This window comes from Quercus robur, chromosome 10, assembly GCF_932294415.1.
Source record: "Quercus robur chromosome 10, dhQueRobu3.1, whole genome shotgun sequence".
NCBI classification, from domain to species: domain Eukaryota; kingdom Viridiplantae; phylum Streptophyta; class Magnoliopsida; order Fagales; family Fagaceae; genus Quercus; species Quercus robur.
The window spans coordinates 41646095-41790273 of record NC_065543.1 but is presented as its reverse complement, the minus strand read 5'-3'; the positions used below and the strand labels follow the sequence as shown (position 1 = coordinate 41790273).

At 36.4% G+C, this 144179-nt stretch overlaps 5 protein-coding genes and 1 pseudogene across 6 annotated transcripts; 3 read left to right on the top strand and 3 right to left on the bottom strand.

Annotated features, from left to right (window-relative positions):
- Positions 1-24022: 24022 nt before the first annotated feature.
- Positions 24023-31255, bottom strand: LOC126701394 (ABC transporter A family member 2-like). The gene is made up of 16 exons (XM_050399473.1): positions 30728-31255; positions 29093-29324; positions 28809-28978; positions 28524-28709; positions 28315-28410; positions 28035-28235; positions 27720-27879; positions 27401-27630; positions 26713-26830; positions 26561-26637; positions 26322-26411; positions 26008-26151; positions 25612-25935; positions 25449-25529; positions 24589-24765; positions 24023-24461 (listed from the first exon to the last, which is right to left on the bottom strand). Exons 1-16 carry the CDS (start codon positions 31094-31096, stop codon positions 24219-24221), a joined length of 2898 nt encoding a protein of 965 aa, XP_050255430.1. The 5' UTR covers positions 31097-31255; the 3' UTR covers positions 24023-24218.
- A 13447-nt stretch (positions 31256-44702) lies between these two features.
- Positions 44703-48526, top strand: LOC126703168 (pentatricopeptide repeat-containing protein At1g08070, chloroplastic-like). 2 transcript variants are annotated; one of them, XM_050402101.1, is made up of 2 exons: positions 44703-47013; positions 48152-48526. In XM_050402101.1, exon 1 carries the CDS (start codon positions 44991-44993, stop codon positions 46860-46862), a length of 1872 nt encoding a protein of 623 aa, XP_050258058.1. In that variant the 5' UTR covers positions 44703-44990; the 3' UTR covers positions 46863-47013; positions 48152-48526. The 2 variants fall into 2 exon arrangements, with proteins under 2 accessions (XP_050258058.1, XP_050258057.1); XM_050402100.1 differs by having other exon boundaries at positions 48148-48526.
- A 5416-nt stretch (positions 48527-53942) lies between these two features.
- Positions 53943-67344, top strand: LOC126701371 (ABC transporter A family member 7-like). The gene is made up of 18 exons (XM_050399423.1): positions 53943-54218; positions 54898-55279; positions 55390-55469; positions 55609-55753; positions 58942-59061; positions 59149-59273; positions 61011-61169; positions 62070-62232; positions 62322-62447; positions 62553-62636; positions 63874-64232; positions 64674-64874; positions 65249-65358; positions 65492-65576; positions 65987-66115; positions 66221-66326; positions 66508-66596; positions 66820-67344. The coding sequence occupies exons 1-18, from the start codon at positions 54141-54143 to the stop codon at positions 67117-67119; spliced, it is 2841 nt and encodes a 946-aa protein (XP_050255380.1). The 5' UTR covers positions 53943-54140; the 3' UTR covers positions 67120-67344.
- An 8972-nt stretch (positions 67345-76316) lies between these two features.
- On the bottom strand, positions 76317-83734 carry LOC126704171 (ABC transporter A family member 2-like). Its single transcript, XM_050403196.1, has 16 exons — positions 83381-83734; positions 81893-82115; positions 81621-81790; positions 81290-81475; positions 80736-80831; positions 80461-80661; positions 80181-80340; positions 79867-80093; positions 79194-79311; positions 79025-79101; positions 78788-78877; positions 78450-78593; positions 78071-78373; positions 77907-77987; positions 76736-76912; positions 76317-76629 (listed from the first exon to the last, which is right to left on the bottom strand). The coding sequence occupies exons 1-16, from the start codon at positions 83732-83734 to the stop codon at positions 76375-76377; spliced, it is 2862 nt and encodes a 953-aa protein (XP_050259153.1). The 3' UTR covers positions 76317-76374.
- Positions 83735-85180: 1446 nt separating this feature from the next.
- LOC126704170 (ABC transporter A family member 10-like) lies at positions 85181-102600 on the top strand. Its single transcript, XM_050403195.1, has 18 exons — positions 85181-85425; positions 86120-86432; positions 86572-86663; positions 86820-86940; positions 87755-87877; positions 87997-88112; positions 95970-96128; positions 97000-97162; positions 97244-97369; positions 97466-97549; positions 98580-98914; positions 99393-99593; positions 99923-100032; positions 100158-100242; positions 100720-100848; positions 100947-101052; positions 101281-101369; positions 102175-102600. Exons 1-18 carry the CDS (start codon positions 85348-85350, stop codon positions 102472-102474), a joined length of 2730 nt encoding a protein of 909 aa, XP_050259152.1. The 5' UTR covers positions 85181-85347; the 3' UTR covers positions 102475-102600.
- Positions 102601-109367: 6767 nt separating this feature from the next.
- On the bottom strand, positions 109368-129717 carry LOC126702643 (ABC transporter A family member 2-like; annotated as a pseudogene).
- Positions 129718-144179: the final 14462 nt, after the last annotated feature.

Here is a 144179-nt window from a genome sequence, read left to right as displayed (position 1 = left end):
TCTAAAGTTTTTGGCAAGATAGGCAATCTCTGTAGCAGAGAGCTCATCATCAAATCCACCACTATCAACATCATCAACTGACTTAAGAGCCATTGATTTGGATTTGGTAGTTTTGGGTAGATCCAACTCATAGGATTGAAGAAATCCTACAAGCTCATCAATAGGGACGGAATCCACATCCTTGCTTTCAGTAATGGCAGTCACCTTGGGTCTAAAGTCTTCAGTCAAAGATCCAAGAATCTTCCTAACAATTTTAGGTTGATCATAGATTTCATCCAAGTTAAAAGCAGAATTAACAATATCATTCAGTTTAGCATAGAATTCATCAAAAGATTCATCATCAGACATCCTAATGCTTTCAAATTTAGAAGTCAATTGCTGCAATTTATTTATTTTGACAGCCTTTGTGCCTTCATGTACAGTCTGGAGGATATTCCAAGCAGTATGAGCGATCTCAACATTCGAGATTCTCTTAAATTCTTCCATAGAAACAGCATTAAAAATCGCATTCATAGCCTTGCTATTAAACGAAGCTGCTTCTTTCTGAGAAGTTTGCGACTCACTAATAGGAGTAGTGGGCTTCTCCCATCCGTATTCAACGGAATTCCACACCCTCTCATCAATGGATTTCAGGAAGGCTTTCATCCTTACTTTCCAGTAAGTATAATTATTCCCATCAAAGTGAGGAGGAATAACTAGAGAGTGTCCGTATTCCATGACAACAGGGGTCAAGGATCAGCTCAGAGATCAAAGGATCAAAAACAAAGGAGCTACCCGCTCTGATACCACTTGACAGTTTTTAGACCCCTTAAACAATTGATTAAACCTAGGTAATTAGCCAAGTTGTTACTTAGTCCAATTAAACAAGTCTAGGTTATCACAATAATAAAGATCAAATCATGCAAAGCAGCGGAAAATAAATAACACACGATATGATCACCCAGGAAACCAAACCGGTAAAAACCTTGGGAGGATTTGACCTAGCTATCCTCAAGGTAAACTTGAATCCACTATCAGAAAGAATCGAAGTTCATACAAAAGGACTTACAAGCACCCCCGCTTGACTTCCTAATGCTACCAACCAGTAGAACTTACTGACACGACCACGTGCAAGCTCCGAATCTACGGACTCCTTCTTTCTTGGATTCCCACCAGCTACAAGCACCCCCGCTTGTGTATTCTTTAAGCTTTAATGGCAGCAACTGTTTTGATCATCAAGGTGTAGAGATTATCTCCTCCTTGAAAACCTTAAATTTGTGTAAAGGAAAGCTCCTCTAGATCTCACAAGAGATTTACACAAACCGCAATATGAGCAACACTAAAACGTGGCTAGGGTTTGCCTTTTATACTTAGGACAAATAAGAAACCCTAAAAACGTTTTAAAACAATTAGGGCTGAGTTGGAAAATTCTGCAGAAAAGCAATCTGCCCGATGTTCGATTGGTCGAGCCTAAGCTTCGATCGATCGAGCCAGGCCGAAAGCCACACTGCTTTCTGCTTTACACTCGATTCCAACTTTACATTGACATACAACTTTGAGCTAGCTTTAAACACTTCTAAACACATTGTTTTGATCATGGTTTGCCAACAATACAAATTAGAGTTCTAAATACATAAAGTCCTAAACTTTAGAACCTAACAAAAACTCTCTTTTGATTCACTATTTTCTAGTGAATCTTAGGTTTTTCCTATGGGATTTTTGTGTTTTGAAAATGACCATGTAAGGCTTTTTATAGTGGAAAAAATGGGGTTCAGAATGTATCCTAGACAATGTGGGATTTGTTTCAAGCCTTAGCCATTATTGCAGAAAACTTGTATTTCTTATATTTCTGAAACCCTAGCTGCGTGCATATGCATACAGTGGCTTGTGTATGTAGGCCGTGACCCATGTACATAGGCTGAGGATTACTTTGGTCAAATTATTTCAAAAAGTAGATTTTTGCTCATTAAAAAGGTTATATTTTCCATTTTAACACTCCTCAAGTCAATTTAATATCTGATTGAGCTTTAAACAAGCCTTAGGCCTTAGAGTTTCAACATCATTGGGGAACGGGGGCTCGAGTCGTAAAGAGTACAAATTGCAGTGTCTACACAGCTATTTGCGAATTTGATGCACAAGCTATCTAAGGATGAGTTTGAACCATTCTTGGTCCAATGCTGGCTGATTTGGAATCAGTGTAACTCGCATCTACATGGGAGAAAATTATAGGAACCTTCTCGGCTTAATGCAAGAGCCAGGTGTGGGCGTAGCGGTTTTCTCCTTAGGATAGCAGTTTTCTCCTTAGGAAAGGGGAGTACACCTCTGCCGAGTGAACCATGGCAAAGAAAAGATGGAGTCGCCACCTAGATTTGGTCTAAGAACCATAAATATAGCGCTCTTACATGGAAGGACTACTACTAGAATATGGGTTCAGAATTTAGGTATGGGGATGGGAAGGTGTTAGACATCCAACCCCACCCGACCCATGAGTTGGCTTCTAGTCATTGTGTCTTACGTCTTAATCTCATTTAAGGCTCATTCAATATTGTTAGGGGTGTGCATGGGTCAGGTGGGGCCGGGTTAAAGGGATTTTTTGACCCAACCCACCATAGTGGGTTAAAAAAAATTCAACCCAACCCAACCCACTTGGGTCGGGTTGAACCTATGGGTTTGACAATTTTTTTTTATTACTATTATTATTAAATTGAGTAGAAACAAATAACACACATGCCACCTAAGTTGATAAACAAAATACACATTAATCTATGAACTAATATTCCAACTCAGTTATACATTAATATATGAACTAATATATATTAATATTGGCTTTTATATAGGATAGGAGGTAGAGCTGGTTATTTAAAAAAAATTATTAATTATGTAATATATTTTAAATATATATTAAATTATAGGTGGGTTGGGTCGGGTTTGACGGGTTTGAAATTTTATGACTCGAACCCAACCCGGCCTGCAATCAAAAATTTTTTGTAACCCAACCCAACCCACCAAGTCCTAAAAACTGACCCAACCTGGCGGGTTGGATTGGGTCGGGTTGGTTTTGGCAAGTTGCTGTGTTGGCTACACGCCCCTAAATATTGTTACCTATACCCACATACACACTAGCATACATCTAGCAATTAACATGACATCAATCATTCCAAAATACAAACATACATCTATCATGGCAACTCATATCAAACCTAGCATACATCTATTATGCACATCATATCATCTCATCCAAGGCAGCTGTGGACACAAGGGGTCATTTTTGGAATTGTCACCTATTTTTTGCAATGGTCTAGCAACCATATATATAGCATCCTCTCGAGGAAGGACCTTTGATCTTACTATCAGAGTATGGGTTCGAAGTTTGGATACGCTCTTGGGAAGGTGTTAGACACCCAAGATTGCCCAACCCCAAGGTTGGCCCCCCATCATTGTGTCTTATGTCTTAACCCTATCAAAAACGACTTCAACACTTGCATTCTAAAGTCACACACACACACACACACACACACTAATATGCATCTAGCATACAACATGGTATCTTTTATCCCAAAATAACATATCTATCCACAAAGCAAAAGAGAGCCAAACACACATAAGAAACCCTAACATTTATCTAACATATGAAAACCCTATCATACATCTAAACAAGGCAGTAGCCCCAAACATGGCAGCAAGCATATCATCAATAGCAAGCAAATCATATTATAAATAAGGCATTAACTTCATACACATATATCAAAAGGGGGATTAAACAAACAACATGCATGTTCATGTGAATCCATGACTTACCTTGCAGCTTAGCACCCATGACATCATGAGTGGGCATGTGAATGCATGCTCATGACATTGAAACAAGAAACAAACATAAATCCCTAATCTAAGCATATTTAAAGGAAAATAAGCATATAAGACAAAGGCATAATTACGTATATATGAAAAGGCTTTAAAAAGAGACAAAGCATGTGAAACAAACCAACCAAACAACATAAGGAATTTGGATTAGGGTTTCAAGGCAAGCACCTACATACGCAGCCAGAGGCCTACATATGCAGGTTAAGCTGGGTGCGCATGCTTATGGCATGCATGTGTGGGAGTTGTTTGAGAACCCTAACCCTAAAGCACTTAGCAGAAAAAATAGCATGATCAAAAAACTTGATTCTAACAACCAAACATGCTCAGAACATAAAAAGAACTATAAAACTAACCTAAGAAAACATGCATAAACCTAAACTACACAAAGAAATAGTATTAAAACTAAAAAAAGACAGAAAAGAAAAAAGGAAGCAAGAATGAATACCTTAAAGCAAAAATCTCCTAGACTTGACTTTTGACCGAGGTTCCCATTAGTCAAATCTATCACAATCAATAAACACGTGATTAGAAACTTTAAACTCAAAGGATTGGAGCCAGAAAAGGTCTCAATCAGATAAAAATGACTTAAGAGTATTTTGTGAAAAACTCCCTTTTGATTCATTATTTTTTAGTGAATCTTAAGTTTTCCCATGGGATTTCTATGTCATGAAAATGTACCATGTAAGGCTTTTTATAGTAGAAAAAATAGGGCTTGGAACGGCTTCCAGGCGATGTAGGATTTATTCCAAACCTCAGCTATTATTGCAGGAAACTTGCCTTTTTCATGCTTCATGCTTTTGGCCCACGTATGCAAGCTTCTACCCACCTATGTGGACCAAGGGCCACTTTGGTCATTTAATTTCTAAAAATAGGTTTTTGCTCATTTAAAAGGTTATATTTTCCATTTTAACATTTCTAAAGTCAATTTAATATTTGATTGAGCTCTAAATTGGCCTTGGGCCTTAGAGTTTGAGCATCATTGGAGAACGAGGGCCGGAGTCATAAGGGGTACAAAATGCGGTGTCTACAGTAGTAAAAAAATAAAGATATCACATGGTCATGGCAACATTAAAGAATTATTGGAAAGCATCAAGAACACAAACATATTCCAACTTGACATATCATATCCTAATCAATTGCATGTACATATGAGCGCATGTCTTACCTCACTTACCTTACTGCATCATAACACTTATGCATCAATGCATGATCATATCATATGCATGTTCATGGTAAAATAAAGAAAACATTAAAGGGAAACCCAAATCTAACTTATGAAGAACAAGCAAAAAGTAAACAGAGGGATAGAGACTCAAAAACATAAGAAAGGGTAAAAAAAAAAGAGGCATATTACATGAAAGAAATAAAGAAACAGTAGTAGAAAACTCAGATTAGGGTTCCTAGGTAGGAGTATGCGTGCAAATACATAAGCCTGCATGTGCAGGCTAGTTTTATGCGTATGCATACTTCGAGCATGCACACGCATACACACCTCAAACCCTAACCCAGAAACTAAAATGTAGAAAAACAGAGCAGCAACTTAAAACAGAGAAACTAACAACCTAAACATGATTCTAACATAAAAATAAACAACCTAAACTAACAACAAAGATATCCAAAACAAAACCTATTCCTAAACATGCATTGGTTCTAAAAATAGACAAGAACAACACTTAACACACAAAACAGGTTCATCAATATATTCAATCATTCAACTCTCCAATCAAAACATGATGAGATATAACAAAACAAAATTAAACAAAGAAAAACATATTTCTAACAATATGTAACATATCAATAAATTAAGAATAACAAGAATGCAAATTATAAAAACCTTAATCAAGGAAAAGCCATGAAGAGAGACTCACCTTACTTATGGAACATAACTTGGTTGATATTTAACTAGCCTCTCAGTGCCTACGCAACAAGATTCAATGAGAAATCAAAGCAAATAGAAGATTTCAATTGTTTATAGGTAATCACAACTCAAAAACAAGATTAATTTTAAAGGGTTTTGAGAAATCCAAATGAGAACAAGTTTCTGCCTTAGAACCCACTAAAGAGAGGTTTTTTGATGATTAAAAAATGTACTTGGTGGCTGTGTACAGAGGATTAGAGAAAAGAAAGAGTTTTTGGAAGAGATTAGGTCAAAAATCCACTCCCTCTAGCAAGAGTTTTTGATTTAGAGGCATAAGATTGCATTTATATGTTTAAACTAGGTTTTTTGAGGGTTTTTTAGATGTCTTTGGATGTTCCCAAGGGTCTAGGGGCCAGCCCGGATCAAAGAATAATATTTTAGGCCCCTAAAACTAAAGTTCTGAAGTTTTGGAAGGTGGCCTGTGTACGTAGGTGCATGCATGCGTCCATAAAAACCCTAATCTGATAGCTCTGATAGCCTAACTTCAAATGGTCATAACTCAATCAATATAAATCTAAATTAGGCAAAATTTGTGTTCAAATTGAATTCCAAGGTGTCTACTTTCCAATGAAATAAAAATTTACTCATAAATGCTTTGTAGATCAAAAGTTATAATCAAAAGAGTGAGCAAAGGTCATTTTTTGGCATCATTTTCAAAGCGATTTAAGCATTTTTGAGTTATGATTACTTCCAAACTATCAAAATAGCTTAAATTACCTTTTGTAGATACGTCAAGCTCATCATTGAGACCAGGCACTAAAATTTATTAACAGGTACAAAATGCGGTGTCTACAGAAGGAACTATATTATGGAGTTTAATGCAGCACAAATCTAGCTAGTGGTTTCAGGGTCTGTAGACACCTCATTTTATACCCGATTAATAACTTTAGTCCTCGATCCTAATGATGAGCTCAACATATCTACAAAAGGTAATTGAAGTTATTTTTAGGAATGGCAACAGGCCGGGTTTGGGTCGGTTTTTTGCATATTCGGACCCGACTTGCGGGCCAAGACCTGCGTCCTGGACCCCGCCTGATTATTAATCGGGTTTTTTTTTTTTTGAGGCCCAGACCAACCCCACCGGGCCCCGTTTAGCCGCTTGGGCCCAAATCTAGCCCAACCATTTTTTTTAAGCCCATTAAGATTTTTTGCCAGATTCAAGCCCATTCAAGGCATTATTGGGCAGCCAATTCCAGCCCATTCAAGCCCATTAAGATTTTTGGCATTTTTTGTATTAAAATTTTTGGCATTTGGGCCACGTTATATGGCAGCCAAATCAATCCAAATCATATGCAGCCAAATCAATCCAAATAATAGGTTAATCATAAATCAATAAATCACCTGTTAATTATACATCTATAAATCAATAAATCATAACTAAAATCACCAGTTAAACATAAAAATAAAATAAATCCAACAAGTCCAAGAACTAAGTATCACAAGTCCAACAAGTTCAAGAAATTAAAAAGTTACAAAACAAATCCCACAAGTCTAAGAAATTAAAAAGGCTAAGAAATTACAAAATGTCATATCCTCCACAAACCAACAAATTAAAAAGGCTAAGAAATTACAAAAGGCTAAAAAGGCTTAGAATAATTACAAACCAACAAATTAATCCAACAAGTCTAAGAAATTAAAAAGGCTACTAAATTAATACAAAATGTCTAATCATCCACAATTGTGACACAACTCCCATCCTCTTCATTAGGCTCCCCATCATCAAGAATTGATTGAAGTGTATAATCTCCAAACATAGTTGAAGAACCTACAACAACAATGAATTAAAAAATGGAATAAACTTCATCAAATTGTAACTAGCAAATATAAAAATACAATTTTGATTTTATAAATAGAAATTAGACAATTGCTAACTGTTGATTTCACTCCATAACCAATTCTGAGCACACATCATTGCTTCTATAATCTTGGGATGTAGCATACTCTGGTGTGGACTTAAAAGTCTCCCACTAGTGCTAAAGGCAGATTCTAAAGCAACAGTTGTGACAAGAATGACTAAAATATCTCTTGCAATTCTTTGTAAAGTAGGATACTTGAGACCATTACTTTTCCACCATCCCAAAATATCAAAATCTTCACTCCTCTTCTACACTCCCTCATCAATGAAATGATCAAATTTCATTCTAACACTCCCATGTTTCTTTGAACTACTTGAACTATTGTTCACAAAAAAATCAAAAGATAACATTGCCCCACTCAACCTAAACTTCATTTGTGCCACAGGGCCTGAAGTACTTGCAGGAATATGAGAACTTCCTTCATTATCCACAGGGGACTCATCTATATCTCCATACTCATCAAGCAAATCATAACAAAGATTCTTAATTTTTTCAATCTCCAAATTAGAATTATCACCATAAATGTTAGGATAATAAAACTCTAATAACTTTATTTTATATCTTGGATCTAAGATAGCAGCAATAGCCATAACAACACTAACATTAGCCCAATAAGAATTAAATTTAGCAAGCATGCTTTCTGCCATCGTACTTATCATCTCATTTGAAGACAAACTCCATTCATTCAATGCAATTTTCAACTCACACACCAAAGTAAAATACATATTAGTTGTGGGGTACTTACGACCAGAGAAAAACTCAGTCGCACTATGAAACAACTCCAACCTTCCACAAATATCTTTGGCTAACTCCCAATCATAATCATATGGTAAACAAATATAAGATATTTCATGTTTAGCCAAACGTGAGAAAACATCTTTATAAATCAATGCAGTAGAAATCATTAAGTAAGTTGAATTCCAACGAGTTTTACAATCTAAGACTAACTCTTTGGTGCATTGAACACGCAATTGGCGTGCATTTTCTTCAAATTTCTGCCTCCTTTTTGGTGATCCAGTCTAATAAATCACACTATCACGAATCCTTTCAATACCATCACTAATAAGAGACAACCCATCTTGAACAATCAAATTCAAAATATGTGCAACACACCTCATATGCAACATAGACCCACCTAACATAAGAGAACTAGTATCAAGCTTATTCAAGAAAAGTCTTATCATGGCATCATTAGTACTACAATTATCAACAATTATTGTGGACAACTTCCTATCAATGTTCCACTCTAAAAAACAATCAACAAGGACTTCAGCAAGGATATCTTTCGTGTGTGGAGAAGGAACATAAACAAACCTAGAAAAATAATATAAATAATTATAACATAACTCAGTAAACATTCTAAATGTAAAGTCTTTATCATTCAATTTATAGATTAAAAAATTACCTTAAAACCTGGCTTTGCAACATCCAAGTATGATCAATAAAATGAGCGATAATGACCCTAAACCCTCTCTTTTTGTTACTTGAAGTCCACATATCAGTTGTAGTTGCCATCTTACTTCCGTTCTTGTCCGTCATCTTCAAAACTTTCTCCCTCTCATTATCATAGATTTTAAGAATGTCACTCTTCAAAGTATTTCTTGTGACAAGTTTAAACATAGGTTGAAGATCAGCCACAAATTCTTTAAATCCAATATGGTCAACCATTGAAAGGGGATATTCATGTAGGATGACCATACGAGCAAGCTTATTCCTCACTCTAACTTGATCAAATTGGTAAGTATTCAAACTCATAGTTCCATCCACCTTATTTTGTTGTTTAATTAAGACTTGTTGTCGCATATCCCTTATATCTTTAAACTTCATCCGTGTACATCTTGCTAAATGATTACGCAAATGAGTTGTACCTTGGTTAGACTCACCCAAGTAAAGTTTGTTAAAATGATGGCATTGGGCTTTAACTTTTCCATCAACTTTCTTCCTTATAAAATGAGACCAAACATCTGAGGTAGTCTTTCTTTTTTTACTTGTATCGAAGTCCTCATTTGTAGGCTCTTGCTCTCCCTCGGTCTCTTCTTGTTCCTTTACCTCTAAGTCTTCTCCCACTAAGTCCACCGTTGGGGATTTCGGATTCCTAACTGGTTCAAAAGTTTGGGAGTTAGAATCAAAACAAATTATCACAAATTTATTATTACACATACTCATTGATTAATAGGCACAAATTCATAATTACACAGATTCACAAATTCTATCAATGCAATCATAATTAAACATGATTAACTATAAATTCAAACACTTACTCGTTGTTTAATAGTGATCCTGAGGGTGAGCTGCCAGGCGACAATGGCGATGGTGATCGTGAAAATGGCGAAGGAGACTGCATAGTTGGCAAGGGACAACGTTTGGTTCTCAAGGGAGAGCCACTTGGCGAGGAAGAACTAGATTTGTTTGTGTCTTCCATCTCCGTTTTAGGATCTGCATTCCTAACAAACACAAAAAACAAACAATTTCTTCCATTAAACAAACTATGTAGAAATGAGGGAAAGAACAGGGGAATAGAATGCTTTGAGACTTGAATCAAGTGAAAGATATGTGTACAAAAATTCACTACCATATGCATTAAGAAACAGGTATATACTCTGTTGTTTCCTTGAAGATTATATGCATTAAGAAACAGGTATATACTCTGTTCCATGTTTATTCGCATGCACCTCACACTCTCAAATTTTCCTAAAGGAATCATTTTTCCTAAAAGAAATAAATTTTAAATACCATAAAACATGCAAAAGCATTAATATTGAACTAATAAACAAATAAAAAATAACATATTAAGCCTACAAAATTATAAACCAAACTGAAACATCAAAGAAGACCTAAAACGAAACTTCAACATAGTCCTTAATTGAACCCCAGGATAACAAGAATCAATCTTAAATTTACTCAACACAGAAAAAGCAAGCAAACTCAAACCAGAAAGGGAAATTTTTTTTTTTACGAAAACACTGTTAATTACAAAGTTACCCAAACACATGGTATATAACAAAAATGCTAACACATTAACCCCAAACAGACATGCAAGCAAGAACATTAATAATATCGTACATTCACAACAACATATTACCTTAAAAAGCTAAAACAAATGGCTTTTCAAAGCCCAAGTCTTGGAGATTCCACAGTAAACTTTGCAAGCAAAACCCAAAACAGAGCAAATAAGCACAAAATAAACCTTTTTTTTTAAAAAAAAACCCATTATTTTTCAAAGGACACAAACATAATACCACAACAATATTACTGCAACCAAGATCAGAAAATAGAAAAAATAAAATTTCTTTCAGAAAACAAAAAAAGTCTGAGCTAAACGAAACTTTCTGTCACTGAAACTTTCTTACCAAGCCTAAAAAAAATTACTTTTTCTTCTAATTTGAAGAAGAAAATGAAAAAATCACAACAAGGAAGATTCTTTCCAGAAGCAAAAACCGAGAAAATAGTCACAAATCGAGCTCATACAAAGGAAATACCCAAAAAGCTCAAACCAAACAAAGCTTTAAACCCCACACACACACACACACACACACACACATACACACACAAAAGGGAAAATGAAAGAAGAAGATGGTGAGAGCGCAAACCAGATGGAGCAAAATGAGGGAGGGGAGTGAGGGAGTGTCGGTCGGAATGAGGGAGTGAGGGGACTGAGATGAGGGAGGGTCAGACTGAGTTAAGGGAAGGCCGAACTGAGCTGAGGGAGGTGAGTGTCGGACGGACTGAGCTGAAGGAGGTGAGTGTCGGACGGACTGAGCTGAAGAAATAAGGGTATTTACCAGATTAGGGTTAGATTATAGGTATTATATATATATATATATATATATATATATATATATATATAGGGTATTTTTGTAATTTAGGGTACCGGGATTTTAAATGGGCCAGGTCTCGAGTCAAGTCTCGGGTTTTTTTGATAAAACCCGGACCTGCTTCTGTTTTTTTTTTTTTAACCCATACCCGACCCTATTCCTAATCGGATCGGGTAAAACCCGGCCCATTAGGGTCGGGCCGGGCCGGGTACCCGCGGGTCTAGCAAAAATTGTCATCCCTAGTTATTTTGATAGTTTGGAAGTAATTACAACTCAAAAGTGCTAAAATTGCTTTGAAAATGATGCTTAAAAATGATATTTTCTCATTATTTTGGCCATAATCTTTGATCCACAAAGGAATTTTGAGTGAATTTTGTTTCATTGGAAAGTAGACATTCTAGGCTTCAATTTGAATGAAAATATTTCCTAATTTGGACTTATAGCGAGTGAGTTATGACCGTTTAAAGTCAAGCCAATTGAGCAGTCCAATTTTTTGGGTCTTGAAACTTCATTTTAAGGACCCAAAACATCATGATTTGATGTGGGCCCGCCATAGACCCTTGGGCACGTCCAAAGACCATCAAAAAGCCTCGAAAACCCTAATTTTAACTTATAAATTCTCATCTTATGTCTCCAATCAAAACCCTAGATAGAGAGTTATTTTTTGGCCTCCATCTTCTCTAAAACCCTATTTTCTCTTTTCAAAACCCTAGGGCAGCACCTTTGCATGATTTTTACAAATTAAAAACCTCACTTTAGTTAGTTCTAAGACAGAAAACATTTTCCCAAATTGTTTTCTAAAACCTTTTCAATTATAAATTTGTTCTTAAGTTGTGATTATCCTAAAAACTATTGTGTTCTTCAATTATTCTTGTTCTTTCAATTGAATCTTGTTGTGTAGGCACTGAGGGGCCGGTTAAAATATCAACCAAGTTGTGTTCCATAAGCAAGGTGAGTCTCTCTTCATGGCTTTTCCTTGATTTGAATTTTTTATAACTTGTGTTATTGTTGTTCTTAATTTTATTTACGTGTTATATATTCTTAGAAATATGATTTGATTTATTTGGGTTCGATTTGTTGTGTCTCATCATGTTTTGATTAATGAGTTGAATGATTGGATATATTGATAAACATGTTTTGATGCGTTAAATGTTGCTCTTGTTTGTTGTTAGATCCAATGCATATTTCAGAATAGTTTTTGTTTTTGTTTTATATCTTTGATATCTTTGTTGTTAGTTTAGGTTTTTAAGTTTTGTATTAGAAGTATGCTAGGGTTTGTTAAATTACTATTTTGTTTGTAGTTCTAAAACTATGTTTCTGGGCATGTATTTGGGATGTGCACGCATGCCCTATGTATGCACATGTATACTCGTGCCCAGAAACGCAAATTTAGGGTTCTTACTATTTTGTTTGTTTTGATTAGTTTTAATCACATGTTTAGGTCTTGTTGAGTCTAGTTTTCACATGTTTAGATCTAGGGTTAGTAGAATAATATGTTTCACATGCTCTAATTGTTGAATTGATAATTAGGGTTTATAGCTTTGATGAATCACATGAATATGCATATGAACTTGAACATGCGTTGATGCATAGGTGCTGAGGTGTTATGGTGCAGTGAGGTAAGTGAAGGTAAGTCATGCACATGCATACTCGTGCCCAGAAACGCAAATTTAGGGTTCTTATTATTTTGTTTGTTTTGATTAATTTTAATCACATGTTTAGGTCTTATTGAGTCTAGTTTTCACATGTTTAGAGCTAGGGTTAGTAGAATAACATGTTTCACATGCTCTAATTGTTGAATTGATAATTAGGGCTTATGTCTTTGATGAATCACATGAATATGCATATGAACTTGAACATGCATTGATGCATAGATGTTGAGGTGTTATGGTACAGTGAGGTAAGTGAAGGTAAGTCATGTATATGAATATGAACGTGCATCTTTAAATATGATGATTGGTTTCCTTGATTGATGAATACCACGATGCTAGGTTTGAATGAATGATTATACTTGATAAATAATGCCTTGTTGATGTTTTTGCCTTTTGATGTAGTTGTTGTCCTTGGATATCTATGTGTTAGATGAATGGTAGGGTTTTTATTTTATGGGTGAGTGTTGGACATATGCCATGTTTTGGATATTAGATGCATGTTAGTGTGTGTGAGTTTAGAATAATATATTAGTGGACCATTTGATGGGATGAGAATTTGGAACACAATAAGTGGAGGCCGACCTATGAGTTGGGTGGGGTTGAGTGCCAAACACCTTCCCATTTTCATACCTAAACTTCAGACACGTGCTCTGGTAAAGATCAATATTTCCACAAAGGCTCTATATTTATGGTTCCTAGACCTAAACTAGGTGGTGACTACATTTTTCTCCACCACAGTTCACTCAGTCGAGGCCTACTCCCTTGCGCCCACAAGGTCCATGTCAAGTGGGTTGATACAGTCGTGGCAGCCACCTGTTGGATGGAGCTACAAGCTCAACTTTGATGCAATGGTATTTGCAGACATGGAAGCATCTAGATTTGGAGCGATGATCTAGAACGACAAAGGCCAGGTCATGGCAGTGTTATAGTCTAAAGGTCCTATAGTGACAAATAGTGAGGAGGCGGAGGTGTTGGCATGCAGGAAAACATTGGAGTTTGTGGTGGAAGCTGGATTCTCAAACTTGGTGATTGAGGGTTGTAGAAATTGCATTTTGTACCCCTTACGACTCGGGCTCCCATTCTCCAATGATATAGGAATTTCAAAGTCCAAGGTTCGTTTAGGGCCCAATTAGATTGAAATTGACTTGAGGAAAGAATCTTTGGAAAATAAAACTCTTTTATGAATCAAATAAAGCTATTTTTGAAAACAAAAGACCAGAAGACCCTAGTGAATGCGTACGCATACATGCGTATGCGCATGCATGCTCTAGACCTGTGTGCGCATGCATGCACATGCTTCATGCATGCGTACACATATACGAGCATCTGTATGCATGTTAAGGTTCCAAAAATTATAAAAGACAAGTTTTTCTGCATTAAAACTTGGTTTGGAACAAATCCCACATTGTCTGGGAGTTGTTCCAAACCTCCATTTTCAAACTATATAAAGCTATACATGGTACCTTCTCAAAACACACAGAAAATCCTAAGGGAAAACATAAGATTCACTAGAAATAGTGAATTAAAGAGAGAGTTTTTCACAAAACATCCTTTAGGCAATATTTTTCTAATTGAGGCATTTTCTGGCCTTGATCTTCGAGTTTCAAGCTTACTAATCACTTTTGTTTTTTATCGTGCATAGATTGACTAAAGGGAACGATCAAAATCAAGCCAAAGAACTTTGCTTTTGAGGTATAATGTTCTAGCCTTTTCTTATCTTTTCTTTCTTGTTTTAATTTGTTTTCCTTGCCTTCTTTTATGTTATATATGTTTAACATGTCTGTTTAGTTTAGGTTTACTTTGTTTTTTTGTTTTAAAGAGGTTAGGTTGTTAGATTTAGTTTATGTTCTGCTGTGTTCTTTGTTTCTAGGTTAGGTTTAGGGCGTGTATGCATACGTCAGCCCTATGTATGCACACGTATACTTGTGCCCAAAAACCCTAATCCAACCCTTTTTGTTTTCGTTTCTTCATCTTCTTTATACCATATGTCTTTGTCTTATCTTATTTTATACTTTTGAGTCTTTGTTTCCATGTTGTTTGCTTTGTTTGTTCTCCTTATGCTAGATTAGGGTTTTATATTCCAATTTTGTTGTTTTTCCATCAGTAGCAGTGCCATGTTCATGTCAGGGTGTTCCCAAGAACACCCTAACCTAAAAAAAAAAAATTATATATAATAATTAAATTTTTTTTATTTGTTTACCCTTTAAAAAAAATAGGAACACCCTCAATCAAAATTAAGAACACCCTCAAATTAAAATATATATATATATATATATATATATATTTGTTCTACTTTCAAGCCAAAAAAAAAAAGCCCAAAACAAATTTTGAATTAAAATTTGAAAAAAATAAATAAATAAATTGTAACAGACAAGCCCACCAGGAAAAAAAAGCCCAATATACTGAAAACAGAAGCCCGTGGATTCTAAAAAAAAAAAAAAAAAACTGATAGATATAAGACTAATCGGTGCAAGCCCAGCAAACCTATTCATTCCTCAATCCACCCTCCAAATACTAACAAAAAAACCCCATTCTTCTCCATCAAATTCAAAATCACCAATGAAAAAAAATAATACTAATAAATAAACAAAAGAGCAAAACAAATCTCCTCTTACATTTACTGGGAGTATAATGCCCCCATCACGCCACCTTTCCATGACAGTCCTCCACACCGCCCGTCGCCCTTCTATGAATCATTGGTATCTTTCTCATTTTTTATCTCGCTCTCTTGTTGTGTGTTTGTTACCTTCTTTTTCTTTCTTTATTTTTTTCTATAACTATGTGTTTTGTATAACTTTGAGTGTTGTGTTACTACTGTACAACACTTCAAAATACTGTGTTTGAGTGTGAGAATAACATTTTTGTGGTTGTAAATTTGACAAATGTGGATTTCTGTCTTTCACTTTAATTATATAATATATTATATTATTTTTGAGTTTCTATTATATAATAATATATAAGATTATAAAATATCGTTATATATAATTACTTATTACAATGTACTATTGTTTGCATTTATATTTTGGCTTGAGTGGTTAAAGAGACAATTCATTAAGGGATATCAGCAGAGTACACAGATTCAAACTCCAAGGGAATTTCCTCCATCCAAACCTGGAATGGGGAGAACTTACAAGCTGATCTCGCTAAACAATGCGCTACTTTGTTACCTTGCCTATGAGTATGACAAAAGGATAAACATTGAAAGGCCGAGGAAAGAAATTTGATGTCCTTGATGATATGCCCGTAGCTTGAAGAGTCCATCCCACCCTTAGAGAGAGCATTGATTATTACTTCTGAATCAACTTTAAGTTGCACCTGATTCAGACTTAGTTCTTGCACCAAACCCAAAGCACTGCGTGCTGCCAACACTTCCACCATCTCTATTGATGTAGGCAGTGGAATAGTTTGTGTAAAGGCAGCCATGACAAGACCTCTGTCGTTACGAATAACACCATCCAAACCTGCTAAGTTCTTATCTTTGAAAGTTGCCCTGTCGAAGTTGACTTTCACCTAACCCACTGGAGGAGGAGACCACCTGGACGTTGTTACCGTCTTCGATGCTGATTGGGGAGAAGACTGGGCACATTGAAACTCCAGTAAGTTGTCCGCAGCCAAGGCATTTATTTTTGCCAATGGTGCCACGCATTCACCTACACGGAGCTTAGTTCTATGAGTCAAAAGTTGAGAGATAGTCATGGCAAACAGATCAAAGCAGTCACTATGTTCCTGGCAACATTGAATGACATCTAACATCGACATGCAGGTTTTGGTTTTCTTCAAAAGCCAAGCAAACTTGGTAGCCCAAACCGGGGCAAGAGTGGTTAAATTATAAATGAGTTTTATACAATAAAAAAATTTCGGACATAACATTATTAAGCTAAAATATTAATTCATAAAATAAAAATTTTTATTGGGTCTTGAATTTTTTTTAATTCAATAATTTTGTTATATTTAATTTACCCCCCCAGAAAAACTTCTTGGCTCCGCCACTGACCTCGAAACACCCGAAATAGACCGGAATTACCCAAAATTTTTTCCAAAGTAGAATAGGGTGGGTTACTGTTTTGATTTGTTTATCGACATGGTATTTTTCGGCCGTTACGACCATAACGAAATGGAATTAATAACATTGAATCAAACCTAATTACCTAAAGGCTAAAAAGAAATAAGATTGTGTAATTTATGCTTTCTTAGGAACACCCTGAACATGCATATGATATAATCATGCATTGATGCATAGGTGCTGTGATGTAGTAAGTCATGCATTCATATGAACATGCATTTATTTGAGATATATGGTATTGATCTTACTTTGATGAATATGAACTATATTTGAAAATGCTTTGCCTTGGATATGATAACATGTTTGTTTGATCCTAACATGCCTAGCTTTCTGCCTTGGATCTGATATATGTTTGTTTGTTTGTTGCCTTTGGTTTATGTACGTTGCGATGCCATGATAGATGTATGTTAGGGTTTTGGAGTTTGCTTAGATGTATGCTAGTGTGTGTCTGAGTCTATAATGCAGTATTGAATATGCCTTTAATGAGATTAAGACGTATACACAATGAGAGGAAGCCAACCCACAGGTCGGGTGGGGTTGAGTGCCTAACACCTTTCCATCCCCATACCTAAACTCCAGACAAGTGCTCTGGTAGTAGATCAGTCCTTCCACGAAGGGTGCTATTTTTATGGTTCCTAGACCTAATCAAAGTGGCAACTCCATTTCTTTTCTTCGCCCCGGTCCATTTTGCCGAGGCATACTCCCCCCGACTTGCTGTGCCCACAAGGGTAACATCACAAATGTGATGAAGTCTATCAGCTCATCACGGAGCAATCTGTCTCTGTTGGGTAATGTATATGATGATATTCGATGTTTGATAGGGGGGCTTAGGCGTGTGGAGATAAGTTGTGTTCGTCAGAATGCGAATTCAATTGCACACTCCTTAGCTCGTTATGCTAGGCAAGTAGATGATGATTTTGTATGGATAGAAGAGTCACCTCCTTCAGCATTAGAGGCATTGTATTTGGATTCTCTTTTTATTAATGAATGAATGAAGTTTGATTTTGGTTTAAAAAAAAATGAAAGACATGTGTTAGTGGGTAGTTATTTTTACATATATATCTCTCATTTATTGGATTTTGATACGGATGATGTGGTATCAATTTTGCTGAGTCAATTTATGATAGAAAACAAAATTTAAACAGAAAATGACTTCCATTCAACAAAATAGAAAAAGAAGATTTTTATATTAAAATAGACAAAAAATTTTGTAGCAGGGTATTTTGAAAAATAGGTATGTAAAATAGAAAAAAGTAAGTTTTTATACTAAAATAAACAAAAAAATTTATTAGAGATGATGTGAATGCTTTTGTGCTATAATACCTAAACAAGCAAAAATAAAATACTGAAATTAAGTGTCCGTTTGAAAACAACTTATTTAGTTGAAATTGAAATTTTTTTGCTGAAAGTACTATAGATAAATGAAAGTTCAAAAACGTGTACAAAACACCTTTGAACGTTTAGACCCCCAAAAACCAACTTAACCAATACAAGCAATATGTCAAACAACTAGTGTGCGGAAACTTAAAACATGCTATAATACGAAATTGGTTAAATACTATCTAAGCCATAACAGAACAAAACCACAGCAGATAATATAAAGGCAAAGATAGAGAGAAAGGAAGATGCAAACACAAAGACAACACGTGATGTGTTATCGAAGAGGAAACCGAAGTCCTCGGCGAAAAACCTCTCCGCCGCCCTCCAAGCGGTAATCAATCCACTAGAAAATACAGTTGGGATACAAGGACAGCAATAGACCCTCCAAGCCTAATCTACCCAGTGCACCTAAGCCCTCCAAGCTTCTTGCTCCAACGAGGTTGCGCCGAACCTTTTTCTTTTCTAGCTTCCCGGATTCCGCTACTAGACCATAGCATCAACCAATGAAGATTGGTTCCTTCTTAACTGCTTCCCAGAAATCCAAACGACTGTCTCACAGTGATGATGATGGTGAGAACCAGGTTTGGTATAATGCCTCTCAAGGATTTGACAATGGAGAGGAAGAGAGTAGGGGAATTTGAAGAGACTCTAAGGTAGAGATTGTGGGTGAAACAATCTGGTTTTTCTTTAGGGTTTCTCTCTCAAAATTCTCTCTGGAAGCTCTCTTTCAATCGTGGGTAAAAGGGGTATTTATACTGGAGTGGGAGAGGAATGTGAAACGTCAGGTTTTACAAAACAGGGGTGGCTCGCGGCTTGACCAAGTCGCGAGATCCAGTCGCGAGTTAACCGTATGGCCAGTTGTCCTGTTTTGTCCTGTAGTGCTCCAGCTAGCATGACTGTTCATCTTCCAGCATGCTTGGCACGTGTGCAGCTTCTGGCGGCTTGCAGCCGCGAGTCACCCGCGAGTCCCAGCCGCGAGTCTCTGTTTTCTTGCACACTCTTGAGCAAACTTCACTCTATCTCACTCACTACCCTTACAACAAACCCATCTAAATACAGGGTTACTAAATGCTGAATTACAAGCAAATTTGGCACGGAATAAAGCCAATTAGATGGTTGAATAAATTCAACCTTACAATAAAGGTAAAAGTTAATTGAAATAGTATAATGAGACCAATGAATAGTACTGAAAAATGCAGTTGGACTCATGAATAATAGCAAAAATAAACTAAATAGTAAAATAAGCTGACTTTAATATCTAATCTCAAATACAACCTAGTACTATATTGTATATACGGAGGCATCTACGAAGTAAAGGAGGTTGAATTGGGGTATGGATAGTAATACTATATTGAATATTATATAGAGTGTCCTATAAAGGAGGAAAGGTTGAATCTAGTCAATACGATTCTTTGGAAGGCGGGTTTTATAGACCTCAACCAATGTGTCATTGGTGGGCTTAGATCTCTTGATATTCAGACCAGGGTATAGTAAAAATGCTCCTCAGGGATATTCGGTTTTGGAAAAACATGAGTCTACATTATGATTGACATATTACCATACTACTAGTCGCGGCCCTGTTCATTGCGAGAGATAATTTCTTTTAGGGTGGTCTTATTAATATTTGTAATGTTATTATGACTCAAGCTGTGTTGAATATGTATGACTAATATAGAGTAGGATTCATGCTGATAGGAGCCTTTGCTCATGGAATTATTATTTTTTATTAGAGATTACTGTTTGGAACAAAATAAGGATAATTTATAGTAGAATTGATTTATTTATTTTTTTGAAATATTAATTCTACCATACTTGATTGACTAATTTATATATTTTCAAGTCAATTTAACACATTTTGCATGTTACATGTAATTCCTTGTTTCCGTAAGGGTAAGGACATTCACAATCCCAATAATCCACTCCAATATTTTTGCATGCTTGGTTTTTTGGAATGCGAAATGTGTTTGTTCCGAAAGTTATATGTTGAAGGATTTGTCGATAGTTTTGGAGCAGTTGTTTTCCATTTGATTGATTTAGAATCGATAATAGTAGTTGTATTCCCTCATCATTTGATTCACATAACAGTGCATTTGCTAGTCCATATCTTGTATTTTTGTCCCCTTCTATGTTGGCCTGAAGAAGGATTTCTTTTCCTCTTGTAGTTTGATCTTGTACAAAATATTTGTGAGCATGTTGTATGCTCATTTTGTGATTGTGTAGTTGTATGATGTTTTTAGTTTGTAATTTTCAAGTTGTTTAGGATTGTAATTTATAGTGTTGTGTGTGTTTTATGGATTAGTGATTGCTCTAGTTATTAGCAATAAATTTTCATTGTAGATTAAGTGAAAAAAAAGCTTTTCATATACCCTCTACTATAAACCCCAAGCCTTATAGTATTTAATATATTTTTCAATTATAATTAACATTTGATGTTTTCCTCGATAAAGCCCAAGCCAAATAGTCTTTCACGCTACAATACTTGTTCAATTGCCACTTTCCTTAAAAAATCAAAAGACAATATATATATGCACTATCAAAAGTCTCTTATAATTAAATTATTACTAATATTGAAACAACTGAAACAATCATTAATATCCAGTTCTTCAGCTCTTCCTCTCTCTATTTAACTGAATTACTCTTTCATACCTATTCAAACATCAATTATTTTACCTTTACGTAATTAAAGGTGAAATAAAATGTTGGAAAATGGAATTTTTGAATTGAGAAACTTTATTTTTTTATGCAATTTATATTATTACCGGAGGATATATCCTTGGTAGCTATTTAATAGATTTGGAGGATATAGTTGAATTTAAACGTTGAATAAAATGAGCTAAGACTATATTTTGAGTGTTAAATAATGAAGTTTTCATTCATGCTTAAATGAGTAAATTTCATGGAATAGTGGTAGCCACAGTTGCCAGCTAGTATTGATGTGATTCATTATTTTTCTATATTTTACTGTTTATTTTTAGTGCTACTGTTTAATTGGATACCTTTGATTCATGTACTTCATGGGGTCAAAAAAATTTCTGCTTTATTTATTTATTTGTTATTTTAATGATAATCAAAGTGGGTTGAAGTTAAGAATGTAGGTAGTATAACTTGCATAAGTTTTGATTTTCCAAAAAAGTTTTATTATTAATGGAACAAAGACTTTTATTTGATTGTTTTAACACGATATTAATTCCTATATTTGAATTCCTTCCTTCCTTCCAGTTATAGTTGTTATAGCCGTTAAGCTTTTTTTTTTGGATAGCCATTAAGCTTTAGCTGAATCAAAAATGTTTTTCCAATGAGCTTTTCTATTTTCATTCAATAGGTTGAAATTTGCATTCATCTAATAAAATATTGAATATAATTTAGCATATTTTTGTCAAAGTAAATGAAAGATCATATATGCTAATTGTATGGTCTTAAAGTTTCACATTTGTTTGATAGTTCTCTTGTTGTTTGAAGTAATTTTTTAGCTTCCTTGTCAAACAAAATAAATACAACACACTCTATTGCATCATCAACATTGAGTTGAATTCTATACCTACATGTATAAATATCTAATTTGATTAATTTTTTTATATTAAAAATTTCACTTTTATGTTTACATATATTGTATGATTGTTAAATTGATAATTTATATTTTACCTTAGAATTGGAAAATCAAAGTTACTTTTGCAATGGTTGCACCAAAAAATCATTTTCAAATTTAACTTTTTTGTTGCACTTTGCGCATCCAATATAGTACCATCCAAAGTTTGTTTCAATATTTTGTGTTGTTGCAAGGCATGTGAATACAGCTCCCTACAATATAAAAGAAAGAAAAAAAATTTTTGTTTAGTTTATTGAAAACTAAATATATTATTGGTGTAATGTTATTGAAAAAAAAAATGTAGAGTACCTGATTATCTCACTCCCATTTCAAGGATATTATTTGCTTGATTTTCCTTCTATTTTTGTTATCTTTTTTCAAGGAGTATTTCCTCCTTGAATTGTAGAGGAATTCCTTCAATTTGAGTATTTTCCACATTTCTTTCATGATAGAATATTAAAATTAAAATATAGTTAACAATTATTGAATATGAAGGTTTTTATTGAACTAAATTAATGTATTAGGATTATTTTTTTTTAAATAATTGATTAGAGTAAATCAACAATCAAAGAGAACAAAAAATAAACATCTTAAAATATAAAATTTAATCGCATCAACCAAAATTAGAGTTCTAAAGAATACAAAAATTTGTCAACTTAAAGTAGAGAGGCAAGAAAAAAAAAAAAAAAACAACCAAAAAATTGAGAGAGAGAGAAATAACATTTTTTGTGAGGGAAAACTATGCAAAGAATGGAAGAAAGAATGAAAAATTTATAGTAAAATGTGTGAATAAGAAGATACAAAATAAGGGAAGATGAAGAGTGATATTAAAGTAGAGGGTAGTGGGGAGGGAGGGAGAAATGTTGGGAAAAATGTAAATATTAAAAAAAAAAAAAGAGTAAATGTTAAAAACAATTATAGAAGAATTGGAAACAAATTAGATAATGATGTGAACGTTGACATAACTCAACTAGAGCGTAACAACAATAAATGCTACGCTTTACCTTTTAGATGTATATAGATTTGTCCATTTAAATGGCTAGGAAATGGTTAATTTAATCTTCATTCTCCCATATGTTGGTCCAATCTCTCCACCGTTGGTAGGGTTTTAAGTAAGAGGGAAAGTGGAGATTGGATTTAAATTCAAAACAATCTTATTTAAATCTATAATAAATTATCACTTGTCTATGCACTGTTATACTTGGAGCTATAACGAGTGGAGAATGTTAAGCAACTGGATTTCATGGGTGTATTATGCAAGACTGGAGTGAACTATACAAGATTGGTGGTTTCAGCCTGTAACCACTATCTAATTGGTTATGGGCTATGCAATTTTTATTTTGCTGGTTTGATTGTTCATATTTACCTTGGTTTCAAGCTATCAATTGGGTGGCTCTTGAGTTTAAATCCATCCTTCCAATTAAAAAGGTAGATTGTTCTTCATGTAAGGAAAATTCTACAAAAATTACATATCTATATCTTTGTGAGGCTAAATGTTAGGGAGAGCACTTTAGGGAGACTCCAATTGAGTAGTTAATATAACATAGGGACATTCCTTAATTCAAAAGTTTAAGCTTATAAGTTTATGTCCAGCTATATTATATTAATCACTCACTCTTATCATTATTATTCAATGTGAGATTTTACTTACGTGTATATACCCAACACTAAAGAAACTATGAATTGTACTAATTCTAAGCCTGTGAGAAAAATACAACAACTTGGGAGCACACAGGAAGGAAACTTACAGATGCTGATGCTTCCAAAGCCCTACCTCCCACAGTCCCTACGCCCTATTTGGAAAATCAACAATGAGGATTGGACCAACAGCAATAAATTATGCGTTGGAATTGGACTGGTTTGATCTCCAAATTTTAACAGAAAGTAACCTCTAATAACTCAAGGGAAAAAATGAATAAACAATGTAATAATAATATATGAATTATTTCAACATATAGCAAAATCCTGTAAGGTTTTTCAATATCCTAGTATACATGATACAAATGGCTAAAATGCTTTCAAGTCGTGGCGCTCTTAAATGTACAGAATGCACAAAAACATATGTATACAACTCAGGAGTAAATGAACCAATGATAATACGTATTTTACTAAATTTGATTGGGTTCAATCACAATTCCATGAACTGGTCCTGACCGGCCTAAGTAATTTCTTCCAGAACCTGTTACTGGCATTGTTTGAGCATTTGGAGGCAATGGAATTTCGTCCGAGTGGCCAGAAATGCAGAGGGCACCAGAATCATCTTGCTCCCAATACACTTCTACCATAATTCCTCTAGGTCTCTCTTCAGATTCCGTTCCTGGAATCCCCACAAACCTAGCTCCTATAGGTACCTGCACGATCATTGAAAAAAGGATAAGATGGGAGTGGGCATAGTGGCTCTAAAACTTTTCTTTAGCTTATCTTGCTATACATTAAATATAAAAAAATAAAAAAAAAAAAAAAAAAAAATCCACTTGCCTGAACTGAGGCTCCAGATGTTAAAGTCAGAGTTTCCATCCTCCCTTCGGCTGCTGCACTCTCTAGCTCTGCTTGCTTTGCAATATTCAAGAAAACTTCTTCAAGGGTTGTAAGACCAAGTTGAATGTCAGATATACCAAATTCCCCTTGTCTATCTTGGAGCTCCTCGAAAAATTTCTGTTCAAGATTATTAGTAAACCCCAAATGTGATTAGTTTTTTTTTTTTTTTCATAATCTTTACATTATTCTAATATATAAAGCCTATCATATAAGAAGGTAATCCAATGAATCTAATAATATAAGAAATTGTTATTTCTTGAGCTCTACATGTTGCTTTATGGCAGCTCAAAACATTTCATTAGACTCTACTGTAGTGGAAACCAATGAAGTTACCAAATCATGTGAAAATGACAAATTGACAATTACCAGATACAATAAGGAAAAAAAAACTATAACAAAAATCGTGTATATTTCACCACAATAAAGTACTATTCTATTTGGGCAATAAAATTGGCAATCTGAGCCTTTTAGAATTATTTCATGGATCTATGTCACGCCCATTGCAAACACAGCTGATGCAATCTCTCTCCAATTGTCTGTGTATCATTTCAAAGAATGCAATATATAGGATTATGCACTTGACTTGATATCATTATTCTATGATGTATTGACGTGCATCATTTCAAAGAATGCAATATATGAAGGTTAAAAATTTTGCTGATGCATCAGTGGAAATGCAATTCAGTTTACATATGAATCCATATCCATGCTGTTGAGTGTGAGCCAATATAGGATTTATAAACTTGTAAAGGACAGCTTCAAAAGAAATGAAAACAAAATACAATGTTAAAGATCCTTACCTTCAAAAGACTCTCTCTATCATGAGGAATCACAAAAGTCAAAAAAGCTTTATTCTCCTCTTTTGGTTCTACATCCAAATGCTGTCCAAACATTTCCCGAGTCAGAAATCAACCTCTTTGTAAGTTAAAGAAAAAATTTGATCAATTTATTTATTTAACTTACATCTTTAAAGAACTGCTTCACATCCTCATGGTCAGGAGTTGCAGAAACTGCAGCCCCATTGGGAGGAGAACGATTCTGAGGAGTTTGTCCATTGTTCATTCCAGAGAAGCTAACATTAGCAATGAAACCAGTGCCAAACTTTGACTTCAACCTGATTGAGGTTCCAATGCAGCGAAGCCTACCCTTGGCCATGATTCCTATGCGGTCACTTAAAATGTCAGCTTCTTCCATTGAGTGTGTTGTAAGGACAATGGCACGCCCTTTCTTTGCATCCATTATAATGTCCCATACATGCCTCCTTGTTATTGGATCCATACCAGTTGTCTGCCAATTGGAGGGATTAGATAAAACTTCTTAAGTAAATAAATTAGGGCAAATATATTCCTAGCTACATACCGGTTCATCTAAAATGACTAACTTTGGATCACCAATAAGGGCTATTGCAACACTGAGGCGACGTTTCATTCCTCCACTGTAACTCCCAGCTCTCATTTTGGCAGCCTCAGTGAGTCTCACTTCTGCCAACGACTTCTCACCAATCTGCATGGAGCATAATCGTTTATCTTAAGAAGAATGAAAATAAACCTACATCAAGGTCATTTATTACTACTGTTGGATGCCATGTCTGGGACCATAAAGTGTGTTTTGAATCTTCAAACCATGATTAGGAAGAAAGCGGCTGAATCACCCTTCTATACTTGCATACATACCGATTTGATAGAAGCACGGGGTAGGCCTTTAATAGTAGCAAAGAGGTGGAGGTGCTCTTGACCAGACAATGCATCCCAAAGGATATCAAACTACAAAAAATACAAAATTCAAGGTCAGGCACTTCTTTTCTGAGCCATTTCTATTCGAAACTATGTCAATTCATATATTACTGAAAACATGCAGCAAACTTGAAATGCACAGGCACAGAGAGAGAGAGAGAGAGAGAGAGAGAGGTCACCTGGGGACAGACTCCAATAGTTCTTCGAATGTTTGACATGCCAACTGAGCTTCGGATTGAATGTCCATAAATCAATGCTGTTAACAAGGCAGACTCAAATGTTATATTCTTCTTGACTTAATTTCAATAGGATAAACAGAGAGAGAGTTCACCATCTCCACCAGTCACTGGGGTAATGCCTGTCAAACAATTAATTGCTGTAGTTTTTCCAGCTCCATTAGGTCCAAGAAGACAAAATAACTGATCCTTTTCAAAATTCACCATTAGCCCCTAAAGGAGAGTTGCAAATAAGCAAGTTAAAATTTCACCCAAATATAAATAGGATCACTGTCAGCATCATTATTGTAATCTTATGCCTTATGGTGATACATTATGACAGTTAAGAAACTGATAAAAAACTAACTTTGATGATAGTGATGCAAAAAACATCATAAATATGGACAAGAACAAATCCCCCTCAAGGCACCTAATGTATAACTACAGTAGTGACAAATAGCAGGACCACCACTAAATTGATTCTGCCAGACAAACAATAGCCCAAAATGAAGCAAATTCAATGATGCTAATAACCTAGATATGTAGTTGGCGACTCTATGCCGCTCTACCTGTGCCTACCAATCCTTTTCCTAAAAGAACAACGAAAAGCAAAGAAAGAGAGAGGTGCATTGAACAAATAAGATATTTGATTAGATTGATTTCATAACAGCATCCTCCTTAAGAACCATGAAACACTAGGACCCTACAGAAACTCATAACAATTACATAATCAGGTACAAGTGAATAAAAGTTCATTTTACTCCCTGAAACTCTACAGAACTAAAGTTAGAAAGAGGTCCTTACCCTAAGGGCATGATAAGGTGGAGTCTTCTTGCATCTACAGTAACAATTACAATCCCTAGTTCCAGGATATGTCTTTACAAGACCGCGTATCTGAACTGCAACATTTGAATCAACCACGCCTTCCCTTGTTTGATTTTTTACTATGTTTTCCTCTTCGAGGACATCTTCATCATCTGGGGTAATATGCTCATGATGTGGGACAGAACCTATGCAATTACAAATTCCACCCTCTATGATGAGAGAGGGAAAAAGGCATTAGTCATACTACCAGGCAATGAGGAGAACTTGTGAGCACAAACTGAAGATCAAACTGAATTACCTTTCACCTTGCTTCCACCTTTTCCGGTCCAGTACCCAGGGTTTAGGAAGTAAAATACTGATTTTCTCACACCAGATGCATTTGGGATAATATTATCGAAGTAGATAGCCAATACAAACCACACCAAGAATGTGGCAATGAGCCATATGTATATCTTATTCTGTTGAGAGCACAAGAAATACAAAATGGCTATAATGTGAGTGATTCAACTTAGATTGAAGTAAACAGAGGAAAAGGAATAGAGAACAGAAAAAGGATACATAGTGATCTATATAATTTCAATATTGGGATTTTTAGCTTGAATTTTTCACATACAATGGTCATTACACACTCTATATCATTTGGTGCACACTGGTTCCGTTTACTCCAGCTAATCCCAGGATCTTGAGGAGTTGAGGTTGCACCAGCAAGCAGGGTAAGAGCTTCAGCAAGAAGATTAGGTGGGAATAAGGACCATATAGATCTCCAGGTATTACTGTAGCTATCACTGTAGGGGAATCCAAATACTGTAACAAGCTGCAAGGACAAAGTGGAAACAGATTATTTCAAGTGAACTGGTTAATAGTTTCTGAGAGATTTAGGAAGGGAATCTTGCCTGAGTCAAAAATCCAACAATAAATATGGAGAAACCCACTGTTGTGGATGCAGCTGACTTGCTAATGAAGGCCGACAACATGAATGCAAATCCAATCTAGCATTTAAAGTTAAGACAGGCAGATAAAAGGTTACTATATTTAAAAAGGGCTGGTTTAATTAAGCATAAAGTAAAACAATGACCTATAGGACTTGCAGGAAATATCTTACCATATTGAGTTGGAAAAGAAAGAACACAAGGTACACAACTAGAAAACTGTTGTGCAAGAAAAAATCAAACTGAAACATCATCCCAAAGAGAACTATGAAAAGTGATGAGAGAAGCGTAAGAGTTCCCTCCCATGTGAGCCATGAGAGCCAGTAAGCAGTATCATAAAGACCCATCATAGACATTGCCTGGGTAGATAAAAACCAAAAATGAAAATTTGAATAATCCTGCAAAAATACAGCAATGTCAAATTCCTATTTTAGCTTCAGACTTCAGAAAGTCAATACCTGGCGAAGTTTAAGTTCTTTCTCTGTGATCAAAGAACTGATTTGAAACACAAAAGAAAACATGGCTGTTGCAAGGAAAAAAGCTGGTCCTACTGAACCCACTGCAGAGAAACTATCAATTGCAGGGTGTGCAAATTCCTTAAATCCAACAATCCAGCTGAAGTTTGAATCTGAACATGCACAGAGTGATTAAATTAGTGGTACATTTACTCAAATGCAGAAGTGGGTGTCACGGCATTAAGCCAAGTGAGTAGAAAATTCCATGAGGAACTAGAATTCGATACCTCCAATCAGATATCTCGCAATCTCGCGCTCTGCAGCAATTTGAAGTGGTATTTGAAATTTAAAAGTGGGATCTTCATAATTGCCTCGCACTGCAACAGGAGTTGAATTAGTCTGTATGCTGTAGCTAATCACAGTAGAATTTCTTTGAGCAAAATGCAAAGCTCCTGGACACCTCATTGGATCACTCATTAGCCATGCATCAACATCACTTGGTGTTCTAAATGACTTAACCTGCATAAACAAAAAGGCACAGTGAGTGAATATAGATAATAGAATACACCAAAGTCCAAATGCTTAGATACAAGAAATACCAATACAAACAACAAGTTCTAATAAAAGTAAAACTCTCAATAAATTCTAAATTTTCTCTCTATATCCATCTGGCTAGTCAACTGGCTAAGTTTTCTGTTCAATAATTTTCCTAAAAAATGGACTCCAAAATTCTTTATTTCCTCATTTAAAAAATAATATGAAATTTTAATTGAATAAATATAATAGCACTAGAAATTAAAATTCTCACTTTATTTGCATCCAAAAACAGATAAATTACATATTCTTGAACTGTTAAAAAACAATGAATTTTATCATTTAACCATTATTTTAACAAAGACTCAAAATTCTTCCTTTCCACTTAAAAAATAATATGAAATTCTGAGTAAAAATAACAGCAGTAAAAATTCAAAATTCTCATATTGCACACCATCTTTGCATCCAAAAACTGATACAGTACTAGAAATTCAATTCTCCAAATACAATGTTCTTATTTTTACAATCATCTTTTATTTTCTCAGGAACCAAACAATAAGATTAAAGTAGACTTCTGACCCTTAAAAATTTGAAATTATTTTTATTTTGGCCATTTATGTATCAAATTTTCATTTTCATTTCCATAAAGGGTCAAAATGTAAACTTTCAAACATAAAAGATCAATATGAAAACGAAGCCAAACATAAAAGCTAAAACGGGAAACAACTCCGAACTTTAAGGGTCAAAAGTGTAATTTACTCGAACAATAAGCAAATGAAGCTACATCTACCTTTGAGTAAAGATAATAGCACTAGAAATTCAAAATTCTCATATTGCTTATTGTCTTTGCATCCAAAAATTGATACATTACTAATTGTCTTAAATTGTTAGAAAACAGACGAATTTAATCATTAAACCATTATTCTAACAAAAAAATGCAGGCAAATATTAAAATAAAACCCTTAATTCAATTCTCTGAATACAAATTCATCCTGTGTACGAACTTTATATATTTTTCTTAGGAACCAAAAAATAAGTCAAAATGTAAAGACCAATATGAAAACGAAGTCAAATAGAAAAAAAAACAGAAAACAACTCCAAACTTTAAGGATCAAAAGTGTAATTTCCTTCAAACAATAACCAAATTTCATCTAATAAAGACTCAAAATCCTTCATTTCCATTTCAAAAATAATATGAAATTCTAATTGATTAAAAATAACAGCACAAGAAATTCCAATTCTCCAAAAATACAAACTCATCTTTTGTACAATCTTCCATTGTTTTCTTAACAACCAAACATTAAGATTAAAGTACACTTTTAAAAAGGGTCAAAATGTAACGTAAAAGACAGGCATAAAAGGTTAATGAAACTATATGTAGTATCTACCTTTGTCTGAGGAATGGGTCTGCCAGGATTGTTAGCCATGATCTTAGCAGCAATTCCCCGAGCCGCGGCGTTGTCATTTCCACTCCACACGAAGTCGTAGCAAGGGAGCTTGACGTAGAACTTGTCCTCGCAAGGCGGGATCGGCGGCGAGACGAGGGAGTCGGGGTCGGTGACGCTCTGGAAAGACGTGGAGGAAGCGAAGCGAGCCTCTATGGCTTTCTGGATGCAGAATATGAGGAAGATGAAGAAGAAGGAGGAGAAGAGCTGGAGGAACGTGGACCGCTTGTTCCGCCATGACAGCAGCAGGTTCTTCTTCAACAACGCGGTGTATTGCTGCCATAGCAGCGGAAAACCGTGCTGTAAATTCATGGCTTTTTCAGAGTGATGTTTTTGTTGTTGCTGCTGTTGTTGTCTTTTATACTTGTAAAATTTGTTGCTTTGAGTTTTGGGTTTGTTTTTTTTGTTTTTGAGAATCTGTTTTTTGTTTTGGAGGGGAATTAAGTTACGGAGTGAAAAGTGGGATTTTGAGAATGGGGAAAGTTTTTAACGTTTAAAAGGAGCGGTTTTGTGCGTTATGTGAGGTTGGGAATTTGGGTTTCGTTTTTGAGAAAATTACCAAGCATGCCATTTTGACTTTGCTTGTTTTGGATGGTATAATACACCTTTTTGTTTTTTTTAATAACACACTTGACAGACCATAGTAATGGTGTAAATGTATATTTTAATAATTCTTTATTTATTTCGGTTTGACTATTAAAAGAGCGAAAGATATGGTTTGGGACAATAATTAAAAATTGAAAAATGAAATAATATTTTAAGGAAACATAATGTAAAAATAGATAATTTAATATGGGAGAAATTATATGGTCTTAAGTCATGGATCACATTATTTGTCCATCATTTTACTACAAGATTCCCATTTATTGAAAATTGTTAAGTCAATTTATGATAGAAAAATAGTTAAATAGAAATTGATAGCAAAATAAAAAAAAATAGATTTTTGTATTAAAATAGAAAAAAAGTTTTGCAGGAGGGTATTTCAAAATTTGAGTATATAATATAGAAAAAATAGATAGAAATTTTTATAGGAGATGATGCGAATGCTCTCATGCTATAATCACTTTTTTTTTAGAAACAAACTACTATTAAACATATATGTTTGGTAATTATTTTTCCCTTTATTTTCTGTTTTGAAAAACAAATTTTTTATTTTTGATACTAAAAAACGTGTTTGGCAACCTAAAATGGACAGAAAACAAAAACTATTTTTAAAACTCAATTTGTGAAGAAAACTGAATACACGCAAAAGGTTGCTTTCAGTTTCTAGTTTTCAAAAGTTAATAAAAACACGGATTTGATTTAATGAATCTGTTTCATTTAATGAGTTAGTATTAGAGTTCAAATATTAGTAACAACATATTTTAGTATTTTCTATTTTTTAAAAAAATTATTTTTTAATTTCAACTAATCAAACATATTTTTTATTTCAAAAATATAAGAATTTTTTTTCTTTATATTACCAAAAATAAGTTTTTGAAAATAGAAAACAAAAACTGTTACCAAACATAACTTAATTCTTTGTAATGATACTTTAGGTTTTTTCATTTTTTTTCCAAAAAAAAAAAAAAAAAACCTAAAGTACTACTACAAAGAGTCGTGCTATAATATCTATAAAATAAAAAATAAAAAATAAAAGGAAAAAACCTGAAGTACTACTACAAAGAGTCGTGCTATAATATCTTAACAAACAAAAATAAAATACTGAAATTAATACCATATTGTATATACGGAGGCTTCTACGAAGTAGAGGAGGTTGAATTGGGGTATGAAAAGTAAGACGAAGGAGGAGAGGGTTGAATCTGAAATCTGAATTGATGGGAAATCTCTGATTTTTGTCTAATAAGTTGGATTCCTTGTCAGTCCCACCTCTCTTTCGTTGTCACCTTGAATGTATTTCTCCATTTGCATTATTAAATGGGTCATGAAAATTTATGTGGAATGGAGAGATTGCGGGTATATCTAATCATTTAAAATCAACCAAGTCTTGATATTTCATAATCTTGAGGTTATACGTGTACTTAATGAATAAGGCAAGAAAATTCGTTAAAGTTTTGAATACTTTTATTAAAAAAAATAATAATAATATGTTTCTTACTACTTCTTGTTCTTTGATGTTGAAATTGATAATCTTTTTTTCTTTTTTCTTTTTTCAAAAATATAAGAATTTTTTTTCTTTATATTACCAAAAATAAGTTTTTGAAAATAGAAAACAAAAACTGTTACCAAACATAACTTAATTCTTTGTAATGATACTTTTGTTTTTTTTCATTTTTTTTCCAAAAAAAAAAAAAAAAAAAAAAAAAAACCTAAAGTACTACTACAAAGAGTCGTGCTATAATATCTATAAAATAAAAAATAAAAAATAAAAGGAAAAAACCTGAAGTACTACTACAAAGAGTCGTGCTATAATATCTTAACAAACAAAAATAAAATACTGAAATTAATACCATATTGTATATACGGAGGCTTCTACGAAGTAGAGGAGGTTGAATTGGGGTATGAAAAGTAAGACGAAGGAGGAGAGGGTTGAATCTGAAATCTGAATTGATGGGAAATCTCTGATTTTTGTCTAATAAGTTGGATTCCTTGTCAGTCCCACCTCTCTTTCGTTGTCACCTTGAATGTATTTCTCCATTTGCATTATTAAATGGGTCATGAAAATTTATGTGGAATGGAGAGATTGCGGGTATATCTAATCATTTAAAATCAACCAAGTCTTGATATTTCATAATCTTGAGGTTATACGTGTACTTAATGAATAAGGCAAGAAAATTCGTTAAAGTTTTGAATACTTTTATTAAAAAAAATAATAATAATATGTTTCTTACTACTTCTTGTTCTTTGATGTTGAAATTGATAATCTTTTTTTCTTTTTTCTTTTTTCAAAAATATAAGAATTTTTTTTCTTTATATTACCAAAAATAAGTTTTTGAAAATAGAAAACAAAAACTGTTACCAAACATAACTTAATTCTTTGTAATGATACTTTAGTTTTTTTAATTTTTTTTCCAAAAAAAAAAAAAAAAAAAAAAAAAAAACCTAAAGTACTACTACAAAGAGTCGTGCTATAATATCTATAAAATAAAAAATAAAAAATAAAAGGAAAAAACCTGAAGTACTACTACAAAGAGTCGTGCTATAATATCTTAACAAACAAAAATAAAATACTGAAATTAATACCATATTGTATATACGGAGGCTTCTACGAAGTAGAGGAGGTTGAATTGGGGTATGAAAAGTAAGACGAAGGAGGAGAGGGTTGAATCTGAAATCTGAATTGATGGGAAATCTCTGATTTTTGTCTAATAAGTTGGATTCCTTGTCAGTCCCACCTCTCTTTCGTTGTCACCTTGAATGTATTTCTCCATTTGCATTATTAAATGGGTCTTGAAAATTTATGTGGAATGGAGAGATTGCGGGTATATCTAATCATTTAAAATCAACCAAGTCTTGATATTTCATAATCTTGAGGTTATACGTGTACTTAATGAATAAGGCAAGAAAATTCGTTAAAGTTTTGAATACTTTTATTAAAAAAAAATAATAATAATATGTTTCTTACTACTTCTTGTTCTTTGATGTTGAAATTGATAATCTTTTTTTCTTTTTTCTTTTTTCTTTTTTCAAAAATATAAGAATTTTTTTTCTTTATATTACCAAAAATAAGTTTTTGAAAATAGAAAACAAAAACTGTTACCAAACATAACTTAATTCTTTGTAATGATACTTTAGGTTTTTTCATTTTTTTTCCAAAAAAAAAAAAAAAAAAACCTAAAGTACTACTACAAAGAGTCGTGCTATAATATCTATAAAATAAAAAATAAAAAATAAAAGGAAAAAACCTGAAGTACTACTACAAAGAGTCGTGCTATAATATCTTAACAAACAAAAATAAAATACTGAAATTAATACCATATTGTATATACGGAGGCTTCTACGAAGTAGAGGAGGTTGAATTGGGGTATGAAAAGTAAGACGAAGGAGGAGAGGGTTGAATCTGAAATCTGAATTGATGGGAAATCTCTGATTTTTGTCTAATAAGTTGGATTCCTTGTCAGTCCCACCTCTCTTTCGTTGTCACCTTGAATGTATTTCTCCATTTGCATTATTAAATGGGTCTTGAAAATTTATGTGGAATGGAGAGATTGCGGGTATATCTAATCATTTAAAATCAACCAAGTCTTGATATTTCATAATCTTGAGGTTATATGTGTACTTAATGAATAAGGCAAGAAAATTCGTTAAAGTTTTGAATACTTTTATTAAAAAAAATAATAATAATAATATGTTTCTTACTACTTCTTGTTCTTTGATGTTGAAATTGATAATCTTTTTTTCTTTTTTCTTTTTTCTTTTTTCTTTTTATAAAAAGTAAAAATTCAATATATCAAGATGATGGATAAAAATGTAATTATCTTATATCTTATAAATGAGATAATTTTAAGATTTTAACGAGCTTTCAAGTTCATATATATTATATTCGAAAAAGTTTAAGAATACCATTTTTTATTTTGAAGTGGTTGGTTGTGAGTGATGAAGAAAAAATGATAGATCTATATAAAATTGATTATCCACTACTCACAGTTAACCTAACCAATTTTTCATATTGTAGCAAATATTGTGATCATAGAATAGATTATATTAAAAAAAAAAAAAAATTGGAGCTAACATAATGGATGAGAATAATTTCTATTGTTGAGTCCAAACAAGTTTCAATTATCTTGCATTTCACATATGATAATGTGGTCATTTCCTTACGATTGCTTTGCCAAACCCAGTTATCAATCTTTCACCAATATCATCTTACGCAGGATCATAGTATATACTAGGGGTCTATTTGGATTGAATTTATTTTGCTGAAACTGAAAACACTATAGCAAAATAATTTTTAAATGTGTGAATAGTATGTGGGACCCATTTTTAATGAAAAAATTGTTAAAAAGTAAAATTTGTGGGTCCCGTGCATTGTTCACGGGACCCGCAGGATTGATAAAGGAGTTGGAAAGTCAAAAAACTATGGCTACTGTTCATAAATAGTAGTCGTTGTCCCCCCCTAAATGCGTGCGCAACAGAGAAAAAAAAAAAAAAAAAGAGAAGAAACGCAAAGGCAAACGTGAAACGCAGCCTCCGAATCCAAACCGCACCTAGATATGTTGATGTTGTTGTTGGTTTTTATTTTGAGGATCTAATTATCAATCCTTGTCTTCCTATAGTAATATTGATAAGTGAATCAATAAGATTGGATGACTTTTCATGGACAAAGGAGTTACAAAAATTTTTCCACAGCTATGACGATCACGTGATTGGCAGTAGGCCTCTCAAAATGCAAAGTAGTGTTTAATTGGGTGATCTTAGACCAATACATAGAGGTATGTTTTACTAATTTTAATGAATGTTCCCAAGAGATAGACATAGGTTTCAGTTAACTCAATTGGTAAAATTTCTGATAACTGAATAGGAGATCTGAGATTCAATCTCCGCTTACACTATAAATCAATTGGATTGGTGTCTTGGTCTAATAATAAAGAACATTATCAAGAGCGGACGTCATAAATTAAAACTCTCTAAAAAAAATAATAAAATAAATAAATAAGGTGTGCTAGTTGATTTATAATTTCTGACAAATTTTAAATTGATTGAAAACATTTATGTATGTTAGTAATTATCATTTATTTTAGATTAAATTTGTTATCAATATGCCACTTTTTTTTTTTTGAGAAAAAAAAATTAAATATATCAACTGGTTAACTAGTTGACAAATAAGTATGAACAAGATCCAATAATATTTTTAGCCAAAAAGAAATTTTTTTTTTTTTGACCAAATGCTCGAGTTTTCGTTTGGTTCAGGTTCCTACATTTTCGTGGAAAATAGCCGCCTAGGTACTTGTAGTTGTGTGGTACTGCTACTATATTACTCGTTTTCTGCGTTATATCATGCCACCTCGGGTCCTCAGTATGAAAACTTTGATTAAATGCGTGTTTACTCGTTTTCTTTGACCAAATACTACTCGTTTTCTGCATTATATCATGCCACTTTTTTTCTTTTTTCTTTTTATAAAAAGTAAAAATTCAATATATGCCACTTAATTATGGAAAATTAGGCATCAAATTCCCCACTCCACTTGTAAGGGAAAAAAAAAAAGGAAACAAGTCACCATTCTAACAAGTTGACTAAAACCATGTATGATTTTCATGTTAATTTAAAATCATCACCTAACATGACAAGTAAAACTTGCGGCATTTGGTACGGGGCAATATTTTAGGATTCCTAGAAATGTTTAAAGATTCTCATGTTTAGTTGTAAATCACTCTAGGAAATCAGATGCTAGAGGAATTTGGATTCTCCACTTAAACTCCTTTCAGTAGGAGTAGGAATTTGAATTCCCTTTAAAACATGTGGGTATCCAGATTTCCAAACTCAAAGGAAATTGTATTTTTTATAAATTGACAATTTTAATCCTTTTTTTCCTTATCATTTAAGTAATCTATATATAAAATAATAGGTGAAGCAGAGAGAGTGTGAAATTGAATTCCAAATTAGAACTCTAATTTTGTGCCATGTGTCTAGAATCTGAAATTGAAGTTGAATTTTGCATCATGTGGCTAAATGTATGTGGGCTCATTCTCATTAAAACCACTTCTATGTATCGGGTCAAGTGAGTTACTATGCTAATTAAGTTTTTTCTTGATTTTGTAGTCAAACGTGAAAACCAAAGACATTAATATCGGTGATAAGAACTTGGTTTGGGTACATTGCATAATTTCCAAAAAGATAGCAAAGCTAGAGTTTGCATCTTTGTTATAAATTGCTTACAAAGTTTGCATCTTTACATTTGCACTGAGTTTCGGATTAAAGTGCTTTCTTCTTGGTTCTGACACTGAGTTTTGTTTACTATTTACTTATAAAGTTTGCATCTTTACATTTGTTATAAATTGCTAATATGTGATTAGATGCACATTATGCCTAAAATTCATTATCCTTATATTTGGTTTTTTGTTCAGGTTTGGCACCTATAACAATGAAGAAAGCACTGCTGTGGACCGATGGATGATACTTTTTGCAGGCTGCAAAGGAACTTAGTGGTCAATGGAATCTCACACGAATTGGAGAGGACCCGGCTGTAGATGTCTAGATGGCAGATGTGAGTCACTATGTTTTTAAAATGTTGAGTGAAGGTAAAGGTTATGAACAATGCAAATTTTCCGGAGAGAGATTTATTATTCTATATTTATGCAAGTTTGGTCGCCTTCTTGGAGTGGATCACTCCACCTTGTCTTTCTACTGGAATTTTTTATTCAAATTGTTACAATTTAATTCGAAATTTTATTTGAATTTTCCTATTGTTGTTACTATCATATATTATCATTCCAATTGTTCAATTAGAATCTGAAATTGGAGTCCAATTTTACTATTCACATGTACAATTTAATTATTTTTAATTTTGCTGTCATGTGCAAAAGCCAATGAGATGAAATTAATAACACATTAAACACTCATGCTTTGGGAATCGGTAGTACCAATCTAAATCCATTGGACCTGCTTCGTGATAATACAACTATGAAGGATGTATAAAAACACGCACAAACCCCTCTCTTTATAAAAAGAGATTGGAAAGAATTTCTTTTATCAGCCATGGAACTTCAAAGGTTTTTTCTTCACACAAATGCCCATCATGTTACAAAATGACCCATCGTAAAACTACAAAATGAGTACAACTCTGAGGGTTTTTTTTTTTTTTTTTTTTTTAATTTTAAATTTTTTAAGCTGCGAAAATTTCAATCATCAATAGAGATTGAAGATTCAAAAGCGTGAATGGATATTTTGGATAAACATTGTTACCAAGGTTCATCTTTCTGTGTAAAATATATATACTGCTAAATTTTGTTAATAAAATTTTCTGGTTAATAATATGAATTTAGACTTAACTGAGCCTTTTAAACATGAATAAACTCATAATTAATAATATATCTATTCCCGTGCGGTAGCACGGGGCTACATACTAGTTAAAATAAAATATAAAACAAATCATCAATATCTTTTCTCTTGTCTTATAGACCCAAACGTTGTCAGGTTGTTTTGTTATGGATTAAGCTCTTTTAAAAATTAGTATTAAAAATAAAGCATTTGAGAATTTAAATAGTTATTTTTGTATTGTACTTGTCATTTTAAAATGTTAGACTATAGTATTAATGAATTTATCATAATTAATAGTTTATATTTTGTTTTTCATTATTTATTTAAAGGAAGACCTTTTTTTTTTTAAAGAACTTGGTAGTTCATATTCAAATCTAAGGATAGAATTGGAAAAATAAATAATTCATTTAAGATTCCTAGGAATAAACTAAATATTATTATCTCACATTTTTAGGAATCTTAAAAGATTTCCAATGAAACCAAACATATGAATAGTTACATTCCTAAGCATCCAAATTGCAAGTAATCATATTCCTAGGAATTTAAATGCCAGAAGTAATGTGATTCTCCCAGACCAAACGTTACATTAATGCTTAAGCATTGGAAGGAGTTTACGAACCAAATAAACTAAGCACTTTTTAATTAATTAGTTATAAGTGTCAAAAAACTCAAAACCTTAAGCATTAAGTACCCATTTGGTTTCAGCTGAAAGTGGCGTCCACGTTTTGCGTTTTCAGTTTTTTTCCTGCGCGTGAACAATAAAATCACATGATTTTACTGTGCAATGGACAAAAAACACTGTTCATGGGTCCCACAATACTATTCACACATTTAAAAATTATTTTACTACAATGTTTTTAGTTTTCAATTTTCAATTTCAGTAACAATAAGTTCAATCCAAACGGACCTTAAATGTCAAAAACTCAAAATCTTATCTCTAGATTCAAATAAGTGTCAACAAATTCAAATAATCTTTTCTTTTTCACCTTGACTAAAGCTTCTCCATGCCATGTAATTTCCAATTTTTAAATTAACCATAAAAGAACATCGTGGGGTCATGTTACTTTCATAAGTGCAAAAGGGTACTTTGGTCAAATAGATTGCAGAGGGAAAAGGGCAAATTGGTCATTTCAAAATTGCAATTTTTTTTTTTTTATAAAAAAAAAAAAGTTATTATAATTTGTGTCCAGACAAGGTTGTAATGACACTGAATGATCCACGCGGCCAGTCAAACATTTAAAAAAAAAAAAAACATGACACGATCTATTTCAGCAGCATTCAAATTAAAGATAATATTACTGTAACTTATTCTATTTGGTATCTTCTTTGTTCAGTCCTCAGTTTAATTTTCTTCATCATTTAGAAATTGGTTAGTCCTACAGGTATTAGACCATTGAAATTCTGAGTTTGTGGGCTATGCTTCCCTGCTGCTGAAGACAATGAATCTCAATACTCTGTGCTCCGTACAGCCCACTTGATTTATTCACCAAAGCATTACCATTCACTCATCACTACCTCGAAAAGTCTGAATTGGTAAGAATGTGGTGCAACTTAGATAATTCAATAAAAAAATTATCAAATCAGTCTTTTATTTAAAACTCAATGTATCTTACCACACTTGATAATACTATACCAGTCTTTAACTTAAAATCTAAAGTCTTTATAGAATTTAATATCTTCTTTTGATTGTATAGTCCTAATCAAAATATATTACTAATATGTAGTCTAATTATCCAAGTTTTTTGTCGTCAAATAAAAAATTTGAGATTTGAACTTCAAACCGTATTTATATTAAAAATTAATCGGTGTCTTGATGAATAATAAAAAATAATTATAAAGACGTTAAATATTGAAATTCATCAAAAGAAAGATTAAGTCAGGTAAAGTGGCTTTTTGTAGTGTCAAAAAGCTAAAAATTTAACTCCACGGAAAGAGGGTTGGTGCACTGTATGGACCATGTTTGCCATTGTATTGGAACAGATATAATTTAAAAACACAACACAAAGAATGATCCAAGATTGTACCAGTTCCACTAGCTATATTGTACATTTCGGCATTAGATTTAATTAATGACTTAATAATAAGCTGGTTAACTAGTTGACAAATGAGTATGAACAAGATCGAATAATATTTTTAGTAAAAAAGAATAGTTTTCTTTGACCAAATGCTGGAGTATTCGTTTGGTTCAGGTTCCTACATTTTCGTGGAAATTAGCCGCCTAGGTACGTGTAGTTGTGTGGTACTACTACTATACTACTCGTTTTCTGCATTATATCATGCTACCTCAGGTCCTCAGTCTGAAAACCTTGATTAAATGCGTGTTTATTGGTCAGCTCTATGAATTGCACGCTTGAGATTCTGCCGCTTTTTTTTTTTTTTTTTTTTTTTTTTTTTTGCGAAGGAAAAATAAGATGGAGATCAGGTCAGGACTGCAGGCCTATGGTCAAGCTTGGTGCCAAGTGCTAAGTACTTTCCTACAATTCTTTTGACCAAAGTGGTATGTACTTTCGTGTACCAGTTTCCAAACGGCTGAAAACACTAGTGTAACTTCACTGTAATATTATTGTAATCTTATTTATCAATTTTAAAATGAACTTATTATTTTAGACCCTTGAACGAGTGTATGGAAGTTGGTGAGTAATTTATTTATTTATTATGAGCTAATTAAAGAATTTTTTTTCTTGCATAGTGAGATCTAACAATTTCTTAGATGTAGTAACATATGAGCTAATTAAAGAAGTATTTGTTTATTTATTTTATTTATTTTTTGTTTCCCTATATAGTGAGATCTAACAAATTATTAGATGTAGTTAACATATGAGCTAATTAAAGAAGTATTTGTTTTTTTTTTGTTGTTTCTCTGTATAGTGAGATCTAACAAATTCTTTTTTAGTGGAAGCATAATAACACCCATGGAAAATTCTTAAATAATTTCGGAACATGGTGAAATGATTCTCTCTCCTCTCATATTCATGGTGTGATCCACTCATTAAATACATGGTGGAGTCAAAGTATATGAATATGAAAAAAAGGAACACAATTTTATCATATTCTAGAAAAACCTAAAAATTAGTAAGCACAAGATAACAAAGCTTTTTATTATTAGCATTTGTTGGGATCCTTTTTAGGTAGCTTTACAACGAGTTGAACTTTGATTGATGAGATCTTGGACTTGGGTTTATGAATTCCTTCATTGTTGGGTGCTCTGAGAAGGCAACCATTTTTCCCTTGTGGCTAAATGATGTTGGGAAAAATATATAAAACACTTATAGCAAGATGTTGGTGACAAGTTTAGAAGATTAAAGTGGTTGAAATGGTATAGGAAAATTAATAATATAATAAAAGTAAAACAATAGAAAGCAGTAATATTAGAGAATTAGTTTGCATAGAGTGACAAGGAGAGGTTTGAGAGTATTAGCATAGATGTGCCTTGTGTTAATGTTAATAATGCATTGTTTGTGTGGCTTCATCAACGACTCGTGGTGGGCCATTTAGCTATGGCCAGTCATTTAGCGGTGAAGCAACACGTTTACCAAAAATAAAAAATTGTAACTTTATAACCATTCACAGCAACCTCGTATGTCTTAATAAGAACTTAACACGAGAGAGATGTTGAGGATGAGTTTTGTAGCCTTTGCACATGGAGTTCTTAAGTTGTGGCTCACCATTATTGGATCTTCAAGCTATAACCAATCATGATTAAAAACACAACGCAAAGCAAGAAAGATACAATATTCCATATAAAAGTATAATAGTAAAGAAAAATATGAGTGATGGGGAGTGGAGGTGTAGTTAAGTTTGTAGAACAAGTCAAAAGTGTTAAAAGATGGTGTTTTTGTGTTTCGCTGTTTTGGGTGATTTTAATATATTATCTTGGTTCATATTGGTGAGATATTAAAAGGAATAGTACTTAAAATAGTGCTGCTAAATGAAGTAGAATCACAATTTGGACAAGCTAAATTGGAGAGAACGTGTATTGAATTTTTCTAATTAAAATGGGTGTGGGAGACTTTCCTCCCTAAATCCAATGTTTTTGGACTTCCCTTTATGTGTGAAAGTTGCCTTTTGAGGTGGAGATCCAACGGTTGAGATCTTCCTCCATTTAGTCAATGAGGTGTCAAGCTCTCATTGAATGAATTGTACCACATTTAGCCTTGATTTAACGAGGAGGTGGCGTGTGGTTTGTGAAAGGTTGAACCCAATGGCTACTGCTGGCAAACGGGTTGAGTTTGTTTGAAGAGAAACAAAAAGACTTTGGCTAAAATGATGACACCTAGCTCTTGAACTACTCACCCCAAGCATTTATATGTACAACACGATAAGCGGAGAGTAAGTCAATGCAGAGATTAACTTCACAACTAGTTAACTTATGCGATAGTGAGTTGGAAAATTTTTTCACGTAGTAAACTGTAATAGATACTATAATATAATAAATATTCGGTTTATATTCCTATGACATAACTATTCAGTTGTTTGATTATATTTTTATTATAATGAATAGTTATTCTTTATGAATAGCTATTTTTCAAAATGAGAAATAACTATTCCTTATCAAAAGTATTGAATATTTATTTCTTCACTTTATGTAATAACTTTTTAAAAAAATTTCCTAAAAAGTCATTAGTTGCCACATCTTCAAAAGGAAAGAAAATTAATTTTCCTTATTATTAATTATTAGCTCTATTTTGAACACCCTAAAATAAGTGTATTTTAAGAAATTTGACTTAAAAATAATTTAATTATACCTTCCTTTTATACTCTACTAAATTGTAGTTGCATATTCAAGATTCTATTCTTAAATGGTCACCAAACTAATGAATAGTAATATTTATTACATTCCAACTTAATGTATTCCTTGGTTAAATGCCTTATAGCTGAATTGGCACCTCCTCATGCACAAAGTGCTTGGGGTTCTAGGAGGAAAATGGTTCAAGTTGTAGGGTTAGCATGTTGTAATTATCTCTCTCAAAAAAAAAAAAAAGTATTCCTTGTAATACTTATTTCTATTCCCATATAATAATTATTACAGTGTACCAAACATACCCCTACTATTAACTTGTGCGACCCGCTATTTTTTGTCAATCACTCGTTAGCGCATAAGTTAGCAATCTATTAAATTGAATGTAAGAATGGTTCTATCCATAGTATTGTTGTTGGTGAGTGAATGTTAAGTGATCCAAATTTATACACCTTTACTAGAGTTGGTTCCACCAAAATCTCACATGATATTCATTTGTTAGATTGTTACATCAATGGTTTGATATAAGTGTTACAATAGTTATTTTTTGGAGTTGAGATTGTGTCCAGTGTATCAATGCACTAGACACCTTAAGATGAGGACACGTATCTAATTTTGGATATGTGTCTATATCCTAATGTATTTATATACACTAATGCATTGGACACAAGTCATGTCCATTTTATTGAGGTTAGGAGCTCGATACCTCAAGTAAAACATAATTGTCATAGAGCAATGCAAAGTCCAAGCAAGATTTGTTATTTGGGCTAGCGTAAGGGAAATGTTATTGAGGTAATGCTACAAAAATATAACTTTTTCACAACTTGTTAAATTGGTAAGTTATGATTGGAATATCGTCATTTAAATTTAAATGAGTCTATCATTAATTTCACAATTATTGTAAAAAAAAGTTACGACTAGCATTATTTTCCTAGACTTAATGTTTACACAAATTATACAATATCATTTTCATGTGTCATTGCACCTCGTGTGACTCACGACATAATTATGCAAATTTTATATTTACAAACCAGAAAAATTTAAGTATAATTCATTAAGTACAATGCATTAGGCTTTTAATTAAATTCAAACATAAAAATTGCATTGAGTTTAATGGTCTTTGAAAAATATATATTGTTTGTGCTTAATTAATTAATACAACCATATATTTGAATTTAATAAAATAATTTTTTTAAGTTTTTACCTTTTAAGTTTATTAACAGCAAAAAAAGAAAAGTTAATTACGTTTGGGTAAAGTCGGCTTCTATTGCCTCAAGCACCACTTTCCTACACGATGGTTTCACAATTTTGTAATAAGTGTTTGATTTGAAATTCCAGCCGACTTTTTACCTCTCTCTCTCTCTCTCTCTCAGGTCTCAACGGCTAGTAGCCTAGCCTCTGTAATAGCCCAGACCCAGAAGAGCCATATGTGATTATTATGTGATCTATGCCAAACCCACTTCGCTCTTCTATGGTATAGATAAATGCTGCACTTTGCTAGTCGATTACATGAAGAGTCGCATCAGCTATAACCATTCATTCCAACATAAATGGAACGCTATTTGTTAAATGTACTTCACTCGTCTCTGCACATTAAACAATTCAAGCAAATTCACGGCCTCATCGTAATAAATTATCCTGCTCTTACTCCATTTTTTGTGCAGGGGCTTCTTCGTTTATCTATTATTGTATATGCTCGCCAAGTGTTTGATAGAATTCCTCAACCAAGTAAAATCCTTTATAATTCCCTCATTTCTACGTATTCTAAGCTTTCTCTGTACAAAGAGGCTTTAGATGCGTTTGTTTTGATGCATGATAGTGGTACCCAGGTGGTATGTTCCACAATTCCGCCTGTTATGAAGTCCTGCACTTCTTTATTGGCTGGTGAATTAGCCAATGAGATTCATTCGTTAGTTGTAAAATACGGGTTCAGCTCGGATGTTTTTGTTCAGACTCCTTTGATGGATTTTTATGCCAAAATTGGTGATATAGATTCCGCAAAGAAAGTTTTTGATGAGATTTTCGTGAAGGATCCGATCTGCTATAATTGTTTGATTTCAGGGTATTCCAAGTCCGGTGATGTTGTGGCAGCGCAGCAGCTATTTGATGAGATGAGTGAGAGAACTGTTGTTTCATGGAATTCTATGATTTCTTGCTATGCAAACAATGGGCATTATTGTGAGGGTTTGAGGATGTTTGAGAGGATGCAGGTTGAGAGGTTTCGCCCTAACGAAATTAGTGTAGCCACTGTACTCTCTATATGTGCTAAGCTTAGGGATTTGGAAATGGGGTTGAGAGTTAAGAAGTTTATTGATGAGAACAATTTACGTATAAATATGATAGTTTCTACTGCATTGTTGGAAATGTATGTGAAATGTGGGGCTGTTGATGATGCACGTCAGGAGTTTGAACGCATGGACAGAAGAGATGTTGTTGCTTGGAGTGCCATGATTGCTGGTTATGCCCAAAATGGGAGACCTAGTGAGGCCTTAGAACTCTTTGAAAGCATGACAAGCAAACAGATTAAGCCTAATGATGTTGCCCTTGTTAGTGTTCTATCTGCATGCTCTCAACTGGGCTCATTGGAAGCTGGTGAGCGCATTGGCAACTATGTAGAGAGTCAAGGCTTTGTCTTTAATGTTTATGTGGCCTCTGCACTATTGGATATGTACTCCAAGTGTGGAAATATTAGTAAAGCTCGTCAAATTTTCAATCATATGCCTCAGAAAGATGTTGTTAGTTGGAACTCAATGATTGTAGGTCTAGCAGCTAATGGTTTTGCGAAGGAAGCAATTAATCTTTTTGAGAAAATGAAAGAACTTAGAGTGAAACCGAATGATATAACATTTGTGGGGATATTGACAGCTTGCACCCATGCAGGCCTTCTTGAATTGGGGCTTAGGATTTTCAGAAGCATGAAATTGGATCATGAGATTACTCCAACTATAGAACATTATGCTTGTGTTGTTGACCTATTTTGTAGATCTGGGAAATTGAAAGATGCCCATGAGTTCATATGTAGAATGGAAGTGGAGCCCAATGTTGTGATATGGGGCACCTTATTGAGTGCTTCTAGAATCCATTCAAATCTAGAACTTGCTGAGTTCTCCGTCAAGAAATTACTAGAACTTGAGCCTGAGAATTCTGGGAACTATATCCTTCTTTCTAATATATATGCAAGTGCTGGCAGATGGGAAGAATCCTTGACAGTGCGAAATTTGATGAAAACTAACAGAGTGCAGAAAACCTCTGCATATAGTTGGATAGAAATGGATAATAAAGTGCATAAGTTTTTAGTTGGTGACACATCCCACCCTGGATCTAATGATGTTTATCGCATTGTTGATGGGTTGGCAATGCAGTCGACTTGGGCTGGTTATAATTTTGAATCTGCATTGGAATTTTCATGGTGCTCAGAGTAGAAAGCAGTAATTGCCCACTACTGCAACTGGAAAAGTATGGTGGAGGTTGTACCACAGAGAGTTTAACTTTAGTCTCAGCTTGGACTAGGAAATCCTGCTCTCTTGCTTGTTGTCCAACCAAAAGAAAAGATGCCTGGGAAAAGTTTTCAAGGTAAACTGTTTTCTTACTCATTTTGTATCTTGATTTAAATGGTAGATAATGCATTGAATAGAAAGGATTTTCAGGTTACTGGTCTAGCAAGGCATGTTTTTATGTATACTATCCAATCAAATTTTGGAAATAAGCTTATGAAAACAAGTAGAATTGCATTTCCTAGATTTTGGCTAATTGGCATGGTGGCTTCATATTAGATGGTTTGTAAGAAATCTAAAATGCAAGCCAAGGAAGATGGATTAATCCATGATCTATGGGGCAATTATTAATATTATTTTTTTGTTTCTGTGTCACGACCCAAGAAAAGTGGTATCTACACGCTTACATAACACACTCTCATCAATCCCTGGTCAGGTTGCAATTAGGGCTCGTTGTGTTTGTTTATATAACTCGTCAACCTAATAAACACCCAATGTGGAACTCAGCACACTTGCACTATCTAGTCCAATCCAAATAATTCAGGTTATGACACTGTTTCCCTCAAATGCCAACTGCAGAACTGATATAGCAGTACAAAATTATTTCCTAGAACTCAGTTACTTCACATTCAAAATTGAGCTGTCCCTGATTGTTAGCTCTAAGATTATTTTACTGCTTCAAGTTTATTTGGAAAATGTTTATTTAATGTAGCAACAAACTTGATCCATTCCCACTTGAACCATCACATGTTATACAGCATGACATTGGATGTGAAAATATATGATTTGTCAATCCATTGTATTATTTCATGACATCGTAGTATGCTTCATAAACAAGCAATGAGTCAGTTACACTAGCATCGAAGATATGTGAATGACTGATTTCTTAGGTCATCTTTAATACTAGAAATTATTAGGTAAAATAGAATCATGAGATGATCATTGACCATTTCAGATGCTTTAGTAGAAGCTGGGGTTGCACTCGTAGACACTTTTATTTAATATTCTCATTGTATGTACTTAGTGCCTTAGGATTTAAGAAACTTGACCGGCATTTGGTCGAAATTTGGTTAATCATGATTTGCTATTATTAATAATTTTTTTAAAAAGTTCAATGCTTTGAAATGACTCCTATTATTTGTTTCTTTTCAAGTGTTTCTTGTATCTTTGTGTATATTGTTTTTGTTTTCAATTATTATAAACATTCTGTTAGATAGTTCCATCAACAAAACTGGAAGTAACAAGGTCGCTTCAAGGTTTTTGACGTGTTAATACTAAAATGGCGGTTTTAACTCTATGGTGGTGTGGGTCAACCTACGATATTGCATCCAAAGGTATCACTTTCAAACCATGGAAGAATTTCTTGTAGCTCAAGTATTTGAAAGTTCTGATTTAATATCTGCTATAACTTTCAGGCTCTCACAGTATGCTCTTGTAACCGCAAGCGGTCAAATTGTTTTAATTATTTAATTATTTTTTTAATTTTATCAAGCCATTTCAACTTTCAAGGCTACAAAGAAGTACCAGTTTGAAACTGAGGTACCATGTCATTGTCTTTATTTGGGTGTGAGATATGATCTTTGATTTTCTTACTCCTGGATTTATTTAACAAGTACACTTGGTCTTCAAACTCTTTCTTATGTTTTATATGTAATTAGGGGCCACTGATTTATATTCTAGTGAAACTGTGCAAGCATGCAACTAATACATTGGGTCCGTTTGGATTGAGCTTATTTTTGCTGAAACTGAAAACTGAAACTGAAAACACTGTAACAAAATAATTTTTAAATGTGTGAATAGTACCGTGAGACCCATTTTTAATGAAAAAGTTGCTGAAAATTGGAATTTGTGGGTCCGTGAACAGTGCACGGATGCATTGTTCACCGTGGAATAGTCAACCATTGCGGGGCTACTGTTCATGAATAGTAGCCGCACTCCCAACTTAAACGCGTGCAAAAAAAAAAAAAGGAAAACGCAAAGCTGAAAACGCAACGCGTTAAATGCCGAATCCAAACGGCTTCATTATTATTTTTTAAATGCTAGGTCAATTTGCTTAATTCATTATGAAGAAACCATGTGCTATTATTATTTTATGGGATTATCCACTAGATGATAATTATATTATATTATGGGATTATCTACTAGATCATCTGAGATGCTTGTTGTCCACATCCACATGCATAGATTTCTATCAGCAATTTGGTAGACCACGCCAAGTTATTTTGAACCTTTCTTAGGGGAAATTTCAATTATTTTAAAAAATAAAAGAAAAGGAAGGGAAAGAACCTTAGGGTATATTTGACTGTTTATCATTTTATAGAGGAAAAGTTAGGCAACATTAAAGTTATAGGGTTCGAAATTCAAATGAACCCGACTTTGGAAAAAAAAAAAAATATATATATATATATATATACACACATATAGATAGTAGTATTAAAATTTTTTGTTTTGACCATTTTAAAATAAAAATTTGAACACCTAAAAAAAGCCCAACAACAAAATAATTTAACACCAACCTTTATCTTGACATTTTTAAACGAAAAGAAAAAATATTCAACAAAAAACCAATTTGATCTAAAATTGGAAAAAAAAAAGCAAACCCAATAACAAAAACTAGTAATTTGTTGATCTTAAATGTTAGAAAAAGATAATTATAAGGACAGAATTTGGATCTCTGACTCAAAGGATAAAGGAACTCAGACCCAAAAAGCTCAATATAATGAATTTGTAGAGAGTTGGTTGAAAAACTGGGATTTAATGAATTAGACAACAAGCAAAGTGGATTCGGATGACAAGAAAATGAAGATAGACTGGTTTATTCTCAATAAAATCGTCTTCAGCACAGTCCAAGGATATTAGTTTTTATATATTTTTTTCAAGTTTGATTACATGTTCAATTCTTGATTGCTATAGTATTTTTCTCTTAATTTCTCGATCCTTATTTCATCAGCAGTCTCTTACATTATATATCTCTCTTTGAATGATCGGACAAAATGGGCTTCTGCCATTTTCAGCCAAATTAATTAGCTTTTTGCCCTTCTTCCCAAACTAAATAGGGAAATGCCCCTCTTTTGAGACTCGACTTTTTCAAAATCGAGTTAAGCCCTATAGTGATGTTTTTAAGAACTTATAGTGACGTTTTTAAGGATCTATAGTGGCATTTTGTAACTTGATATCTAGGAAATCGAGTTATAGGCAATTTTATTGCCTATAACTCGATTTCCTGGATATCAAGTTATAAAATGTCACTATAGGTTCTTAAAACGTTACTATAGGTCCTTAAAAATGTCACTATAGAGCTCCAAATTTTTTTTTTTTTTTAACTCGATTTTGAGAAAGTCGAGTTTCAAAAGAGGGGCATTTCCCTATTTAGTTTGGAAATAAGGGCAAAAGGCTAATTAATTTGGCTGAAAATGGCAGAAGCCCATTTTGTCCTTGAATGATCTTGACCCTCCACTTGTCATTCATTCAAGCCACTACTTGAGTGCTTGTCCCATCGGACACTCTCACAGGTCCTCTATGAGTTGGGGTGATTAAGGCGGCACTGTTCAAGGGACTTCTCTACATAAATGCAGCTAGAGAGTTAGCTACAGAGTATTCAATGCGATGATAGCAACTTTTTTTTTTTTAATATTTCTCAGCCCCCATTTTGTCTTGTACATTCACAGTGGATATCCCTATCAATAGAACTTCTTGAAATGTTACTTTAGATAATAGAACTCACCTTCTGACCCCTTCTTCGTTTAGCTGAGGAGATATTCCTCCTCAGCCTACCTCTCCCAGCCTTTACAGTCATAGTTTGCTCGTGAAGTTCAGTCTTACTCCTTCCTCACTGTTGATTTATTCTCGGACCACTGTGCCTTCTCGGATAAGGCCCAAGACTCAATATATATTTGGGCCTGCATCCCCATAATAATTAAGTGGGAAGTAAAGTGTAAACACTAAGATGCAATTAAATTTAAGATAGTGGAAGTGGGGCGTGGGATATTGGATAGTGAAAACAATTATAATAATAATAATAATAATTGTATTGTTGTGGTGAATTCTTAAGAGAGTAATACAAAAGACACACACACACAAATCTTCTTAATGAATTACAAAAACCAATAAGTTGTCAAAGTTAAGTTGACTTGTTAGATAAAAGAATTGAAATGAGTAAAAAAAAACCTAATAAATAATAAATTAAAGTAATCTAAGCAATAATAATTAAAGTTCACTTAATAAAAATTGTAGGGACACGATTCTCAAACGGCCCAACAATGACGTTGGGCTCGCACGTGAAGGATCCCTCACAATAAGATTTGTAGAGAGTGGGCTTGAAAGGCTAGCGTTTGGTCACAGAGCGTTGGTCCAAATCGGACTTTAGGGAAACTCAGATAAGAAAAGGTTTCAGCCTGGATATCCAAACCCTACGGCTTTGTAACTTGAGGGATTGGACTCCTCGGATCATGTCCGAGGAGCACTAATGTCTTTCTCCGGTTACCCGGCGGTGGGTTTTTCGTGGTGGTACACATATATTGTCCGGGCATTCTCATCCCTGGAGTTTTTCCCAGGAAGTGAGATGGGGGTCCCTTTCTGATTAGTTTATCTTCTCTTTTATACTAGCCTACGTTCGCTGTCCCTCGTCCACGTGTAGGGTCAACTTTTTTAGGACTGCTATTTGTCCCGTCAGTCTAATCCCAGAATTGTTGGGGATGGTTTGATAAAGCCTAAGAATCTGGTTCTGTTAGGTACAGAGTCTTATCTGGGGAGGGTAATAAGGGTAACTTACCTAAGATATTTAGATCTTCTTATCAATTTTCCTTTACCTCTTTTTTACCCCTCTTCTTAAGGGAGCTTTGGGTCGGCCGAGGACTAAACTGTCCTCGGCTGCGTCTCTGGGCCATCTTTGGCCTTATATTTTTTAAGCTTTGGGCCATAACTTTTTTCGGCTTGGGCCTGTGGACTCTCCATGAGCAAGTGGGCCTGGCCCATAAATTATTGGGCCTCACAAAAGTAATTAACCTTAGTAACAATAAATAATAACTTTACTCTAGTAAGAGATAATAAATGATTTTCAAGATATAATATTTTTTAAAAAAACTTTCAAGATTTAATTTTAGTAACAATAATTAATATTTTCATTATATTAAGAAATAATATGTCCAATGAACTTGTAGTTTATCATTTATTCTCTTGCTAGTACTATTGATAAGTTTTTGACAAGGAAATCACATGTACCACAAGATTAATCTTCTACCCATGATTCATCTTCTAAGAGAACTCGTGTTGACTTGAAATTTTTTCCATCGAACCATGGTTTATAAGAAAATATCTCACCTCATCACATGCACTTTGTACGTGCAATTAGACTCTTTTTTATTTTGGATTTAGTGAAATAATGTTTAAAAGTGAGATAGAGATAGTATCCTAATTTTTATAGTATACAAAAATTAAAATGTACTAATCCTTCCAACTTTAACTATTTTCTAATTTGATGAAGGAGCATCTTCTAAACTGTTTTAAGATGCCTTTGTTTGAGTTCTAACTAATAGCCTTAGCTATTGAGAACAGTTAATTACAACTATCTTTGTGTCCAGACAAGAGCCTTGAGCCAATTAGCTTATACGCAGTCATTGTTATCTGAATTAGTTAGTCTTGTTAATGAGTTAGTCTTGTTAGATACTAATGGTTGTTAGTTGTAGAACAAATTGTATAAGTGCTCTTGTACTCTCATTTTGTAACTAATTTTTGGAAATTAGTGATTTTAAGCCATTGTGTGCTTTTCTTTGGAATTTAGTGTTTTTGTAGAGGTGCCTAACCACCTACTGGCTACCAAATGTTCTAAGCAACTCTCATTACTAAACAAACCCAAAATAGTTGAGTCTACACGCACTCCCTACATCATAATCACACGCTATTTGTTTTACTATTGTTTAATCAAAATCATGTGATTTAGGATTGTTTTAATCGAACTACTTTCGTTAATAGCTCTTGGAATATTAACATTAGAATTCACTTGACTTATTAATTAATAAGTATGTAATGTAAGCAAAATATATACACACACATTATTATCTTTTAAAGATCTTTTATACATAAAATGAAATTATATAACTATACATAATTTTTTCCCTTCAAATAACGTGTCATTTTCTCAATAATTTATAAACCAAGTAAATATTATATAAAATGGTTTCTTTAGCAATTTGTTGATAGATGAAATCAATCATAAATAGTAGAAACGTGATAAAAATGTGAAAATTAAATGATATAAAACGTTATTAGAGATGTAATATTGCTTTAAGTTACATAAGGTTTAATTCTCTCTATCTAAACATTTAAAGTTTTAAACAATTTTGAAAGGGTAAAATGTTGTTTTAACTTAAAATGTTATCTATAAATATAATTATATTACCATATGAAACTAGTTGTTCATTCTCGTTAGTACAACTAATAAAATTTATTATTGTTTAACAAGAAAAAAAATATGAATATGTAATGAATTTAAAATATAATCGTATTGAATAACCAAAGAGTAAAATCAAAAACCACTTGAAGAAAGACATTATTTTAATTTTCTTCAAAAAAAAAATTTTATGATACATAATGAGGAACTAATAAAGTTTGGAAGGTTCTACTACTACTCTGGTTCAGAAAACACCAGCATGTGAACAAAAAACAAAAAGACAATACTTTGTAATATTTTAAAATACTTTCCCACACTTCTTAGCAATTTCCTTATCAATATTATTATAAATTTATAATAAATAATAATAATAATAATAAATAAATCCTCGAAAAGTCAAAACCGTGTGCAGGGGCAAAAGAGTCATTTAACTAAGGGCAGTTTCGGTAGAGGAATTTATACCAAACTCCGTACGTAGGCAACAATACATTGCTATTTCCGAAAATACAACAAAGGACAGGGACAACATAGTCATTTTAAGTACCAAAAAAATAGTAGTAGCGTCTGAATCTCAGAGCTACGAAAGGAATATGTATGTATATAAATACCGAGGTTGTTTATTTGTAGCTTTGGGAAATCACAATTCTGTGAAAAGCCCAAAATTTCAATTTCGGTGGCAAGGCAAAGCAAAGAGAGAGCTCGAAAAGATTTGAAATTTATAAATAAATAATCAAAAAAGAGCTTTTCTTGGCGGGGATTTTGAAATTCCGTTACACGCCGGAGAAGTTTTAACGGTCAAATTTTCTTTTGGCTCGTTAATGGCGGACCCATCAGCTGGTTCTTCCAGCTTTTGGACTCAGGCCAACGCTCTCCTCAGAAAGAACCTCACATACCAGGTTTCTCTCTCTTTCTCTCTCTCTCTCTGTTTGTGTGTCTCTGTGTGTATAAGAATTTGGAAAGAAATTAATGAAAGATGAATGAGAATTCTGGGTGGTGATTATTTGCTTTGTGTTGTTCTTAATTATCTTTTGGTTATTTTGGATTGTGGGTTTTCTCTAATTTTAGTTGATTGTCTCTCAAATGGATTAAAATCGGTAGCTTTTTGATATAGATTGTTTTTCTTGTCAGTTTCTTTAATATACTTTTTTTTCAATTTTGAATTTTGATTGTCTTTGTTACTTATTTTGGTTTCTCTTTACTAAAAGAGTTATTAGTTCAACAATTGAGCAGGTTGAAAAATGGTAGACTTAATTGAATTGTGTATTTAAAGGAAATATGTTTTTTTTTTTTTTTTTTTTACAGATCAATATAATTGCTCATTATTATTAGTGGAATTTTTTGTTTACTGGGTTCTAAGCTATGGGGTTTGATTTGTCTAATTTATTTAATTATATTTGTTATTGGAAAGTAACAACATATATACTGTCGATAATCGATATGTCTGTGTGCTTCTTTGTGGGATTCGGAATAAATAGATTCATCTTCTGAACCTACTCTGAGACTTTGTGAGTTTAGAAAATGTTACACTGTGAATATATCTAATGAAGTTATTATTTTGATTTGTTCTTTTCACAGAAACGAAATATAAAGGAGAATATTCGGCTCATCTCTTTCCCCTTTTTCCTCTGCTTGTTGCTTGTTCTCCTTCAAGCATTAATCAATCAACAGTTGGATAAGCCTTCAAATAATTGTGGCTGTCAATGTATTGATACAGCAGGGGATGGACAATGTAACAAAGTTTGTGGGTTAGAATACTCAGATATAGATCAAGCAGCAACTTGCCCAATTCCTAACCCTCCAGGATTTCCTCCTCTGTTACAAATACCATCTCCAGAATATCGTGCAGTGAGAACTGATTTTGTTCCATTCACAGACTTGCCAGATGAATCTTGCAGGAGTTCAGGATCCTGTCCTGCAACTTTCCTTTTCACTGGGAATAACCAGTCTCTTGGACAAAGTCTCTCTCTCTCTCTCTCTCTCTCTGCATTAATGCTTCGATTTTGATATTTCATTTAACAGGATGATCAATCTTTTATCTGTATTAAACATAATTTTCTTGTTTCCTAGTTTTGGCTGGAAGTATGATCCCGAGTTCTTTGAACTGGAATGCATCCAATGCAGCTGAAAGTTTAGCTATTAATGTTGATGTAAGCTGTTCTTAGTTTCTTTGCTTTCCCTGACTTATTTTATATCAAGTATTCACTTTTACTTAATTATAAGTAATTTTGTCATCTAGTACTATTATGTTGCCTACTTTTCTTTATATGACTTTTCAACTTGTTTCAGGGCTCGGATACATATACTCAAACAAGCAATTTTCTTGATTCTGCTTTCTTTTCGGGTGATCCCATCCTCAATGTGCGTAGTCAATGCTCGTCAAACTCTACAATTTCTTTTTCCTTTCTGGTTAACTCCGTTCCAGTGCTGGGAGGTATACATTCCTTACATTTATTATTTCTTAATAAATAATTCTCTCTACTAAAATAAAGTTCACATTCTTTATTGCCTGAAAACTGGTATAAAAATCTGATTTGTTAGTTATGCAGACATTGAATTCTTGAGCATATAGCACATGAACACAACTTAAAAACAAGGGAGTGTACCTACTTTTTATTTTTAAGGAAAAAGTGTGCCTACTTTTGTGTGCGTGTTTGTGCACAAGTTCTATATCTCTAGTTTATACTAGTTAGCAAAGTATATTTATCATGCATTTTTTTTTGTTATTTATCAAGAAAGAGAGCAATATGTGATGATGATAGATGACTACACACAAGTTGATTGCACTATAGTATAGCAAATATAATGTGAAAAACAATAGAAGGGAGCTACCCTCATTAACCATTTTATTTCATCACTCTTGAAAGAAGAGGTACTAAGCATACTGAAAAAATTCTATTAAAATCATTATTATGATGTTCCCTATAACTATATACATTTTTTAAACTGAATATTACTTTTTAAATGTTCTCTAAGAGATTTATCTCTTAACCTGCTGATTACTATTGGAATGGGATGGAACAAGCCATATACACATTTTGTTTTGTATTTGAGGTGGCCTTGTTTTCTTCATCCAAATTTGGTGCTACCATTGGTGATTCAAGAAAATGTAGCTTGAAAAGACATGGGCCAGCTGTTATCAAGCTCACATTCAACACTACTAGCAGCAATGTTGTCAATAACATATTTTACCGGCTGGTACGACTGGTATTTAATGTACCAGTCAGTAAACTGGTATAAAATCCCCCTATGAAACATACTACTCCAAATTCCGTTCAATACCAGACTATATTGGGATATATCAGCCATTTTGGCTGGTAAATTGAAACTGTCCTATACAAGATGATTGAGCTTGCTGGTGTTGCCTACTTCTTCTTCCACGTCACTGGTCACCCATAGCCCCTCCCCTGTGTTGCCGATGTCTCCCACCACCTCTTCTTCTTCTTCTTGGTTTCTCCATTATTCCCCACTCCTCCAACATAAACTCATTTATTTTCTCTTGGTTGCTTATCCACCATGTGGCCAAGTCCCCCCATTTATTTCCTTTTTAAAGTTTTTTTTTTTCCCTGTAGTCAATTGACAGGTATATCATCTATTAAAATCTTATGGGACTAGTATGTTGGGCTAGGGGTTGACATATTGGTTGGACATAGATTCACAATTTTAAAGACTCATAACAAATTATATGGGCCTTGACTGGTTCTAATTAATTTAATGAATATATATAGTTCATTGGTATTGATTGGGGTATTACTGGAGACCGCCTTTTGATTCATTGTAATGTGGCCTTTGAGTTGTGGACTTTGATATTAAGAATGTTTGGGGTTCAGTGGGTTTTACTGGAGAAGGATCTTAATTTATTATATGGGTGGTGGAGTAGGGGATCTAATTCAGATATCTAGAATCTTACTCTATTTTTTATGTGGGCTATATGGAGGGAGAGAAATCATCATACTTTTGAAGATGTGAAGTAAGCATCCTACATTAGTTCTCTTTATGAATGGTCTTTTGTATCGGGTCTCACTAATAGCAACTCCATTCATTCCTTCGTAGAGTCTTTTCATTTGTAGATATTTTCTCAATTGTAATTCTTTAGGCTATTTTGTGTCTATTTTCATGAAGTAGTTTTGTTTCAATAAATTTATTTTTGCCTATAAAAAGAAAATTGATTGATACCAAAATATTTCATATCCCTAGCCAAACCAAAATGGTCTTGGGTACGGTATTGACAACTTAGCTATGTAGGCCCTGCACATGAACCTTGAGCAAGACTAGTCCTTGCATGTGCAAGATAGAAGCATACCAAAAGGTGTGTTACATCCTATTGTCTCACATGACATAAGTGAAAGCTTAACCGTGTGTATATAAGCTGTGAGCACCCTTTCCTTGCAAACCAGTTTTCAAGGGTGGGTTCTACCCATAGGTTTGTATCATTGACTTAGACTCTTCACCCAAGATCTTTAAGACAAGCATGCATGGAAATCATTGTAGTTTGTCATGCTCTTCCTTAAAAAGATACAAACTCCAGTAAGGATTAAGGAATCAAAATATTTCGTTTAAGAACATGAGCAGGTCTCCACAATGGTCTCAAACCCAATCTTATAACAATCAACATTATAGAGTTAAAGATAATCTCCATTACTAACTAAACCAGGACTCCCAATTGAGGGATTCAGAGTACTTAAATTGCTAGTGATAGACATATATCACAAGTACTACCACCTATAATGACCATATACAAACTAACAAACCCCATATTAAGAACTTGAGTTTCACATACAATCCGAGGAAAGTACCGACTACAACACTTCAAGTATTACCAGTGGCTTACACACCTAAAATTCCACAACAGAAAAAAGCATGGTTCATAAAGCCAACTGTGGGTAACCTTTAACCCATGTGAAAAAATCAATTCATTTCAAGTTCAAACTTGCACTAAAAGAATCAAATGCAAATTTGGTTGATGGTCAGATCAAGTAATAGCTGATTATTGTACTCTGTATGGCTCTAGTGAGCCATACGTCCATATTGTGTAATCAATTTGGGACTTTTCTTTGGTCAAACTTTGCTATTTTAATTATTGTACTGTATGATGCTTGAAAAGCTTATTGAAGATCAACATACTTCCAGGAAGATCTCAAATTAGAATTCATTATTAATGCACAGGAATGGTTTACTTAATATGTTAGAAATCCCCTTATATTACTTATCAAAAAAATAAATGTTAGAAATCCCCATTCAGGATTTTTAGTGTCGACTGAACTGCATATGCACCTTAGTAGCTGTGGCATAGTTAGTATTACATTGTCAACTTGATTAGTATTTTATTTTTGATTGGTAAGTTACACACACACCCAATGGGTCTTAGACTCATGACTTCACCCTCCACCTAGAACTTATAAGGGAAGGAGGTGCCAGTTGAGATAGAGCTCATTGGTGCCAAGTTGTCAACTTGATTAATCTTCTCAGTCCTTAAATTGTTTTCATGGAATATTTTATTCTTCTGATATAAATATACTTCCTGTGTACTAGTGATGCATCTCCCTTTATTTTATGGTGCTTTTGATGATTTTCTTATCTAAGAAAAGCTGTATTCTTATTTTTTCTTTGCCTTGAATGTAGAGGTCAATTGTGTCCAAGGTTTACATTTGTGGCGCAATAGTTCTTCTGTGGTTAATGATGAGCTATATAAAGGTTACCGAAAAGGGAATTCAGAGGAGAAGATTAATGAAATAACTGCAGGTTGGTCTACTTAAAATCTTTGACTTAATTTTTTGATGTGGTTATAGTATCATGTGGAGGATAATACTTATGGCTTATTTTTTTCAGCTTATGATTTCTTAAACTCGAATGAGAATAGTTTCAATGTGAGTATATGGTACAATTCAACCTATAAGAATGATTCAGGACAAGCATCTATTGCATTGGTGCGGGTTCCTCGCTCGGTGAATCTGGTAAATGCATAGAACTTGTTAACTTGTTTATTCCTGTGTCATGCAGATAATTTATATATTAGTTTTTGACATGTTTGGCTTAACTAAATTTTTTGTGTGATGTTGTACATTTGTATATTGTATGAATATTTGTTGGAGAATGAACTCTTTGCAAGTACGGAACATTGGCTTTCATGTTCCTTCATGCTATGACTATTTCTTTATATATTTTTATGGATATTGAAATAACTTAATATCTCAGAAATATTGACTGGTTAGTTAGTGGGAGTCCATTCTTGAGTGGGAAACTCTGCCTCCTACCTTAAATGTAGAAGTTTATGGTGTGACTTTCAAGCACTCTGGTGTAGTTTTTCCACTTCCCAATACACACCTTCACGTGTTCTTTGTCCATTTTATTTAGATTTTTATTCAAGGGGATATTAGATATTTTGATGCATCAAGGTCAAGCACTTTCAGCTTGGGTGACTTTTTTAAGTGACATGCCATATTGGTTCTCATATGCAATGAGTTGGAAAGGCTTAACTTGCCCTTAGCTATTGTGAGAAAAACAATTAGTTTAAGGAAGTAGGTTTTGTTTAGCAATTAGAAACGTTGGAACATTGAAAAGCCAAAGAATGGGGCTCTTTTTTAAGTTCAATTATGGCCTACAAAGTAGTTGATTGATTGCAAGTTTTTAAATAAAATAATGGAACATGTGTCACCTTGTCTTAAAAAAAATAAAATAAAAATAAAATAAAAAGAGGAGAAGTACTTAACTTTCGCCAGAGATAACTCCCTTAGGGGAGTGTGTATTTAAAAATATCTCATACTGGGAATCTATCTTTCTTGCAATGGTGCCAATGAGTTCTAGGCTTCTAGCTCAAATGTCATTTCCTTCGTCTGTAATGATGGATGGAGGGTGAGGTTGTGGATTCAAGACCCACTGTGTGTGTGTAATTTACCAATAATTTTTTTTTCCTTTTGATTCAACTACATTACCTTGCTATGAATTTGTATTGAATGACCATGATAAACATTGAAATTTATAACCATACATTTACAGGCATACAAGGGTAAAGCCACAAATATTTGAGTGGGGGCAATTGCCCTTGCTTAATAACTTAGGTTTGCTCAAAATTTTAGAAAGCATTTGGGTATTTATATAATTGCATCCGCTAAAATAAGGTATCATGTCAAGATGTGTATACATATTTACTTTAAATAAAATATCCTATTGTTATAAATTTAAAAGTCTTCTCACTTTTTTTCTCAATTAACCAAGCCATATGATTAGTCCATTTGGCTAAGATTTGTACTTCAATGGAATCACTTGCTTGGTTTCTCTATGCGATAACTGTGGTTTCATGATTCAGGAATTACATTCCGTAACTTTTTAAAGATTAACATTATTGTTTTTGGTATGACAAAGTGAAATTGATTTGTTATAATATTCATTTTGTGATAATGTTATAATTAAATTGATTGCTTGTATGAAAATAGGCATTAGACCATAACTTTCATATTGATTTGAATTAACTTTGCAAAAATTCACCTACAAAAATAAATGCATTTTGGAACATTACTCCATTAGTATTCCAAATAAACTCATAAGGACAATTAGTGAGTACTATCTATATTCTTTCAAAAATGTTATTCAAACAGTTATTATGCTACTATTATTACTCTTGTATTCTTTTTATTAATTGTGAAAATTTATTTATTGCCCCACTCACAAAAATCTTGGCTTTGCCACCACAGGCTTCCAATGCATACCTTCAGTTTTTGCGAGGACCTGGTACAAATATACTATTTGAGTCTGTAAAAGAAATGCCCAAACCTGGAACAAAACTCAGGCTGGATCTGTCCTCTCTTCTTGGTACACTCTTCTTTACCTGGGTCATTCTACAGCTGTTCCCTGTAAGTATTTCAATTGTTCTTCATTTGTCTTGAGATTTGTTTGAATAGTTCATAAATATTTAAGGGTTTGTGTTGTTGCAAAATTTTAAAATATCATCGCACTTATTACACATTTGTTCATCTTTTTGGCTAATGGAGTAAATATACATGAATTGCTATGTATCTTTTGATCAGCTGATTTAACCCTTAAGAAATTTTAAGAGATAAGAATGTGCTTTTTGCTAGTGGATTGGAGTGGCTTCCATATTTTGCAAGTAAAGGGCTAGTCCTTCTATTGCGAACCTACCCACTTTATCTACTGCATCAAGGCAAACATCTCGGATAATTCCATGATGTTGTTTTTGTTGAGTATTGGATCATGATCTGGACTTTCTAGTGTAGCAGGACAAAGATGCCTTACTATTTTTAGCATTAAATAACTAAGCAGAAGTGAAATGAAAGAAAAGTTTATCATTATTTGCAGGAAAAAAAAAAAAAATTGTGTGACAATAAAGAAAATGCTGTACAAATGGGAGATCTCTTCCATTCCTATCTTCAATTGACATGACTCTAGTTCAGTCAATTCATTAGTTTGTCAGGAGCACAAGATTCATGTAAAATCTGATGTCTAAAATATGTTTTAATTTCGCATTTGGACTTCTATATGAACTTCTTTTGTATTGTAGACCTATGTCTAGTTATTGTACTTCCTTGTACAGCTAGGATCATATGCGAGTAATGGCTGCAATGATGGAACACCCTTTTTAAAATGGTTACTAGTTAGAATGTTATTATTATTTCTTTGAGAGCCAAGTTCATCGATTACATCTAATATCATATTGTTGCATAACATGAATTTTATACAGTTTTGTTGATTCTTTCAAGATATCTGTTTTCTAATCACTCTGCTTTTTGATATAGGTCATCTTAACATCGCTGGTTTATGAGAAAGAACAGAGATTGAGAATAATGATGAAAATGCATGGGCTTGGTGATGGACCATACTGGATGATTTCTTATGCTTATTTTCTTTCCATATCTTTGATCTACATGCTATGTTTTGTGATATTTGGCTCACTCATAGGTAATCTATCTAAAACTGCAGTTAACTGTGTGTCTGTATCGTATTTTGACCTTTGTCCAAAATCTCTAATGAAGTTTACTTTGGTGCAGGGTTAAATTTCTTCAGAATGAATGACTACAGCATCCAATTTGTATTTTATTTCATTTATGTAAACTTGCAAATTTCACTGGCGTTTCTTGCAGCTGCAATGTTTTCAAAAGTCAAGACTTCTGCAGGTTTAGTGTTAGCATTTTGATTTTTTTTTTTTTAAGACTGGATGAAGTTTTTTAAAGGAACAATTAGCTAACTCACACGTAATGATTGAATATTTATGATTATAGTTGTTGGGTACATATTCGTCTTTGGATCTGGGCTTTTAGGAGGCTTTCTTTTCCAATTCTTTGTTCAAGATACATCATTCCCAAGTAAGTGGTAGAACTTTGAAATAGAGTATCTGTCATGTTGTTTATGAGAATTGCAGATATCCCTTGGTTTAATTAGTTTCAACAAGAACTATGCTTGGATGGAAACTTATGTTTCAATTGGATGGCATTTCAATGAAGCTAAACTTTATTCTATGCAGAAAAAGCTTGCTATTGTCATTGTTTGAATGGGTTCCTTCTTCATAGACCTTTTCACTTGAAACCCAACAAATTTATATGTTAATTGTTCCCAAAAAAGTTCACACTAAAATGACAACTAGTGGAGTGTTGGTTTGGGTGGTTCAAACCTATGCCACTCTAAGATGAGGGCAAGGTTGGGTAGCTTTCGTGTTTGACATATTCTATTGGCACATGATAGTTCTTGTCACTTCTTCTTCGATTATATTTTTTCTTCACACCCCCTTCCCCCCACCTAAAAAGAAAAAAGTGCAAGTAAATAGAGATAAGCTTGGCATGTGTGGTTGATGTGGGAAGCACAAAGACAATTTTATTTAATTTAAGAAGTCAATTGCATTTTTTAATGGGTCCATTGGAGTTTATTTTAGGTTGTTAATTAGGTTATTAGTATTTTATCTAATTTCCTAGAGTCAAAGTTATTTTTTGTAATTCAATAAGTGACGGAAACCATCAGAACTGTTCTAGCCATAGCAGCCCAAATGGAGCTACAAGTTTGCCAGCATTTACCCAAGCCAATTTGGATTATGGTTTAGTCCTGGTAGTCAATATAATCAGGCTATTGCACTGCAATATAGACAAGTTTTGCTTGATTAATGAAATTTCAGTTGGAATTTTCCCAGGATTTGGTGCTAACTTGCAGCCAACCCTAAGTGCTGATTACTAGGATTATTTTATTTACAGTACACGTTGAAATGTGTTTTGGTTTTTTCCTACATCAAGGTTTGGTGACAGGGCTAATTTGAGATATTTTTGCTATGTCACATTTATTGTAGCAGTAAAATTCCATCTTTCAGATTTATCTAAAAGAGCAGAGGATATGATCATCCGCCCAAGTTATAATTCTGGTTTGATTGGAGTTGATATAATGATAGTAGGTTCCTTTATGTATGCCATGTACCAAAATTGGTCATAATATATCTCTCTCTCAGCTTGTTGGTACCTAAGAAGTCATACTTTGATGTTAGCTTGTGAATGCACTTGTTTTACTCTATTTATTTTTCAATCTAGTCTACTCATTATGAAACTTATTTTTTGGCTGTAGGGGCATGGATCATTGTGATGGAGTTATATCCTGGCTTCTCTCTATATCGTGGGTTATATGAGTTTTCACAAGCTTCCTTCACTGGAAACTCTTTGGGGACTCATGGGATGCGGTGGGGAGATTTGAGTAATAGCGTGAATGGGATGAAGGAGGTGTTGATCATCATGGTTGTTGAATGGTTGGTGGTGATTTTTGTTGCATATTACATAGATCAAGTTGTGTCATCAGGAAGTGGAAAGAGTCCTCTATTTTTCTTACAAAAATTTCAAAAGAAGCCTCCATCTTTGCGAAACCCTAGTTTGCAGAGGCAAGGATCTAAAGTTTTTGTTCAGATGGAAAAACCTGATGTCAGTCAAGAGGTAGATTTTTTTTTTCTCTAATTTATATGCTTACTCTCATTTATTGATATAGATTTGATGGGGATTATGAAGCACCAGTGGGTAGACTGAAGTGCTGGCTAGTCTTGTGCATAGCTAGGGGTCATACATAATGTAATACCAGGATTTCCTATGTGGAAATTTTTTTTACCTTTCAAGTTTTCTTTATAAACTTTATTGATTGAATCAATGTGATTGAAAGGAAGGTTACCATATTAGGCATTTATTGAATGGGAACTTTATTAGTGAGACTTGTGAGTTGGATTATATTTTTGCATGTAATCATGACGTTTTTGTGACATTAATTCATTTTTATGGGGTGTACTCATCTCTTATGTCTCCTATTTTGTTATGGGTTTTATGTTATTCAACTTGATGGGCTTAATTACACAAAATTAATGATTTGCATTTTTTTCCCTCTAGACAGAGAAGGTCGAGCAGTTGCTACTCGAATCAAACTCAAGTAGTGCCATCATCGTTGACAACCTCAAAAAAGTGTATCCAGGAAGGGATGGGAACCCTGCAAAATTTGCTGTAAAAGGCTTATCCCTTGCCGTGACTGAAGGGGAGTGCTTCGGTATGCTTGGCCCCAATGGTGCTGGCAAGACTTCTTTTATTAGTATGGTTAGTATAAAATTCTCCTTTGCTCTTCAAAGTATACAGTACTGAAAAAGCTTCTTCATGTGTTTTCATAAGTGAGATCATCAAGGCTCCATATCGGTCCCTGAAATAATATGGGGAATATTTCATCCAATTGATGAAATGTGTAATTCTTAGAGGTTTTTTGGTTGCTTCTGTTAATAGAGGAGTGGTGACCTTTAATTTGTTGCCCTTGATTTATGTTTTACTTGTACGCAACATCTTTCTGGTCTTCACTACGAAGTTATATTAAATCGGGTTAATATTTCTCATTTTGGCCTATTTTCTTGCCATATTAGAAACACATTTTCTCTTATTCTCTCAGCATTATTCAAGAGTTTACATGTATCCATTAACAGATGATTGGTCTTACGAAGCCAACTTCTGGCACAGCATATGTCCAGGGTATGAACATACGGACTCAAATGGATGGAATATATACCAGTATGGGTGTATGCCCACAACATGAGTAAGCTTGTTTCCTCCCCTTCAAGAATGCAATTCTTCTCTCTCTCTCTCTCTCTCTCTCTCTCTCTCTCTCTCTCTCTTTTTTCATATAAATATAAAAATTTCTAATATTTTTTTTTCTATGAAAATTTTAGCCTGCTCTGGGAAACTCTTACGGGAAGGGAACACCTACTGTTTTATGGTAGGCTTAAGAACCTCAAAGGTTCTGCCTTAACACAAGTAAGTCAATCTTATGTTTGGTTTGATTTTGTCACCTGAAGATTCATTAGCATTTGAGAGCAATTGAAACTTGTGGGAGAAAATTAGCAAGGCCTTGTAGTCTTTTAATTTCCAAAATCTAGAAATAAATATTATCTTTGATTTATTATCACTTAAACTAGTTTAAAAGTTGTAATTTGGAATGTTTTCATTAACACCGTCCATGGATGTTGAAGCTTGTGAATGAAATGTAAAAGCATTATAAATTGCAGGTCAACCTATTGACTATAGATATGTATTGCTCTTGTTGGCTCCACTCCAGTAGAATTTGATGTTGTAAAACTTTAGAATGAGAAACCCTCTAGTTTTCTGGCCCTTTTCTGCAGGAGGACTCTTGACTTCGGTTTTCTACTTATATTTTGTTGTTGCAGGCAGTGGAAGAATCTCTCAAGAGTGTCAATCTTTTTAACGGGGGAGTTGGTGACAAAAAAGCTGGAAAATATAGCGGAGGGATGAAAAGGAGGCTTAGTGTTGCTATTTCATTGATTGGTGATCCCAAAGTAAGTTTTATCTCTGTTCAATCTACTTTGCCACATGAGACATTTTGTGGATATGAAAATCTCCCATCGTTCTACTTGAGATCTAATTCTTGGAAATTTTGCAAGGTTGTTTATATGGATGAGCCCAGTACTGGCTTAGATCCAGCTTCAAGAAGCAACTTATGGAATGTTGTGAAGCGTGCAAAACAAAACCGGGCAATCATTCTCACCAGTACTCTCTCTCTCTCTCTCTCTCTACATGAGTGTCATAGATAAAATGTCCTTTTTCCTTCGGGTTGTAGATGGTCCCACCCCACTGGTTTAGTTCTGCACTTGTTAGATAACACTATAACAGCACAATGGCACCTTGAACCTCTTTAATATACTTTTAATTCTTGTTTTTGTATTTTCAGCACATTCCATGGAAGAGGCAGAGGTTTTGTGTGACCGATTAGGAATTTTTGTAGATGGCAGCTTGCAGTGCATTGGGAATCCTAAAGAGGTAATGCCACTTTAATGTTATATCTATTTGTATAGTGTTTTGATTTCAAGTATTCTCCACCTTAGTTCTGTAACACCTCCCCCCTTGAAAACCATATTTGAACCTTTCTAGATCTATAGGAGGTTCCACATTGAAAACCATCTTAACACCTCCCCACTTTCCCAGTAAATGTAAATATAGATGACTTTTCAGTAACATTTGCTACTCCAATGGTGTCTGATAGCTTAAAGCTCGATATGGAGGATCTTATGTGTTTACAATGACAACATCCTCGGATCATGAGCAAGACGTGGATAATTTGGTGCGGCATCTCTCCCCAAATGCTAACAAGATATACCACATATCTGGAACCCAGAAGTTTGAGTTGCCTAAACATGATGTCAGAATTGCTGATGTATTCCAAGCAGTTGAGAATGCAAAAAGCAGGTTCACAGTTTTTGCATGGGGTCTAGCTGACACCACACTGGAGGATGTCTTCATCAAGGTTGCCCGTGGCGCCCAAGCATTCAATGTGTTGTCATGAGTATGGCTGTCCAATTTGTTCATTGATACTTTCATAATACATCGTTTAATATTAATAGGAGGCTTCGTATGCGGTTTTGCATGCAGCTGACTAGTTTTAAAATAGTTTACATTTGTTGTATATCTATTTTTCTGTTTACTTTCCTTTTCAGATTACATATTTGTATACACATTTTCTTTGTAGAAAGTAATAAAACTTAAATACATATACTTTTTTGTTTTTAAATTCTTTCCTTGTGAAAACTCAACTCAATTTATGTTGTCAAGATTATTGTTCTTACGTTGCAGGTAGCCCTATGTGCAATGAAAACATAAATTTTAAATGATAAGGCAATTGGGCTAGAAGGCTCATTGTCGAAGTAGGTAACTTTGCTGGAAAAACAAACGTACCCAATGAAAACTATGATACAGGTTTGCTGGAAAAAACTGAGGGTTGGTTTACTCTAAACACGGATGGGTCGGCTCTTGGGAGGAAGGGCAGGAAGTGGAGTTCTGATCAGTAATAGTGATGGAAATTGGGTTACAGGTTTTGCTAGAGGGTTGGGCGACACTAACAGTTGCCTAGCAGAACTTTGGGCCTTGAGGGATGGGCTTAACCTTGCTTCTAATTTAGGAATTTTGCATTTAATTGTTGAAACTTGAAATGGATGCTCTGTATGTTATTCAACTTATGAAGAATTCTTCTCCTAACCTTCATTTGGGACCTATACTTACTTATTGCAGCACCTTCTAATGGACATTCCTTGGACTTAGATTGATCATGTTTATAGAGAAGCCAACTAGTGTGCTTATGCACTGGCAAGACTAGGCACTAATCTAAATTCTACTTTTGTAACTTTTGATTACCCACCGGCTATAGTGGAGAACTTTCTGCCTTAGATAAGGCGGCAAGCGTACGTTAATAGACTTATTTCTATTTTTGTTTAGTCTAATAAAAGAAGTAGACAACTTTCAAATGCTTCGTTATACATTTTCATCTTTTTTGGGAGACCAAAGATGCCCTCCAAAACAATTTCAAGACAAAATTTTGTTGTGCATTTTAGCAGCCAGCTCCTATAAATCATAGATCATTGTTCATCATTATGTTTCCCTATCATCTTTGTTACGATGATGGAAAATAATTTAGGTGGCAAACAATTAACATCTGGCTCGGGAGATTGGTCACCAAAACAAAAAAAAAAAAAAACTAGTGGATTACAAATGTTGGAGTCGAGTTTGAGTTGGGAATGTCTGTAAAAGCAGCTTAAGCATCATGGGATTATAAATTACTTGTTGGAGGCCCATCTGGCATTTTGGAACAAGCATCGACACCTTTCCCTCTTGAGTTATGCATTAACTAGGAAGCTTAAAGCACTAGTGGCTTGTTTGAATTGAGGGGAGGGAGGGAGAGTAGAGTATTCAAACAAGCCCTAAAGAAAGATTTAAGCAAGTGGAATAGATGAGGATTTGGGCATGTAGGCATCAACAAAAGGAGATTGTTGAATAAGATACTTGTGGGAGATGGATTATGTGTGATAGAAGTCACAACCGAGTTCCAACTAAAGACGGGTTTCTTGTGGGCTGAGAATCACTAGAAGACCAACCATTAGGGTTGATCGAAAGTATTTCAATGATCAAGTTAAGATACAAGTTGGTTGGGAGGAAAATTTTATAGAGTTAGGGTATTAGAGATTTTTCATATCGTATTGGCATTTTATGTGATATCCCAAATTAAGCATATTTTATTGAATTGGATTGTTTAAGTGTATTGTATGGGCTTGTGTTGAGTCTCACATCAGATGTTTACTAAGTAAAATCTTGGGTTGATAAGAGATTATGAGAAGTCCCAATTATAGCTGGACTAGTTCTTTTGGGATTTAAACACAGATGTAGCTACTAGCAAGTGAATATATTCACTTATGAAAATCCTTTGGGTAGAGTCTTTTGTCTGTCAGAATCTAACTCCTTTGTTCTCTTGTGGACCATATGGAGGAAGAGCAACCGCCATATATTTGAAGATGTGTAACCTCAATCATGTACCTAAGTTATTCCTAGTGAGAACATTCTTTGAGTGATCTAATATCTTGGATCATAGAGAATTTCAATTTATAATTGGTTCATGTTGTAAAGATTATAATTATATTACTTCTACTAATTCTTTAGGGGTATCACATGATTCACATGTTTTAACGAAGTATGCATGAGGTTGTTCCTTTTCTCCAATATATATTATTACTTACAAAATAATTAATCACATGTAAGAGACCACACCCAAATTATTAGAATGTAATTTATTTGAAGGTTGTTAGTCACTGATACTAGGACATCCAAAATTGTAAACATTGGTATAATAACTGCCACAATAAACAAGCATGTCACAATTGCATCTTTGAATGTTAAGTTGCATGAGCATTGTAGTCATATTAGCAGAGTAAGCTACATTTTCACCTAAATTAGATGAGCCAATTTAATAAATTTGGTATCTCAAAAAAAAAAAAAAATGGAAGTATTTGCGATGATTCACCCTAAATTATAGTTCATTTGCAATGTCTACTATAAACTATAAATTTTTATAATCAACTTTGTAATTCGAGATTATTTTATGATATCTATTTTATCATACAAAATCAGTACTAAAATGAATAAGTTAGTGGTCTGATTTGGGTGAAATTTCAAACTAAAACTAATTTGCTAGTAGTGGCAAATTAGTTCATCCTACCACCAAAAAAATTCACTCATTTGTTAAATTCAAAACTAATATTTGGATAGTGGGATTAACATTACAAATTAACTTCGAAATAGAATATTGATTAAAACATTTATAATTTAGGGTGGAAATTGCAAATAATGCTATAGTTTAGGGTCCATATAATTTACACAGAACAAATACCTCTTGTGTCTACAAAACATATATAATTATTCAATTAAGTTGCTTAATTTGAATTGGTGTCAGTACTCAGTAAAGTAGCAGCGATTTCATACATTTGTTTGAAGTTATGGTAAAGCAGAACATCTTCGACGCAATCTATACTGCTTGTTGCTTGTTGATGGCTACTTATGTTAAAAGCTCTAAAAACCCATACAAAGCAAGGCCCGACTTCTTTTGGGTCCACTATCCCTATTTGTGATTTTTTAATTTCATACATAGCCCAAGCTCATGTATTTATTTGAGGAATTTAAATGTGTGTGGTTTAAGAGGGTTGAGAGTGGGCTTATTTAGGCTTACCCATGGACCCAATTTTGGGCTTTTCATGGTGAGCTGAGAACACTTGTAAAAGCTAAAGGCCCATCAACAAGTCTATGTGTTGATCACAAACACAAATAATATGTTATGTTGTCTTTGTCATGAAGTCTAGAAGAATCACCTTACGCTAAGATAAGCAGGCTGGCCATATATATATACACAGACATACTAGCTTCTAAGCACACGTGTGCGTTGCATGTATTTAGAAGCTTTTTTATTTTTTTGGGTAAAGGTTAATAATTTGCATATATTATAAAAAAGAAATAAAAAAAAGGCTAAATTTTAGGAAATAAAAAGATGAATGTGAGAGGAAAAAAATCCTAAAATTTGATATTTATGACCCTATTTCTAAGAGAAGTTATCTTTCATTAATGAGAGTATTTTTGAACCACATAAAAGTTTAGTTTAAAGAGGAGAATTCTCTTATATATATATATATATATATATATTTTTGGGTAAAGGTTAATAATTTGCATTTATTATAAAAAAGAAATCATGTGTTACGCATGCTCAGAGACTCTTCTAATTTTTTTGGCTGAAGGTTAATAATTTGTATATATTATAAAAAAGAAATAAAAAAGGCTAAATTTTAGGGAATAAAAAGATGAACGTGAGGGAAAAAAATCATAAAATTTGACATTTATGACCCTATTTCTAAGAGAAGTTACCTTTCATTTGACATTTATGACCCTATTTTTGACATACACATGAACGTAAAGAATTCCAAAAAATAAAAACAAAAATCTCCAAAAGCCTTTGCCTAATGTAGTCACTATTTTTTTTTTTTTTCAAATTGTGCGTTCTTTAGTTCTTTTTCCTTTTATGTTTCCATATTCTGCATTTGAGGTCTTTGTTGATCCTAAATATGGACAATTTTTCGTTGTTATGGACTTTAGGATTTTATTTAGTCTTAAAAATTGGTGAAAAGGTTTTTCAGGTTTCCTTATTTGCAGTAGTTCATTATCAAGTATAAAGATATAATCTATTATTAAATTAAGTAATTGATAATATTTAAATATGATTTCTTCAAAGTTTGGTATATTTGTCACTTTTGGTTGTTATAGATTTTAGTAACTAAATCTTATATATATATATATATATATATATATATATATATATATCCTCCACTTTAAGGGATCATTTGGTTGGGGTGAATAGGGGAGAGAAAGTAGGAGTGAAAATAGGGTGGGGGGGGGGGGGGGGGTGGATGGTTGGGGTGATATAGAGGGAGAGAAAATGGGGGTGAGGAAGTTTTCTTGCCTTGCCTTGATGCCTATCACTTTTCTATCCCTCCAAATTGGAGAGAAAATGTGGAGGAAAGATGGGGAATTTATGGTAATTACCATTCTACCCCCATTCTTTCCCTTACTTTTTACATGTTGATTTTTTTTTTTTTTACTCGAACTCTAGTCTTTTTTTTTTTTTTTACTAATAAACTATTTTTTTTAAAAAAAAAATTATTTAATAGTGCATGAGAGTAAACTTACATAATTTACTTTTTTCCATCCTCTCACTTTTCTCCTCAACCAAACAAATGAGTTTTCTATCCCTCCACTTTTCCCCCCTTTCAATTAAACACCTTTAGAGAAAACTAAAATATCTTCTATTCCCCCACCTTTTCATCCGCCAACCAAACAGATCTTAAGTATAAGGTAGCTAGCATAGTTCTTAGTGTTGTGTAATACAATTTGAATAGAAGTAAAAGAATATTGTATCGTAGATATGTATCGACCACGCTCATGAGTTTTATTATACATAGAAGTGTACCACTTTTTATTAGGTGTGAGTTTCCTTGCATGCTTGAACTTGCCAAATTGGGTACAGGTATTACCCAACCTGACTTGTATATATATTTTTTTAATAAATAAAATAAGGGTCATGTTAACAAGTGCTCTTAGGGCATTGGTTGACAATCTATTTTAGGAAATTTTTGACACAACTTTTATGGAAAATGAAAAAAGTTGTCAAAACATTAATTTTTTTTTCCCATAAAAAATTTCTTTAAATGGATTTTTAACCAATACCCTAAGGACATTCGTTAGCGTTTCCCATAAAATAAAAGGAAACATTTAATTTTTTTTTTCAAAACTAGACATGGCAAAATGGGCATGTTGAAAATGGGTTGGATTAATTGGATTGTAGCCAAGTCGGGTTGATTTGTGTTTAGTACTAGAAGTTTGACCTATATTTAGAACGCTATGAAAAATATTCAAACTTTAAATTTCTTTACTTTCATTCTATTCTAAACAAAAATGGAATTACCCAAAAAAAAAAAAAAAAACTGACTATAATTGTCCTATGTCTACCAACATAATTACATAAAGGTTTACAATAAAGTTTTTTTTTTTTTTTTTTTTTTTTTTTTAAATTTATTTTTAAAAGAAGATTCATTACTGAAAAATAGAGTCAAGAAAGACACCAACATAAAGGTGGAGCCACTCAGACTTTACATAGACACTATACAAAACGAAATAAAAATAGTGATAGGCCAACAAAAACACTAACAGGCCTAAGGCCAGTTCAATTACAATTTACAACAACTAACATTCCCAGGCCGACAAGGATTAGCACTAACATTCTAGTTGGAAACTCCTTTCTTCAGCAAAAGATTAGCACAACCATTAGCCTCTCTCCAAAAATGTCTAAGAGTGCACTTCCCATTCCCAGGCCAACAAGGACTTGCAATTCATAACCAAGTTAGTAAATTCAGAGGAAACTTTTTATCCTCAAATACTATCAAATTTATAGCCAATTCCGAGTCTAATTAGAGGTAATAAAACTTTAAAAATAAACACAACATATTGAGTAGAGAAGAACAAGTAAATATTTAATAAGACTTGCACCACAATCTACTACACATTAGTAGTAGATTCAACATTGGAAATCTTCATAGATTAAGTGTAAGCTTAACCGTGTGTATATAAGCTCTTAGGCACTCTCCTTTTGCAAGCCGGTTTTCAAGGATGGTCCTACTATTCCACATGGAGTAAGTGTAAGTTTAACCATATATTTATAAGCCCCTAAACAAGGGTGAGTTCTACTCATGGGTTCTTAACATTTGGTATCAAAGCCAACCACCATGTCGAGTAGGGCTGTCCAAACATATCCGGTGAGCCAACCCACCCGGAGACCCGATCGGAACCGATTCGAAACCGGCCGACCCGACCTACTCCGACGGTCGGCGGCAGATTTTCTCCACCAGAAACTGACTCCGGCAAGTCGGTTTCGGTTTCTCTCCCTAAACACCTGAAAAACCCGAACCGATCGATGAAAAACCCATAATCTGGCGAAAAACCCAGATTCCGGCGAGAAATCCAGATTCCGACGAGAAAATTCCAGATTCTGGCAATAAAAAAAAAACCCAGATCTTAGCCAAAAAACCCGAATTCAGGCGCTATTTCACGTAGATCTGACGAAATTTTGAGCAAATCTAACGAAATCTCATCAAATCTGATGAGATTACCTCCGGACCTAGCAAAATCTCATAGATTCCGATGAGATTTTCGCCAAATCTGGGTTTTTCTCACCTTTTCTCGCAGTTTCTTGCCCTTTTTTTGCTGTTTTCTTAGATCTTTGACTCTAACCAACCCGTCCACGCACTCGTTGAAGTCTGATCTGCCCGACCCGTTTACTTCAGCGGTCGGCGGCGAGTGAGTTTTTCCAAAACCCGATTCCGTCGGGTCAGTTCCGGGTTAGGCACAAACCCGACCCGTGGATAGCCTTAATGTCAAGTAATCGGATGCAGCTCATTGAATATGGGATCAAATGAGTTGTGGTTTTGTGGTCGGGTCTCAAAGGAAGCAACCTAGAGGCTAGATTAAAATGGTTTTCAAGGGTGAATGATACAAACTCATGGGTAGAACTCACCCTTGAAAATTGACTTGCATGGGAAGGGTGTCCAAAAACTTATATACACATGATAAAGCTTAACCATGTATTTATAAGCCCTTTTACAATGGTGAATTCTACTCATGGGTTCCTAACATTTGGTATCAGGGTCAACCACCACATCAAGTAATCGGACATAACTCATTGAGTATGAGATCAAATAAGTTGAGGCTTTGTGGTCGGGTCTCAGAGGGGGTGACCTAGAGGCTAGATTAAAATGGCTTACTAGATTAAAATGGTTTTCAAGGGTGAATGATACAAAATCATGGATAGAACTCACCCTTAAACCAATTTGCAAGGGAAGGGTGTCTAAGAGCTTATATACACATGATTAAACTTACATTTAATACATATAGGACATTAGGATCATAAAATAGCAGTTGCTAAAATCGTTGATTGACTTGAGTTGTGCACCCAGTTAGTTGTCTAAATTTTATTTTATTTTATTTTAAAAAAGGTTAGGTCACAGGTTAGATGGGTCATAAAAAAAGAGTTAAGTCACCTAAGGGAATAGCGTTTGTGTGTGTGGTGGCACGAGTAGTGTCTACTCTCTCTCTCCTTCATCATCTGTCTCATTCTCCCCACTATGTTATATAGCATTAAAGGCAATTATTTCTATAATTTGTGCAACACTTTAATAAATATTCCGTTTGTCTTTATCATTAGTGACTCCTTGCATGTTCTTCTTTGTCTTGCACCACTTGTCTTTATCTCATACCAGAGTGTATTGTTTCTATATATCTTTTCCTAAAAAAAAAAAAAACTATCGTGAGTTGGGCTTGACTCCCTTTTACTCTGAACTTAGGTTGATAGAACCTGTAGGAACCAAGTACAAGACTTCTGAGCCTTAGGTCACTTGAGCTCACAATTTATTTGTAGTGGGCTTAAGGATTTCCTACAATGGGTCGTTCTCGGCAGAGAGACTCAAAGTAACACTCAATTGATACTCTCTCCTTGACTGTTTTCTCTCAATTTTTCTGAACCACTTCTTCTCCCAACTTTCTTCTATTTATAGCTAAGGTTAGTGGGGAGATTATGATTACAGCCACCGTTAGTGCTACTGGAGGTCCAATATTATCTGATTGAAGTGGATGTTTAGGTGAAAGGGCGGTGCAGCATTTATGATCTTGGAACTTGGCTCCATTTTGACCGACTATGTTCGGCAACTCAGTTCCCTGGGAATATCACAATTTCCCGAGAACAGTTCGTATATTTGACCGGGAACGTTTGTCCGATCACCTCTCGGAATTCAATACCCTACGCTTGTTCGTACATGAAGGAAGCTCCAAGAAGGGCGCAGGACAACTGGACCTTTCTGTTGGACCTTTGCCCAAGGCTGGTATGGGACTCGGCCCAGGGCCTGTGTGGGATTGGGCCCAGGGCCTGTATAGGACTGGGCCCAGGGCCTGTGTGGGCCTAGGATCTCGGTGCCGTACAGAACCAATTGATGGCCTTTCCAAAAATCTACCTAAACACTCCTTAACCAACATCCTTATCATATATGCCATGTACAAACATCTTCCTCTAACTTCTTGCATAGGGAAGAGAACTAAAAAACTTAGAGCTAAGTCAAGGCACATGAGTTTCTCCATTGATTCAAAACAGGCAACAGTTTTCACTAGACAACTACCTTCTTATTTCTAAAGAGGTGGATTGAGTACCAAATAACCCCCATTTTTTATTGGCCACCATTTATCATGAGATGGTATTATATGTAATCATTGCATGCAACATCTCTTTCATATTGGGGTGGGACAAGTAAGAGGGATGTTGCATGCAATTGTCACACAAAATTATAAATCATTTATCACGTGTCACTTGGTCAAACTAGAAATTTGCTACTACATATTTTGTGGCTGCTGGCTAGCTAGGCTCTAGATTTGGAGGTGGTATCTCATGTATTAGCTACATTGACATCTCTCACTTCGTGTGGATCCTATAGGTGGAGGGGGCCCTAATAATGTGAGAGAGATGCTACATAAAGCTAATATATAAGATACTTTTTCCTAGGTTTGATAACCCAGCCAGAGACGTGTATTAACCAAATCACATGCTACCAAATAGTTGTGATGATTGAAAGTGCAATATACAATAATATTCTAAGTAAATTTATTATTTATAATTTATATTACTAGTTTGATGGGTTTAATCATGTCTATTTAGGAATGATGGATCAATCACAGTTGCTTGAATTGGTCTTGTTTGGCCTGAGTCTGTGTTAGAATTTGATGAAGAGGCCATTGCTTGAGCACCAAGAGGTATTGGCATCTCATTTGAGTGGCCAGAAATGCGGAGGTTACCAGCATCATCTTGGTCCCAGTATACTTCTACCATAAGGCCAGTAGGATTTTCTGCAGACTCACTTTCTGGAATCCTCACTAGTTGAGCTCCTATAGGTATCTGCATAATAATAATTATAATTAAAAGATAAATGAATCAAATCTATATGCAAGCACTAAACAGTAGCTTTCTAAAACAATATAGTAACATAAAATAAATTATGTACCTGAAATGAGGTTCCTAATGTTAAAGTCAAAGTTGTTAACCTCCCCTCAACAGTGGCACTCTCTAGCTCTGCCTTCTTTGCAATGTTTAAGAAAACTTCATTAAGAGTTGTAAGGCCAATTTGGATGTCAGATATTCCAAATTCTCTCTTTCTTTCTTCGAGATCCTTGAAAAATTTCTGTTTGAACGTCAATGAAAAAAAAAAAAAATCATAAATGCTGAAATTGTGACAGTATCATTCCCCAAAACTAATAGTCTAACACCAAGGAAAGTTATATATAGAATTATAGAATAAATTTTGTTGTAATCAAGGTCCTTTTTTTGGCACTGTAAATATAGCATCTAATCTTTCTAGAAGCATGTCATGAATTGCATTTTGGCTTATCTACTATTTCTTGTAAAACATTCATTCCCTTTCTTTTTCGGGATAACCCAAAGAATGCTTTATGTGAATTGCGGAAGTGTGCAATTGCGTCTGAGCTAATACAATAGGGAAAGGATCATAAATCCCTATCCTATATGGTAGTAGGGACAACATCACTCAAGCCAAACACTTAAGCCTATTGAAATGGACCCAGTTATGTTAAATTAATTCTTCAACTTTTTCATTTTTTCTTCCTACAGGACTTTTACTCACACATATATACCCAACAATCTTCTCCTCAAGAGTGAGTGCATTGTCTCTTTGTGGGCTCCAAGACCTCTTTATGGGCCATGAACAAATCCTACTATGGGAACCCCATACGTCCATGTCAACTTGTGTTGGCTCCAAGTACATGCAACCTGTCCTTGCTCCTACTGTGAAAAGGACTTGTACCTGCCCTATCTACAAAAGGTACAACCTTACCACCTTGTGCACACCAACATTGGCTACGATACAACATGTTCGGAAGACAAAACCTCGGGAAGACTCTTAAGGACTTAATATAAGATATTAGGACACCACTTAAATCAAAAGCTTAAGCCTTTGGGCCTGAGTATGTTATATTAATACCTCAATTTATATTTATATTTTTTCTTCATGTGAGACTTTCACTCATATGTGTGTACCCAACACATGTATTAACTAACATATACAGTGATTGGTGTTTCATCCAAGTTCAAATTGGAAACCAAGAACAAAAGATAGTTTCCATGTGAAGATAACAAAGTAGAAAGCATAACACGCTTACCCTTAAAAGGCTCTCTCTATCATGAGGAATGACAAAAGTTAGGAAGGCCTCATTCTCCACTTTTGGCTCTATGTTCAAATTCTGTCCAAATTTTCCCAATATAAGAAAAACCAAGCATTTGTGAGCCCAAACAAATTTTGGATCATTGTACTTATTCAACTTACATATTTAAAGAACTGCTTTACAGCCTCATGAGTTTCAGTGATTGCATCTTCAACAGGAAGAGCTTGTCCAACATCACTTCTAGAGAAGCTCACATTGGCAATAAACCCTATCCCAAACCGTGACTTTAACCTGATTGATGTTCCAATGCAACGAAGCCTACCCTTTGCCATGATTCCTATCCGATCACCTAGGATGTCAGCTTCTTCCATTGAGTGTGTTGTTAGTACAATTGCACACCCTCTCTTTGCATCCTTTATTATATCCCAAACATGCCTTCTTGATATTGGATCCATGCCAGTTGTCTGCAAATCACAAATTACATCACATAAACATATCAAGTAAACCAATGTATAAAGGGAAGATTTCTTATCTGTTTACCGGTTCATCTAAAATGACTAATTTCGGATCACCAATAAGGGCTATTGCAAAGCTGAGACGACGTTTCATTCCACCACTGTAACTACCAGCTCTTCCTTTGGCTGATTCAGTGAGTCTCACCTCATCTAATAATTTATGAGCAATCTGCATTTCAGTCAAAGCTTTTTTCTTTAAGAAGTGGAGAGTTTAAAGAGTCATTTTGTATCAAATGAGCTCATCAAGAATGGAAATAAGCATCTATTTAGAACAACATCTTCAAAGAAAATTGCAAGTAGATGCCTAGTTTGGGATTAAAAAACATGTTCAGAGTCCTTAATCAATGGTAAGAAGGAATCTACCGATTCAATGTAATTTGGTGGTAGGCCTTTGATACTTGCAAAGAGGTAGAGGTGCTCTTGACCAGACAACGCATCCCAAAGAATATCAAACTATGGTGATACAAGATCCAAGCAAGTGTTAGTCTCTAATTTCCTAATAAATATATTATTGCTATTTAGTGGAAAGATTTTTTATTATATAGACTTAAACTATGCATGCTATTAACACAAAAACTTGAGAAACAGAGGGGCTATTACCTGTGGACAAATTCCTATGAGTTTTCGGATGTTTGACATGCCAACAGAATTTCGAACAGAGTGTCCATAAATGGTTGCTATTAACAAGGTAGTGTACAATGCAATTACATTCCAAGGAAATTGTAAATCATGAACCCAAAAAAGGGAAAAAAAATGGAAGAGAACCTACCATCTCCTCCGGTCACTGGGGAAATGCCTGTTAAACAATTGATTGTTGTAGTTTTTCCAGCTCCATTTGGTCCAAGAAGACAAAATAACTGATCTTTTCTAAAATTCACCCATAAGCCCTGGAGTAAATTTGCACAAAGGCAGTGGTTATCATAACAAGTGAATAATCATGGTTTGTATCATGTGCTCAATTTTTCCTACAACATTCATATTGAGATCCCTAAACTCCAATTATACACTTGCTCAAGTAATTATAGCAGGATCTGCCCTTAACTTGATTCTTCCAAATGACCATCTTTTGACAACTATCAACCAATTTGATAAATTGTATTTATTCATGTTGGACAAGCTATGTCCACTAAGGTAGTAATGCAATATAAAATTTTAAATAATGGAGAAACAGGAAAGTCATAAAATGTGCACTAAACTCATGATATACATTGTTTATGTCAATTTCCCAAACATCTCTAAATATAGGTACTTATGTCAATTTCCCAAACACCTCTAAATATAGAAACTATAAAATGTCAAGTCCTCACAACTATGTGTAAACTGAAATATAATGGAGGGATGAAAACAACAACTTTCTTCTCCTCCAAAGCATGCAACAAAAGTTAAATGTCAAGATATTCTTATATTAACATGGAAAGTGTATACTTTCCTACAATTCTTACATTAATAGCATGGTAAGGTGGAGTCTGTTTGCATCGACAACAACCAATTTTTATGGTCTTAGGATATGTTTTTACAAGGCCATGTATTTGAACTGCAGCATTTGGATCATCAATCCCCTCCCTGGCTTGTTGTTTTACAAGGTTTTCCTCTTCAAGGACATCTTCATCATCTGGAGTAATAAGCTCAGGCAATGGCTCTAAACCAATGCACCTGCAAATGTTGCCCTCTGCAAAAAGAAACTGCAAAATAAGTGCCTATCTTTGATATCAGCTAACAAGGAGAAGCAGTGGCCACATATATATCAAGAATTTACCTTTCACCTTGTTTCCACCTTTGCCTGTCCAATACGAAGGATTTAAAAAGTAGAACAATGGTTTCCTCAAACCAGATGCATTTGGGATTATGTTATCAAAGTAGATAGCCAAAATAAACCACAGGAAAAATGTAGATGCAAGCCACTTATATATACCATCCTGAAAGAACATGAGAAAAGAGAACAAAAATGTAAATAGTGGAAAAAGGATAGGAAATAAACGGAAAGCTATGTTGATGTAAATTGATGTAAGATATTGAGAATTGAAGTGTGTTCTTACAATTGTCATTACGCAACCACTATCGTCTGGTGGACAGTCAGCCCGCCTACCCCAGCTAATGCCAACACCTTCAGGCTGTGAACTCGCATCTGTAAACATGTTAAGGGCCTGGGCAAGCAGATTTGGTGGAAAAAATGACCACATAATTCTATACTTTATAGCAAAGGATTGATCATAGGGGAATCCAAATGCTACTGTCATCTGAGACCAAAAAAAAAAATTATTACAATCAAATGGAAAACCCATTTTCTTAGGATTTAGCATTAGAATCTTGCCTGAGTTATGAAACCAATGACAAATATAGAGAATCCCATTGTTGTTGTTGAAGATGACTTGCTAATGAAGGTCGACAACATGAATGCAAAACTAAGCTAGCATCATAAGTTAGAACAATTTAGCAAAGTATGTTAGCACTAGACATTTTTAATTAAAAACTGAAAGCATACCAAATAATGGAATAATATTCAGGAACAACAAAATTTATTTAAAGACTGCTTAACTTCTTATGGATTCAATTGCTTAAGTTTCTTTTACAGAGAGGTGTGAATTTTCATTTTTTTTTTTGGTAGAATTCTTAGAATATGATTTAAGTGCATGTGAAAGCTTGTATGTATTGAACATGTGCATTTTAACCACTGCAGTTTACAAATAGGTTTTCTCCATTATTGTAGCTCTATTTGGGACAGCATATGCCATTTTCTATCACTTATTTCTTTTCTTTTGTTCTTTGAATTGAACTTTGTAGTAAAATCTACTAAATGAAAAATTGAACAAGATATTTTCTGAAATTTCATCATAGTATAGCTAGTGTTGCAAGATAGAAATTTACCATATTGATTTGGAAAAGAAAGAACAGAAGGAAGACAACTGCAAAGCTGTTCTTCAAGAAAATATCAAATCGAAACAGCATTCCAAAGACAACCATTAAAATTGATGAAAGAACTGTAAGAATTCCCTCCCATGTGAGCCATGACAACCAGAAAGCAGAGTCATATAGACCCATCATAGTCATTGCCTGTTAGAAATAATAAGAGTATGCAGAAACCAAGACATAAGACAATAAAGTGGAATCAAACACGCAGCAGTGCTAATAATGTAAGGGCTAGAATTCTTAATTAGTTCCATCTTCAAAAGTTCAGAATTTATATAGTCATGAATACCTGGCGAAGTTTGAGCTCTTTCTCAGTGACCAAAGAACCCATTTGAAACACAAAACCAAACATGGCAGTTGCAAGGAAAAATGGAGGTACCATTGCATCCAAAGAAGAGGAGAATTCTATTCTTGGGTGTGCAAATTCCTTAAGCCCAACAACCCAGCTAAAGTTAGGATCTAAAATTCAAAAAGTAGAGTGATAAAAAAAAATGACAAATGCAAGAGGACCTGTTAAGTAGAATCATATGTAAAGTAACAAATAAAGACAATGTTTATGACCTCCAATGAGAGACCTAGCAATTTCACGCTCAGCAGCCAATTGAAGTGGAATTTGAAACTTGAATGTGCGATCTTCTCGCTTAGTAATTGAAGTGAAGTTAGTTTGAATGCCATAGCTTATCACAGTCTTGTTCCTCACTATAAAATGTAAAGCTCCCGCACTCCGCCTAGGATTGCTTAAGAGCCATGCATCTACCTCTTTCTGTGTTCCAAATGCTTTGACCTGCACAAACAAGGAACAGAACCAGTTTTTTCATGGTATATGATGTTCTAAATATGCTCATGCAATAAGCTTCTTTATAGACCTGCCCAAACTTTATGGTAGTGAATATAAAAGCAAAAGATTTTTAACAATATAACAATCAACCATGGTTCTTAGATTGAAAACATCTTGGAAGATTTGATATCATGACATAGTGTATCATGTTATAATTTAAAACAGAACGGGAACTTTACATCTCTTACACCAAAAAAGAAAAAAAAAAAAGGATAAAAGATAAAAGGTAAATTTACCTCATGGTACCATAAACTTAATTACACTTTAGCTTCTGACTATTAGAAAGTAACACTAAATCTCTTTATAATTTTTATTAAATTAACATGTTTTGATGAAGAGTGATTGATGCAATATCTACTACAAATTTACTAAATCTTACAAATTGATGTGTTAACTTTTAAATACAAAACAAAATTAATCAAAGTTTTCTTTATTATATTATTGATGTGATACCAATTAAATTCTTTTCCAGTTTGCCACATCAATTATCAAACTTTTTATTTTTTTAACTGTAAAATTAATGGTAGTTTTAGCAATTTTCTTTTGTAAATCACTTGAGTGATACCACATCATCATCACCCGACCCACCACCTAGGATTGTGGCCTTGTGATTAGGGTTTTTGTGTGGCATAGATCTTGAATTCAAATTTTAACCTAGGTAGCTATGGCTGGTCGCCTACTCCCTTTGTGCTTTTTATTTAGCAAAACAATCTCACATAAATGTATATACTATTTCCTATATACAATATTTTGATAATTATCATTATAAACAAAATTTATCAAGCTGGAATACGAAATATTACTCAAAAAATACGCATAAAACGAAATTTCTTTTTTTTTTTTTAAAAGGCAATACAAAACACTTCAGTACAATAATTGGTGGCATCAAAATAATCCATTTGTTTGGCTTTGCAAGATTTAGTACCATAATTTTTTTTTTTTAAATTACAACATGTAAAGTAACACCCATATAATCTTTTTAAGACACCCGGATGATGGACTCAATTGACTTGATAGATATGTCGTAAATCCAAAAGTCTCAAATTCCATCTAACACACTATCGGTCCAAAAGATTTCTGAAGTGGCTCAAAGTCGCAAAGTGGAATAAATTGTCTAAAAGAGTGAAAATATATATATATATATAAAATAACACCCACATAAATATACGTATTAGTGGTACACATGACACAAACATATACATATGTAGTACCTTCTTGATGGGAATCTGACGACCAGGATTATTGTTCATGATGGCAGTGACAATGGTGTTAATGGTGGAGCTTCCATTCCCACTCCACACAAAGTCGAAGCACGGTTTCCTGATGTGAGCCTTGTGCTCACATGGAGGGATTGGGAACGAGGCCACCACCTTTGGGTCAGTGACTTTGCCATAGCTCAGTTTGTTGCCTTTCTCAATGCTAAACAAGAGGAACACGAATATGAAGGACGCAAAGAGTTGGATCAACGTAGACCTTTTGTTTCGCTTTGCAAGGATAATGTTTTTCCGTAACAGTGCTCTGAACTGTTGGCAAAATAGAGGTAACCCACTTTGGAAAACCACCATGGCTTTTGGGTGCTGCTTGCAAGTTTCCTTTCCACAATTTTGCTTTCTTCCAAACTGGGTTTTGGTTTTGGCCTTTGCGTAGGGACGTTACATATATGGGGTGAGTAATTATATATGGCATTACTCCATTTCTCTATTGTTATTATCGAATTATATTTATGAAAAAATATATATAAAGTATGGCATGTCTAAAGGCTCAATAAATTTCACAGCATTTTTTTATAACTAATAAAATTATGGATTATGATTCTTTAAAAAAAAAAAAAAAAAAAAAAGCCATGGATACAATAAAAAGTAATATCATTGAAAATGATGCGCACCAATCAAAATGTGCCATGTGAACAAGTTATTTCAAAATTACTTAAGGATTTGGTTAGTGATTGAAGAGGAAAAAGTATCTCATAAAATATCTTTCTTACAAAATGTAAGAGTGTCATATGCGCGGGATGAGACTTACACTTGTTGTGAGAAGGATGTTTTATAAGATTATTTAAAAAAAAATTGGTAGAGATACACAAGTTAAGATAAGATATATTTTTTTCTTTTTTCTTTTTTTAAAAAGTTAAGATATATTTAATATTCTATTAAATGATAATTTTATACGTTACAAAATAAAATTAAATTGGGCACAAATTTCAAGAAAACACATAATTTTAGGTAGAGAATTAAATGTTCTTATGTCACCAACTCTATTCATTTATTCCATTTTTAAAAAGTATTAATTGCATCATTCACATTCTACTCTTTTTATAAATAAAAATTTACATTAAAGTTTACACAACTAATATTTGTTATAAATGCCCCTTAACCCACTTAAATCTCTCTCTCTCTTGTCTTACATGTATTTTTTTTTTTTGTTCTAATCCAATTTTCAATAAAGTGTATGGGTAATGGATCTTTATCGAGATCCATATTAGAATGAATTTACGTGCTTTCTAAAAAAAAAAAAAAAAAAAAAGAATTTACATGTCGAACTCAATAAACTAATAATAAATATATTATTTTTATTACAAAATGTGCACTATAACTCATACTATTATTATTTTACTATAATTTCTTTTCAAGTGCAGGGTATCTAAAAAAGTTACCCATAATTGGTAATGTTTTTAATGTCATGTCATAATTACCTTTTTCTACTCTCTTCTTTCTTAGTTACTAAGAAAAAAAATATCCAAAATTTAAATACACATTTATGTGACTTGACTTTTCAGTAACTAAGCATTTTAAAGTAGTAATTGTCTGTTAAGAAATTTTGTAGCTCAACTCACATTTTAAATTTTCCCAAGCAATACAATTATATAAAAAAGGAAAAAGAAAAAGGTGGTGAAGGGTGGGAAACGCAAATATTGGTGCATTCAACCAGCGCAGATACAAAAGAGAAAGCAACTGGAAGAGTAAACAGACATAAGTCACTTAACCCATATATCAAATGAGAGAGACTCGCTGTTTCTTTGTCTAAGAAAGAAAAAATTTCATTGAACAGGGAAACTGAGCCTTTCATCTTGGATTGATTGAGGAATAGAGAACAAAAAAGAAAGACACCAAGACAATTCTGCAGCCCAGTAACCAACATAAAGGCTTCAATAAGATTTAAGCTTCTGGGTGCTTTGATAATGGCTGGTCCATCACATGGTCCTGCAAGCTTCTGGACTCAAGCCAATGCTCTGCTCAGAAAGAACTTAACTTTTCAGGTTCTCTCTCTCTCTCTCTCTCTCTCTCTCTCTACATAGTTAAATTTGTGCTCCCATATACAATTGTACATTGAGTGTCTGCATGCATTGGTACTTTGGTAGAAATAGAATTTAGAACTTATGATCTATTATGTTAAATGACACCATTGAAAATATTTACCTTATCAAATTCATGGTAACTTGTTATTTTTAATATTATCATGAAAAGCCAACAATTCAGGTTCCTATTACCAGGCTACTATCCATGTAAAAATGATAACTTGTAAACAAAATGAGGCAATTCAAATATCATAGATTGTCCAAACGTGCTTGTAAATGTTTTCATTATTTATTTTCTCATTGTTCTTTGTCATTTTGTTAATTTTATGGCTTTTTTCTTTATTTGTTGATCATTGGTTTATTTTGTTGGGATATATTGAGTTTCTTTTTAATCAGTCTTTTAATTCAGTAATAGCCATTGATACGGATCAATTTTTTATATGGCTGGTTCTCAATTATGGATTCATATGACAAAGTTTTCAATAGTTGATGGGTAGTGTTGTATAAAGCTAATGTGTTTCTAATGAAACAAATAAATTATCAAAGCCAATTATCGATCTATATCTTCAAAACATCAAAGGAAAATATTTATTTATTTATGGTTAATTTTGTTATTGCTCAGCTAATATTATCATTTTTTTTTTTTTTTTTGCAGAAACGAAATATGAGGACAAATATTTTGCTCGTTTGCTATCCTGCTTTGCTCTGTATACTAATTGTTGTCTTCCAACATGTTTATGATAATGTCATAAAACATGCCAAAAAATGTGACCCAAAAACCAATTTCAATTGTCCCACTCCCGAGATTCCAGTAACACCTCCACTGTTACAAGTGCCAAGATCTCCCTATCGTGCAGTCAGAACTGATTTTTTCCCATTTAATGACTTGCCAGATGAGTCATGCAGGAGGAATGGTTCTTGTCCTGCAACTATTCTTCTCACAGGGAAAAATCATTCTCTTGGAGAAAGTATACTCTTCTCTCTGCCTCTTGTGTGTGTGTACATGTGATTCAATTAACTTAAATAGCTGATTGTTTCACTTGATTGGATTATGGAAATAGTTTTTTCTAATTGATTTGGTTGAACTTACTCTGAATGTTTTGATAGTTTTGGCTGGGACCATGATTACAAGCTCTTTGAATACCTCTCAAATTATGGCTAGTTACAATGACCTGGCTAGTGTAGCTGCCAATGTTCTAGTAAGTTGTCTTTCCTCCGTTTATTTATTTATTTTTCCCTCTTTCTCTTTATTTATACCTTAATTTCATGTCCATCATCAATAGTATATTGTTTATTTTGCTTCTCAATCTCTTGGTAGCTTTTTGCTGCTAATGCGACTTTTGTAATTGTCACAGGGATCATCATCAATGCCTCCTCAATATTTAATTCCTTTAAAATTTCTAGATGATATAATCTATCTTGTCCAACGTCAATGCACAAACAACTTTTTAACTAACGTTGTTGATCCTGAAGTGGGTGAGGTTTCTTCTCCTTTTATCCTCATTGCTCAAGAATTTTCATATATATGTTGCATGGACGCAAGAATGCTTTTTGTACATATCCTGTGTATATGGTTTGTGAAAACAACTTATCTTTACCTGTAATGTCAAACCACACCTTGTGCACATGTTCTTTGCAAATAGCTTTGCTTATGAATTTGACACAAAAGAACATGCCAGCTTTTCAAGAATAATGACAAGAAAACAAGTATGTTAAATGCATTCATATGAAAGATATATGCAACAATTATTAGTGGTATTGCTCATGTATATGAACCCTTCCAGTTTTTTTTTTTAAAGGTAAAAGGTTATTAATCTTCTAAAATTCCATCCACTAACCATACTTTATATTTTAGAAAAAAGTTCTTGGCCATGGTTCTCCCTTCAGAATGCTTGATGGATGTAAAGTTAGCAGATTCATTGGTTTGTAGCATGCAGGTTTAATGGGGGAAGCTTCTTTTTGGTGTTTGAGAATGGTCAGGTTCTGTCATAGTTGAACTATCTATGGATTTGATGCTTGACAATTATTCTTACTAAGGATGAAAAACTGTCAAATTAGACTTAGTCTAATGGTGTGTGAGCTTGTTTTGTTAGAAGTGGGACTTACCAGGACTTATCTAAATCTGGGTGAACTTTACTAGGTCCATGTGCACTAAGTTAATAGTTTAATACAATGTTGTCAACTTGCCTCATACTCTCTCTCTCTCACAGACACCCCCCCCCCCCCCCAATAGGGACAGAAAGTTGTTTGCATAAAACATACTAATTCTTTGTTAATTTCTTTTTCCTAGATCCAACAGAATGTGTCAAAGGTTTGGTTTTGTGGCGCAATGATTCTACTTTGGTAAATGATGAGTTATATAAGGGTTATTATAAAGGGAATCTACATGGAAAGATTAATGAGATAATTGCAGGTTAGTCCAGTTAATCCTTGTATTAATTGTTTTGTGTGACTTTAGAACTACCGAGGTTGTTCAATTAAAAAAAAAAATGAAAATAAGTAGAAAATACTTAAGGTTTGATATTTTCACAGCCTATGATTTTCTAAACTCAAACAAGAACAATTTTAATGTGAGCATCTGGTACAATTCAACATATGGTCAGACAGGTGACAATGTATTGCTTCGAATTCCACGCTCAGTGAATCTGGTAAGTATATGAAACTTGAAACTTGATTACTTCTTGATTTCTTTTGTCATGCTAGTATTTGTTGGTCTTTTGTTTTTTTGGGCTCTGCCTAGTTCCATTTTAATTTTGAATTCTTGCATGTGATTAAGATTGTTATTAGATTATGAAGAAATATGAACCTGGGTGAAAACCTCCTCTCTCTCTCTCCCTCCCCATACCAAGAAAATCTTGGAACCATCCACCCTCTATTTAATCTCCTTCTTCGGTTCTTCCTTTCTCAATCCTTTCCCCTTCCTCTCCTATAAGCAAAGCTTACTAATTTAACTACCATTTAGTATCATACATAATAGATTTCCAAAATTATAAACATGTAAAATCAATACTTCCATAGAAGACTAGTTATCAAAAGGCTTGGCCCAAAAATAGTGTATAGCCATTGCTTTAATTCATTTGTTTTCAGATCCGAAAATTCTATATTAGGGCAAGTAAGCTAATTGCTTGTCCCTTTTTGAATCCCAAAAATGAACTCTTTCATGCTACAAAAATGACCTCAACTCCTACTTTTTAGAAATTGTCCCAATGAAAAGAGGGGGTTACTTGATCACTAATCTTGCTTATCACCATTAGGCTTGTATCTGGTTTATCAAGCAAAGATCATGGGAAAAATTGCAAACTAACATCAATCCCCAAACATTTTCATTAGTTAGCAACGTTTCCAAACTATTTAGAAAACTAACATTTCGAGTCTAAGAAATTCGATTTTGCTCTTAGAACCCGAGCCTAAGAGACTTGATTTCCTTGTTCATGATGTAGATGAAGGTAACAACACAAGAGTGAAGAAGAAGGCAACATTACAAGAACAGAGTGAAGATAAAGGATCTGACCGATATAATTGAGCAAAGTTAATCTTCCTCACAAGAAAAGCAGAGAGAGAGAGAGAGAGAGAGAGAGAGAGAGAGAGAGAGAGAGAGAGAGAGAGAGAGAGAGAGAGAGATTTCTGGAAAGCTGAAAAGAGAAATTCTATTTCATCAAGCTCAAAGAATACATTAACACTAGTCTATTTATATAGCATAATTACAATACATCAAGAACCTTCTAGAAGCCAAAACTGCCCTAACTGAATCACAACCACCTTGCGATCATTGCTCTGTGAAATTAGGGATGATGGCCTGGATGACAGTTATGGCTTAACTGTTCACTAGAGGCCATAGCTAAGAGCATCGAGCACACTCAGAGATAGAAACAAAGCACTTAAAGAATTATCACTATTGAAGAAGAGATGTGCAAAATGACCTCGTTCCATTTAACTTAAGTGACACCGTTTTCCCTTCATGACAGAATACATTTAAGTAACATGGCATTGTTTTGTTCAAGGGACTGTTAAACAAAATAGTTGTTATGCCTCTTCTTCCTCTATTTTCAAATTTTGCCTTTGACTTTCGGTGCTCACTTTAACATCCCCCCTCAAAACCATTGGGTCAACAGACATCATGATTTTGGACCTGAGAAAAACAAAGCAAGAGGTGGATAAGCTCTTGGTGAATATATCAGCGAGCTAATCACTCATGGAAATACTTCACTTGAAGATCTTTGCGAAGCACCCTTTCTCAAACAAAGTGGTAATCCGCCTCCACATGTTTGGTGTGAGCATGAAAGACAGGATTGGAAGCAATGGCAAGTGCAGAAATATTATCACACCAGAGTTAAGGAGGGGAAAAATACCAAGATCTTTCAACACTTGGTGAAGCCATGAAAGCTTAGCAGCAGTTGTGGCTAAAGCCCTATACTCAGACTCAGTTGAAGATCTTGAAATTGTCTCTTGCTTCTTGGCACTCCAAGTGACGGGGTTGTAACCTAGTTAGACCATGTAACCAGTAATAGAACGCCTATCAAAAGGATCCTTTGCCCAATCTGAATCAGAAAAGGCTGAAAGAGAGAGAGGCCTAGGTTGAAGAAACACTCCATAGTGCAATGTACTATTGACATTCCTTAGAATTCGTAGTAGCAAATCAGTGGGAACAGACTTAAATTGACACTCTTGCTGCACTGCAAAGCTGAGGTCAAGCTTTGTTAAGGTCAAATAATGAAGTGAACCCACTAAACTCCTGTACGCATGAGGATTGGAAAGGAAGGGACCCTCATTAGGAACCAATCTGGAATTGGGAGCACAAGGAGTATGAGCTGGTTTGGATGAGTGCATAGTGACCTTGAGAAGCAAATCCTAAGCATACTTGGTCTGAGTAAAAAATAAGCCTTTGGAAGTCTTGGTGATTTGAAGACTAAGAAAGTAATGAAGGGGACCCAAATCCTTAAGCTCAAAGGCTGCATTGAGTTGAGCAATCAAAGAAGACAAGAATTGGGGATTGTTCCCAATCATGACTATGTCATCAACATAGACAAGAAGATAGGCCACCAATTTGCCTTGTCTAAAAATGAACAAGGAAGAATCAACTAGAGAGGCCTGAAAACCCATATGCAACAATTGTGTGGAAAATCTCTCAAACCAAGCTCTAGGGGCTTGTTTGAGACCGTAGAGAGACTTCAGTTACCTGTAAACATGATTGGGATGAGCTGGATCCACATAACCAAGAGGTTGAACCATGTAAACCTCTTCCCTCAGATAGCCATGAAGGAAGGCATTGTTGACATCAAGCTGCCTAAGAGGCCAGTTGAATTGGACAGCAAGAGATAGAATAATCCTCACAGTAAGAGGTTTGATAACTAGACTGAAGGTTTTCTCAAAATCAACCCCATAATGCTGATGAAACCCCTTTGCAACCAACCTGGCCTTATACTTGTTGGTAGTCTCATCACCGTTATGCTTGAGCCTAAACATCCACTTACAACCAACCAGATTCTAAGATGGAGAGGGTGGAACCAAAACCCAGGTACCCTGCCTTTGGAGCATTGCAAATTCATCATCCATTGCAGAACACCATTGAGGGTATTGTGCCGCAATCCTATAGGATGGTGGTTTTGTAATAGTGTAATCAAGCTTAGGAGTAGAACTGATTTTCTTGGATTTAGTACACTACACTGCAGAATTGCTGAACTAAAATGGAACATCAACACCCTTAGCAGCAATTGAATTGGTTGGGCATGAGGTAGATGGTACTGCAGTAGTTGCTGATGGAACAGCTACAGCCTTGGCAACAAGGGCTTTGGGCTTGAAATCCCATCCTTGGACCTAGTGATCATTGGATAAGTATTGACAGTAGAAGGAACTTGTGGAGCAGCTGAGGAAATGGCAGTAGGTATAGCAATGGTAGGTGAAGTAGGTAAGGTAGGGGCAAGACTTGAAAGTGATGGAGAAGTAGATGGAGAAGGGGATGGTGATAGTTGGGGAGAAAGAATAGGTAATTAAGTGTGATCAAATTGAGGAACAGAAATAGGTAGTGAGAAGGACTGGTTAGATGAAGTTTTTGATGTAGTGGTGTGAAGGAAAGCAGGCTGTGAGTCAGATGAGGCACATGGGAAAGGAATAAGACTTTGTGTAGGCATCAGTGGTGCGGAAGATTGTGCAGTAGGTGCAGTGGTTGGACTAGGTGCAATGGTTGGACTAATGGTTAAAGACTGAGGAGTAAAGAACTCAGTTTCATTAAAATGGACATGTCTTGAAATATAGACTCGAGAAGTGACAGGGTCTTGATAAATGTAACCAAGAAAGATACAAGGAGTGGTATGTGGCATCAGCTTGTGCGTATTATAAGATCTCAGTAAGGGAAAACAGACACAACCAAAAGACCTTAAGTGAGTAATATCAGGTTTTGATTGAAATAAGATTTCCCAAGGAGTTGAATTCTTGAGAATGGGAGTAGGAGGTCTATTGATGATGTGTACTGCTGTTGAGATAGCATAGGACCAGTAGGAAGGTGGTAACTGACAATGAGAGAGCATAGTGAGAGCACTCAACTATATGCCTATGCTTCCTCTCAGCCACCCCATTTTGTTTTGGTGTGTGAGGGCAAGAAAACTGGTGAATAAGACCATGTGTAGAATAAAAATGCTTGAAGGAATTAGAAGTGAATTCTCCACCATTATCAGTTCTCAAAACTTTGATTTTGGAATCAAGTTGTTTCTCAACAATTGCTTTAAAGAACTTAAAGATATCAAGAACATTAGACTTGTGTTTAAGAAGGTAAAGCCAAGTAAATTTAGAATACTCATCAACAAAGAGAATGTAATATTGAAAATCATTTGTGGATATGACAGGAGCTGGACCCCAAACATCAAAATGCACCAATTCAAGAGGTTTTGAAGCTTGAAAATCAAAAATAGGAAAAGAAAATTGATGCATTTTACCATTCAAACAATGTTTACAATGAGAAAAACTCTTATTACTATCTGAGGTACATAAATTATCAATAGAAGATAAAGCTACATCAAGAACTTTATCACTTGGATGTCCTAACCTATGGTGCCACAACAACCATTTATTTTCTCTATTTACATGAAAAACAGAAGGAAATTGAGTAACAGCTGAAGAGTGATGCTTTTGTGAAGGTGACTCAGAATTGATGTGTGGTGATGACTTGATGAAGTTCTTAGAGTAGATAGGGTAGACTCCATTCTCACTCAAGCCCTTGTAAAGGAGTCTCCCCGTAGGAATATCCTGAATTTTGAGTTCATTCACATCAAAATGACTAGAACAGTTATTATGCAAACAGAATTTATGAACTGAAAGTAAATTCAAAGCAATTCTTGGTACATGAAGGATATCTTTAGGAATGAAATTGTGATATTTGGTGTGTAAGGTGGCATTACCTATGTGATTTATTGGCAAAGACTGACCATTTCCCACAATGACTTGTTCAGGTCCTTTGTACTGAGACTGAATGGAGAAATTATTGAGATTGGCAGTGAGATTATCTGATGTACCTGAATCAGCAAGCCTTGGATCTTGATTATTGGTAATGGCTACATTGGATGCACTAGCCATAGCAGCAAGTTTTGTGGGAGGATTTTTGCTTTGATAAGCAAAATCCATCCTATGGTAGCAATCTAAGGCTTGATGTCCTGATTTCCCACAAATTTGGCATGTTGGCCGTTCATGCTTGAAGCCTTGAAAAGAATTTTGAGGAGAAAAATTATGAGTGGCTTGTGATGAAAACTGCTGCTGACCTCCACCATGGTTGTACCTACCTCCTCCTCTTCCTCTTCCAGATACATGATTCTGTGACTGATTTTGTGAATTTCTATTTGCTTTACCATTAAAAGCAAAAATAGCAAGAGAGTGAGAGATTGAATCTAAGTAATCAGTCATAGCTTGTTCCTCACTTTGTAGCATGATGGCAAGTTGCTCATAAGTGATAGGATCACTCCTAGTTCAAATTGCATAATAGAAATGTGCAAATTCTCTAGGGAGTCCTCTGAGAACAATGAAAATCAACTTTTCATTATCAACTATGACTCCTACAGAAAGGAATTTGTCACGAGCTACTTTAATTTTTTGCAGAAAAGAATTCACAGATTCATTTCCTTTCTTAAGACCTTGAAACTCAAGCTTGAGATTCATGATGTTAGCTCTTGATGTGGAAGTGAACCTCTGTTCTAGAGTGTTCCATACTTCCCTTGAGTTAGTGATACCAACAACAAGTGAGACGACTTGTGGAGTGAGAGTTGAGTTTATCAAGGAAAGAAGTGCCTTATCCTTGATCTTCCAAGCTTGAAATTAACGATTAGCAACTGAAGTTGCATTTCCTGTAGCATCAAGGACAAAAGGTGATGGCTTTGGTGTTGTGCCATCAATGTGTTCGACCAAAGAATAAGCCTCCAGTATTGTGATTAACTGGTGCTTCCGTGGGATGTAGTTAGTGTAATCAAGCTTAATTGACATGAGGTTTGACATGTTGGAGAGTAATAGCAATGGTGATTGTGTTGAGGTTGAAGGAGTAGGAGTTGTATGGATTGGAGTTGTGTGTGTGGATTGAGCAATCTCTGTTGGTGTTGTTGAAGCCATGGATTGTGGCTTTGATACCATGAAAGAATTTTGGAGCTTGCAAGATTGGTCAACAATGGCAGAAAACAAGAAAATCAGAGAGAGAGAGAGATTTCTGGAAAGCTGAAAAGAGAAATTCTATTTCATTAAGCTCATAGAATACATTAACACTAGTCTGTTTATATAGCATAATTACAATACATCAAGAACCTTCTAGAAGCCAAAATTGCTCTAACTAAATCACAACCACCTTGCGATCATTGATCCGTGAAATCAGGGATGATAGCCTGGATGACAGTTATTGCTTAACTATTCACTAGAGGCCAAGGTTAAGAGCACCGAGCATACTCAGAGATAGAAACAAAGCACTTCAAAAATTATCACCGTTGAAGAAGAGATGTGCAAAACGACCTCGTTCCATTTAACTTAAGCGACACTGTTTTCCCTTCAAGACAGAATACATTTAAGTAACACAACATCGTTTTGTTCAAGGGACCGTTAGACAAAATAGCAGTTATGCCTCTTCTTCCTCTATTTTCAAATTCTGTCTTTGACTTTCAGTGCTCACTTTAACAGCTCCAACCATGTATTGCTGGATTTCTTTGTCTTTGCTTGCTGGGTTTCTTTGCTCTTCTTGCTGGGTTTCTTTGTATTTGCTTTGTGTTTCTTTGCTCTTCTTTCGTTTTTCTTTGGTTGTTCTGAGAAGAGGAAATGCTTTTATCTCTTTCGTTTTTCTTTGGTTGTTTTGAGAAGAGGAAGAGACTAGAAGAAGAGACTTGCATTCTTTTCTTTTGTGGAAAGACTCGAGTTCCATGTAGATTTTTATGGAAATCGAGTCTTTGATACTCAAGTTGCTACAGTGAACTTGATTCTAAGGGACTTGAGATGTTAGTTTCTTAAATAGTTTGAAATCAATCCTAACTAATGAAATTGTTTGAAAATGAGTGTTATTTTGAAAAAAAAAATCCCAAAGATCAGATTGGATTCATTAACCCAATCTAAACTACAGAATTTGTGGGTAGTAGTGCTAGATATTTTTTTCTTACATTTGAAGAGTGATAGAAAAAAAGTGCTGGACCATACTACCAATTTGAGTTTTGTAGTGGCATCAATTCCAAAGGCAAAAAAAAAAAAAAAAATCCCCTTGTTGGTTTCATAATTCCAAAATTCCTTCATGAACAGTTCAACTAACATGTGACTAATATTTGATAGAATTGGTTTATAAATTCTACGCTTCTCCAAATCTCACTGTAACCACTTCATGTATTTAGCCTTACACACACGCATGCATGCACACACGCATATATATGCCAAAATATTAGATTGGGGTATAAGTGAAGCAGGGCAGGCCAGGGGTATCTAAAGCTCATAAACTCTACCCTGCTCCAAACCTGACTTGGTCACATACTCACAAATAACATCATTTCAAACCCATCCAAGCCCATCCTGGTGATGGTGGCTACCAAGAAATTTACATCACTAAATAATATCTAATATCTACTTGTCTACATCAAGAGAGGCATGTCCTGTTAATATTTGTTAAAAATGGAAAATTTCCATTTTCATTGAAGCATTTGATTGACTTAATCAGCTTCTTTTAGAGGTTTGCTTGGTCATGTCATATTAGGGACATCACACCCAATGAGTTGGCTGCAAAATGACATAACATGCTATTATCTTTATTGTTCAATTTATTTGATTTGGAATTCTACTATTCATAATTCACTTTTGGAAACAATTTCACTCCCTTTAGAAACAAGGCTTCCTTAAGAAATATGGTACATTAACATTTGTTTATGTCATTCATATGGTTTATGTTTTTCTTTGAACTGGACTCTTTCCTTGGAGGTTTTTAAGTATTTAATATGTATCTTAATGTTTGCATCAAATGACAAATGATTGTACATGCTGAAATGTTGCAATATTTTTTTTTTTGATAGGCATCCAATGTGTACCTTCGTTTTCTGCAAGGCCCTGGTACACAAATGTTATTTGAATTTGTCAAAGACATGCACCAACGAACAGCCATTCCCAACTTGGATATCGCTTCTCTTGTTGGTCCTCTCTTCTTCACATGGGTTGTTCTACAGTTATTCCCTGTATGTGACCTGTTGTTACTTGCATTAGCACTGTTTGACTTGTCCATATGGTTTGCATGTTCTTACAAATGTTGTTAGAATTTGTGCCACCCTATTACCATTTATAGACAGGGAAAAAAATGGAAAAGAAAAAGAAAGCCCTGTCATTAGTTTATCATAATTGTTTTTTCTCTATATATGCAGAAGCCATGAATAGCTAGGGTTTTTTTTTTTCTTTTCCCCCTCCTTATTTAGTCATAATTCTCTTCATAAGTTCATGCTTAGGAATTCTATAAAGATCTACTTGGTGATGCTTTTAGACTTTAGTTGACTCCTTATACTATAATATTCTAGTTTTGGAAATGACCAACAATACATGATATTGATGTCCACGCCACTCTTAAGTCTGTAAAGCTCTATGCGCACCAATAAAAAGAAAAAGATGTATGTGTAGAAAGTGCAAACGAATGGATTCAGAATTATTCTACTAGTTGGAGGTGTCTGAGGAGATGCTGAAAAATTGATCATTTTCAGTGCGCATGAATTTGCACTTGAGCATGCAACCTATATGAAAAGATATTGTACATGGTGAAGTCAAGTAGTGAGAGCTATTATGTTATGTGAGAAGAGATGCGTATTTCTTCTATTTTAAATCATTCAAACTCTACATCTATGACTATCAATGTGTTACAATGACATTTGCTTGTAATCCTAGGATCAGGCCTTAAGTGGTACGCATTAACCTTCTCTTGGAAGACCTTGTGACAATGTCTTAAGTTTCTTGAGAGCAGAGGTCAATGATTGAATCTAACATCTGTTTTATTTTTCTTTTTGGCTATAGATTTTTACCTTATGGTTATGAATATTTTTAACATGTTGCCTAATAATGTAGGTTGCTTTGAAATCATTAGTTTATGAGAAACAACAGAAACTAAGAATCATGATGAAAATGCATGGGCTTGGAGATGGGCCTTATTGGATGATTTCCTACCTTTACTTTCTTTTTGTATCTTCGATCTACATGTTGGTTTTTGTAGCATCTGGTGCACTTCTAGGTAAGAATGCATGGCAGTTAAATTTTTTTTCCTCTTTAATTTGTTAGTATGTTGCTAAAATGCAAGTTGTTTTCATTTCAGGCTTAAAATTCTTTGGATTGAATGACATCAGCATTCAGTTTTTGTTTTATTTCATATATATAAACTTGCAAATTTCATTGGCCTTTCTAGGAGCTGCATTTTTTTCAAGTGTTAAGACTGCTACAGGTTTGAGGTTTACTATATTGTTGGGTAAAAGCCCTATATCTAACTAAAAGATTAACTAACTAACACATGGTCATGTTTGAAATTCAATGCTTGCAGTGGTAGCATACATATGCGTCTTTGGAACAGGATTTTTAGCAAGTTTCCTTTTCATGTCTTTTGTTGAAAGTAACTATTTTCCAAGTAAGTGGCAAAAATTGTGAAAAAGGAGTATCTATTATCTCATTCATAGGGCTTCACAGATATACCTTTGATTTTTTTGGCTTCAACATGATGTTTTATTTAATGATAGCTCATGTTTCAATTGATGGCCTTGCAGAAAAGATAATCAATCTTACACAGCAAAAGCTTGATATCTAGGAATTTTCTTGCAGATTTTCACTCTTTTGTTGATATCCAAAAACTACTCCCAATGGTTGAGACTAGAGATACAAAGATGTACATCAGAGGCAGTCTTTGTTGTCACAGACAATAATAATCTCTCAAAGGAATTATTTTACATCCAGGCTGCTTGTGCATTGATATTTATATAGGTTATACAAGAGCATGGAAAGCGCAAACCCCAGGATCCTGTTTATGTTTGATTGAACTGATACACTAAAAATATTCTGATTTTGCATGGAGTTCCCCGAAAAACCATGCTTTAGTACCTTTTGAACTTGTTCTAGCATATAAGTAATGAAAAATTTTGTAAATAAAATTGTATGAATGGGGTATATTTCCAATGGATGATCAAAACCCTACGCTAGGCAAAACTTAATTGGGGCAAGAGCAATGCTACTTTCTTTTCTCATAAATAGGGGTGAAGTGGAGTGGCTTACACATTAAACTAGATTAAGTGCTTCTAAGAAAAAAAAGTTTTACTCTTAAGAACTGAATCCTATTGCAAAAACGTAAATATTTGATGCTTTACTTTAGTCGTTTATATGGATTTCTTGCCAATAGTGGAGGTAAGATGGAACCTTTGCTTGATACTACCATTAGAAGTTGCATTAGTTGTTTGATCATCCATGTTCAGGAGAGTGGAGGAATGTGGACATTTTGCTTTAGTTGAATTTGTTGTTTGACTGAATCATGTGTTGGTTCATGTATCACACTCAATCATTTGGTAAATTAGATATTTTCCTTTTTAGTGTTTTTCACATTGTTTCAACCCTTCACATGAATATTTTCCACCAATTCTAATCATTCTGAGGCTAATTCTTGGTTGCAGAAATGTGGGTTATAGTAATGGAGCTATATCCAGGATTTTCTTTATATCGCGGGTTATATGAGTTTGCACAATATGCTCAATTGGATGGTGGGATGAGGTGGGAAGATTTGAACGATAGTGAAAATGGGATGAAGGAGGTCTTGATTATCATGTTTGTCGATTGGTTGGTGGTGCTTTTTGTTGCATATGGTATAGATAGATTTGTGTCACCAGGAAGCGGGGTTAGAAGAAGAAATTCTCAAAAGAAGCCTCTGTTATCTTTTTGGAAGCCTAGTTTACAAAGTAAGGACTCCACACTTAATGTTCAGATGGATAAGGCTGATGTTAACCAAGAGGTAACTTTCTCTATATCCTACTTCATATACTAAATTTCTCACCCACCACCACCAGTAGAGAGTTATGAAGAAGTTTTAGTAGCACTCAGTACATAGACATAAAACCAATATAAATAGAACATAATTTTTTCTGATCCTGTGCTTTATCTGCAAGGTGTTGTATACATTGTTTTAGATATTATCTCGAAATATTAAAAAATTCCAGATTGTTTGTCTATTCAACCTCATGATTACATTTTTTTTTCTATGCCTCAATCAGAATTTGTTCTCTTCATTTTTTTCCTTCCCCTACCCCCATGCTTCCCTGGTTCAAACTGTGTGGTTCAAACTGTGTGATAGAGATGATTGTTGCAGTATAGAAGTTATGGGAAGTGTATTTTATACAGTCCCTCAAATTGTTGTGAAATCCATCTTATTCAATGAAGTGACATAACTCTTTTATTCATGTAAATGATAATTCAAATTTATCTATTTCCAGAGGGAGAAGGTTGACCAATTGCTACATGAATCAAGCACAAGCCATGCCATTGTTTGTGATAACTTGCAAAAGATATACCTAGGAAGTGATGGAAACCCTGAAAAACTCGCGGTGCAAGGACTATATCTTGCTGTGCCTAGAGGGGAATGTTTTGGTATGCTTGGTCCCAATGGTGCAGGCAAAACCTCTTTTATCAACATGGTCAGTATACAGGTTCTTTGTCTCTTCAAATGAAATAAACTTTTGGGAATTTGTATACGTGTTTTCCTATTGGTGGGAGCAAATAGAAAATGCTTTCAATGGTGCTTCTTTTGAAGCATTTACCTTTATTTCCTCCTAACCTGAAATTATTTAATGTTGTGGATAGATTAAAGATATATAGTTTACCTTGACTAACTAGGAAGTAGCAATAAACTTTAATTAAACTGTGATTGGACACTCTTTGGATTTTAATCACTTATGTTAGAGAAATTAAATCATCTTTTGTACTTTATGCAATATTTAGGAGTTAAACACATATCTGTTGACAGATGATTGGACTTGCAAAGCCAACCACTGGCACTGCATTTGTTCAAGGTCTTGATATACGGACTCATATGAATGAAATATACACCAGCATGGGTGTATGCCCACAGCATGAGTAAGCTAGATCATCCTCCAGTTGTGTCAAGGAAACTTTTTTTTTTTTCCTTTCATTCTGCTTCCTTTGCTTTGAATTTGTAAGTCTGTGTATTTTCTTATAATTTTTTTTTCCTCGGATAACAGCCTGCTTTGGGAAACACTAACAGGGAGGGAGCACTTACTATTTTATGGGAGACTTAAGAACCTTAAAGGTTCTGCATTAACACAAGTAAGTCAATGTTGCTTTCACTCTCAATTTTGTTGAATGAAGGTTCATTTGTATTTGAGAGCCACAGATCCTTGTGGGAGGGCATATTGGAATTTGAGTGTGGCCTCATATATTTTGACGGACTATTATTACTTATAAATTCTCAAGGTAGGAAAAGTAACAGGATATATGATAATTGCACTAGTTAAGCTATAAATTTGAAATGTGAATATTAGAATTATTCAAAAGGTGGAAAGAAAGAGGGGGGATGCTATTGGTGCGATGCCAAGTATTAATTTGTTAGTGTCTAACAACCATGACATCAAACGAAGGTAATTTTGTGCAGTGTATATATCTGGGTCCAGTATATGGATAGCTTAGTTTTGTGTCTATGAGAGAGAATATTGTGATAAAGCTGCTACAATGCTTTAATTTTCTGATCACCTTCAGCATGACATGTTTTGAGTTCACTTGTCCATTCCTTTGCTCTATCTTCAGGCAGTAGAAGAATCTCTTAAGAGTCTCAACCTATTTCATGGTGGAGTTGCTGACAAACAAGCTGGAAAATACAGTGGTGGCATGAAGAGGAGGCTAAGTGTAGCTATTTCATTAATTGGGGATCCTAGAGTATGTTTTAATTTCTGTTTCAATTTACTGTGCTGCTTAAAACCTTTTTGGATATTTATCTTATGCTATTTATGATGTAATCCTTGGAATTCTACGAGGTTGTCTACATGGATGAACCAAGTACTGGATTAGATCCAGCTTCAAGGAATAACTTATGGAATGTTGTGAAGAATGCAAAGCAAGATCGGGCAATTATTTTAACAAGTTTTCTCTCTCTCTCTCTCTATCTCTCTCTCTCTCCCACCAATAATACAAACCAATTATTGCTGATGTTGGATCATATAGACAACGGAACTGCAGTTTTATAGGCTTGTAGATGATAATTAAAATTAAAATTAAAAACCTATTTTTCTCCTTGCCCTACTATATGGTCCTTTGCTTTGTTATTTTCCCTCATACTTTCACTGATGAAGCTTGTATGCGTGGTTTCAGCTCATTCAATGGAAGAGGCAGAGTTCCTCTGTGATCGATTAGGATTCTTTGTTGACGGCAGCTTGCAGTGCATAGGAAACCCAAAAGAGGTACCTCGATAATATAACTTATTCATAGAGATTTGAAATTATTGAGTTAGTAGTCCTTAATGGATTTTCCTGTTTTTGATCTTTAGTTATCTAACTTCTATATTAGATAGGAAGATGCATATGATAAGAACGTAAGAATGCATGATAGCTTTAGCAACTGAGAAGCATTGGAACGCATTCAAGCTAACTGCATATACACTACTGAGTAAAAATCCTCAATTAATTTGATTTGTATTGAAGTACTCAATACCCGTCGTCACCTATATTTATTCTTTCATGAATATGTTGAATATCAGCACCAACAGTCAAATTACTATAAGACACAAAATTCCTGTATCAAGCTTGATGGTTTTACAACACCAAAATGTTGTATTTACCTCCCCTTGGGCACTCAGCAGTCAACACTATTCACTGGAGGTGGCCATCTCCCATCTCTTAATCCCTATTTTCTAGGCAGGATTTGATCCTAAGTCTATTCTTAGATGACAAAAGTTTTTACTGTTTAGGCTTGTTAACAGCCTCATTTTTCCCCCATTCAAATTCATTCTTGAGACTTTTGGAGCTCCGATGCAATTTAGCTTGCTCTTTTCTGTATCATCTTGACTTTGAGTATCTTGCTATGGTGTGAACCATCTTTGTCAAAGTTCAAGGGCACTAACATCCCACCAACGTACAGCTATTTAACGGTCTTTTTTTTTTCTTTTTTTCTTTTTTCTTTTTTTTTTTAATTCTCCTATAAAAATGTAATTGAATAAGTTAATTCTTCATAACACTTCATAATTGGGATTCATACGGTGTTTGACAGCTGAAGGCTAGATATGGAGGGTCTTATGTGTTTACAATTACAACATCTTTGGATCATGAAGAAGAAGTGGAGAACATGGTGCAACATCTTTCACCGAGTGCCAGCAAGGTTTACCAATTATCTGGAACCCAGAAGTTTGAGATACCGAAAAGTGAGATTAGAATTGCAGATGTATTCCAAGCAGTTGAGACTGCAAAGAGAAAGTTCACTGTTTTTGCTTGGGGTTTGGCTGACACCAATATGGAGGATGTTTTCATCAAGGTTTCACGTGAGGCCCGTCAATCCAACACCCTGACATGACTGTTAGATGCATTCAATGATTCCTGCAATTTACTTTGATACCAATCTTATTTTCAAACCATTACTATCCCTTATTGTTTAAATGTAGTTATTATTATGGTAATTAAGCATTTTCTCTGCAGTTCACCTCTTTGTTTTGTTTGTTTACACTTATATTTGTTGTCCTTTCATTGCAAAGGGTTCTCCCTGCAATCAATGTGGCATTGCAAAGCCGTAAACAGAAAGATTGAAAGTTTGTTTATACCCCTACTATGTGGATTAACCAATATTAAGCCGAGTTGTTAATTAGTCAAATTATAAATAGTCCTTGGTTATGCAAACAATTCCAAATTAACAAAGGTAACTTAGGTCGGTGACTTTCCGTAAAGTTCAGTCAACCCAACTGTCAGGCCAAGGTCAGGTGAACTCCTCCAGAAGTCCGTATTGATGATCTCGGTTGACCTAACTGCCTGGCAAACTTCAGGCGAACTTCTTTGTACAGCATACTGAACATCAACTTCTAACATCTTCTACTTATACCCCCAACCCAATTACAATTCAAATAAAATGAATTCATGGAAATTATTATGATTACATTAAAACTTTTGACACATAATTAGACAACAAAAAAATGACCCTAGCAAAAATTAAGATCAGCATTCAGTAGTTTGAAATGCCTTGTAAAAAAAAAAAAAAGCTCTGGTTTTGTGGCATCATATATGGCCCGTATGAGTTTCAGTATACTAGGATATAATGCAACAGTTTACAGCAAACAATTGTAACATTATTACTTTTCTCATCCGTCAGTTACTCAGGTAATCAATAATGTAAACATTTCCAATGCAGCTGAAGTTCTTCACCAAATTGTTCAAGATCTTTTGAACAAATAAGACAAAAAAAAGTGATCTAATGGAAGAAGAGTTGGAATAAGAAGAACTTGGGTTCGAATATTTTCACCCCTACTTATTGAAAGAGAAAGAAAGTTTTTGGGTATGTCACATACTTACAAATCATGACGAGTGGTGATAGTTCAACACTCCTTATTACACAGACCGTACGCCCTTATTAGAGCCTTGCATGCTAAGGAGTAATACAAGTGTACAACAGGCCTAGTGTGCCGTTGCTGCTAGGGGTGTGACGCTGGGCTGAGTCCTGGCTGTCCTTGATCTGCTAATGCAGATGATGAACCAATGAGAGGGCTTCCTTGATCTGCTAATGCATCTGCTTAATCAAATCAAATATGTCGTTTTATATTATTACCAGTAAAACATAGCTATGGGAAAGTATTGGATTTGTCAAGTCTACATCTCCATCAACCTCATGCAACATGAACATAAAGTACCCCTGCATAACAAATCATATCAGTTGGTTAAAACTTAGTGTGCCATTTAGTTAAAAATGAAATTGTTTAAAAACCAAATTAATTAATATGCACATGGGTTTACAAAAGCATCATATACTTGAAACTGTAGTGGACATCGCGCGGCTAACTTCAACCTGTTGAGGACTTTCTCCAAAATATAATTGCATAACATTAGCAACCATAGGACTTCCATCCACCTATGCCATTAAACCATACAATATCAAGTGCTAATGTGATACACCGATTCAATGCGAAAATCATGCTAATATATAACACATAAATATAAATGTTGTTTGGGTTCAAGTTAGCTCAACTGATAAAATTTTTTATGGTTGAATAAGAGATCTAGAGTTCAATCTCTTTCTACACCAAAAAACCAATTAGTGTCTTAGTTTAATGATAAAGAGCACAATCCCTGTCATGCAATGACTTTCTTCATTGTTGGTTTCAGCCTTTTCTCTCATGGCTGACCCTTAGGACGTACCACTTTAGGACTCCTTGTGTTTATATTTTATGCAATAGGATCTTCAACTCCTACTGCAACATTTGAGTCTTATATCATTCCTCCAAGGGTCTAAGACATACCTACTACTGACTTCTGTCACCTTCTCTTGGCTAAGAACAGTTAATGCATGCATGCATAATAAACCTTTAAACTCAAACATCAAGCATGAGCATCCCACAAAACATTCAGATCTATTGAATTTTACTTTGTACATACACTCAGTTTTCAGCTGTCCAACCATAGCTTTTTCTTCTTCTTTTTTTTTTCCCTAGATTCAAATTGAACCTCCTTCAACTTTGCATGCGTGTAAACACACTGGAATTGTCACATTTGCATCTTTGAATGATAAGGTTCATGAATCATTTTAGTCATATTAGCAGTGTTAGCTACTTTCCACCTTCTAAGACAATATGATAAATTTGGAATTAATAGTAATTATTCACCCTAAAATATAGATTATTTGCAATATCTACTATAAACAACAAATTTTTATAATTGACTTTGTAATTTGAGATTAATTTCTAATTTCTAATTTATCATCCAAAATCAGTACAAAATTGAATAAATTAATGGTCTGATAAGGGTGAAATTACAAATTAATGGGAACTATTTGTTAGTTGTGACCTATTAGTTAATCCTACCACCTAAACAATCCACTAATTTGTTAAATTCCAACACTAGTTTTGGGACAGTGGGATTAACATCATGATTGACATCAAAATAGGTTTTTTTTTTTTTTTTTTTTAGAATAAACGGCAGAACATCAAAATAGGGTGTTGACTAAAAAATTTATAATTTAGGGTGGACATTGCAAATAATGCCATAGTTTAGGATCCATATATTTTACACAGAAACAAGAACTTCTGTTTACATAACACATATAATCATTCAATTAAGTTACATGTTTTGAATTGGTGTCAGTTTCTTATTTTCTCTTAGTAGAGTAGCAGTGACTCCATACATTTGTGCAAAGTTATGGTAAGTAGAACATCTTCCTCATGGGAAGATAACTAACAAAAGAAAAGGATAAGAGCTAAGTCGAGGGACATGAGTTTCTCCATTGACTCAAAAGGGGTTAATAAGCCCCATTTTTTTTATTGGTTGCCATTAACACAAGATGGTATTGTGTATAACTGTTTCATGCAACATCTCTCCCACATGGGGGGAGTTTCACACTTGTAGAGTTCACCCTCATGTAAGGGGGATATTGCATGCAACCGTTACACAAAATAATAAATCATTTATCACACGGGGTCCTATCATCATAGCTCTGTGTCACTTGGTCATACTAGCAAGTTGCGACTACATATTTTGTGGCTAGCTAGGCTCTTAGTTTGATAACCTAGTCAGAGATTTGTATTAACCAATGATGGTCGTCATGTATCAATTGGTCATCATGTACCAAGGGGTTATCAGGTACCTAGCAGTTGTCAGGCACCTTCCCTGACACTACGCGACACGTCCTGCCCTAACGGTCATCACATATCAATAGGTCGTCATGTACCAAGGGGTCGTCAGGTACCCAATGATCGCCAGAAACCTTCCCTGACACCGCACAACACGTTTTGCCTTGACGGTTGTCACGTATTAATGGGTCGTCAGGTACCAAGGGGTCGTCAGGTACCCAATGGTCATTAGGTACCCTCCCTGACACTGTGCGACACATTCCGCCCTAACGATCGTCATGTATCAATGGGTCGTCAGGTACCAAGAGGTCGTCAGGTACCCAACAGTCGTCAGGTACCTTCCCTAACACCGCACGGCACGCTTCGCCCTGATAGTCGTCACATATCAATGAGTCTTCAAGTACTAAGGGGTTGTCAGGGACCCAGCGGTCATCAAGTACCTTCCTTGACACCGCTCGACATGCTCTGCCTTGACGATTGATAGAGATAAATCCCATAGCAGACGGATCCAATTTGCTAAGCTAATAATAAAGCGATGGTGACAACTAGAGACAATCCAGATAGCCTGACAGTCAAAGACCTGGTAGACGAAGTCTCGTCTTGAACGGAAAGCAGAGACACGGATGGACCCTTTAAAGTGGACAGACTCTTTAATGGGGACGAACTCTTTAAGGTGGATGGACCCTTTAATGGGGACAGACTCTTTAAGGTGGACGGACCCGACGGAGATGGGTGGCAAAGCCACGTGGCACCCACGTGACTTGAGTAGCCTCCAAGGAACCTAATATGGGAATGCCTTGCATTCTACATTCCACCATAATCTGAGGGAGCCCTACAAGGAAAGAATCCCACGATATATGGACGTTGGAAAAGATCTTCTCCGTAAGGAAATACCTTCTCCATCAAGAAACTGAGGTCAGCTCTATGCTACTATAAAAACCCCAAAACCCTCACAAATCAAGGTACGCGAATTCTCTTTAACTCTTGCACTATTGGGATCTTGGAGATTCTTCGATCACTGACTTAACCTTCGGAGAGTCTTTAACCGGTACCCCACCGATGCCCTTTGATTGGTTCTTCTCTTTTATTCTTCAGGTGCACCCATTGGCACGTGTGTGGACGATCAACTTAATGACGATTTTTGTGCATCATCAGTTTACAATAAAGTTTTTTTTTTTTCTTCTTCTTTTTTTTTTGTTTTTTTTTTTTTTTTTTTTTAATAAAAAGAAGATTCATTACTGAAAAATAGAGTCTATAAAGACACCAACATAAAGGTGGAGCCACTCAGACTTTACGTAGACACTATACAAAAAAGAAATAAAAATAGTAATAGACCAACAAAAACACTAAACTAGCACTAACAGGCCCAAGACCAGTTCAATTACAATTTACAACAACTAACATTCCCAGGCCAACAAGGATTAGCAATAACATTCTAGTTGTGCTAATCTTTGGCAAAAGATTAGCACAACCATTAGCTTCTCTCCAGAAGTGTCTAAGAGTGCACTTCGCATTCCCAATCCAACAAGGACTTGCAATTCATAACCAAGTTAGTAAATTCAGAGGAAACTTTTTATCGTCAAATACTATCCAATTTATAGCCAATTTTGAGTCTAATTGGAGGTAATAAAGTTAGATTACCTAGAAAACTCACTAAATAAATAAATTAAAAATAAAAATTTAAAAGTAAACACAACATATTAAGTAGAGAAGAACAAGTAAATCTTTAATAAGACTTACACCATAATCTAATACACATCAATAGTAGATTCAACATCGAAAATCTTCATAGATTAAGTGTAAGCTTAACCATGTGTATATAAGCTCTTGGGCATCCTCTTTTTGCAAACCAGTTTTCAAGAGTGATCCTACCGTTCCACATGGAGTAAGCGTAAGTTTAACCATATATTTATAAGCCCCTAAACAAGGGTGAGTTTTACTCATGGATTCCTAACATTTGGTATCAAAGCCAATCACCACGTTGAGTAATTGAACGCACCTCATTGAGTATGAGACCAAATGAGTTGTGGATTTGTGGTCAGGTCTCGAAGAGAGCGATCTAGAGGCTAAATTAAAATGGCTTACTAGATTAAAATGGTTTTCAAGGGTAAATGATACAAACTCATGGATAGAACCTACCCTTGAAAACCGGCTTGCATGGGGAGGGTGCCCAAGAGCTTATATACACATGATTAAGCTTAAACATATATTTATAAGTCCCTTTTCAAGGGTGGGTTCTACTCATGAGTTCCTAACATTTAGTTTCAAGTAATTGGACGTAACTCATTGAGTATGGGATCAAATGAGTTGAGGTTTTTATGGTCGGATTTTGGAGGGGGTGACCTAGAGGCTAAACTAAAATGGCTTACTAGATTAAAATGGTTTTCAAGGGTGAATGATACAAACTTATGGGTAGAACTCACCCTTAAAAACTAGTTTGCAAGGGAAAGGTGTCTAAGAGCTTATATGCATATGGTTAAGCTTACATTTAATTCATATGGGACATTAGGATCATAAAATAGCAGTTGCTAAAATTATTGATTGACTTGAGTTGTGCACCCAGAGAAATTTTATTTTAATTTATTTTAAAAAAGGTTAGGTCACAGGTTAGATGGGTCATAAAAAAAGAGTTAAGTCACCTAAGGAAATAGTGTTTGTGTGTGTGGTGAGATGAGTAGTGTCTACTTTCTCTTTCCTTCATCATCTGCATCATTCTCCCCACTATGTTATATGGCATTAAAGGCAATTATTTCTATAATTTGTGCAATAATTTAATAGATATTCCCTTTGTCTCTATCATTAGTGAGTCCTTGCATGTTCTTCTTTGTCTTGCACCACTAGCCTCTATCTTATACCAGAGTGTATTGTTTCTATATATCTTTTCCTCAAAAAAAAAAAACAAAAATACAACTATCGTGAGTTGGGCTTGACTCCCTTTTACTCTGAACTCAGGTTGATAGAACCAATTGATGGCCTTTCCAAATATCTACCTAAACACTCCTTAGCCAACATCTTTATCATATATGCCATGTACCAACGTCTTCCACTAACTTCTTGCACAGGGAAGAGAACTAAAAAATTTAGAGCTAAGTCAAGGCACATGAGTTTCTCCATTGATTCAAAAGGAGCAACAGTTTTCACTAGACAACTACCTTCTTATTTTCTAAAGTGGTGGATTGAGTACCAAGTAACTCCCATTTTTTTATTGGCCATCATTTATCACGGGATGGTATTATATGTAATCGCTGCATGCAACATCTCTCTCATATTGGGGTGGGACAAGTAAGAGGTAGGTTGCATGCAATTGTTACACAAAATAATAAATCGTTTATCACCTGGAAGCCCTCCCATCAGTCATAGCTCTGTGTCACTTGGTCAAACTAGAAATTTGCTACTACATATTTTATGGCTGCTGGCTAGCTACGCTCTAGGTTTGGAGGTGGTATCTTATGTATTAGCCACATTGACATCTCTCACTTCGTGTGGATCCTATAGGTGGAGGGGGCCCTCATAATGTGAGAGAGATGTTACATATAACTAATATATAAGATACTTTTTCCTAGGTTTGGTAACCTAGCTAGAGACGTGTATTAACCAAATCACATGTTACCACATGGTTATGATGATTGAAAGTACAATATACAATAACATTCTAAGTAAATTTATTATTTATAATTTATATTACTAGTTTGATGGGTTTAATCATGTCTATTTAGGAATGATGGATCAATCACAATTGCTTGAATTGGTCCTGTTTGGCCTGAGTTTGTGTTAGAATTTGATGAAGAGGCCATTGCTCGAGCACCAGGAGGTATTGGCATCTCATCTGAGTGGCCAGAAATGCGGAGGTTACCAGCATCATCTTGGTCCCAGTATACTTCTACCATAAGACCAGTAGGATTTTCTGCAGACTCACTTTTTGGAATCCTCACTAGTTGAGCTCCCATAAGTATCTGCATATTAATAATTATAATTAAAAGATAAAATGAATCAAATCTATATGCAAGCACTAAACAGTAGCTTTCTAAAACAATATAGTAACATAAAATAAATTATGTACTTGAAATGAGGTTCCCGATGTTAAAGTCAAAGTTGTTAACCTCCCCTCAGCAATGGCACTCTCTAGCTCTGCCTTCTTTGTAATGTTTAAGAAAACTTCATTAAGAGTTGTAAGGCCGATTTGGATGTCAGTTATTCCAAATTCTCTCTTTCTTTCTTCGAGATCCTTGAAAAATTTCTGTTCGAACATCAATGGAAAAAAAAGAAAAGAAACAAAAATGCTGAAATTGTGACAATATCATTCCCCAAAACTAATAGTCTAACATCAAGGAAAGTTATATATAGAATTATAGAATAAATTTTGTTGTAATCAAGGTCCTTTTTTTTGGCATTGTAAATATAGCATCTAATCTTTCTAAAAGCATGTCATGAATCGCATTTTGGCTTATATACTCTTTCTTGTAAAACATTCATTCCCTTTTCTTTTCAGGATAACCCAAAGAATGCTTTATGTGAATTGTGGAAGTGTGCAACTGCGTCTGAGCTAATTCAATAGGGAAAGGATCATAAATCCCTATCCTATATGGTAGTAGGGACAACATCACTCAAGCCAAAAACTTAAGCCTATTGAAATGGACCCAAGTATGTTATATTAATTCTTCAACTTTTTCATTTTTTCTTCCTATGGTACTTCTACTCACACACACACACACACACATATATATATATATATCCAACAATCTTCTCCTCAAGAGTGAGTGCATTGCCCCTTTGTGAGCTCCAAGACCTCTTTATGGGTCATGAACAAATCCTACTATGGGAACCCCATACGTCAACGTTAACTTGTGTTGGCTCCAAGTACATGCAACCTGTCCTTGCTCCAACTATGAAAGGGACTTGTACCTGCCCTATCTACAAAAGGTACAACCTTACCACCTTGTGCACACCAACATTGGCTACGATATAACATGTTGGGAAGATAAAACCTCGGGAAGACTGTTAAGGACTTAATATAAGATATTAGGACACTACTTAAATCAAAAGCTTAAGTCTTTAGGCCCAAGTATGTTATATTAATACCTCAATTTATATTTATATTTTTTTCTTCGCGTGAGACTTTAACTCATACATGTGTACCCAACACATGTATTAATTAACATATACAGTGATTTGCGTTTCATCCAAGTTCAAATTGAAAACCAAGAACAAAAGACAGTTTCCGTGTGAAGATAACAAAGTAGAAAGCATAGCACGCTTACCCTTAAAAGGCTCTCTCTATCATGAGGAATGACAAAAGTTAGGAAGGCCTCATTCTCCACTTTTGGCTCTATGTTCAAATTCTGTCCAAATTTTCCCAATATAAGAAAAACCAACCATTTGTGAGTCCAAACAAATTTTGGATCATTGTACTTATTCAACTTACATATTTAAAAAACTACTTTACAGCCTCATGAGTTTCAGTGATTGTATCTTCAACAGGAAGAGCTTGTCCAACATCACTTCTAGAGAAGCTCACATTGGCAATAAAACCTGTCCCAAACTTTGACTTTAACCTGATTGATGTTCCAATGCAACGAAGCCTACCCTTTGCCATGATTCCTATCCGATCACTTAGGACATCAGCTTCTTCCATTGAGTGTGTTGTTAGTACAATTGCACGCCCTCTCTTTGCATCCTTTATCATATCCCAAACATGCCTTCTTGATATTGGATCCATGCCAGTTGTCTACAAATCACAAATTACATCACATAAACATATCAAGTAAACCAATGTATAAAAGGAAGATTTCTTATCTGTTTACCGGTTCATCTAAAATGACTAATTTCGGATCACCAATAAGGGCTATTGCAAAGCTAAGGCGACGTTTCATTCCACCACTGTAACTGCCAGCTCTTCCATTGGCTGATTCAGCGAGTCTCACCTCATCCAATAATTTATGAGCAATCTGCATTTGAGTCAAAGCTTTTGTATCAAATGAGCTCATCAAGAATGGAAATAAGCATCTATTTAGAACAACATATTCATAGAAAATTACAAGTAGATGCTTAGTTTGGGATTAAAAAGGCGAAAATGGGTAACTAACCCTAATTTTCTAACTATATAGTTAGTAGTTCTAGTTCCCAAACTATATTATTTACTAGCATCTCGAGTCTATGAGACTCGATTTTGGCCTATAAATCGAGTCTTAGGAACTCGATTTTCATAGTCTAATTATTTCCGATGTGGCATATTTTTCCACGTGGCGACCACATAAAAATCGAGTCTCTAAGACTCGATTTATAAACCTTATAAAGGTCAAAGAAGAACCCAGAGAAAAAAAAAAAAAAAAAAAAAAAAAAAAACCAGAAACAGAGAGAGAAGAACCCAGGCCGACCAATCCGGGTTCTTCTCTGATGTTCTAGGTTCTTCTCTCTTTTTTTTCTTTTTTTTTTCTTCTTTTTTTTTTATTTTTTTTTTCTGATATGTTCTGGGCAGGTTGCCTCTCCTATTTGATCTGATTCTTTCTCCCTTTGATCTGATTGTTGTGTTTCTGGATTTCTTAAAAAAAAAAAAAAAAATTTGTGTATTTTGGTTTGTACGAGAGATTTGAGAGTTAAAATTTTTTTGGTTTATAAATCGAGCCTTAAAGACTCGATTTCCAAGTAGGAAAAAAATGCCACATCAGACCATGGAAATCGAGTCTTTGAGACTCGATTTATAGGCCAAAATCGAGTCTTTTAGACTCGAGATGCTAGTAAATAATATAGTTTGGTAACCAAAACTACTAACTATATAGTTAGAAAATTAGGGTTAGTTACCCATTTTCGCCGATTAAAAACATGTTCAGAGTCCTTAATCAATGGTAAGAAGGAATCTACCCATTCAATATAATTTGGTGGTAAGCCTTTGATACTTGCAAAGAGGTAGAGGTGCTCTTGACCAGACAACGCATCCCAAAGAATATCAAACTATATGGTGATACAAGATCCAAGCAAGTGTTAGTCTCTAATTTCCTAATAAATATATTATCGCTATTTAGTGGAAAGATTTTTGATTATATAGACTTAAACTATGCATGCTATTGACACAAAAACTTGAGAAACAGAGGGGCTATTACCTGTGGACAAACTCCTATAAGTTTTCGGATGTTTGACATGCCAACAAAATTTCGAACAGAGTGTCCATAAATGGTTGCTATTAACAAGGTATTGTACAATGCAATTACATTCCAAGGAAATTGTAAATCATGAACCCAAAAAAGGGAAGAAAAAAAATGGAAGAAAACCTACCATCTCATCCAGTCACTGGGGAAATTCCTGTTAAACAATTGATTGTTGTAGTTTTTCCAGCTCCATTTGGTCCAAGAAGACAAAATAGCTGATCTTTTCTAAAATTCACCCATAAGCCCTGGAGTAAATTTGCACAAAGGCAGTGGTTATCATAACAAATGAATAATCATGGTTTGTGTCATGTGCTCAATTTTTCCTACAACATTCATATTGAGATCCCTAAGCTCCAATTATACACCTGCTCAAGTAATTATAGCAGAATTTGCCCTTAACTTGATTCTTCCAAATGACCATTTTTTGACAACTATCAACCAATTTGATAAATTGCATTTATTCATGTTGGACAAGCTATGTCCACTAAGGTAGTAACGCAATATAAAATTTTAAATAATGGAGAAACAGGAAAGTCATAAAATGTGCACTAAACTCATGATATACATTGTTTATGTCAATTTCCCAAACATCTCTAAATATAGAAACTATGAAATGTTAAGTCCTCATAACTATGTGTAAACTAAAATATAATGGAGGGATGAAAACAACAACTTTCTTCTCCTCCAAAGCATGCAACAAAAGTTAGATGTCAAGATATTCTTATATTAACATGGAAAATTATACTTTCCTACAATTCTTACATTAATAGCATGGTAAGGTGGAGTCTGTTTGCATCGACAACAACCAATTTTTATGGTCTTAGGATATGTTTTTACAAGGCCATGTATCTGAACTGCAGCATTTGGATCATCTATCCCCTCCCTGGCTTGTTGTTTTACAAGGTTTTCCTCTTCAAGGACATCTTCATCATCTGGAGTAATAAGCTCAGGCAATGGCTCTAAACCAATGCACCTGCAAATGTTGCCCTCTGCAAAAAGAAACTACAAAATAAGTGTCTATCTTTGATATCAGCTAACAAGGAGAAGCAGCGGCCACATATATATCAAGAATTTACCTTTCACCTTGTTTTCACCTTTGCCTGTCCAATACGAAGGATTTAAAAAGTAGAACAATGGTTTCCTCAGACCAGATGCATTTGGGATTATGTTATCAAAGTAGATAGCCAAAACAAACCACAGGAAAAATGTAGATGCAAGCCACTTATATATACCATCCTGAAAGAACATGAGAAAAGACATTTGAACTTTTATGAACAACTTTACTTAGAGAAAGAGAACAAAAATGTTATTAGTGGAAAAAGGATAGAACATAAAAGGAAAGCTATGTTGATGTAGATTGATATTAAGATATTGAGATTTGAAGTGTGTACTTACAATTGTCATTACGCAATCACTACTGTCTGGTGGACAGTCAGCCCGCCTATCCCAGCTAATGCCAACACCTTCAGGCTGTGAACTCGCATCTTTAAACATGTTAAGGGCCTGGGCAAGCAGATTTGGTGGAAAAAATGACCACATAATTCTATACTTTATAGCAACGGATTGATCATAGGGGAATCCAAATGCTACTGTTATCTGAGACAAAAATAAAAAATAAAAATAAAAATAAATAAAAAATAAAAAAATTATTACAATCAAATGGAAAACCCATTTTCTTAGGATTTATTATTAGAATCTTGCCTGAGTTATGAAGCCAATGACAAATATAGAGAATCCCATTGTTGTTGTTGAAGATGACTTGCGAATGAAAGTCGACAACATGAATGCAAAACTAAGCTATCATCATAAGTTAGAAAAAAATCAAAAAATTAGGCATAATATATTAAAAAAATACATTTTCAATTACAAATTGAACGCATACCAATTACCAAATAAAGGAATAATAATCAGGAAAAATATAATTACTTTCAAGACTGCTTAACTTCTTGTTGATTCAATTGCTTAAGTTTCTTTTACAGAGGAGTGAACTTTTTCAATTTTTCTTTTTCAGTAGAAGTCATAGAATAAGATTTAAGGGCATATGAAAGCTTATATATATTGAACATGTGCATTTTAACTACTGTAGCTTACATATAGATTTTCTCCTTTATTGTAGCTCTATTTGGAACAACATATGTCTCTGTTGCTTATTTCTTTGAAATAAATTTCGAAGTCAAATCCCCTTAATGAAAAATTGAACACAATTTTTCTGAAATTTCATCATAGTATAGCTAGTGTTGCAAGAAAGAAATTTACCAAATTGATTTGGAAAAGAAAGAACAAAAGGAAGACAACTGCAAAGCTGTTCTTCAAGAAAATATCAAATCGAAACAGCATTCCAAAGAGAACCGTTAAAAGTGATGAAAGAGTTGTAAGAATTCCCTCCCATGTGAGCCATGACAACCAATAAGCAGAGTCATAGAGACCCATCATAGTCATTGCCTGTTGGAAATAATTGAGAACAGAGAAACCAAAAAATAAGAGAAGAAAGTGGAATGAAACACATAACAGTACTAATCCGGCAAGGGCCAGCATGCATGCTGAAGATGATAAAATATTGGGCATGATGGGCTTACCTTAATGGGCCTGACGGATTGGGTCTCTTGGGCCTGCGTAAGTATGGTCCCAGCTTTGAAGGCCCATCACTACTGACGCAGCAAGGGCCCATGGTCCGGTAATGAGAATCCTTGCTCACCACGTTTGGAAGAATTGGGAATAGAGTCCCACATTGAAAAGATGTGGGAACCAAAAAGGGAAAGTCAACCCCTTATCACTATAAAAGGCGTAATACCCACAGAAATCGAGGTATGCTTTTATGAACCCTCTCTAACGCACTAAGTAAAACAAAGGAATTCTAACTTGACCGTCGGAGAGCCTTCGGCCGGCACCACACCGGTGCTTCTCTGAAGGATTCTTTGGTTTGTTTCGTCGTGCAGGTTCGATTCGAGTCGCGAGTACGGTGTGACCCATTGGTGACGGTTTTCGACGTCATCAGTTGGCGCCGTCTGTGGGAAGTACGACCGGGTACGGTAACATTTCCTAGATAAAGGAGTTACATGGTACTCACGCGCTCGATGGCAACCACAAATGACGTCCAAGAAGAAGCTCCTACGACTGCCCTTGAGAGACAGGTCAAGACGCTCGCCGCAGCTGTGGAGCGCCTCACCAAACAAAACCACGACCTGACGGAACAGCTGAATCAAAAGAGTGCAGCCGTGAATAGCCAAGGAGAAGATCAAGAAGGGAACAGTGAGGAAAGGAGAAATAATGACGGACCACAGGAGAGTAACGCCCCGAGCAAACAAGTGCGACGGGACGCTAGCATCCCCTCAGTGACGGACACAGCTCCACAACCCATCATCGCAGAGATGCAGGCGATGAAGGAACAGATGGAAGTCCTGATGAACGCTCTCAAGGGGCGAGTGTCCAGCGATCTTGACGACCTTGTCAACCGGACTGACTCGCCGTTTACGGTGTCCGTCAACTCCTTCCCCCTGCCGAGTAAGTTCCGCATGCCGAGCATGGACAGTTATGACGGAGTCAAGGACCCCCTCGATCACCTAGAGACCTTCAAGACCCTGATGCACCTCCAGGGAGTGGCGGACGCAATTATGTGTAGGGCATTCCCTACAACCCTGAAGGGCGCGGCAAGGATTTGGTTCAGCCGGCTGACACCAAACTCCATCGGCACCTTCAGGGAGCTGAGCGCTCAGTTCACTACACACTTCATTGGAGGACATCGGTACAAGAAATCCACGGCTTGTCTGATGAACATCAAGCAGAGAGAGGAGGAGACGTTACGGGCCTACATATCACGCTTCAATAAAGAAGCGCTCACGATCGACGAAGCCGACGACAAGATATTGGTGGCAGCATTCACGAACGGGCTGAAGGGGGGTAAGTTTTTGTTCTCCCTATACAAAAACGACCCAAAGACCATGTCAGAGGTGCTTTACAGGGCCACCAAGTACATGAACGCTGAAGACGCATTGTTAGCCCGAGAAGACAGACCCAAGAAAAGGGACAGACAAGAGGACCCCCGACAGGACCAGAGGCGAAAGAGAGGACGGATGGGAGATCGAAGGGAGGAGAGACGCCCAAAACCAATGGGCGGAAGGTTCACAAGTTTCACTCCGTTGACCGCCTCGATAGACCAAGTCCTAATGCAGATTAAGGACGAAGGATCCTTGACGTTTCCGGGAAAGCTGAAGAGTGATCCCAACAAAAGGTCCAAAGACAAATACTGCCGCTTCCACCGTGACCATGGTCACGACACGGCCGACTGCTATGATTTGAAGCAACAAATCGAAACCCTTATCCGACAAGGGAAATTGAAGAAGTTCGTCAGTAAGGAGAGAACGGATCAACCCCCACAAGAACAACACCCCCGCCGAGAGAACGAGCGACCAAGGCCCCCATTGGGGGACATAAGGATGATAATTGGAGGAACAGGTGCGGCCGGATCGTCAAAAAAGGCTCGCAAAACATATCTTCGGATGGTACAGAATGTCCAATTAGCAGGCACAGTGCCAAAGATGGCAAGAAGGGGAGGCCCTATTATCGGGTTCTCGGAAGAGGATGCAAGGCGCCTACACCATCCACACGACGATGCCCTCGTCGTCACCTTGCGGGCAGGCGATTACAACATCCACCGAGTGTTGGTCGACAACGGTAGTTCGGCCGACATCTTGTATTATCCGGCGTTCCAACAAATGAGGATTGATAGGGAGCTGCTGATACCAACAAACGCCCCGCTCGTTGGTTTCGGAGGGAGTAGAATCTTCCCTTTGGGCGCAGTCACGTTATCGGTGACGGTAGGAGATTACCCACAACAAATCACCAAGAACGTAACATTCTTGGTGGTCGATTGCTCGTCAGCCTACAATGCTATTATCGGGCGACCCACGCTCAACTCGTGGAAGGCAGCAACATCAACATACCACCTGATGATCAAGTTCCCAACAGAGTATGGGGTAGGAGAGCTACGCGGAAGTCAAATTGCCGCACGAGAATGCTACGTAGCTATGATGGAGGTGGAAGACCAGATCCAGGCTTTGAACATAGAAGAGCACCGAACGACGACAGAACCTACAGAGAAGCTAGAGGAGATAACTCTCGACGGTTCCAATCCAGACCGAACCACCAGGATCGGAACGCTTGCAAAACCCGCAATCCGCCAAGAGCTCGTGGCTTTCTTGAGAAGCAATAAGGATGTGTTCGCCTGGAGCCATGACGATATGCCAGGAATCGATCCCTCGGTCATGGTACATAAGTTGAACGTGTTGCCCTCGTTTCCACCCGTCCGACAAAAGAAGAGAGTATTCGCCCCGGAACGAGACCAAGCAATAGCGGAAGAGGTCCGCAAACTCCAAGATGCAAGCTTCATCAGGGAAGTCTACTACCCCGATTGGCTGGCGAATGTGGTAATGGTGAAGAAAACGAGTGGCAAATGGCGGATGTGCGTGGACTTCACCGATCTTAACAAAGCATGCCCCAAAGATAGCTATCCCCTTCCAAGGGTCGACATCCTAGTGGACTCGACGGCTCAACACCAATTGCTAAGCTTCATGGATGCTTTCTCGGGTTATAACCAGATCCGCATGCACGAGGACGACCAGGAGAAGACTTCGTTTGTAACCAGTCAAGGTCTCTTCTGTTACAAAGTAATGCCATTCGGTTTGAAGAATGCAGGGGCAACATACCAGAGACTAATGAACAAGATGTTCGCACAGCAAATCGGGAGGAACGTCCAAGTTTATGTCGACGACATGCTGGTGAAGAGCCGGAAGGAGGAAGACCATTTGGAAGATCTCAAGGAAACATTCGGCACACTCCGATCCTACAACATGAAGCTCAATCCAGGAAAATGCGCGTTTGGTGTAACGGCAGGAAAATTCCTAAGATTCATGGTATCTCAAGGGGGGATTGAAGCTAACCCGGACAAAATCCGAGCCATAATGGAGATGGCCCCCCCGAGAAACGTGAAGGAAGTGCAGAGCCTTAACGGCAAGGTAGCGGCATTGAATAGATTCGTGTCGAGAGCGACGGACAAATGTTTACCTTTCTTCCGAACATTGAAAAAGTCATTCGAGTGGACGGACGAGTGTCAACGAGCATTCGAGGAGTTAAAAACCTATCTATCTTCACCACCTCTACTGAGCCCCTCGCAACCAGGTGAAGAGCTCTTCCTCTATTTGGCCGTCTCCACTGTGGCCGTCAGCGCGGCCTTAATCAGAGAGGAGGACAGGGCACAGAAGCCCGTGTACTACGCCAGCCGGGCGCTCCGCGGTGCCGAGGAAAGATACCAACCTATGGAGAAACTCGCTTTTGCGTTGGTCACGGCGGCTCGCAAGCTCAAGCCCTACTTTCAAGCCCATACCGTGAACGTAATGACCGACAAGCCCTTGCGAAGGGCACTAAGTAATCCTGAGGCCGCAGGTCGACTGACGCTGTGGGCAATAGAATTGAGTGAGTTTGACATCAAATACCGTCCACGTGTGGCCATTAAAGGACAAGCTGTAGCCGACTTCATAGCAGAATTTACGCATGACGCGGACAAGGGGGCAGAAGAACCCCCCCAGTGGAACATCTACACCGACGGATCATCCAATAAGCGAGTTGGAGGAGCCGGCATAATATTGCTGTCACCTGAAGGAGACGAGATTGAATCTATGGTCCGTCTCGACTTCCCCATTACCAACAACGAAGCAGAATACGAAGCGGTAGCAGCAGGACTCGACCTAGTCAAAGCCGCCGGAGCTGAAAGTGTGGTCGTACATTGCGACTCTCAAGTCGTGACCAATCAAGTAAACGGAGATTATGAATGCAAAGGGGAAAGGTTGAAGAGATATCTTGATCAAGTGAGGGCTAGAGTCGACGGGCTGAAAGCAATATTCGTCCAGATCCCCAGGGGAGACAATGAGCCCGCTGATCGGCTAGCCAAAGCCGCTTCAGCAGAACATATGATAACACCGGGTAATGTGCTTTCCTTTGTTCAAATCTTTCCGCTAATAGACCCCGACAACATGCAGGAGATACGCTCCGAAAGAAACTGGACTACGCAGATAACTTCATACCTAAAGGACGGGATATTGCCTGAAGAGAAGGAGGCAGCAAGAAAGTTAAAAGTCCGAGCGGCAAGGTTCGTCTTGATAAAAGACATTCTTTACAAGAGAGGTTTCTCCCGTCCTTACCTAAGATGTCTCGGGGTTGAAGAGGCAGACTACGTGATGAGGGAAGTACACGAAGGAATATGCGGGAATCATTCTGGATCGCGGTCGTTGGTGCACAAACTGCTACGAGCTGGGTATTACTGGCCGACCATGCAAAAGGATGCTGAGTCCTACGTTAAAAGATGCGACAAATGCCAGAGGTTCAGCCATTTTATCGGACAGCCAGCTGTAGAGCTAACCCCCATAACGGCTCCATGGCCGTTCGCTCAGTGGGGACTGGACATCATGGGACCTTTCCCAACGGCGATAAGGCAGTTGAAGTTCTTGGTAGTGGGTATTGACTACTTCACGAAATGGGTAGAAGCAGAAGCCTTGGCCACCATTACAGAAAAGAACATTAGAAGTTTTGTCTGGCGGAACATAGTATGTAGGTTTGGTATTCCTAGAGTCCTTGTCTCAGATAACGGGAGGCAGTTCGATAACGGCCCCTTCCGTGATTTCTGCACACAGCTAGGAATAAAAAACCACTACTCATCACCCGCCCATCCTCAGGCTAACGGTCAGGTTGAGGTCACAAACCGATCCCTGCTAAAGATTATCAAGACTCGGCTCGAGGGGGCAAAGGGCATATGGCCAGAAGAATTGCCAAGCATACTGTGGGCGTATAGGACAACGGCGAGGACTCCGACAGGACAGACACCGTTTCGACTGACCTACGGGAGCGAGGCAATCATCCCAGCGGAAGTTGGGCTCACAAGCTACAGGGTTCACAACCACGACGAGGGAAGGAATGACGAATCCATGAGGCTACAACTGGACCTTATAGATGAGGTCAGGTCGGCAGCAGAACAGAGGATCGCTAGATACCAGGATCGCATGTCCAGACATTTCAACTCCCGGGTCCGACAAAGAAGCTTCCAAGTTGGAGACCTCGTACTCAGGAGGGTCATGGGTACAACTAGAGACCCTACACAGGGAAAACTCGGCCCCAACTGGGAAGGACCCTACAGAATTACGTCGTGGAAAAGGAAAGGGACATACCACCTGGAGACAATAGACGGAGAAAAGCTACCACATCCGTGGAATGCCGAGCACTTGAGGAAATACTACCAGTGATAGCGACACGACAACCAGTTTCTCTTTTAAGACTTTTTGGCATTATTAACTTTTATTGGCACTGTTTAACTATTTTTGCTACAATATTGTCGTGCCTTTTTTAAGCCCAAGGGGGCAGGCACTTTTCCTTTACGCATTTTATAATCAGATGCAATTTTGATCTTCTACTCGAATGTCTGTCATTGCAATTGTCTACAAAGATAACGGAAACAATAGAAGTCCACAAGATGGACGGATTATCCTACAGGGACGATCACCCTAAGTCCATAAGGTGGACGGATCATCCTACCGGGATGATAACCTTAAGTCCACAAGATGGACGGATGCAATATGAAATCCACAATGTGGACGGATCATCCCACCAGGATGATAATCTTAAGTCCACAAGAGGGACGGATACAATATGAAGTCCACAAAGTGGACGGATCATCCCACCGGGATGATAACCTTAAGTCCACAAGAGGGACGGATACAATATGAAGTCCACAAAGTGGACGGATCATCCCACCGGGATGATAACCTTAAGTCCACAAGAGGGACGGATACAATATGAAGTCCACAAGATGGACGGATCATCCCACCAGGATGATAATCTTAAGTCCACAAGATGGACGGATACAATATGAAGTCCACAAAGTGGACGGATAATCCTACAGGGATGTTAATCTTAAGTCCACAAGATGGACGGATACAATATGAAGTCCACAAAGTGGACGGATCATCTTACAGGGATGATAACCTTAAGTCCACAAGACGGACGGATACAATATGAGGTCCACAAGATGGACGGATCATCCCACAGGCGATCACCCTAAGTCCACAAGGTGGACGGATCACCCTACACGGATGAATACCTTAAGTCCACAGTATGGACGGACGCAAAATCTGAGCCCACATAGTGGACGGATCACTAAGGTGATTGAAATTGAGTCCACAAGGTGGACGGATCACTAAGGTGATGAAATTAGTGCACAAAGTGGACAGATCACTAAGATGTTGAAAAAATAGACGAGCGTGCTCGCAAAGTGGACGGAAGTTAACTACGTTAAAATTTTTTACAAGTCCATCAAATACGCGATATATTTAAAATTGATGTACAACGCCACAAAGTGGACGGTTCTACTAATAAACCTCTCAAAACAGACGGAGAAGGAAAATTCTAAACGATGTAAATGCTCAATCAACACAAGATAAATAAGTCTACAATGCGGATGGATTGTCACAGAAATATTCTCACAAAAAATCCTTCCTCAAGAAGGGAGACGGAGCTTTAGACAAAATACCAAACAATTGTAAAAAGCATATCTGAACATTAAGCAAAAAGCCCCCAAAGGCAAATGTTTAATACAATTAAAAAGGACGGATTGTCTTAAAAAATGAATAAAAAAGAAGGACGGATTGTTCACAAAATAAAGTACATATGCATCAATCTTTCTTTTCTTCAGTAACCGGGACATCCTTCGACGGGGCGGAATCTCCGTCTCCTTGAGTAGCACCGTCGCCAAAAAGGTCCTCCGTATTTTCTGAGGCGACGGGGAGGGCAGAAGTCTGGGCTTGATCTTCAAGTTTGACCATCGTCAAATCCAGCTCTGGATAAGCCTTCTTGACTTGACGGAGAGAGTCATCAAAGCCTTGAAGGAAGGAGTCCGACAGCTCGCCCAAACAGGTTTCCGAGCATCGATACTCCTCGACGGCTGCCTCTTTCGCCTGACGGATCTCAACTTTGAGTTGTTTGATCTCCGCCTCTTTATTCTCTATGGCCGTCAGCGCAGTGGCCGTCTTCTCCTCCAGCTCCTTCCTCACCTTCTCAGAAAGCTCCAGCTTCCTCTCCATCTTGGACCTCCATTGATGGAGTTGTCCGAGCTCCTCCTCCGTCTGCTCTGCCTTTGCGCGAACCCGGTCCAAGGCACTCTCACGGTTGAGACACCGGTCCAGTAGACCCTTCATCATGACCAAGGACTGTGAGTAGAAAAGAGACCGTCACATAATGTAAATAAAAAAAAAAAAGAGAAAAAAGAAAAGTGTAAAAACTTATTTGACATAGCCAACCTGAGCGACGGCAAAGAGGCCCGTCTCCCCCATGGCCTCCGTCGAATGGTTTCCCAGATCTTCGTAGTCTTCTGCCGTGATGATGGACGACAGCTTCTCCAATGCATACTTGGAGTCGTCGCGGAGAAGGGAAGGAGGTCTCTCTTGCTTACCCTCTGGGGCCGTCATCAGTCCTTTACCCGTCCCCTTCTTAGCTGGAGTGACGGTCTTGATACCCTCAGCCATTAAACCAACCACAGGTTCAAGTGAGACCTTTGGTTGCTTGAATGGACGGTCAGATTTTGATGTTGGTTTCCTCTTAGGTGCTGAAGCCGACACCTTAGGAACCACCTCGCCGGATTCCCTCTTCTTGACGGCTTGGGATTTGATCAGAGCTCTCCTTTTTGAGTCCTCCATCTCTGCAAATAATGACGGATGAAATTAAAACAAAATAAAGCTAAGTAAATGGCAAAGTAAAGTCGACGGGCTTACGTTTATGAACGCGCTCGTCGTATCTTATTGCTTCTGGGGTGGGCTCAGGACCGTCGCAGTACCAGTGAATGGTCCTCGGATTCACCAACTTAGCCCAAGTCCTTTCCTCCGGCGTAGTCTTCTTGCAAACCTTTTCAAGAAAGCTAAACTCCTCGAGGCTGACTTGAGGGCGCCGTCTACCTGCAAAGAAAAAATGATCAAGATATACACATATAACTGGACGGATGTGAAAGGCAGTACAAAATTTAGACGGAGGCATACGTGTCTGATTTATAACTGCCCAAGTTGTGTCGACGGGCATGTAATCCGTCTCCCCTGGATGGTTCATCCATCTGTCACCCTCCAGGAAAAAGTACCGACTCTTCCAGTCTCTATTTGAGTCTGGGGTCTCAAAGATCACCTTCAACAAGGGGCTCCGACTGGCAAAACTGTACATCCCCCTTGATCCCGAGATCTCGTCTGGACGGTAACAGTGAAGAAATTCACGGACCGTCAACTTCCTTTCCCCGTTTGACATTGCACCGTAAAGGATCTCCATGGCTATGAAGACCCTCCAGGCGTTGGGGGATATCTGGGTGACGGACAACCCCAGATACTGCAAGAGTTCCCTATGAAGTGTAGAAAGCGGGAATCGAAGTCCAGCCTTCAATGCCTGCTCGTACACTCCTACACCGTCTACCCCTTCGTAATAACACTTCTCCGACCCATATGGTAGACGGATGGAGACATAGTCTGGGATTTGGAAGTTGGTCCTGAAGGTGCTGAAATGTTTCTCCCTGATGACGGATGTAAACCTATGCACAGTCCACTCTGGCAACATGATAAACTGCCTTAGTCCATCAGCGCCTACGACGGACTCCAGTGGTCGATCCCCGTCATCATCGGAACCCTCTACTTCGACTATCTCCACATCCTCATTTGTTGAGGACGAAGAGGAGGCAGACGGACTCCTATCTTCGCCGGGGCTCTCTTGGTCTTTATGACCGGACGGGTATACATCCTTGTATTCCGTCCCATCACGAACCACCGACTGGTTACTTGACGCACTAGACATTTCCTACAGTTGACAATAAAACCTAAGACCGACGGGTTTGAAAGTGTTGACGGGTATGGAAAGCCTAACAACAATGCATGGACGAAAATGTAACTTGACTATAGTAAAATAGAAGCACTTACCGAACTTGGCAGAGGATAGGTGACGGTTGGTGTAATCAGCAAGTATTCGTCCTCGACGGATTGCACTGATAAGGTTGACGGCTTTGCTCTGACAGGGTTGACGACTTCGCTCTGACAAGTGTTTTCTGAGTGAAAATTGAAAAATGAAAGAGTAAGGCGCCTTATATATATAGGAAGTGCACGGAAGACGAAGCGACGCTTCGATCCTATACAACGACCATTCAGAGAGTGACACGTGGCATGCTTAATAAATGCTGACAACCTGTCAGTACGTACCAACAGATTTGTACCCGCCATGTATCCGTCAACTTGATGATTCTTCCTTTGACGGGTTGATCCAGCTGGGACCGTCGTTCTATTTTGCATGAATCCGTCATAGCCATATGTAAGGACTGTCACCCCACTGATCCTTTGACCTTAAAGGTGACGGATCATTGGGGTGAAGGGGGCAACTGAAGATGATAAAATATTGGGCATGATGGGCTTACCTTAATGGGCCTGACGGATTGGGTCTCTTGGGCCTGCGTAAGTATGGTCCCAGCTTTGAAGGCCCATCACTACTGACGCAGCAAGGGCCCATGGTCCGGTAATGAGAATCCTTGCTCACCACGTTTGGAAGAATTGGGAATAGAGTCCCACATTGAAAAGATGTGGGAACCAAAAAGGGAAAGTCAACCCCTTATCACTATAAAAGGCGTAATACCCACAGAAATCGAGGTATGCTTTTATGAACCCTCTCTAACGCACTAAGTAAAACAAAGGAATTCTAACTTGACCGTCGGAGAGCCTTCGGCCGGCACCACACCGGTGCTTCTCTGAAGGATTCTTTGGTTTGTTTCGTCGTGCAGGTTCGATTCGAGTCGCGAGTACGGTGTGACCCATTGGTGACGGTTTTCGACGTCATCACATGCCCTAGTTCCATCTTTATAAGTTCAGACATTAGATAGCGAGTACCTGCCGAAGTTTGAGCTCTTTCTCTGTGACCAATGAACCCATTTGAAACACAAAACCAAACATCGCAGCTGCAAGGAAAAATGGAGGTATCATTGCATCCACCTCCATTGCATCCAAAGAAGAGGAGAATTCCATTCTTGGGTGTGCAAATTCTTTAAGCCCAACTATCCAGCTAAAGTTCGGATCTGAAATTCAAGAAGTAGAGAGAAAAAGATAATCATATAAAATAAAGGACCTATTAACTATTGAGCAGAAACATATGAAGGCAATGTTTATGACCTCCAATGAGAGACCTAGCAATTTCACGCTCTGCAGCCAACTGCAGTGGAATTTGAAATTTAAATGTGCGATCTTCTCGTTTAGTAATTGAAGTTAAATTAGTTTGAACGCCATAGCTTATCACAGTCTTGTTCCTCACTACAAAATGCAAAGCTCCTCGACACCGCCTAGGATTGCTTAAAAGCCATGCATCTACGTCATCCTGTGTTCTAAATGCTTTAACCTGCACAAACAAGTTACAGAACCAGTGGTTTCATGGTACATGATGTTCTAAATATGCACATGCAGTATGTTTCTTTATAGTCCTGCCCAAATATTTTGGTTGGAAATAGAAAAGCAAAAGATTTTTAACACTGAAATTGAACAATCAACCTTGGTTCTTTTTGAATGAAAACATCTTGGGAAGATATTTTTTGAGAGACATCTTAGTTTAATTTGATATTATGGTATAATGACCCGGTTATAAATTATAGTAGAAAAAGACATTGCATTGTTTGGTCCAAGCCCGTAAGAGCTTATTAGCTTACTTTTTGGCCTAAATTTTGAACGCTTTTATTATCTAAATTGCTGATTTTTTTTTCTAACTAACTAAGAAAACACACAAATTTCCCATGTCCCACTCTAAAAATATTAGCCATAGATCTATTTTGAGTGTAGAGTTACATATGTGTGCTAATGATCCACATGCATTCCTTCAAAGGCTGGCCATTAGTTTGCAAAGGATGTATCTATTATTGATGTTTCTCATTGCAGAAGTTTTGTCAGAATAAATTAACACTCAGGAAGAAAGTATCTTATGAAATACTTTATAAGAAATCTACCATGCTCAAGCGTTATATGAAAAAGGAGTTCTCAATAAAAAGAGAAATTTTAGTAATACTTAGAACATTACACACACTCATCACAATTTCATTCTTTGCTTTCCTATTTCCTTATACTCGCATTTGCTTTTTAGCTTTTGCACTTATTGGACACACTTTCATGCAAAGAACACATACAAAATGTTTTAAGACAAATCACTGTCCAATTGTAGAAGTCGGTGATGAATCCTACAAAAATTGGTCTTTGTTTACAAGAGATGGCAAAGCCCCTATTAGTAATTGGGACCCATGCCATGAGAATCATTGTCATGCCAAAAGGATATTCAATTTTTTTATAAAAGGGCAAGAGGGCTTAGATTCTCTTGAGGCATTTTCTAGGATCCTCTTTAGAAATGACGGTATTAGATATGTAGAAAACTTGAAATCTATATAGCTCATTAGATTCGATTTACTTCTCTCAACGAAGGAGGAGAGAGACGGGGTTACGACTTTGGATGAAGGAGGGAAAGAGAAAATGGAGAATTTTTTCACTCTTATGGGAGGAGTCCTTTGCCTCTCACAGGGGGTGTGACCTCATAGGAATGAATAATTTCTCAAGAAAATAGATGACTGCTTCAACAGGGATTAGGCCTTTTAATTTGAGTTAAATCTGCCACCTAATGGTTTGAAGGAATTTTATGCAAACTGGGTTATGGTTACACTTTGTCTTCTTTCTTTCTTTCCTTTTTTTTTTTTTTTTTTTGATAATTTACCTATTAAAGCAAGTGGGAGAGGGGGATCTAAACCATGGCTCTGTTCATAAAAGAGATTAGACAATACCACTAAGCTACAAAACTCATAACACCTCGGGAACGAAGTTAGTTCCCAACATAACATGCAATGTTATGAATGATTAATATTTGAAATATTTATTATTGAGGAGGCTGGCTTATTGTATTTATCTTCTTTCTTAGTTTTTTTCCCCTTTCATTTTCTCATCAACTAAACAAAGTGCAAAATTTCAAAAAGACCAAATTCTCATCAATGACAACCTCATTTTTTATATGAACAATAATATTTCCACACCATAATAATTTTAAATAAAAATACTAATTGTATTGTTTATCAAAAAAATATACTAATTGTATTTGCAATTGGTACTGCCAAACCAAGTGTTAGTAAACAAATACTCCCTTTGTCCCAAATTATTGGTCCTCTATTCCATTTTGGGATATCCTAAAATGTAGTCCTCTTTGAAAAGCTACTAAATAAATTTCCTAACTTACCCTTTATTTTATTTAAAAAGTTAACACCATTCTTTTACTAAAGTTTAAATTAATGAAGATGGTTTTGGAAACTCATCATTTTTAACTAAACAATAAGATCTTAAATAATGCTCCCTTACAAAATTTGATTTTCTAAACATGACCAACAATATGAGACTAAGGTAGCATCCATTACCATATTTTCCACCAAAAGAAAAAGGAAATGCTAAATGCACTACAAGTTTTACTACATAGCCTAAAACCTAAGGACAAAGTTTGACCCCGAACATGTTTGTCACCTTAAGCTTCAACCCCTAATAGGAAGATGAAATGTGTCATTGTCATATGCAATGCACATGAGTCACATAATCAAACTTAATCCAACTAACCAATCAACCAAGTGAACTGCATTGCACACAACATAATACATTTCATCTTCTCATTAAAGGTTGAAGCTAAGGCTCCAAGCATGTTTGCAACCAAACTATTTCCAAAAACAAACGTGGCAATGAATGTAATCGGTACGGTAGGCTTCAACTATCTCATGAATGTTTGAATTTTATTTTAGGATAAAGTTTAGTTACAAAATTGGTTGTAACTTAGGGCTACAATCTTTCTCAATATCTTTTTATTGGAGGTGAATTTGACAAATCCACCATTAGATTACATTTTTTTTTTAATATTTTCTACGCTTGCAAATTTTTTTGAAAATTAAAGATCAATAATTATGTCATTAATAAATTGTATAAATTGTAATTTTTTATAGTTTAATATTATGCATAAAGTATAAGCTTATATACATCATATAGTAAATAATATCCGGTTGACACAAAATTTGACATGTATATTAAAGAACTTACCATTCAACGATTATATTTTCAAAATATGTAGCAATGTTTATTTTATTAAATAAAGTTATATACTTAGCTTACAATCAATTTTGTAGATAAACTTTGCCCTTTATTTTATTATTATAATTATTTTTTATTTTTGTATTTTGTAACATCAATTGTAAGCTCAATCTATTAATATTGTAATAACCCTAACATCACTCCAAAAAAAAAAAAAAAAATGCAGTATAACATATTGACATGTAAAGTAACACCCACATAATCCAAAGACAAGTAGGATTGGTACACAAGAAAACTGAATTATTGATATTGTATAAATACCTTGTTTAAGGGAATCTGACGGCCAGGATTATTGTTCATAATGGCAGTGACAATGGTGTTAATGGTGGCGCTTCCATTTCCACTCCACACAAAGTCGAAACAGGGTTTCCTGATGTGAGCCTTGCGTTCACATGGTGGGATTGGGAACGACACAGCCGCCTTTGGATCAGTGACTTCGGCATGGTTACGCTTGCTGCCTTTTTGAATGCAGAACAGGAGGAACACGAATATGAAGGGCGCAAAGAGTTGGACCGACGTGGACTTTTTGTTTCGCTTTGCGAGGAGAAAGTTTTTCTGGAACAGTGCCTTGTATTGTTGGAAAAGTAGAGGTAAGCCCCTCTGCAAATCCATGAATGACTTTTAGCTTTTTTTTAGTTTTGGACTTTGCATGGGAACATTATATATGTGGGTGAGTAATTATTGAAACAAGAAAAAAAAAAAAAAAAGAGTAATTATTTATGGCTTTTGGCGGTGCTTTCAAGTTTCAAGAATCCGAATAGGTTTGCTAGGACATTTGTTAACCAAAAATGACAGATATATAGACTCTTTTACGTGGTAAGCGGTGCCTAAGTAAAAAAGTGGCGTGAGTGACTAATTCAAATAAGAATTAGTAAAAATTGGTCACGACAACTATTTGTAAAAATATTATAAAATACTGGTTTGTAGTTAATGACTTACTCTTTTTATCTCAAAATGTTTGACCTCTGTTTCATATTGAGATAATGCATACACACTTGAAGTTCTTTACAATCCCTCACACACAAATTTTACATAATTCTCACCTAAATAACGAGTTGCCGTTGGCTTGCTAGCTACATCACCCTAACCACGTCCCTCTCATTGGATATTGTCTCGATGATCAACAGATGATCCTAGTCTACGAATCTTTAGTCTAGTCTAGATCAATTCACATGTTGATCTAGACTAGACAGACCTTTGGTTACGGCTGGATAAATCAACACTCTGTAGTAAAAACGTGTAGACTCACTTTTCTACAAAAGAGATTTTTTTTTTTTTCTCTTTCTTTTTCTTTTTGGGGTCCAAATTACTCAGCTAGAGAGTCTTTGGATATTGTCTCGATGATCAACAGACGATCCTAGTCTACGAATCTTTAGTCTAGTCTAGATCAATTCACATGTTGATCTAGACTAGACAGACCTTTGGTTACGGCTGAATGAATCAACACTCTTTGTAGTAAAAAGGTGTAGACTCACTTTTCTACAAACTTTTAGAGCTTTTTTTTTTTCTCTTTCTTTTTCTTTTTGGGGTCCAGATTACTCAGCTAGAGAGACTTTGTTTTATATATATATATATATATATATATATATATATATATATATTAAAAAAAAAAAAAATCAAGTACTTGGCTGGAGTTTGTGAGGATGATTCTTATCCATTTCCCTCTTGAGAGTTGAGAACATCAATCAATGTTTGGTTGTTTATTATTTGATTCAAGAGTCAATATAGCAATTGCAAGTTGGCCCCACAAAGAGGAAAACACTTTCCAACAATCCAAATCATGCTAAAGACTTTATGAAATACAAACGCAACGCGGTTAGCGTAAGGTTTGGGTCGGAAAATCAAAATCTAGTAAAAAGATTCCCAAAAAGTTTGAATATCCTCTTATTAGTAAAACAAAATCCTAAATAATTTTCCACCAAGAAATTTCGCTATAAATAAATTCTTTATCCTTTTTTTTTTCCCTTTGAACTTTTAATATTGGACAACTAAATTTATTTTTGGTGAAATATCAATTTACATAAATTGATATTTCATCTTACATGAATTCTTTATCTTTATCTATATTGGAAAAGTAAATTTAGAATTATAACAAAAATATCAATTACATAATTCAAATATAAGATGGCATCAATGTAATTGTTAATTGTTCCAAATATACATGTCGCATTCGCATCCATATGAATTATTTTTGTGGAAAAATCAAACCTAATTTTTTATTTATTTATTAAACCTGATAGAGACTTTAGAAAACATTCTCTACTTAAAAGTTAAATAAGTCTTATTCCAAATCCGATTTCTATCTCCCCCTAATAATTGTAGATAACATTTCCATTTTCAGGATCAGCAACGTCGAGCTAGTAAACATGAATGAATTTCCACTTTCATTATTAGGCCAAACTGATTGGTTGTATAAGAGATCTGGGGTTCAATCCCCGCCTACACCAAAAACTGATTGGTGTCTTGGTCTGATAATAAAGAGCTATTATCAGGAGCGGACGCCATAAGTTAAAACTCTCTAAAAAAAAATTATTAGGCCAAACTATTATTTCATTTCTGAAAATTCAATTTCATATCTGAACTTTTGAAAATGGCTTAATACTTTAATGTCACCCGTGTCTTTACTTATCATCAAAATTAACTGTCATAATCATACAAATAGAGTAATAACTCCTTCAAACTTTTTGATCTAACTACAAAATTGAATCACTTCATTTTACAGAAATTATTTAACTTCTTAAAAGAGTGAGGTATCTATTTTTTGCTGAGAAAAAAATGGATAGAAGGAGGCGACCAAAGTAGTTTTCTTATCTAAGCGTTATCATGGTAACATCGTACCTATTAGGTTAGAGTTTGCAAGCAAGGGAACTAGTAAACTATAACTGTTATCGTAGCCCCACAAGGCACTAGTGGCCATTGAGCCGAGATGTGGGGTTTTTCCCAAGCACTTCCTATTGCAGAATTCGAATTTGCAACCTCCACCCCTCAAACCACTTAAAAATAAGCCCAATAACCACTAGACCACCACTTTTGATAATTAAAAGAGAAACGTATTAGTAATATTGAATTATTATTATTATTATTATTAAGAAACAAACACATACACACAAGGAAGAGAGAAAGGGGTTCTAATACAAAGGCACACCACAATTCTACTCAAAATCCATAGTAACTTTTAAGGGAGGGTGAAACAAGTTATATTACACACAATACACTTTCTTAAGCAATGTGTGACAATTACTTTTTTTTTTTTTAAGAAACAAACACACACACAAGGGAGAATCATTATTATTTAATTTAGAATAATTGACATGTTCAAGATGAAATTAAACTCTTTCTCAAAAAAAAAAAAAAAAAGATGAAATTAAACTGATAATTTATAATAACTAATATCCATTCTTTTTTGAGAAACAACTAATATCCATTCTAATTGATAAAAGGGATTCAAAATCATATTCTCCTTATTTAGAGAATCAAACAATATTATTGAACAAAAAAACTCTTGATTCATGCCACATATTGTGGATTCGGAACTAACATGCATTAGTGTATAAAAATGAAACTAATATATTCATTAGTGTTAAAAAACATATCCCATATAGAAGTCGTCCGAAATTGTAGAAAATTAGCAACCTAGTGATTGGCTGGTGTAGTCTCTCACTTTATATCGCTATCAAGACGTAAATTATTATATGATCCAACGGCCGACAATGGCCTAAAGACTTCTAATAGTGTTCGTTGACTTGACTTGCGGTAAACCCCCGAGTGTTGACTAGAGACTTCTTAGAAGCTTCATTTCATTTTGTTAATTCACCCAATTAACATGAAAGAAAATTTTCATTCTTTATTCTTTGATGAGAGAGTCAGGCCCGTTTGGTACGCTTAGCCAACAGTTTTCAATTTTTTTGAAAATATATGTGAGTGAAAAAGTATATGAAAATACATGTAATATTGTTTAAAAATTGAAAACAAGTGTTTAAACTTGCGTACCAAATGAGGTCTCATTAATTTAAAATATTGAGCGTGCTGGATGGTCTTAGACCTTTCAAAAAAATAGTAAACAAAGAAAGCTTAAATGAAATACTATGATTTTTTATTTATTTATTTATAAGAAAGCTTTTATGAGAAGTTTTATTTGTACGAAGAAAAGTACATGTAAATTGAAAATAAAACACATGGTTTCTGTAGTTGCACGATTTTTCTGGCCCAAACCCTTTTGATCAGGCCCTGGCCCAAAGCGCAACACACAATAAATGTTTTTAGAGGATGGGTGAAAAAACTTAGCCTCAGTGACCCTAGTCGGCCTTGGGTATGGAGAAGGTTGGAGCAGTGATAAAAACACCAGAATGAATATTCCCCAGAAGATTTTATTTCCTAAGTGATGAATACAGTTTTTTCCGTCCCTTTCTTTGAGGGATTCTATTACATTATATAGCTCTATTATTCTTATCTGAACCTTACACTTGTTGATCATCTAAGCCCCCACTTGAGCACCTGTCCTATCAGACACCTTTATCATCCCCTTGTGAGTTGCAGTGGCCAAGGCAGTACTGTTCAGGGGTCTTTTCCTCATTAATGCGGCCAAGAGGGTGGTTGTGACACATTTAATGTGGCGGTAGCTGCTTTCCATGAGATATTTTGGGTTTTATTCTTTTTATATGCTTGAAGGATGAGCTACAGTGGTAGGGGCGAGCTCTTGGCCTGGACTTCGTAGCGTCCGAGGAGATGTTACTCCTCGGACAGGTTTCTTTTACCATAGTTGGGCTTGAATAACGTTTTGGCTATGACTTCTCCTCGGACATGATGCTTTTCGGACGGGCCTGTGTTTAGGTAGCCCATTGTTTTGGGCCGGGCCCCACAATAGCCCCTTAAAACTCCGGTTTTTATCTCATTCCGAGGAAAAAAGCGGGGTTTTGATGTCAATGGGAGGATGGAAGCAAAGAAGCCTTGGGGCACGTGTGCGGGCAGTTACTTTTGGACGCGCTACAATTTACGAGGCGCAGCCATTTACTTCCGGAGGTTTCTTGTCCCCTTCATCTAACGGTGAGACGTGGATCGAACGGCCATCATTACTTCTCGACTTTTTAGGCGAGGTCGATCTTTTCTCTCTCCTCCCGGCTATATAAGGCGTCAGACAGGCTCCCCTCTTCTTTTCTTTTATTCGCTCATCAGAACAGAGTCCTCCAGAGAACCCCAGCGCCCAGAAATCCTTAAGCACATCCTTCCTTCAGATCTTCATCGTCATTTCTGCGAGGCGCCCTCCGTAGAAGAGCTTTCCGATTCCCTTATTGGGCATTTGAGAAGACACCTGTAAGTTTCGTTCGCTTTGTCGCTTCGACTTCCTCCTTGGACTTTATTTTTCCCTTGGTCTTTATTTTCATTCTTCCAGTACAGCTCGAATGGGTAGATTCGAAAAATTAGTAAATACTCCGGCCGCTATGGAGGCTTTTAGGGCAAAATACCACATTCCCCCGGGCGTGGGGCTGCGGTACTGTCCTCTTGAGGGAGTATTGACAGATAGAAGCGAGGGAGAAGTTGTTATCCCCATGATCGCTTTCATAGAGGGAGGGATGACACTTCCCATGCGTAGGATCACAAGGGAGTACCTGTCCAACCATAGGTTGACGCCGCATCAGTGTGCCCCTAATATGTTCAAGATATTAGGCTGTGTAGATGTCTTAGACGAGTGGATGAATCTAGGCCTTACTTGGCACGACGTGGCTTATCTGTATGAGTGTCATCGCCTCGAGAGTGGCCTCGAGAAGGGAGGGTATTATCTAAAATCCCGATCCGAGGTGGTTAGATTGATCTCCTGTCTTCCAGTCTCAAATAAGACCGTGAAGAATGATTTTCTTATTGCTTCGGGGGAGTGGTTCGATGGTATTCATTGTCCGACCAGGGCAGGAAACCCAGGTGCGGCGTCTTTAGGGCCAGTCCTTTTGGGGATAGGGTTTAGCATTGGGGGGGTTACTTTTCTGGCTTTCCTTACACTTGGAGAATTTCATGTACTAACCCCACTTTTCTTGAATGTTTGCAGATAAAGTTCACGTCGCTCCCCGGATAAACTTCGTGAATGTGCCGGCGCTGAACTATCTCCTGAGGTCGGAGATTTACGTTGCCGAGGACGGACAGCTACGTGCGGCTCATCTGGTTCTGGGCTATCAACCTCTAAGCCGCACTTTTCAAGCTGTTGGTCACGCCTTAAGGGCTGGCAGTCCGAGGTTGGCTAGGATTGATGTATCCATAAACGGGTTCCTAGCTCAACGTGATCTTCCTCCAGTCGTGCTACCCAGCGTTTGGCATCCCCGTATAGCAGAGCAACTACCTCCGCCGGAAGAGCCTGGTGCTGCTGTTCCAGTTGAGGGGCACATCGAATCATCTCGTCTTTCCCTTGAGGAAGATATAGACGAGTTTTATTTCGAGGAGGAAGTTCAGCAAGACCCCGTGGTTGAGCTTTCTGATCCTGAAGGAGAGCAGGACCGCAACTCCGTGGTCGGTGGTCCAATTATTATAACCTGCTCGGAAGACTCCTGGACGGAGAAGGAGGTGATATGGGAAAGTCTCTGAGAGAGTTGATGTCCAGCCGAGGCAAGGGTCAGTCCTCGAAGGCGCCTGCCAAAGCGCAAACTCAGGACCCACCTCCAATCGCCCCTCAAGTCCCTACTGATCCTGGCCTCAAGGCCATCCCTGACTTGAAAAAGAAGAGGCAGGCTGACATCTCTGAGGAGGGTGAGTTGGTTACTCGGCCTACTAAGCAGCAAAAAGCTGCCAAGGGACCGAGGAGTAAGAGGGCAAACTCCTCTGAGAGCAGGGACGAGGAGAACCGTGCTGAGGTGCGCGCTACCCCGCGTACGTGGAGCCCTAAGTTGGAGTTGGATGGGGTTGCTATCCCCTACAACTCGTCGATCAGAGAGTACAACCGGGGCCGAGCAGGGTATGTGGCTGATGCCTTAGAACAACCTCTACTGCTTCCTCGGGATATGGAGGCCTATAGGTGGTTCTCTCAGCCCGAGCTTTTCCTATCCCTTAAAAGGGATCTTGCGATGGTAAGTAATTCTTTTACTGTTTCATTAACTTATTTAACCCCACTAAATTCTGAGCCGATTTTGTTTCGTTTGCAGATTACTCAGCAAGTATTTGTGGCTGAGGAATTTTGTCGTGATAATCGGAGTCGGGCTGAGGCTGAGGCTCAGTCTCGGACGGAGATGGAGAAAACCTTGGGGACCCTCAAGCACGATCACCTTGAACTTACTGAGAAGTTCAAAGAGTCTGAGAGACGGCGCAAGAGTGCTGAGGCTGGTCTGAAGAGTGCCGAGACCCAGGTAGAGGATCAGCGTAAAGAGCTGTATTCGACCCAGCTCAACCTCGCCACTGAGAAGCAGGCAGTGGTGGATCTCAAGATTGCTCTGCAAAGAGTCGAGGGTGAGCTGCGGCTGGTAAGAGAGGAGGCTCAGCTGATCCGAGAGGCTACGGAGGCTGAAAAGAATGCTGCTCGCCAGCTCGGGGTCCAAGAGACGGAGGCCAGGCTATCAGAGGAGATTCCCGAAGTGTGCAGGGACTACTGCAGTATCTCGTGGGCTCAGGCTCTTGATGCTGCAGGAGTTCCCGCCGATTCGGCGCTGAGGTTGCCTGAGAACGTTTTCTACCCTCAGGAGATCCAAGAGAATCCTGACGGCGCCCAAGCAGCTTCTGAGCAGGATTTGGCGGTGCCTGACGACGTCCCTGTGCCTGACAACACGAAGAATCCGGCTGCGGACCTTACCATCGAGGTTTCTCCTCCTCAGCCAGAGCCAAAAGAAGACCCTCCTGCCAAGGCTTAGTTTTTTGGCTTTTTAACTTTTGTATTTTCTTCATCTTCATTTTTACTATTTTTGTTTTTTGAACGAGAGTTGTCCTGCTTTTGCACTCTTTTGTAAGGACCTCTCTTTTTGTATTGGTCTCGAAATATTAATATAGAATGTTTCCTTCATTTTTATGGATTTATGTTAGCACCATCCCTTTATTTAGCGCTGATAACGATATAAACGGTCGTGGTGAAGAGGATGTTGTAGCGAATTTGAGTGAGGGTTGCAACAGTGCTAGACTGTGCGCGCGCCTAAAAATGATTTCCCTTAGGTAATAGTTTCCCAAATTATCGAGTAATAATTTCTCCTAAGTCTGTGGTCCGAGGACCCATGCAGGATTTAGGTTCTGTTTAAAACTGAGTAGTTGTCATAAGTAATAATTTCCCCTAAGTCTGTGGTCCGAGGAGCCATGCAGGACTTAGGTTCTGTTTAAAACCATGAATAGTTGCCATAAGTAATAATTTCCCCTAAGTCTGTGGTCCGAGGAGCCATGCAGGACTTAGGTTCTGTTTAAAACCATGAATAGTTGCCATAAGTAATAATTTTCCCTAAGTCTGTGGTCCGAGGAGCCATGCAGGACTTAGGTTCTGTTTAAAACTTGTATGAATTGTCATGAGTAATAATTTCTCCTAAGTCTGTGGTCCGAGGAGCCATGCAGGACTTAGGTTCTGTTTAAAACTATGAATAGTTGTCATAAGTAATAATTTCCCCTAAGTCTGTGGTCCGAGGAGCCATGCAGGATTTAGGTTCTGTTTAAAACTTGTATGAATTGTCATGAGTAATAATTTCCCCTAAGTCTGTGGTCCGAGGAGCCATGCAGGACTTAGGTTCTGTTTAAAACCATGAATAGTTGCCATAAGTAATAATTTCCCCTAAGTCTGTGGTCCGAGGATCCATGCGGGACTTAGGTTCTATTTAAAACTTGTATGAATTGTCATGAGTAATAATTTCCCCTAAGTCTGTGGTCCGAGGAGCCATGCAGGACTTAGGTTCTGTTTAAAACTATGAATAAATGCAGACAGATCAGCAGGCAGGGGATAGGCAAGAAACAAAACATGGGCGAAGCCATTTTCATTAATAACAATATCTTCTGAGGTTATTTACATTCCATGGTCGTGATACGGTTTTTTCATCCAGATCTTCTAGGTAGTAAGCGCCTATCCCGGCCACGGATGTGACGCGGTATGGTCCTTCCCAATTGGGCCCCAACTTGCCCCAAGAGGGGTTTTTTGCGCTACCGATAATCTTTCTCATCACGAGATCACCCGGACCTAGAGGCCGCAGCTTAACGTTGGCATCATACCCTTGTCTCAGCTTCTGGTGATAATAGGCCATATGAATCGTGGCTTTTTCCCTTCTTTCCTCGGCTAGGTCTAGACTTCTTCCCAATAACTCGTCATTACTGTTTGGGGTAAATGAGCTAGACCTTAGTGTGGGGAAGTTGTTCTCGATTGGAAGCACGGCCTCAGCCCCATAAGTCATCGAAAAGGGGGTTTCACCGATTGAACGTCGCGGCATTGTCTGATATGTCCACAAGACGTGCGGGAGTTCCTCTACCCATCTCCCCTTCACCTCATCCAGTCTTTTCTTCAGTCCGTTCACGATGACCTTGTTCATGGCCTCGACTTGCCCATTCCCCTAGGGGTATGCGGGGGTGGAATATCAATTAACGATCCCAAACTCGCGGCAATACTCCCTAAAGTTCTTACTATCGAACTGAAGACCGTTGTCGGAAACGAGTGTACGCGGAGTCCCGAAGCGGGTGATAATGTTCTTCCAAATGAATTTCTGGGCATCCACGTCCCTAATGTTGGCCAAGGGTTCAGCTTCCACCCATTTAGTGAAGTAGTCAGTTCCGACTATTATGTATCGCTTGTTCCCCGCAGCTTTGGGGAATGGTCCGACAATATCAAGTCCCCATTGTGCGAACGGCCATGGGCTAGACAGTGGGTTGAGAACCCCTCCGGGTTGGTGGATATTTGGGGCAAATCTTTGGCACTGGTCGCACTTCTTAGCGTACTCTTAGGCCTCTCTTTGCATGCTCGGCCACAAGTATCCTTGGGTGAGTATCCTTGGGTGAGTGCCCTATGCACCAGCGACCTTCCTCCGGTGTGACTTCCACAAATTCCCTCATGTAACTCTTCAAGTAGAGACTCGAACTCTTCTGGATGCACGCAGAGTAGGTACGGTCCAGAAAAGGAGCGCCGATATAGTTTATGGTCCTCTGATAGCCAGAACCGAGGAGCGTTTCTACGTATCTTTTCGGCCTCTAGCTTTTCTTCCGGTAAGGTATCATCTTGGAGGAAGTTCTTTATGGGGTCCATCCAGCTGGGACTCTGTCTGATCTGATGGACTTGTGCCGGGTTTCCGCTGATGGGACTCGCCTTGACTAGATCTTCAACTAGGATCATTCGTGACAGATTATGCGCCGAGGACGTGGCAAGAGTGGCCAGCGAGTCTGCATGAGTGTTTGCACTTCGAGGAACGTGCGTCAGATTGAATGACTCAAAACTCGTCTGTTGGCGTTTGACCTGTCCTAGATACCCTTGCATCCTAGCATCTCTGGCTTCCAGTTCACCCCTCACTTGTCCGACGACCAATCTGGAGTCCGAGAATATTTCTACTACTCTTCCGCCCAATCTTTGAACCATTATCATCCCTTGAAGTAAGGCCTCGTATTCGGCTTCATTGTTCGTAGCCGAAAATCCGAGCCTCAGCGACTTTTCAATGGCGGCACCGTCAGGTGATATTAGAACTATCCCAACTCCAGATCCTCTCTGGTTGGCAGCACCGTCCACGTAGACCTTCCAATGCAGGGCTCCCCCTGCCGAAATGACACCAACCGATTTTCCATCCATGTCTTTCTTCTCGGTTATTGTTTCTACAGAGGGTTCGGCAAATTCCGCTACCAGGTCTGCGAGGACCTGGCCTTTGATGGAGGATTTGAGCATATATTTAATGTCAAAGGCTCCTAAAAGCGCACTCCACATGGCGATCCTTCCTGTGTAATCAGCGCTTCGAAGCACGGCTCGAAGGGGAAGCTGAGTTAGAACGATAACCGTATGCGCCTGAAAGTAATGTGGGAGCTTCCGGGTGGCATGTACTACCGCCAGAATTGCCTTTTCTAGAGGTAGGTATCGCATCTCGGCGTCATGTAATGATTTTCTCACGTAGTACACTGGTCGCTGCACCCCGTTATCATCCCGTATCAGTACCAGGCTTACGGCATGGGGAGCTACAGCGATGTACGCAAACAACACTTCGTCTGCTTCAGGGCTGGACATAATGAGGGGTTGTGACAGATATTCCTTAAGCTACTGGAAAGCCCGAACACAGTCCTCCGACCATTCAAACCCTTTCCACTTGTTTATCAGGAGGTAAAAAGGTCGGCATCTATCTGCTGACCGCGATATGAACCGGTTTAATGCTGCAATCATACCAGTAAGCTTCTGCACTTCCTTCGGGTTCCGAGGAGCTTGTAGGCTGTTTATTGCTTTGACTTGATCAGGGCTCACTTCTATTCCCATGTGGGTTACCATGTACCCTAGAAATCTCCCCGACCCAACCCCGAATGAACATTTGGAAGCGTTTAACTGCAACCGGTGCTCTCTTAAGATAGCGAAGATTTCTTCAAGGTCTTTCACGTGCTCGGACACCTTTTTACTCTTCACAACCATATCGTCTATGTAAACCTCAATGATCTTGCCCAGCTGTGGTTCGAACATCCGGGTCATCATCCTTTGGTAGGTTGAGCCTGCGTTCTTTAGCCCAAACGGCATCACCTTATAGTGGTAGTTTCCGATGGGCGTCATGAAAGCCGTCTTCTCCTGGTCCTCTGGTGTAAGGGGGATCTGATGATAGCCCTGGAAGGCATCCAGGAAGCTCATCCGAGGGTGACCCACGGTTGCATCCACCAACCTATCTATTCGTGGTAGGGGGAATGGGTCCTTTGGGCACGCCTTGTTCAGGTCCGTGAAGTCCACGCAGACCCTCCACTTACCTGTCTTCTTCTTTACCACCACCGTGTTTGCCAACCATTCGGGGTAAAAGACCTCTTTAATAGCCCCTGCTTTTTTCAGTTTTGCAACCTCGTCTCTCACGGCACTAGCGTGTTCCTTTGAAGGGCGTCGGGGGGGCTGCTTTTTCGGAGTGGAAGACGGGTTGACGTTAAGGTGGTGACAAATAAGACTAGGATCAACCCCTGGGGCGTCATAGGCGTCCCAAGCAAACACGTCGACATTTCCTCTGAGAAATCCGATCAGTTCCTCTTTTTCTTGAGCAGGCAACTCAGAGCCGACCTAAAAAAACTTGTCCGGGTCGTTATTGACAGCGATCTTTTCTAAACTTTCACACCTGATCTCCTTGGCTGGCTCATCCCCTTGCCCTGCCGAGGAGGCTGGTTGCTATGAGTTTTGTGGGGCCGAGGACTCGGCAACGGGCCGATGTAGGATGGCGGCAACCATACACTTCCTGGATACGGCCTGATCCCCTCGAATCTCTTCTACTTGTCCTCTGGATGGGTATTTTACTTTTTGGTGGAGTGTGGAGGTCACGGCTTCTAGGGCGTGGATCCATGGCCTGGCAACTATCGCGGTATAGGGGGAGTAAGCGTCGACCACGATAAAATTTACCTCCATCACCTCTGACGCAGTCTGCACGGGTAGCCGGATCTGCCCTTTCGGTGTAACCATCCTCCCTTTGAAGCTGAGAAGAGGGGAATCATAAGCTGCCAAGTCCTCCGGCTTGAGGTTCAGCCCCTTGTATAGATCAGGGTACATTATTTCTACCGCACTACCTGAGTCTACTAACACCCTTCTCACATCGAAGCCTCCAATTCTTAACGTAACCACCAAGGCATCGTCGTGAGGTTGAATAGTTCTCTTCTTATCCTCGTCCGAGAATCCTAGTATCAAAGAGCTTCGCTTTTTCGACCTTTTGGGTTCCCTGTGCCTGTCCTCGGAGTAGGGCCGATCCACAGCCAATATTCTGGGGATGGGTGGCCCAGTTCTTCCTGGTGCAGCGAGGATGACATGTATCGTTCCAGTAGGGGGTCTTAAGGACACATCCTTTCGAGACTCTGGTATTGCTTGACCGGGGTGTCCGCTTGAGGGGTGTAGAAGGTGACGTAACTTCCCTTCTCGGACTAGCTGATCTAGGTGATTCCACAGATTCCTGCAATCCTCAGTGGTGTGCCCATGGTCCTGATGGTAGTGACAGTATAGGTCCTGGTTACGCTTGGACGGGTCTCCGGCCATCTTTCCCAGCCATCTAAAGTAGGGCTCGTTTCTTACTTTCTCCAGCACCTGCTGTACTGGCTCCCTGAACACGGCATTCACTGTTTGTGCGTGGCTCTGTCCAGCCTGTCGCAAGAAATCTCTCCTCGGCTGGCTAGGGTTATACCGTTCCGATCTAAAGTCATTTACTTTGGGGGGAATGACCTTCTCCTTTCCCTTTCCTTGCAGCTAATCTTCCTCCACCCTTTTGTACTTGTCGATCCTATCCATCAGCTGATGAACGTCGGCAACTGGTTTACCAGTGAGGGATTTCCTCAAGCCATGCTCAGTGGGGAGGCCGCTTTTGAACGTTCTGATAGCAACATCATCATGGTTGTCATCTAAGTCATTATACACCTCCCAATATCTATCCGAGTACACTTTCAAGGTTTCCCCTTCGTGCATGGACAAGGATAATAATGAACTAAGGGGTCGAGGGACTCTGGTGTTTGTGATAAAACGGGAGCAGAAAGCCTGAGTGAGCTGCTTGTAGGAGCCTATGGAATTTGTCTTCAAGTTGTTAAACCACCTCATCGCCATTGATCCCAAGCTGGATGGGAAGATCTTGCACATTAGGGCTTCGTTTTGGGAGTATATTGCCATTTTCTGGTTAAACTGGCTCACGTGCTCTACTGGGTTTGCTCGGCCATTATAGATGACAAACGTCGGTTGGTTGAAGCGTCGAGGCAGCTTAGCCCCTTCAATTCTATATGTGAAGGGTGATCTCGAAACCTGGTCCAGCGCCTTCTTCATAACATCGTTCCCTGAACCCTTGCTGGACGGGTTCTCATATTTCCGTACAGGGCGTGGTTCTCTCTCGTAGGAAAAGGTTTCACTTGGGGGGGTCCTTGACCTCCGTCGGTAACTCGCATCCTCCGCATTAGAAGATTCGTCTGAGTCAGAGTGGGATTATTTTCGCCGCACACGTCGTAACTCCCTTTTCAGGTCGTTTATTTCCCGCTGCATGGCCTGATGACTATTTCGCCTCTGGGACACATGACTACCTGTGTGAGTGTGACTCTGGCTCGTCCGGATAGTATGCACACTTCCCTCACGATTTCCCCTGCCGCCTGGGTTTTGTGGGGTTATTTTGCCTATGGGACTCGACGGGTTGTGTTTGTTGGGAGTTTGCCTGGTAAGGATTTTCCTGGAGTGGGCCTAGTTCTGCCATACTCGACCGTTGTGCCAGCTGATGCTCTAGTTCTTCCCACAGACGGTGCCAATTGTAGTTGCACGATTTTTCTGGCCCAAACCCTTTTGATCAGGCCCTGGCCCAAAGCGCAACACACAATAAATGTTTTTAGAGGATGGGTGAAAGAACTTAGCCTCAGTGAACCTAGTCGGCCTTGGGTATGGAGAAGGTTGGAGCAGTGATAAAAACACCAGAATGAATATTCCCTAGAAGATTTTATTTCCTAAGTGATGAATACAGTTTTTTCCGTCCCTTTCTTTGAGGGATTCTATTACATTATATAGCTCTATTATTCTTATCTGAACCTTACACTTGTTGATCATCTAAGCCCCCACTTGAGCACCTGTCCTATCAGACACCTTTATCATCCCCTTGTGAGTTGCAGTGGCCAAGGCAGTACTGTTCATGGGTCTTTTCCTCATTAATGCGGCCAAGAGGATGGTTGTGACACATTTAATGTGACGGTAGCTGCTTTCCATGAGATATTTTGGGTTTTATTCTTTTTATATGCTTGGAGGATGAGCTGCAGTGGTAGGGGCGAGCTCTTGGCCTGGACTTCGTAGCGTCCGAGGAGATGTTACTCCTCGGACAGGTTTCTTTTACCATAGTTGGGCTTGAATAACGTTTTGGCTATGACTTCTCCTCGGACATGATGCTTTTCGGACGGGCCTGTGTTTAGGTAGCCCATTGTTTTGGGCCGGGCCCCACAGTTTCAATTTACGTATTCTTCTCTTCTCTTCGAATTTAACTAGAGAATTATAAGTATTTTTAATTTATATATTTTTCCTCTACGTACAAGTAAATTGAA

What these genes read in the sequence shown, in the direction of transcription:
- LOC126703168 (XM_050402101.1), top strand. Translation starts at nt 44,991, where the DNA reads ATGGAACGCTATTTGTTAAATGTACTTCACTCGTCTCTGCACATTAAA.
- LOC126704170 (XM_050403195.1), top strand. Translation starts at nt 85,348, where the DNA reads ATGGCTGGTCCATCACATGGTCCTGCAAGCTTCTGGACTCAAGCCAAT. An exon ending in TTCCACGCTCAGTGAATCTG is followed by an intron (nt 88,113 to 95,969) that starts GTAAGTATATGA and finishes TTTTTTTGATAG; the next exon opens with GCATCCAATGTGTACCTTCG. An exon ending in AAACCTCTTTTATCAACATG is followed by an intron (nt 99,594 to 99,922) that starts GTCAGTATACAG and finishes ATCTGTTGACAG; the next exon opens with ATGATTGGACTTGCAAAGCC.
- LOC126701371 (XM_050399423.1), top strand. Translation starts at nt 54,141, where the DNA reads ATGGCGGACCCATCAGCTGGTTCTTCCAGCTTTTGGACTCAGGCCAAC. An exon ending in TTCCTCGCTCGGTGAATCTG is followed by an intron (nt 59,274 to 61,010) that starts GTAAATGCATAG and finishes TTGCCACCACAG; the next exon opens with GCTTCCAATGCATACCTTCA. An exon ending in GATATTTGGCTCACTCATAG is followed by an intron (nt 62,233 to 62,321) that starts GTAATCTATCTA and finishes ACTTTGGTGCAG; the next exon opens with GGTTAAATTTCTTCAGAATG.
- LOC126704171 (XM_050403196.1), bottom strand. Translation starts at nt 83,734, where the DNA reads ATGGTGGTTTTCCAAAGTGGGTTACCTCTATTTTGCCAACAGTTCAGA. An exon ending in TGCTAGGTCTCTCATTGGAG is followed by an intron (nt 81,791 to 81,892) that starts GTCATAAACATT and finishes TTTGAATTTTAG; the next exon opens with ATCCTAACTTTAGCTGGGTT. An exon ending in ATAGAGAGAGCCTTTTAAGG is followed by an intron (nt 76,913 to 77,906) that starts GTAAGCGTGTTA and finishes ACGTTCAAACAG; the next exon opens with AAATTTTTCAAGGATCTCGA.
- LOC126701394 (XM_050399473.1), bottom strand. Translation starts at nt 31,096, where the DNA reads ATGAATTTACAGCACGGTTTTCCGCTGCTATGGCAGCAATACACCGCG. An exon ending in CACCTTATCATGCCCTTAGG is followed by an intron (nt 26,831 to 27,400) that starts GTAAGGACCTCT and finishes ACTCTCCTTTAG; the next exon opens with GGGCTAATGGTGAATTTTGA. An exon ending in ATAGAGAGAGTCTTTTGAAG is followed by an intron (nt 24,766 to 25,448) that starts GTAAGGATCTTT and finishes AATCTTGAACAG; the next exon opens with AAATTTTTCGAGGAGCTCCA.